The sequence below is a fragment of the Hippichthys cyanospilos genome, chromosome 1 (genome assembly GCF_059441005.1).
Source record: "Hippichthys cyanospilos isolate Australia breed blue-spotted pipefish chromosome 1, RoL_Hcya_1.0, whole genome shotgun sequence".
Lineage (NCBI taxonomy): Eukaryota > Metazoa > Chordata > Actinopteri > Syngnathiformes > Syngnathidae > Hippichthys > Hippichthys cyanospilos.
The window spans coordinates 29,340,957-29,468,949 of record NC_142369.1 but is presented as its reverse complement, the minus strand read 5'-3'; the positions used below and the strand labels follow the sequence as shown (position 1 = coordinate 29,468,949).

Here is a 127,993-nt window from a genome sequence, read left to right as displayed (position 1 = left end):
TGGTGGGTGTTTCTCACTGTCCTAGTTACAATCATTCACAATCTGGAAAGCATGTTTCAGCTAAAACTAATTCAAAGACTCTTGTGCATCTTCATGAAAATGTAGAGAACCATTCGAGTTCTGACAAATAGAAAACAGAATAAACAATGAACAACATGTTTCAGCTAAAACTAATTCAAAGACTTTTGTGCATCTTCATGAAAATGTAGAGAAGCATTCAAGTTCTGACAAATAGAAAAAAAGGCTTATCCTACACAAAAAGAATAAACAAAGAAAAGTACCGTACTTTTGCTTTCTTTCTCTTTACAAGCCCACTGGGTCTAATCTGCAGTGTCACATTAAGCCATAGTTTGGGCCTTTTAATTGCTTGGATAATGGTCAAAGAGCAGCACATTGACTTGCACTAAGACACCTATAAAGTCTGCTGCTGTGGTAAAGTGCAAGACTTATGTTTTAAGTATCCCTCGAGACTACTAGAGCTTTAGAAAAGAAAGATTGACATATGTTGATCGTAGTTATCCGCCACTGGTGTTAGCAGGTCCATCCAGACAAGCAGCACAATAGTGTGAAAGATAACAAGTGGCGGACTGTTGGGGGACGGGGGGAACAGATGAAGAGGAAACACCCTTGAGAGTAAAGCAGCAGTCAGCCTTCATAAAGCTGATGGGAATGCAGGGCCAAATGGAGATTGGCTAGCTGGAATAAAGGCAGTAACTATTCCAGTCCCTATTGTCTCAGTCCAGCTGTATGAACCCTTTTGCGTCAAAAGCTTTGCAATATTCAGTCTGTGGGAATCTGCGCAAAGCCATGTGTCCTCTGCCACACTGTAATATGACATGCATGTCTTTTGCTTGTTTATGAACATCCAATAGACAACTGCAATAGGCGACGGAAGGCCTCGTAAAATAAAATGTTGTGTTTTTTTTCTCATTTAAATACATTGTTTTACTGTGACGGGTAAAAAGATTGATTAACAACAACATGACAGTGACTTCAGTCATTTGTTTAACAGACTTTTGACTCATTTACCTTCCGCTTCTCTTTGCCACCCGCACTTGCGTCTCGTTCAGCAAGCAGAGGTGAAGCTACATGGCGGCCAGATGAAGCCAAGACCACTCTATGGCCGCCTTATTGGACAGCCGCACACCAAGAGGAATTTTTGGTATTTCATCTTGCTTCCATTTACAAACATGCAGTACTCCTATACCACTTTAGAAGTTCCAGGTATGTGTATTAACTGCTTATTTAGAAAATACAATTATACTTTTCCATGAAACCCTGACTGCGTGTGCCACTCCTCAGTGGGATGTTCGGAAACCCTAGCTATGCGGTATTTATGCAGTAGGCTAAACTTTAACTTCTTCCGTGGGAAGAAAACACTTACAAAGAATGCAAATAACTTCACCTTTACTGAAGGTTTCAACGGGTGTGTGTCAAGTGTGACCAACAAACAGCATTCTTTAAAATAGATAGCACGGTTGACAAATCTATTGAGATGAAAAAATGAAAAGACTTGTTTTGGAAAAAATAAACTCCTTTATACAAAACACGATACTGGGTGTGGCATGTTTCATTTTTTATGAAAATACAAATTCACTCACAGGCTCTCGTGATTCCTGGTAAGCTTGTGCATGGATAACAGTTCGATATAGTTCGATATATTATAGGATAATACACACACACACACCACACACACACACACATACACAAAAAAAATGCTTTTTTGGGGGGTGGAGGGTAGGGGTTAAGACACATGTGTCTATTGATCTAGAAACTAAATATCTTTCTGGGTAACATCTTTCGTCAACATGCACACGATAGGTGAGATCTATGTCCACGTTTTTGTTTCGATAGGAATGATATGCTTATGAAAGATCAGATTTGTCCCATGAAGATGCATTATTTATGTCAAGTGACCTCATTTGTGGTAGAAATGGGGCAAATGAGAAATGGGTACCAGGGATTGGCATTTCATTCCACTTCTTTGACTAACTATGAGGAACAATTATAATTTGTGTTTAATGTTCTCAAATGTATCTTAAATTTTATCTAGTTTTGATGATAGCGTTGTATAGAACAATGGTTCTCAACCTTTTCTAGAGATGTACTCCCAGCAAAGCAGCCCCAAAACATTACTGAGCCTCCTCCACGTTTCACCGTAGGGACAGTGTTCTTTTCTTCGGGGAGACGACCAAGGAGGACACCACTGCTGAAAAAAAAATCATAAAAAAGCGAGACTGGAATATGCAAAAATGCATGTTAACAAGCCACAAAGCTTCTAGGAGAATGTCCTTTGGACAGATGAGACCAAACTGGAGCTTTTTAGTAAGGCACATCAACTCTATGTTCATTGACTCAAAATCCAAGCATACGAAGAAAAGAACACTGTCCCTACGGTGAAACATGGAGGAGGCTCAGTAATGTTTTGGGGCTGCTTTGCTGCATCTGGCACAGGGTGTCTTGAATGTGAGCAAAGTAAAATTAAATCTGTAGACTATCAAGGCATTCTGGAGAGAAATGTGCTGCCTGGTGTCAGAAAGCTTGGTCTCAGTCGCAGGTCATGGGTTTTCCAACAGGACAACGATCCAAAACACACAGCCAAAAACACCCAAGAATGGCTGAGAGAAAAGCGTTGGACTATTCTAAAGTGGCCTTCCATCAGCCCGGATCTGAATCCCATTGAACATCTGTGGAAGGAGCTGAAACATGCCATTTGGAGAAGACACCCATCAAACCTGAGACAACTGGAGCAGTTTGCTCATGAGGAGTGGGCCAAAATACCTGTTGACAGCTGCAAAACGCTCATTGACAAATACAGAAATCGCTTAATTGCAGTGATTGCCTCAAAAGATTGTGCAACAAAATATTAAGTTATGGGTACCATCATTTTTGTCCAGGGCAATTCAAAAGTGATGGCTGATTTTGTCCACGTGTATATATATATATATATATATATATATATATATATATATATATATATATATATATATATATATATATATATATATATATATATATATATATATATATATATATATATATATATATATATATTCAAGCTGTGTGTTCTTGCACTGTGTATGTAAACGTCTGGCTTCACACAAATATATATTGAAGCCAGACGTTTACATACACTGTGCAAGAACACACGTTTCATTTTTTGTACCACTGTCGGAAGTCAAATTAGACTAGACCTCTCCTGGGTCACGTCAGTGGGGATCACCAAAATAATTTACGAATAAATGAATGATAGAATTTAAAATACCGACATTTGATCCATACAGTAATTGGGCTGCGCGGTGGAAGAGAGGTTAGCACGTATGCCTCACAGTTCAGAGGTTGTGGGTTCAACTCCAGCATTCCCATGTGGAGCTTGCACTCCTCATACCAGTGGGGGCTTTCTCCAGGTGCTCTGGTTTCCCCTCACATTGCCAAAAACATGCATGGTTAGTATACTGGACACTCCAAACTGCCCTTAGGTGTGTTTGAGAGTGTGAATGGTTGTATCTGTGTGTCCTGTGATTGTCTGGTAACCAGCTCAGGGTGTACACTGTCTACTGGCCAAGGACAGCCGGGATAGGCACCATCAAGCGTGTGACCCTTGTGGGAACAAACGGTCAAGAAAAGCGATGGGTGATCCCTCCCTCCCTCCGTCCATCCATCTTCTATAGCAGCTTATCCTCACTAGGATCGCTGGCCTGCTGGTGCCTAACCTAACCATCTACGAGCAGTAGGTGGGGGACACCCTGAACTGGTTGTCAGCCGATCGCAGGGCACACAGGGGCGAACAACCATTCATGCAGCTGATCCAGACCCAAACCTAAGGACGATTAAGAGTGTCCAATACACCTACCATGCATGTCTTTTGGAGTGTGGGAGGAAGCCGGAGAGCCCGTAGACAACCCATGCAGGCTCGAGGAAAACATGCAAACTCCACACAAAAAGGCCAGAGCCAGCTGGAATGGACCTGTGGACTCTGAACTGTGAGACTGACGTGCTAACCATTCCGTCACCAATTATTAGTAGTAATTAGTAATGTTATTAGTGATTATTTGTAATGATATTACGTTGTACACACACCAATAACGTGGTGCAAAAATGTACATTCTTTTCCTCTTCAAATTGGCTGATTATATAACAAATAATTCATATAATAATTCATTCAATAATTCATTTGTAGTACAGATCCTCCTCTGCATGCAAAAGAGTTATGTTCGGGTGCCCGTTTGTTAGCTGAGTTTCTAAATTGTTAGTAATAAAAATGAGCCAAAAAAAAACAAACGCCAATAATAGTACATCGAGAACTGCTCTGGGAGGGAAAGATACAGAACTCCACCACGATACAATGCTTCTGGGAGGATCTCCAATATAAAAGTGCATCAATTCCATTTGCATAATAAACTTGCAACGATACAGATTATTTTAAAGCTATGACTGGCCTCAGAACATTTCATACTTATGATGTGGTTGAATGGATTTGACTTATTACCAAATCTTTTTACAAAACCCGTATAAATTTGACTTGGTGTGGTGTTGACAGGTGTGGAAGAATTGAATGAAAAGGGGCATTTGAAAACAACTACGGTGTCTAAACATGGGGAAAATGAGTATTAAGATATGATCATCAAAAGTAAACACTACATGCAACAATATACCCACGCATTTTCTGCTTATCTTCATTAGGCTTGCAGACAAATTCCTGTTGACTATGAACAAGTGGAAGGGTACAACCTGGACTGATTGCCACTTGCTGGACAGGTCAATTTAGATTCTTCAATGAACCTAAACTAGCATACATGTTTTATGGAGTGCGGAGTGAGGCGAGAATACATGGAGAGAACCACTGCAAGCAAATGGCAAGAACAGGAGAAGAATATGCAAACTTTACACAGGAAGGCCGTAGACCATATTCGGACATCGTGCTGCTTCATGTAGCCATTACACAAAACAAACTAACAAACAAACAAACACAAAACCTAATGGTGTTTTACCTGTAATACATCCTGTCAGTAGCCAATCACGACATCGAATCCCCCAATGACATACAGGTGTCCTTTGACAGCAGCCATGCCGTGCCATGCTCGCTCCACTGGCCCGTCCCAATGGTGGGCCACTGGGTCAAAACAGTAGTTCTCTCTTAAGTATCGCCACAGGTGATGTAAATGTTGCCATCTAACACAGCTCCAGCGTGGGTGTAGACCTGCCATCCAGATTAAATGATGAAGAGTAGATTCCTTCCAGCAGGAGTGATGAGTATATGGCGCCCTCGTGTGCACAACGGAAAAATTACAGCTCCTACCCCCTCTGATGAGAGGGGACACGGACTCCCAGGTGTTGGTGTGCGGGTCATAGCGCTCCACCGAGGAGTCGCGACCGCCGATTGCGTAAATATGGCCACCCACCACGCAAACGCAATGGTCCTTGCGCACATTCTGCATACGGTCAATGGAGCACCATCTGTTGTGACGAGGGTCATATCTAGAAATTAAGCACAGGACAGTTGTAACAGTTGTTTCTCTGTTATTGTATTTATATATCTATAAATATTAAACTGCCATGGTGAGATATTTTTTTATGTTTCAAATGTAGTTTGCACCCAAGAGTACAATTACTTCTGTTCAACTGTTACAAAAAAGTTTTAAGAAGTGAAGTTAAGTGAATATTAAATTTCAATATTTAATGTCAATTCAATTTTGATATGCATGTTTAAAATTAACCAAAACACTTGCTTAAGATAGCTGAAATGAAAATAAAAAAGCAAATGTTAAACACAGAACGGCTCGCTGAAATGTATTTCAATTAATTGCTGCTATATGTAAAGAACGCCTGCCAAGGTTGGCCCCCCTACATTTTTAACACACCAAATCTGGCCCACTTTGCAAAAAAGTTTGAACACCCCGTTGTAGAGTAACTGTAGAGTAGTAATTATTTCTCTCAAACACTAGGGGAGGCTCTCGACTAAGGAATGATTACGAAATACACGGAACACCAATATCAATATGAATTTCGACAAATAATAATACAGTAACGATAATAATTATAATAATGATCATTCATGCATAAAAATATTTCCATCATGATTATTGTGTAGGTCTGTTTTTTTGTAGGTTTATGTATTATTTTATTGCAATTCAAAGAAAGTGGAATATTTCTTTTTAAATATAACATTTTTGTCCCTAATGTGTCTCATTATAATGCCCTCACATTATGAGCCGCCACTGCAACCGTTGCAGGAAATGTAATGATTAAAATAAATAAATAAATAAAGGCCCCACAAACTAGAGACAAGAGACAAAAGTACAATACACACAAAAAATTCTAACAGAAATTGTTCTGTGTTCCTACTTTGTGCAGGTGCAGTCAGGTGAAACTGTTTGGGATCTGTATTCGTTAGGTCTAGGGCAAGACACAAAGCCCATGAGACGAGATGACTCAAGAGATTGGAAAAAGTGGCAAGATGAGATTTTGTTGCAAAATTTGTAATAAAAAAATAATGTGTCTGCACCTGAGACCTTTCCTAAAACAGATTAGTTTAACAAAATGCATACAGCTCCTGTTAGCTACGGTGTATGGCCAACTTTCTAAAGCAAGCTTATCTGCCAACATTTGAACCATCCAGGATCGAAATCAGGGTTCTTCTGAGCTTGCTAATTAGCTGATAATTTGAATCAGATGCATCGGGTAAACAAACCTGGAATACATACCACCGACTCTGGTTTATCACAAGTCAGTAATTACATAAGTGAGGTTTTAATAATTTTCACCAAAAGTTAGAAAAAAGGCGCTTTGGAAAAAAAAAAATATACATATATATATATATATATTATATATATATATATATATATATAATATATATATATATATATATATATATATATATATATATATATATATATATATATATATATATATATATATATATATATATATATATATATATATATATATATGTACATGTCATGAATGCTTCTTCGGTAAGAGTTAATATTAAAGGCTTCTGTGTTTGATGCTGCTGCAGGTTGTTGTGCTGGATGCAAATACCAACATTATCAGTTGTATCACTGCAGTATATAACGTTCATGTTGAAGAGCAAAGGAAAACAGCTTCACTACTAATTAGTCGGGGACGACAAAACTCCAGTGGTGCCATTCATTCTACTTTATATCCCAAATACTTTCCATGCCCACTTCCTGTCATTTAATTCATGTGGCCTAAGAGACTGTTACCAAAATGATACAGAAACTTGGGATCTCAGTTGTCAGATAGCGGATAGAGCTCCATTTGTGGTCTTCAGTCGTTTACCTGACGTTGACACTTATAGCAGATTCCTTTTCTAATTTTGCATTTTTCTAAATAAAAATAGGGTGAACTCTGCTGCGGTCACCATATTGGGCATTTGCACTACCTTCACTTTGATTTGTCGGGGGAATGGGAGGTTGTAAAGTTACTACGGTACATTCCTGGCAGGTGCAATTTTGCGGTGGCTGTTCCCTATTTAGGTCTCCGGCAATCCATTTTCCTCTGTGCCAAAGTCCTCTGGCAACTTGCTTTGCTGTTTGATGTTGTCTGTTGCGCGTACGCTACTAGGTGATATTTCATCCTCCCGAGGACAAACGAATATGGGACCCAACATAAACTGTGTCACCACTATATGTTTTGCATATTAATTGTTTTTTTTTTCAATAATTTTGTTGCAAATTACTGAATAAACATACAGCCCAATGTCCATTATATATACTGTATATATGTATACTGTATATATGAATTATAATAATCCCCAAATTTACAATTATTTAAGGCAAGGTCACCTTTGTTTGATTATCACCTCTGACCGAGTATCAGTCAGTTTCTCGACTGATACATATCGATGTAAAATCAGACTTGTCATTTAGCATTTGCAATGAAGATGTTTTGCATTTTTCTCATTTTCTTTGCTGTAAGGCAATTATTGCAGCGCTACACAAACTATTGCCAAAACACTCCAGCCCTCCCCCCGATGTACACTATGCATATCCACAAAGCAAGGGATCCATAAGGTGCATTTTCACTTGGACCGCATCGAAAGAAACGAAGAAGTTGATGCTTTCTTACAAGAAGACGCAGGAAAACAAAATGCCGGATTGTGACTTTGACGTCACATGGGACCTACACGTGCTGGACCAGTAAGGACTATTACACAAGATGTCAAGCAGGCACTGTAGCAGCAGATAGCTTGTCCGGACTCTGCTTTGACAGCTGCTCTCAAAGGGGGAAGGAGGGCCTTTGTCATGGCCAGCTTGTCCCCACGCCTCATGGAATGTCCCAGGCAACAGAAGCAACTTTATGTCCCTGTTTTGGTTTAACGTGAAATGATTAATTAGCATGCAGCTCATCATGCAGAACACGCTGCACTTCCTGTGAGACTTAATTTCACAAACACTGACACATACAGTAACCTTGGTAACAGCTGTCTTCTGAAACCTTAAAAAGCAAGCCCTGTTGGATGAGACTAATTGTTGATCCAAAGTGGAACCTGAGTGGGCGTTTGCTCATGTGTGCCACCGTCACTAAAGTTAAACAATATGACCCCCGCTGCACCACGTCGCTCCCCAAACTAATTGGTATATGAGCCGTTTAGTGAGGGGATGACAGCCACACTTTTATTTGCAGGAACCAAGTCTACATCAAATGCGACCAGGGAGGAAGTCTGAGGGAAAACGAAGTCGCAAAAATATAACAATCTGGAGGGCCATTATGCGGATGCGAGGAGCCGCTTTGATAGAATGCTGCGGCAGGATCCATATGCATATGAATTAAAGAGGCTGATCGGGTCCAATGCACACCGCATTGAATCTCCTCTTCAATCTGCTCATTCAACTGTTTTAACAAGCCACATCCGAGGTCCATCTTGCAATTGAACTTGCTCTTCTGTTAATGACATGACAATACATATCCTCAGTGCCACGCAACAAAATGCTATTCTTTTTGCCCGCTTTTATTTCTCACTCGACTTAATGGTCCGTATGAAAAGTGCATCTCCAAGTGGAAAGAGATTTGGAAACATTAACAAAGAATGGAATGAAGAAATTAAGTGTCAGTATTGTGCTTGACTCAGAGGTTCAGCACTATTGTATGTGGTCCATTAATGAGATGCTACGCACAGCAATTGGATCGAGCTCAGCACAAAGTACAACTAAAAACAAGCCTTCGTTAGCAGAGTCATAGTTCGCAATATTGAAAACTGCTGCTCTCTGTCTGATAAAAGTCTCTGATCAACTAGCGGATTATTTGATTCGTGTCCAAAATCTTCAATTTGTACTGGTTTCTATTTGACAGATATGTCATAAACAGTGGCCAGAAAATCGATTCCAAATGTGAGCAGTATTCATTTTAAGCATTACTATTAAATCCGAGGTCTACAAACGTTATAGAAAGTGCCTGCTTTCATACTGGGACCGACGTACCAATAAAAAAACATAATCATCCAATTACTCTGCTGCACGGTAGCTTTGAACGCTAAAGTTCTATTTTATTTCTGAATTACTAAAGTGTGTTTTTCGAGAATATAATTGTTTTCATGACTAAAAGGAGCAATATAATTAAGTACTTTTGACATTAACTTGCGAATAGCCAACGTTTTTGCCCTCAAATTCATTTTAATTTTTTGTGAGATGTCTTTTCACTTACGAATATTATTTTTATTTTGAAAAAACATGACTGCCACACCCATAACGCAACTTCATTTTTCTCTTAAAAATAGGAATTTGTTATTGAGGTTTGATTTTTTTTTTTTTCCACTTGAGAACAGGCAACCTTTTAATTCTTTTTAGGGGTACACACGGGTGTTATGTTGATTGGTGTTAGCATTATGATGGAGTTCACGCGGAAAAATGCTCCCTGTGATGGGTCCCTGGACCCGAAAAGTGCGAGACTCCCTGTCGACAATATTACACAGTATAATGTTTATCGTTTAATACCATACATTCCGGTTTTGGACTCTCGTTAACTCAGTCTTCTTTGAAGTCCTAGTGCAAAACGAAAGCTTTTAAAGAACATGCAAGGGCAAACAGAGTTTGTTTGGATTTTTTTTTTTTTTTTAATTCACTACTGGGTCTACATTACATAAAAGTAGCAATATGGTGAGCTGTGTGGCAGGCGTGACCTGGGTGACTGATCGAGGTCGTTTGTCATCGGCGAGTACCGGTGGCATTTTGGCATTTGTTCTTGCCTGAGGTTATTTAAAGCCTCTGGGGATTTAAACGACTGTGTTGCGGTAAAGGTGTCAAAGGTCACTTCAGCTTGCCTTTTGAAAAGGGCTCTAATAAGGCAGCCAAGATTGTTTTCTACTCAATCAGCATAAGCATGAGAGGTGCACAAAGAAACGTTACAGAAATGCTATTTTCCTCTTTTTCATAATTGATTTGAACTAAATTGAAAGAAGTGACCGTGAGCTACTTAAACACTTATTTGACATTTGAGGGAATCCTGTATGCCAGAAATGCAATAACTAACCAGAACAAGATGGCCACTTGCACAATGTAATGATGTACAAGATAGGAGCTCTAATGAATATTCTGCTGTGCACGGGAATTGATTTCTATGTCAGAGAGCTGGTAATTAAAAAAATGCATGTTAATTATGGTGGCTATAAGTAAAACATCGATTAAAATAACATCCTCATCTTTGCATATGCATAGCTCTTGGATTGTGTACTATTGTATTGCTGTCATGGTGATTTATGTAGTCAAGGTATTCATGCTACGTTGTCGGTTTTTCATTTTTGAGTTAACTGAGTGAGCAGGGAGTATTTACATAGAAAAGGATCCGTGATCAAAAAACCCAAATTAGTGAATTCTCACACAAACCAAAACATGATTATTGTCTGTCATTTGAGTGTGTAACACATGCATTAAATTACTAACTATAATAATCAAGTTTTTCAACAAAAGGGAAAACACTAATATCTTGTGGCTCTCATACGCACATAGTATATCTGTACATACAGAGTGGAGTAAGACAACCTTTGCTTTTGGTTTACACTCTGCACATACCAGCTTTTCGGTCTCGGCAGCCTGCTCAACCAGTCTTGTCATTCATGATTCTCATTTTACACTATTTGTGCTTGCTCTATTTATATATAGACACAAACATTTCAGCTCCTTACGTCAAACGCTAAACTGTCCAATCTTCTCTAAAATGTGCTCATCTTTTTTTATATTAAGACATGTTCTTTAACATTTTCCCTTTGTCAAAACGGGGGAAGTGAACAATCCTTTTCGCTCTTTGTATCATCAAAAAGTAGTATGCAAGCATAGCAAACATTTCGGAGCTAATAAGTGAAGCACGTTGTGTGCACGCCGCTCGCCTTGTGCTGTAGCAGATATGCACATCGGTGTTTCCTCACCTAAATTGAGTCGAGATTTTGCATTTGAAAAATCTCACAGCATCATGAAAAAGTGACAAAACTTATTAATAAGCGACTGAAATAATGAGCTCATTTCAATTTACTCATTAATGGGCTTCCTCAGTGTGAAATCTTGCCCTGTTTGATTGAAAACAAAGCGGCTAGACTTACTGGAAGCCTTGATACTTTTGTGTGAATGGCATTAGGTGGATGCACAGGTTTTATCTGCCATTTAATTGGAAAACGATTTCTCGGTCTGCCTGTCCTCATAAATCCCTTGTATAGATAGATTAAGAAAAATATTTTTATTAACGCATGATACTTTTTCACCCCTGATGATCTGTCAGAAAGTGTGCCTGCTGCACAGCACCCTGCTTGGGAATCACTGCTGTATAGCCTTTCTGACATTTTACAGTTATGAGTCATGCAATAATGTGATAACACCTTTGCCATCTGCAACCTCACTGTGAGATGCAGCTGAATACATATATGTACTGCTTTGTTAAAACGCTAAAACATTTAAGGCTTAGGCCGTATAAATACTTCAATGACTGTTTTGACAATTATACAAAAAGACAAATAAACATGATAAAATACGTTGTGCATTCTAGAACACTTTACCCCCAAAATATGAATGCATGAGGAAGTGGTGCGCTTCAGCAAGCAAGTCACACCGAAGCAGTGTTTGTTTGAAATATCAGAGGCGCACACTTCGTCAGCGCTGATGGCCTGCCCGTCACCGATGGACGCCCGTTTTGCAGATGGGCCGACGAATGACAGGCATGCCACTAAGAAAAAAAAAAAAAAAAAAAAAGCAATTTTAATCCATTGTTGTAATCGTAGGGATAGACATTACGTCAGATGTCCGTCAGCAGGGCCACGCCCCTTTTTACATACTGAAATATAATGCAATTGACTTCGATGTTTATCTGCTATATTGCTGCGTCTTTATAGTTTAGACTGCAATCAGCCCGCAGTTGATGTGACAATAGTCAATTTACCGCACCACCAAGCAGTGGAGAAATATGCTCAGTTGAGTGAATAAACAGGGATTGTTCAATTCACCGTTTGTCAATTTCTTGCTGATAAGACCATTCTGGATTGCCTTTCAAGTAACCGATGAATGCAGACCAAATTGGATTTTTTTTTTTTTCTCTGATTGGCTCTTGACTAGGAAATGCAAGATAGAATGTTTTCTTAATTCCCTAATTAAAGAGGTCTTGTAGTAATTTCAACCTCAGCAATACTTTATTTCTCTTGTAGTGTATGTGACAGATGAAATTTAGACAATTGTTAATGAAACCGTCTTCTATAGTTTGAGGTCAGGCAGTTATACATGAGAACCGACCTCCACCACTTTTGTCATGCAGAGCATGACAATGCCATCTAGAGGACATGATTGGCAATTGCACCCTTGTCCCCTGTATTAACTTTTTTAGTGCCAAGCGTTATCGAAAAAGGACATCTCTAGAGGGCCAGTATATTTAACATCTCCACTCATCGTTCAAGGTCAACAGAATATTGTGTGCTATGTCAATATACATATGGGTGTTGCCGTATGAAAGATTGACTTCCATTCTTCAGAAAGAATTGATATAGGTAATAGCTATGTTTCATGTGTCAAAACACTGCCATCAAATGGTCAGAGTTAATCACTACAGTGCTCAATTGGCTTATATTAGAAAAGCATTAGTCAAGGGTGTCAGCTACCCTCCATAAAAAACGTATTTGACGACAATTGTGTTATTGTTACTGCTATTAAAAAAAAAGAAAATTCTCGTCCATGGCACTGAAAGAGTTTAAAAATGAGGGTGTATTGTGGCCTAGGGTTAAACCTCTGAGCTGGCTTTGTTTTCATGTTACACTTACATTACTGTGTTGAGCTTCAGTTGCAGTGTAATTGGAGAACCACAGACACGGTATTAACTTTAAGTGTAAGTACTAAATCAGAAAAAAGGATGAATGAGTGCTGACAAAAGTAGATTGACAATTACAATTTCGTACGGCTTGAAAAAATGACGGACCGACAATACCGGAAAGGGGGCGGGGCTCTGACGAATGTCGGACCAGCAACAAAATGTAAATTGCCCACCTCTGTGAAATATACAGTCTCTGACACATTCAAACCAAAATATCCTTTGCGTAACATATGGCTTATGTAACATACTGTACGTCTTGCTTGGAATCCAAACATGGCCATTTGTCTCATTCCTACCAATATTATGTTTAGGTAAGTGTAGATAAGAACAGCTGAGTAACTGAATAATGGAGGGCATCGATGAGATATCGAATAAATATTACTAATGTTTAACTTCTTACCGGAATAATTGTAAATATTTTGTGCATTTGCGCTCGTTGTCCGTGAGCTCTTTGACTGACATGTTTGCTTATAAACTCATAAAACACATTCCTCCTCACCAGATAACAATAGCTTATCTGGCTTCTGTTTTGAGCTTGAGCAACGTTCAACTCAACAAGCTGCCACGGAACGCTGTCGCTCACAACAAACTTTGTTGGAAAAGCATTTCATATCGCCCTCGACGTATGACTCTCATGGGGAAACGTTTCTAGCTTCAATCAAGACAGGATCAGAAAATAAATCAAAAGCTAAATGTGAGTGACAGTTGAGGGAAGCAAGAGGTAGACGTCTACTGATGAGCGGGCTCATTAGGGGGTATTATTTCCATCTTGTTGTCTCCAAAGCCCAACATTGATTTTTGAGTGGCCTATCATCCACGTCTGAGTGTCAAGTCAACACCTACGGAGCTGCTGGCAGTTGGTGCAGAGCGGCTTCACTGTTCTGCCTTGTCGCGACAAACAGCTATTACTGTGCTCGCCAACAGCCTCCACTCCAGACAGCCAGTGCGAAGAAGCAGTTAACAATTTGTTGCTCAAGTACGAAGCACGGGGGAGAAAAAAAGAGGTTGAAAATAGAATGTGGCGTTACCGTCAGTGGAGGCTGGACGCAGATCGTAATCGTGATGATGATTTAATTGAGGACACATGGAAAATCTCATTTTCCGTATAAACGGCTGGAGGCTAATCACCGGACAAGTTGCATATAATGACAAATGAAAAGCAAAAATCTGTTGGCCTTCGCAGAACGAGCCCACAGCGATTCTTAATTGAAAAAACATATAGAGCAAAAAAATGTTGGGGCTGGGGCGGCTCATTCATTAGGGTGTGTGAGATAGTGGCAGGCTAGACGGCAATTTTATCATCTCATCTATATGCATTGTATATTTAACACAGGGCCGTTACTAAGCAGGCTTTGTAAACATATTTGCTCCACGGTTCCAGAGTTCAGATTTCGAATATGCATTTTGAAGTCATTGTCGTCTGAATTTCTCATGGGTCTAAATATAAATGAGAATGGTTGCGTGTCTGTCATGGGACCTGTGAAATGTTTGCGACTACCCAATGGTGTGCACCAGGAGAGGGAATCTTTGACTGTCTCGCAATTTGATCCGATTCTGATTTTTGGGTCGATGATTCGGTTCAGAATCATTTGCGACTCAAAGCGATTTTCGATTCCAAATTATTTAATGAACAATGACTTCCGCTGCAATGTAAAGATGTGCAAAGAATTGTTCTGACCTACTTCAGTCTGCTTTGCAAAACATGACAAATGGAGACATCAAAGTGCACTTTTTTTTCTTCAATCTATAATGGTTTAAACTATACATAGTTTTCACTGACTTCACAATCTCGCGAGTAGGCGCCAATTTATGGGTCGAGATTATATTTGTTTACGAGAGTCATCTACCTCTAACGCTACATCTGTAAAGAGAAGGTATGCGGAAGGTTTAGATCACCAATTCATGAGCGATGCAAGTCGAAACTTTTGTTTGATAAACGGAACCGAAGCGAAGGAAAACTTTTCAACTGACTGAAATCTTGCCGAATATTACGTATCCCCATATCGTCAATTATTTAGTGAACAGTGTAAGTGCATACTCATTAAAAGACATGAAAGTGTACAAATCTCTTGAGTCCCACAACTATTTTGTGCGTGGATGGGTATAAGATGTCCAGCATCTCTCTGACAGTGATGGAATTCTCATCATTGCTAAGGTAAGCCTGACAGAAAATTATGATGACCCTCCATGCACACTTAAGTTAAAAGTAAAGCTACTGGCAGTAGCAATAATAAGATGTTGAATTTGTATGGTGAAATATGCATGAGAACTTGCACATTCAATATATATTATTATTTACATACACGAGCCTTTTTAAACTGAAATTTCTATCCCAAATAGATACATGAGATGTTTTGTTAAAAGGTCATCTTACAATAACCGTGAATATTGTACCAATACAGTACAATGTCAGCCTATCACGCCCGTGGGGATTAATGAGTCAGTAAATGACAATAGCAATTATTCATTCAAATTTTTCTGTGTGGACATGAAAATGTATGTTTTTAAGGTTGCAGTTTAAAATACTGCACTTAAATCTAACCTGGCTGAAGTATATTTCATATACCCGTATATATTTGTACATAGGCAGAACATTCTCAGTCTTTGAATGCCCCCTCCTTTGAGGCCATGGGTTATTGCACAGAAAGATGAAATCCTCACTGGACACTGTACTTGTACGGCAGGATGGGGCCAGACCTGTAGCCATGTTGGACTCCTGTTATTTGCAATCGAAACTACAAATCCAAGAGAGTTACACAAGAAGCTGCATACTGGCTGTTGCCCACAAGTGACACATCAACAGCTGCTGAAGATTATGTGTTCTCTGATGTTTCTGATGGCTTTGCTGGCATTGCGTAACCATGTTCACCTTGAAGACCTGACAACTCCAACACACCTTGCACGGCAGAATGTTGCTTTTGTTTGACTTTTCTTTCTTTCATTAGCTTGTGCCTCGACATACTGTATGTTTTGTACATTTATGTTTTCGTACAATTGAGGATGTGTTAGCTGATTCCGCAACAAGCTTTGAAGGGGCCCAGGATGCGTCTCCTCAAAAAGACCTGCTGGCTTACCTATAAATAGTAATAAATCAATAATAGCAGTATCTGTTACATCAAATTTAAAATGATATGATTGAATATAATCAAAAATATTTTGTATTGTTGAGTTAATCAGTCTTCTCCTACCAATGACTAACATTGCACATTTATCAAAAAACGAACCACAAAATGGAAAAACAATATCATAAAGCCACGTGACTAGATCTAGAAGATAATTCAATCTAATTATGACTAATACACAACAAGCGAAATGTACATGCAAAAATAGTTGTCTCTTTAACCAGATGTATGGATCGTGAAACACAAATGGACAAATGCCAATATTTTAAATGGCCATTCCTATGTATCATCGCTCTGTATTTTTAACGCTTTAAGAGTTTAGTGACAATACAAATGATGTTTACTTTGACGTTTTACAACAGTGAACGATTTTATGCGGATTTCGCTGTAGATTCTGGCATTTAGCAGACTTGTAAGATAGAAATCAGCATATTCCAAACACATCACGGTAAAATGTATTTTAGCAATCTTACAATTGTATTCACCTTCAACCGAATGGTCAGAATACACTTTTGTGTATTTTGTCAGTTGAAAATCCTTGCGATTTATCCTCGCAAACCATGCGTTTTTTCTCCTCTCGCTGAGTTCCTTTGTTTGCATTCATGGTGCCTGACAACAGGTATTCCAAAAAAGCTTCTTTTCACAGTTGTTTGCCGTATTGTTGCTCGCATGAATGGCGCAGATGTTTACCTTTGTCAAGTACCTTTCGCGCGATCTCATCGGCTTCTGTGTTTGCTCACTGACCCCCGCAAGTGTTGGTTTGCCCCACAATATGGTCCCTGGGTCTGGTCAGTGACGTCACGTGAATACAATGTATAAGGAAAGTGCCTTTTCCTCAAAAACAGCATGTGGACCACACGTGTCTAATCCGTTCTTTATTTTGATTAATTGACATGCGAAACACAAGAATGGAATACAGACACCTTATTATTCAATTAGATGTTGTAAACCCAAGTGACTTGATAGACCATTTATTGTAATTAAGTAAAATATCAAAGTCATTTATTCCCCATTATTCTTCTTGATATAGGTCAGCTTTAATAGAGCGCTCACATTGTTTAGATATTTGCAGTTATTAATGTCAGATGCGTAGATGGACCTTTATTCTATCTGAGTTCAGTTAACAGCTAGAGCTTACTGCATAATGACAGCATAATTGATGAGCTTTTTAATGGTGGTGTGTTGATCTGGTGTGATGTGATGGCGTTAAAAACGAACTCACAAGGAAGAGTAAAGTCAGCTGATAGCAAGACTGACTTCAAAATATAAGTGCTGCATACTACGGCCATTGTATTGATCACCATATATTATTATAGAATTTTATTTTGAAATTGGCCTTTGTAGAATACTGATTGTGTTTCTTTTTTAGCTATTTTGGCAGCTGTTTTTTTTGTTTGTTTGTTTTTTAATCATAAAATAGACCTTGGGACGTTTTATATCAGTTCTAAATCATAGTAAAGAAGAATCTTGATTTTTTTAAATGAATAGTTTTGTTTTTTTGCCTCTTACTACTTTTACTTTTTGCTTACACTTACTATGTCGTTACATTAGCATAACATTGTTGTTTTTGGAGTAATATCTGAGTCTTTGTTTATCATAATCATTTAAGCAGCCTTGTGATCTCCAGACAACCCCACAATGAGGACAAATAGTATGAAGTATGGAATTGTATAAAGTATGCATGGATGGATGGATGGGTGGGTAATAGTTTTAAAAAGCACCATTTAAGAGAGGGCTTTAGAAAACACCAGTGAAAACGGGAAAGCTTGAATACCCATGTTTTTAAATGCACGACGTAATGAAAGATTTAAAAGTTATGATATAAAGCATTCCATGGGGTGTATTTGAGATTCCAGTGGAAGTAAGTCAGTCAGTGTGATGAGAGACTTTGTCAAAGGCTGCCTCCGCGAGGAGATGGATTAGGAGGGTTACTTGTCCAGTCACTTGTCATGAGGAAAAGATCTAAACAAGACAAAAGATGGCTCCTTTTTGCTTCTCCTCAAGTATAAGGCGCAAGATGCATGAATACAGAACACAAAATTGATGTCCACAGGTGCAATTTCCACAAAGATCATTCCATTCACTGTTTTGTGCAAATGTCAGTATGTTTAAAAGTATTTACTGTATAAACTGAGTAGAATGCATTCCAGAAGCAGCGTCTCTTGATGTCTCTTGATGAGACTCTTGATGACTTCTTTTATGAGCTTTCACTTTAGTTTCTTTAAGTGCATTTTATTTTTAGTATTATAATGCTATGGAAGTTCGCAAAAAAAGACTGAAGAAATGTAATTTCTCAAACAGCAGATTAAGATTGACTCTTCAGACAAATTTATGGTTTGTGTTGTTTGTATATCATGATATTTTAAACTTTCACAGTGAAATACAGTATATGCATATCAATAACATTTGACATATTGGCAATTTAGTTTTGTTTTTTTTAAAATATGTGTTTTGTTGTGTTGATATTTGCAACAAAACATCCATCCATCCATTCATCACCTTGAGCCCTTATCCTCACAAAGATTGCCGAACCTACTCCAGCCAAGTGAATAAAAGAGCCAAAACAAGCATTTTACTGACATTGAAATGCAAAACAGTACCAAGAGGCCGCATTCAATAAGAGCCGTTCCTCTAAATTGATCCGGTGGGAAACCAGTATTCATAACAACAGTTCCACCCGCAGGTGACTTATTTATTACTGATGTTGAATGTCCGGCTGTGAACTCCCAATCACACATTTTCGCGACTTTGGCATTTTCTACGGGTGGCACGGTGGAGGAGTGGTTAGCATGTCCGTTTCACCGTTCAGAGATCCGGGCTTCAATTCCAGCTACGGCCTTTCTGTGCAGAGTTTGCATGTTCTCCCGCGCGAGTTTTGTCCGGGTAGCCCCACAATCCCAAGGACGTGAATGGTGATGAATTGGACACTCCAAATTGTGGTTAGGTGTGTTTGTCAGTGTGGGTGGTTGTTTGTCTCTGTGTTCCCTGTGAATGGTTGGCAACCAGTTCATGGTGTCCCTTGTCAAATGCCCAACGACAGCTGGGATAGGCACCAGCACGCCAGTGACCCTAGTGAGGATGAGTGGCTATAGAAAATGGATGGATGACAATGTATACAGTAAGACCAAGTTAATAAATGAAGCATTGCTGTTTACTTGGCCAAGTCTGTGCAAAATCTCTCCTCCTCAACTCTGGAACCAAAATGAAAGAAAAAGACATGGGCGTGGTCGGCAACACGGCTGGTACGAGGGCTTGCTCTCATTATCATGGTCAGGGCTCTTGCAAGTCAGGTTTATCTGCTTGGGCGGGGTCGGTGACAAGAGTGCAGTTTAAGCAAGGAATGCTTGGAAATACATAAATGAAGGAAAATAACACTTTGGGGGTGTTTAACATTGCAACAGTTAAAATATCTTAAAGGTTGAACTCCCATGATAAGGCCTATTTAAAGAGCCTGTCATGGTATTTTTTCACTTTCCACAGTGAAAATATATGCATATAAATTTGGCACAATGGTGATTTAATTTCTTATTGAATAGGATTTTTATTCTACCAATATTTCAAACGGGAAGTAAAACGGATCGTTTGCAGAGGCCGCACCTCTAACCGTGTGGCTGCCTCACCACCTTCATGACATCATTCAAACATACATCCATGCATCATCTTGACTGCTAATCCTCACAAGGCTCACAGATGATGGAGACTATTCCAACAGCGTGAATAATGGAGCCAAAAATGAGCGTTTTACTGAGATTAAAATGCAAACCAACATTAATACACTGCTCACACTTACACCCGTTCTTCCTATCAAACTGGGTTATCAAGTGGGAACCCAGTATTCATAATAGTTCCGCCTGCTTGTGAATTATTTAGTATTTATGTTGATTGTCTAGCCGGGTGCTCCCATACACACATTTTTGCCACTTTGGCCTTTTCCACAGTAAAACGTTGTAACTGATAAATGAAACGTTGCTGTTTACTTGGCCGACTTGGTACAAAATCTCTTCTGCTCAACCCAAATGAACCAAAAACCAAAACAAAATCAAATCTGTGTTAAAACTCAGCATGTATCAATCTTGCGCCAGTGTTACAGGGGCGGTGTAGGGGAGGTACAAAATGCGTGTGTCATCATGAGTTTCCTTCGAGTCCATCTGCTTGGGCGGGGCTGATGCGAGAGCACAGAATAAGCAAGGAATGCTTAGAAAAGCATCGATGAACGAAAATAACACTTTCAGGCTGTTTGGAGTGAGAAATAAACATTGCAGCACAGTTAAAATCACCAAAAAGTTGACTTTTCATGACAGGGCCCCTTTAAGATTATTGCTTCCAAAATTATTACTAATTTTGTGGTATAATGCAAAAAAATGGGAGTGATGGGTCAATTGTACACTTTTCAATTTAGAAAATTGAGATTTTTGGACCACCTTCTTTGCAAAAATTAATATAAATACATTGCCCTTGTATGTGGCCCACCCAAGTGTTCGTTCTCGTACCCCAGCTCATATCTAGTTTTAGCAAATTATATATTCAATAATTCGTGACTAACAACAATATTACAATATGTCCATGTCAAAATATGTTTAACTGCTTTGTCACTGGAAGATGAGTGAAAAGTCTGAACTCTACATAAATAAACACTCTGCATTTTCTCAGAAAGCTGAAGCAGACCGTGTGCAATTTTCCAATCTTTCAATGTCCCCACTGCCCCTTTGTTTGTGTGTGTGTGTGTGTGTGTGTGTGCGTGTGTGTGCGTGTGTGTGCGTCAGTGTGTTGGGGCGCATGGCTGAGAGCGCGTGCGTGTGCACCACGGAGGAATTGATTATGTAACATGTTCCCAATCACATCGTCGTCTGAGCGCGAGGATGGGAGTGAGATCGCTTTAAGGAATATCTGTGCTGCCGTCAGTCCCGAACAGCAGGACGCCTCCTCCTACCTTTTCTCCGACACCGCTACTTACTCCTCTGTCAGTGTGGCTCACCTGGCGCCACGCAAAGCGACTCCGACTCAATGCAAGAGGCTGCACATCGGTAAGAAACTAGAACTCAATTTCTAATATTTATACAAAACAGCACAAATCAATCAATCTCACACACACGCGGGCGCACGCACGCATGCATATACAGTATATATATATATATATATATATATATATATATATATATATATATATATATATATATATATATATATATATATATATATATATATATATATATATATATATATATATATATATATATATATATAGTTTATCAGAGCAGCGTCTTGTCTTTCATTGAGCAAAAGATAAAAACTCCTTGCTTCACAATTTGCATAATTTTTAACTTGAGTCCGCAGCCACTGTGAATAATTCAACATTTCAATTGAAATTGACTCTCTTGACTCTCATGCTGTACTTGTGTGATGCTTTAAGCAAAGCGCACGTCGCTTTTTTGAGGTATTTTTTGTGCCGCGTGTCCCAAATACAGGGGAGCCGTGGAGGCAGCAATACTTGTGGGAAGTAGTCAACTCCACCTGGCTGAGATACCTTCTCACACAAACATACACGCTCGCACGCATGCACCCAGCTCGAGGCTCAGCTGCAGACACATCACAGCAGGGACGGTGGGCAGGACGTGCGCTCGGCTCGCTCACGCGCACGCAGATTGCCACTTTCACACTTTTCATTCTGTCATGCTTCTCTTCCGCCACTGCTGTCTCCCATTTGTGCATGAGCAAGTCCAGACCGGCGCCTGTTGTTGTTGTTGTGTGTGGGGGTAATATGACTGCTTCAAATGACGGGTATGTCCTGATCTAAAAATCTACGAAATCCCACACATACAATATAACATACAATATAACACTTGAGAAAGTATTTTCGGCATGCATGTCTTTAAAGACCGCCACCCTACATGTTGTATTTAGTTTTTTTTTTTTTTTTTTTTTTTTTTTTTTTTTTTTAAAGCATATTATGTAAAATTTCCAAAATGGATTATTTCCCTTCTCTAAACAAAAAAACACAAAATCTGATCTTCTTGACCCCCACCTCCTTGCATATGGTTCTTTTGCATAACAATTCCCATTCAAAAATGGCACTAAATTGCAAACCATTGAACAAACTGTGTTTATATTTTGTGCATACGTTCACAAAAAGCAATATACGCTCTACTCAGTCTAACTCGGTGTGTCTCAAAAAATAGTGGGGCGGGCCCCCCTGAGGGGCGTCAAGCAATGCCAGGAGGGGAGCGGATGACCCAAGGAAAAGGATTTGTTTTTGCTATGTGAAGTGTAATTGTGATAAAGTAAGGATTGGCCCCACCAGTTAACATATTTAGTACAATTACATAGCCGCATAGAGTGTGGGTGAGGACCGCTTGCGGCCCGTGAGCTACCCGTTGCCTATCACGTGTTAGATAAATGGATGGCTAGCTAGCTAAGACGGACAGACAGACAAGCAAAGGCAGCGGCAGATAGATAGATAGATAGATAGATAGATAGATAGATGGATGGATGGATGGATGGATGGATGGATGGATGGATGGATGGATGGATGGATGGATGGATGGATGGATGGATGGATGGATGGATGGATAGATAGATGGATGGATGGATGGATGGATGGATGGATGGATGGATGGATGGATGGATAGATAGATAGATAGATAGATAGATAGATAGATAGATAGATAGATAGATAGATAGATAGATAGATAGATAGATAGATAGATAGATAGATAGATAGATAGATAGATGGATAGATTCAAATGGTACTGCTTAGAAAAGGATAATTCGGGGAATGGCAAGAAACACAATTAGGGAAAGTAGAAGGGTGACCCTTATTTTCTGGAAAATAGCATTTTGTGATTTCCATAGAGATCTTGACAATGGATTTTGAATATAAAATTAACTTGCAAAGTGGATCTGTATGTTAAATTGATGCCAGCCAGTGATGTATGGGTCATCTCCAAGGTACTTTTAAGGAGCTTGTGTTTTTGCATACACTCTTGAACTAGATATAATTTAAACAATTTTATCCTAAAAAAAACTGTGCTTGTAACTGAAGGCTTGGGAGATGGTACAAATATAGGGGTAAACAGGTTGCCAAGCAACTTAATTACAGTATGCCCGTATGCCCGTAAGTAAATAAATAAATAGATAAATAAATGAATAAATAATATACTACCCATGCAGCCATCATTGTTTACAACTCACTAGGGTCGCTGGCTTGCTGCCGCCTATCCCAGTCATCTTTGGGCAGTAGGCGGGGCAAACCATGGACTGTTAGCCAGCCAACAGCAAGCCACACAGAGACAAACAACCATTCACACGCACAATCACACCTAAGGGCAATTAGAGGCGACCGGAGTGGCCGGAGAAGACCTACGCAAAACACAGGGAGAACATGCAAACTTCACAAAGGAAGACCGGGGCGAGCTGGAATTGAACCTTGAACCTTTGAACTCTGAGGCGGACGTGCTTTTGCGCCCTCAGTGCTTTGTGTTGGGTTTTTTTTTTTCATTCATAATAAAAGCTAGATTTCGGAAAGATGTGCTGCGATGTGAGGGTTTCCTGCATGTCGAACATACGAGTTGACTGTAAAGTCACATCTCACGGGCACTCTTACAAGACACAGGATTGACTGCCGACACAACATCAACCAATGAGGGCAAGAGCCGATTGCAACTCCTGCCCTCAATGGTCGATGTGGCGCTGGAAGCTAATCACGTGTTTTATAGGAGTGCCCGTGAGCTGATTGGCTGATTGTGTCGCCAGTCTTGTACAGTACAAGCTATTGACTGTTGATTACAGTCCCTCCAGCATCAGTCTCCGAGTGAACATCACACGTGTCGGAAAGCGCGGGGGGAGGAATGCAGTGAGGACAAAACAGAGCGTTGGAAAGATGTCACGACGAGTGCTTTTGTAATAAATTGGAATTTCAAATGTAAACTCTGCCTCCCCGCTATCATGTCTGGTCAGCTACAGGCTCCACTTTAGGTCGATGTCTGAGGGATGTTCCTCAAAGGGCAACTCCGTGTTTCTGACTATGGCCAAGGAATGGAAATGGGATGGTATAGTAGTACAGTTACTGTGTAAGGTTTAATAATTAAAGATCAAAGTAAATATGTGTACCGCGGTAATCTTTGCCTCGAAAATGTAACGTATAAATACATTTCTCATTTTAAAAGTCTGGTATCCATGTACGCATGCACAAAAATCCCGACCTACTTAAGGGATTTTACTTTAGTGGCGGGGTTTCGGTGACCATTAACTGTGAAAAACAAGGGACCACTGTATATTCATGAAACTCACAGGCGATATTTCCAATATTTCTAGGAACATTAGGCAGACCAAGTCTCTGTCCATTTTTTAAATGTGTCTTAAAACAGTTTTATTCTTTGGCTTTCACCTCAGCTTGATGAGACTTGGTAATATTTTAGAGTTTCATTGTGTATGCTGCTTTTATGTTATTGCTGTATCAGTTTAACTGTTTATATACCGGATTTTCCGCACTATAAGGTGCACCTAAAAGCCTTGAATTTTCACAAAAGCTTACATTGCGCCTTATAATCCATTTTTGTTTGTTTTTGATTGAAATTTTGATATGTGTGTATTCATTTAATATGGGGGACAAGATGCAAAAATCACAATTGTTTTGCATAAGGAAGTGAAATTTTATGAAATAAATTAATCCAGAAACTGTTTTTTAATCAACGAAACATTATATTTGAAGGTTTTTGGTTGAAATTTATAATATAAAAAGTAAATTAAGTAAATAAATTAAGTAAAAAAATAAGTTTAACATTTAATTGAATCATAATTAGATTCTTTTAAACTCTTGATAAGTATTGGCATTTATCTAAATAGTCTTTTAATGTACCGGTAATAAATAAGTGATTTTTCCCCATTCTTCAGATATTACTTTCCACAACTCATCTTTATTCTTCATTTTTTATTTTTATTATTAAGTATGACAGACTTATCTGATTGGATTGTCAACATTCCCCTTTAACACAGCTCCATTTAGTGGATGCATAAGGCAACCCCAGACATTACTGTAGCCTCTATTCTATGTGCCTTATAATGCGGTGCGCCTTATATATTAAAACATTTTTAAAATAGGCCTTTCATTAAAGGTGCACTATATAAATTGGTGCACCTTATAGTGCAGAAAAGACAGTATGTCTGATTTGCCTTTTGTGTACAACACTTTGTACGCAGCTATTGTTGTTTTTAAAGATTCACCATAAATAAAGTAATAAAGTGAATAATTATCTGTAATTTAAAAAGTAAAAGTTTTTATTAGGGACATTTTACATTCTATACAGAAAAAAAGCAAAGAAGACTTTTAATCCAGAAGCAGATCATGAGCGTTTCTAACGCAAGCACTCGCAAAATTCACTCACAACACTGGTAAAAATTTAAAGTGTACTTCAGGAGATCCTAAACAAATGTCTTGATGGGTAAAGGGAGCAATATTGTAAAGTTTAAAATATCTGGCGCTCCAGTTTTTGTGTCTCTACCAAAGCAGTTGGGCCCAAATCACCCTAGTTAGTTTAAAGGATGGCCTTTTTGGGAAGGGACGTGACGTCAAGTCATTGACAGGGCCATTCCTTGCCCTACCGAGCGATATGCCAGATCACTGTTGTCACCGCTAAAATGGAGTATTCTGACAAAGGTCAAGAGGTAATAGGGCCAACATGGATTTTTATTAGCGCCAGAAAGAGCCTCTCTTTCGGAATCCAGCAATGAAAATGGCAAGACTGATTTGTCAGATGAAGAAAATGCCACGTCGCATTGGAGAAATGAGGCAGGGCAGAGATGGAGGCTGCAGCTTTGATCAGAAGATCAGATACAGTATTGAGTACTTTTGTAGACATCAACACAAATGAAGTGGATAAAAATGAGGAAAATAGACTAAAAAGCATCATGTTAGAGGCTGATTTACCTGCATATGTCGCCCACAAACATCAGCGGCTTGATCAACAAGTATAAGTGTGTCCTACTCCCGATCAGCTGTCTAAATGGTTAGTTTTTTTTTTAAAGCACCGAGGACCGTTCTTTCTTGTTGAAATATAAACTAGACATTGCCTTGCTGTTTTGTTGTTCAAAGATGGTTATTCTCCGCTTTAATGCGGTCAATCCAAGCCCTTACTATGGTGGAAAAGGCCTTAGCTATGCTATCTTAGAGCGTTATCTTTATCTTTACACTTTTGCTATTCATTAAGTAATAATTCGGTGCATGACATACATTCTTACCTGCAACCTGTCCAACTGTCCATTAAGTGAATCACGGTCGACCTGGCGCCTGTCTAGCTATTGTTAGTAGATCGCATGACATTGCACTGAATGAAAAAAAAAAATATCAGCTGAAAAATAAGAACATTTGTCAAGAAAAAAACGAACAGTACTCTTTGCATCAAATGTTGTTGAAAGTTGGAGGTAAAGATGATCAAGTAGCAGATCATCATCACAACCTTGGCTCTGGGAAGAACTTCATTTTATTTTGAAGCATTGTCTGGCTTCCTCAGAACATTTGGCCTCTTGACAAAATGACAGTGGTTTGACAAATCTCAACACGAGGGTGACACAGCCCATACTGAAGTGTGTTTCGTAAACTGTAATATCACTTTTCGATGCAGATGTTTATCCTTCTCCTCGCGACGCAGCTCAACTTCATTTTGTCAAAAATACCCGAAGATTAATTTCCCAGCTCGCAAACATTTCAGGTGTTCAAACACAACAACACTGTCCTCTGCTTGAATTGGAATGAGCAAACGTGAGCTCACAGGTTGTGCGCGTGTTCATATGAGGGCCAGGGCGCAACTGACAACTTCAAGATTACTGGCTGCAAAAAAAAATCGATAATCAATAAATATGGACATGAAATTACATGAACAAAACTCTTTTCAATACATTAAATCTTTATTCAAGGTAAATAAGAACTGATTTGAAATATCCAAAACCTTAAAGCCTTTGTATAGCAACGTAATTTTCATTATATCACTGTACACAATGTATTTTTTTTTTCTTTCAATACAAATAAAAAGGTTTGGATAAGCTGAACTTTTCAGTTTTGTTTGAACATTGAAAAAGTTGAAAACAACTTTGTTTTGTGTGCTCCAAGTCGAGATTGCCTTAGCTTTGGTTGTAATCGCCACAGACAAAACAGCATTAGCAGAGATGGCCACGAGCAATTTATGTCCCACCTGTCATCAGCTATCAACATGAAAGGAAAGGCAAAAAATCTGTTATCCCAGGTAGTTTGAGCAAAAGTGAGCTTTGTACAAAACACACACACATAATATGTATTGTGTATGCTGCTTATGTGGTATATGCATAAACAAACACACACATTCTCCCGCTCGCACATCCACACTTTTGTGTGCTTCTTTTGTTTGTTTAACAGACCATTCTCCGAGGAGCCATTCTGGCAGACTTACAGTTAATAACATTAAAGAAGGCTCTGTTCCTATTAGCAGAGGTCCAATTAACATGATTAGGGATAGCTTTATTTACCTCCCCCAATCATGCTGAAGGAGCCGCGATGAACAAATATGCAGGTAGGAACGGCTCTGCCCATTTTGTCTCTGCATATAACTATCAAGATGATCAACTAATGAGTGATGAGGAAAATAATAGAAGTTCATAGTAGCATTGCCTATTTCCAAGGCTTGTTCCCCAAAGATAGAAAGCAAGCACATTCTCCCACTCAAGAAGATTGAAGCGGGAAGACAGGATGATTGTCTCAGAGCAGTCATTATCTCCATCATTATGGTGGAAATCACATGCTATTTTAGAGATGCTGTAAAGTCTTGATCCGAACACTCGAATGGCTGATGCGCTCCCGCCAGGCAGGATAGCGACGAAGGCAAATCTGATGAAAGGGTGACGTGCCGCGTGCACGCTAATTAAAACAAGCTATTGTGAAACTCTTAATTTTCAGCAGGGTGCATTATATTTCAACGTCCTGGAGAAGCTTCCCATTTAATGATGAGAACCTTTCTTATTCCTTGGCAGAAAATGAAGACCGCTGTACAAAGAGAACTACTGCAAGGCTCTAGAGACTGCCGACATTATTCCTAAAATAATTCCAAAACATCTGACTCAACACCCCCAGTGGATTTGAAGCGAAGCCGGTACAATGGAGCAGCAGCCCAACAGCAACTACAACCAAGCCTTGTGGAAAGAGATTCCGTGGGACTTCACCGAGGACTGCTCGCTCTCTCTGAGCGGCACCACCTTCCTCATCGTAGCGTACAGCGCCGTTCTGGCGGTGGGACTCGTCGGGAACTCCTGCCTGGTGTTTGTGATCGCCAGGCACAAGGAGATGCGCAACGTCACCAACATCCTCATCGCCAATCTGTCCGTCTCCGACATCCTGATGTGCGTGGTGTGCCTGCCGGTCACCATCATCTACACGCTGATGGATCGCTGGATTCTAGGAGAGACCCTGTGCAAGCTCACACCTTTCATCCAGTGTATTTCCGTCACCGTGTCCATCTTCTCCCTCGTGCTCATCGCCATGGAGCGCTACCAGCTCATCGTCCACCCCACCGGGTGGAAGCCGATGGCGAGGCAGTCCTACGTGGCGGTGGCTCTCACCTGGATCGCGGCCTGCTTGATCTCGGTGCCTTTCCTCAAGTACAGCATCCTTACGTTGCCTTTCCAGAACCTCACAGCCCCGTTCCCGGTCAACGACCAACTTGTTTGCATGGAGCTGTGGCCTTCGGTGCAGGCGCGCCGGGTCTACACCACCTCTTTGCTCATCTTCCAGTATTTCCTCCCCCTCCTCCTCATCATGCTGTGCTACCTGCACATCTATCTGCGCCTGCGGAGGCGGAAGGACATGGTGGAACGTGGCAGAAACACCACCCAAAAGAATAACAAAGGGGCCACCAGGATCAATATCTTGTTAACCTCTATCGTGGTGGCTTTCGCCCTTTCCTGGCTTCCTCTCAACATCTTCAACACGGTGTTTGACTGGAACCACGAGGCTATCCCGTCTTGCGGCCATGACATCATTTTCTCTTTCTGCCACCTCATCGCCATGGCCTCCACCTGTATCAACCCGGTCATCTACGGGTTCCTCAACAACAACTTCCAGAAGCAGCTCAAGTCCACCCTATTGCACTGCCGCTGCTGGGGCGTTAACGAGCGGTACGAGAGCGTGCCGCTCTCCACCGTGAGCACCGAGGTTACCAAGGGGTCGGTCCTGAGCAATGGCTCCAACGGCATCAATACTTAAAGCAAAGCTTTTTGGGGGAAAAAGAAGGCAACCAAACCGGCCCCGCCTCAGCTCCTTTGTTTGATTCTTTCGAGGCTTTTTGTTTTCTTCAGCGCAAAAGCATGGATGACATTTAAAGAGGAGCTGTAACTGTCCAGAGGGAAGTAAAGTCACGTCCCCGGCATGAACGCTGCCCTCTAATTGTTATGGCTTCTGACTAAGAGGAAGTGACAAAATGACAGGACAAAGGTTGGAAAGGCTTGAAGTAATAAAGGATGACTACAAGACACACTGCACATAAGAACTTTGTGCATTTGCACTCTGTACGCTGCTGTGGGACCATAAAATATTTATTATAGCTGTCTACAAAAAAAGTGACGTTCTAGATGGCAATTTTTCATGCTGAAGTCATTGTAAATAAATATGTGCCGCTTGCTTTGTAAAGTGTAAATTTCTGTATTGGGAACTTCAAATGACAAGGACAAGGTGGGTGTATGGCAAAGGCTGACAGTATTCATGAGTACAAAATAGACTGAGAGGACTGAGGAGGTAATGTGTTAATGTTTATTGATGAAATAGTCAAATGCACTGTTGAAAGGAAGTACATTTTGCTGTGGCTCGGGGCAGTAATGTGCTTTATCTCAAAGTGTTTCTTTTTTTTTTTTTGAACCTGGGCTACACAAAAAGTGGAAAAAAAATCTTGCAAGCTGAGACATTCCATCTTGTCCACCAGAATGTTTGCATCATTATATTGTGTGCAAGTGGGAGGAGATTTGCCAATACATTGCCATGCAACAATAAATCAAGTGCCGTGGGCAATTCAGGCCAAAGTATGATTCCTAAGCTGTATATACCCCTAATGTACTATGTGACTGTATGACCTGTAAAATACGTGACACTTTCAATTCATTGTGTGTTTGGCAATAACAGGCATTGTGTAGCATAGCAAGAAACATGTTACTCACTTTGGTTTGTCGACTGAATTAAAACATTTACTGTTATCTTGACTGATGTATTTATTTGTGATTTCACAATTTCACGGTTTCTGGTCTTTCTTGTATGTTTTGATAAGATCAATCAATATCAGTTTCGATTAGCTAATTGGTCTTCTACTAAAGGCAAACCGATAGCCAGGACATTTTCCAACCTCCCCAGAGATTTTACCTGAGTCACTTGCTCCATTGTTTTGTTTGTTTTGTTTTTAAATACAGGTCAAAGGCTGTTCACTATCACGTTGCACTTCTCAGCTCAAATGAAGGCATTTTAAGATGCTGAATAAATTGGTGTTGCATTTGGTGTCTGCAATGTTAAGTAATGTGGGGAGGAAAAAACAACACTCAACTCAGAGCTCAGTGGGAATTGTATTGAATATTCTTGCTGAGGGAACGCATAACAACAACTATTCACCAGCCACAAGATTAGGTACACCTGCACCATGTGATGTAATGTGACGTGTAGATTTAAAAATATAAAGTATTTCGCAATAGCGCATCTGGAAAGTATTCACAGAGCTTCACTTTTTCCACATTTTGTCATGTTACAGCCTCATTCCGAACTGTATTAAATTAATCTCTGACCTCAGACCTCAAGTCTACAAACAACACCCCATTATGATAATGTGAAATAAGTACTTTTTATATACTTTGTTTTTAATTGATTAAAAACAGAAAACTAAGAAATTACATTTACATAAGTCTTCACAGTCTTACGGTCCACTTTACAGTCCACAGTAGTTTGTTGATCCACCTTTGGCAGCAATTACAGCCCTCAAGTCTTTCTGAATGTGATGCCACAAGCTTAGCTTCTTTAGTCAGATCTGTCTATTCTTTTTTGCAGTGATTCTCCATCAAAGTTGAGTGGAAGACGTCAGTGCACAGCCATTTTCAGGTCTCTCCAGAGATATTCAATCAAATTCAAGTCTGGACATTGGCAGGGTCATTCCAGGACATTCACAGAGTGGTTCTGAAACCGATCCTTTAAGATCTTAGCTATGTGCTTTGGGTCGTTGTCCTGCTGATAGATGAATCTTTGCCCCGTTCTGAAGTCAAGAATGTTCTAGAGCAGGTTTACATCCAGGATATCTCTCTATATTGCTGCATTAATTTTTCTTTCGATCCTAATTAGTCTGCCAGTTCCTTTTGCTGAAAAACATCCCCATAGCATGATGCTGCTACCACCATGCTTTACTGTGGTAATGGTGTTGGTCTGGTGATGCGCGGTAAAGGAACATAAGAGTTTGATCTTAAAGTAGTTCATTAGATGTTGCTACATCCTGTGTATGATAGTGTGAGACTGCAAAGTGTTGGGCGTGTGACTGGTGGAGCAAGACAGGATGTGTGTTGCAAGGGGGTGCAGGAGTGGAATGTTGCAGAACAAGCGGTGCTGGTCGCAAGGAAGATGCAGAGACGAGATAACCCAGAGGCAGCTGGTGGAAAACGACTGTGAGGAAAACTACAACCAGGAGGAGCAAGCAAGCGATTCTGCAGGGGAAGAAAGACCAATGAGAGCAAGCTAAAGTTAACTGCAGTATACACATAGCCAATAGAATAATGCCAGAATACCTTTGTTGCTGTGCCATTTGCATATTGTGTAGTATAACTCATTGCTGGGCAACTCGGACGTGACGCACGTCTGCTGGTGGTAACAAAGGCGTACAGGGCTGTATTGAGAGGGACCCGAGACCCAGGTGCTTGTGTTAGATCTGTGTGTTAGGAATAAATCCACTCGTGTGTGAAAATGCCGGCTTCCTGATACCTTTCTATTGCAGAACGAGCGCGCATATTGTTGGATGAGTGGCAGTTGGGTAAGGTCACAAATTGGAGTCAGATTACTAACTTTAGTGTATGTTAATTTAGAAATAAATTCCAACAGCGGTGTCTGTTTTTCTCCAAACGTGATGTCTGGCAGTCACACCAAAGTGCTTAATCTTTGTCTCATCATACCAGAGAATTTTGTTTCTTACAATCAATCGGGTACCTTTTAGCAGATGGGCTGCCATGTTACTTTTACTAAGGAGTGGCTTTTGTCTGGCCACTCTCCCATACAGGCATGACTAGTGGATTTCTGTAGAGATGGTTGTCCTTTTGGAAGGCTCTCCTCCTGCACAGAGGAACGCTGGTGCTCTGAAAGTGACCATTGGGTTCACCTCCCTGACGAAGGCCCTTCTCCCCCAATCGCTCAGTTTAGACGACCGGCCATATGAATAAAGGGGGTCACTGTGCTCAGGACCTTCAAAGCAGCAGACCTTTTTCTGTATCGCTCCCCAGATTTTTGCCTCAAGACAGTCCTGTCTAACATATTTACATTACTTTGACTTCATGCGTGTTGTTTGTCTTCTGATATGCAGGGTCAATTCTGGGAACTTTTAAAGACAGGGGTGTGCCTTTCCAAATCATGTCCAATCAACTGGATTTACTGCAAGCAGGCTAGAATTAAGCTGTTGAAACATCTCAAGGATGATCAATGGTACCTGACCTCAAATTTGAGCTTCATGGCAAATGTTGTGAATCCTTATGTAAATGTGATTTCACAGTTGTCTATTTTTAATCAATTCAAAACTATTTTCTAGAACTTTTTTTCACATTGTCATCATGGAACATTGTGTGTACAATTTGGAGGTAAGAGATTAATTTAATACAATATGGAATGATGCTGGAAGATGACAAAATGAGTTCATGAAGCGCGGTGAATACTTTCCAGATGCACTGTACCTCTCAGTACAATGCGGTAAGCCAATGATTATGAAGCATTATTAAAATGATTTTATTGAATGAGCAAAATTATATTTGTGAATCAAAATTATTGATATGTTGTTGTTCTTGAATTGGATCCTATTGGATTATAGTGCATGTAAGGTCATGACCAATAAATCTAAACTGATGATGCTGCCAGCAATTAAAACAATACCATCAAGAGCTATGTGTTTTCAGTGACAATGTTATTTTGTATAGGAACTCTGATAAAAGTCTTTTTCACAACTTGTGAAAAATTTTCCCAGGGCAGCCTCTTAAATTAGCTCTCTGAAGGCCTTGTCAACATAATTGACTGCACGCATCCTCCACCATGGCCTGCGATGACATTTACCGACCTCTGCTGCCCCCAGAGAGGCCCAAAGGCAGACGTCGTCCAGAAACAATTCATACAACGTGGTCTTACAGTGTTACGCTGGTTACTGTTGAGAGGGGGATGAGAGATTCTAAGGTCATCATGGTGCAACATAGCTGAACTAATGAGTTCACAGGAACAAACAATTTGTGTGGGTATTCCAGAAAAGATTTGTATTTTGGCTCTCTGTATTCTAATTGTTGGATATTCTCCTGTAAGCAGTAGTTTTCAGATCACAGCAACAACACAGACTATTAAGTTGGCAAGAATGTATCTCAAGCTATTGGTTAAAGCCATATGGTTTTTGCCTTACTAATTTAAGGGAAACGTGTCAAGGTTCTTTTTCTTGTTGCTGCAACACAACCATAACCGTAACTTTTGAATATAAAATTCCATATCTGTTACATAGAAATCTGAAATGCACGCCTTGGCCACGAAGCATGTGAAAGCTCATATTAGGTGTCCCTTTCACAAGGTCATCAGGAGTCAGGCTGAGCCAAGCCTCTGGACAGTATAAATGGTTTCACACATACTCACATCTGTGCAACATGTGCAGTCAAATTTCACTGGGGGACATCTTTGTGCTTTAACATCATTAGTATCATTGGATGGCATTCAGAAGACCACGCGCATAATGGCTCAGAACAACTAACCTTCCTCACCCACTTCACTTTGAGTGCAGCCCTTAACACAATTGCTTGTTGTATTGACAGACCCTATTAGAATATACTCAAACATAGTATAATACTGGACTGATTTCAGTCACATCTAAAAGTCTCTCATTTTATTCAGATAAGCGATAGTCACATTCCAACAATCGATCTGTTTTCTCTGGTATTTTCAAAGGCTCTGTTTTAGGTCCCCGTTGTGGCCTCCTCCCTACACAGGTATTTCCAAGTAATTTTTTTTCTGCTTGATTTCGCTTACCCTTTCTTTATTTTAATCTAAACATATACTGTATATGATTTGTGTTTCACTTTAATTTAGAGAGTCAATGAGTGATGAAGATGGTTGGATTATTATCCAATCATCTATATTTGAATGTAGCTTAACGGGTAAGCTTGCATGGTTTACAGTCAGTTGCAGAGCATATAATAGACAAATGGCCAAAATTATGCACAAAAAGTGGATACACAGGGTAGTGATGTAACTAGTCAAGGGATGGAGGAGCATTTGCTTGTTCTGCTTGTCACATTGTGACCTATATGTGATAGGCATATATTTAACTGTGAAAGGTATGTAAAAAAGACAAATAAGTAGGCATTCTACCCAGCTCTCATGCTCGGAGGAGAAGAATAAATAAACTCAGTAAATTCTCGGAAGGCACTTCATTATGCTTAATGAAGGTATAGCAGACTTACACAATCACGCAGATACCGGCAGTGCTACAGACATGCACCTTGAGAGTTTAGCTCAGAATTATGTTTCCTGTTGAGCACATTTTAGGGAGGATACAAGTGCTCTCAGGATTCTTCTGTTTTGAAATATCTAATGTTAGTGACAAGCCTAGAATTAGACAATGCATAAAATAGGGTTAGTCACAATGCATCTATGCTAGTAGCTTTTAATACTAAGCACATTACATACACCATTTCAATAGTAAATGGAGTTTCATTCCATCCGTCCGTCCATTCATCCATCCACCCATCCCGATTCCAGTTCAGGAGCACATCCTACACTGTAGGACCTACAGTGTGTATAAATACAGAAGCTAGATCATATAAATTATTAAATCATTTTTAAATCAGTTACGCAAGTGATTGGCAGATATGTGTATCCTAGAAACATTAAAGGGGAAGTCAACCCCCATTTATTCTAATACAGTGGGCCCCCGTGTTAGGAGATTAATCCGTTCCACGGTTGGGTTTGTAAGGCAAATTCACCGTACGGCGGGCAATCCAAACCTATGTTAAATAGCTCATGAATAGAACCCCAAGTAAAAACATCGAAATTGTACATACATATTAAAAATTGATACCCAAATAGTATAGTAAGTGTTACATATATATATATAATATACATGTATACATTCAGAAAACATCATAAATAAAAAATATAGAAAGGATGTATTTACCTTTGATTGGCACTTGTTATGCCCATATTCCCCAGTAAGGGTAGCCTAGGCTAGGCTAGTTTCGTATTTATTGATTATCTCCAGCTTCGTTTCCATATAAATCATCTTTGTCACTAGCAATCTTGGGACCTATGTCTAACTCGTTCAAGCTTGAATTAAGCAATAAATTACACTATAAATACAGTTTTGTAACCACTCACAATAGAACAAAGCTTTACCATTCCGCCATTTTGAAATGAGTGAGGCCAACCAATAGCAGACCAGCATCTTCATGAGGAGACGCCGACCATAGCAGACCAGCATTGTAGTGACGCGTTGCATGGAGGCAGTTAGCCAACAGAACAGAAAATAAGTGCAATTACCTAAAAACGCCAGCAGATAGAGACAAAACAACACAAATACAGTCAACTCCCTTAGGGTCATGACAGTTGTTTTTGTCGCAAAGTGGGGAAAATACGGTAAAGTGGGGACGAAAAAACACATCGCAACATGAAAACAAATATCAGACAGGGACGCCGTAACCCGGGGGTAATATGTGCTTTGAGCCCCCACTAATCTTAACACATTATGTATCGTGTTTGTGGAATATGAATGAAGTAGCAAAATCAACTGGATTTCATCCATCTCTGGGGACACTTGTTGAATGAAAATGACATCACAATTGTTCAGGGCTCAGGTAAAGGCCAATCACAGCTCATCTGTATTCTGCGTTAGTTCATGTGACATTCTCAAGCTGAAGCATGACTGGTTGCTACGCCAGGAACTTACGTCAGCGGGATTCACTATCGGAATGTTGGTTAGAAAACGTGGAATCATACTTATTTAAAAGAATAGTTTAAAAAAAAAACACACACACACCTTTTCTTTTTGCCTTCCTGGATTGACATTTTCCATAAAGGTAAAGGAAAGATGGTATAAATTATTTCATTTTCCAAAGAGGGTTTCTGTCACCACAGAGTGGAAAAATACCACAAATTCTTTAACACCATTAACTTTATACTAAAAAATATATCCTGCAAATCTAATAAAAAGTATATATATTTTATTTTTTTTCTCTTTAATTTTTCCATATTTTTTGGCAAGTGATAGAGAGGCACCCAAGTACAGTAACGACCATTTGTCATTGCTGCCAAGCCTGTTGGTGGAAGTCTGGCTGGAGCCAAAAGCCTGCTATCTTATTTTAACATGAAGACTAAAAAATTGGACAAACATAATCTGCCTGAGGCTAACAATGTAACTCACTTGTAAATCCATTACGTGATATCACATTTGTTTTGAACCAACTGACTAAAAGCAACAACTTGCCATTTGCCATGGTGTCATTTGCCAGGCTATGCCATGACAACCAGTTGCTAAGCAACCAGCAGAGACTTGAGCAAGTTAGTGGTCCCAGGCAAAGTCATGCTTCAGTGTTTGCATGTCTTAGTGAACTCCGGGGTTGTTAGTAAGGGAATGTTTGAGTCAAGGACTTTTCATCGTGACAGCCTTGATGTTCAGAAAACAAGCGAAAATTTCACTCTTACTTAAATAAGGCGGCAAATGTGTTTTATATTTAAAGTTAGAGAAAGTCCAGTATGAACTACAATTCCATTTTTTTTATGCCAATGCAAGGAATAGGAAATAGAACTCACTGAAAAAAAAAAAAAAAAAAAAATATATATATATATATATATATATATATATATATATATATATATATATATATATATATATATATATTTCCAGTTTTCCTCTCTGGAGGTAAGTTGCTCGCTGCTTGTTTGTGGGTTTTCCTGCATTAATTCATTCTTATTTTCAGTAGTAGAAAAGAATGCTTTACTCCAAATCAGATAAGAAGAGTAATATGCATTATGCACACGAATTCCCTGTTCTACATTAAAAAAAAAAAAAGAAGACAGAACTATAAAGGCCATGATTTCTCGATACAGACTCGCCAGATGCCGCCTTACTAAAACACATTTTCCCAAAGGAAGTATGTTGAGTTTGAAGGCAGATTTTCACTTTTTCACACTTCTGGTGCTCACTGTATCTTGACTGAGCGGGATGACAGTAATTATAAACAATTCGCTCCAACAGCTATTTTCCTGATTAGAGTGTTGTTAGAAATCACGCAAGTGCTCTCCTTGTTGATATTCTTTAATCACCCAAGTTTGCCTCTCTTGACTTGTCCCACTTTTATCATTTTCAAAACTCCTATTGAGGTCTTCCACAAATGACTGTGTCTTGTGTGAATATTTCATGTCATACTGTGCATACTTAACTTTTAATGGTTGCGTCAAATGGTTTCCACAAAAGACAAAGTGGATGTTTTGTCTGGAAGCTTGAAACACCCTGGAGTGCCTCTATGCACAAAACGACATCATAACAAAAATGGCATCATATCAACTAAAGATAACATGTTTTTTCCCCCAGATTTGAGTAATATGACAACCGTGCATATATAGCTGAGAGGGTTTTTAAAAAGATTTCCTCCAAATGCAACTTGAAGGATACTATGAACATTGTCGCGTTCCACTGTGCTCATCAGCATCCAAACTCAACCATCAGAGTTCCCAGTCATGTTGAACTTATTCATGATTGCAACATGTATTGCTCTGTCCCACATACTGCTTTCATAATGCAGTGTATAGCAAGAGATCCGGGAACTTGATGTTGGAATTTCACAAACTTGTACTCTGAGAAATACGTTATGAAAAGAGCAAGTGAATGTAGAACAATTTATTGCCAACAAACAAGCTAGTTGAGAAGCAGCAGCGAATACTTAATCTTGCTAAGTGGCGAGACAAACTGCAGGAACAACGCAAGCTCTGTGTAAAAGTTTTCTACTCAGCTTTCATGAAGCTAAGCAAGTCCTAGCCTTCCTTGTCTGAGGATATTTATTTATTGAAGCGGCAGTCAGGGCTGTTTATCGTGCTTGTGAAGATGTTAAGATGTATGTTGAGTCACTTTACAGTGACGGAGAATTTAACCCTGACACCCTATGACTAATTAATCTGGTACCAAACAAACCAGGCAAACCAAAACCAATGGACTTATGTGAGGATGAAGGCTTGAATAACTTGACTGCAAAGCTGGTCATGATGATGTGGGAACGAAACTGAGGAGGATATAGAGGAAGACTGTTTTTAACGAGAGAAAGAGTGCATACCAAAGGCAATGTGAAGTGATTTTACACCTGTCCAGTCAGTGGTAGCAGCTATTTGCGATCCTCGTTAGCTGCAGTGAGATGAGAAAATCAACAATCCTCGCAACTGAGAAAACGATGCCTGCGGAAGGAGAGAAAACGCATCTGACACCAGACGAGCAATCTCCAATCTGTAATGTTGGGGATTACAAAATTTGCTGAAAGCCGTCACAGGAACCTTTTGCTCAATACTGCGTTTTTCACAGGGGTTAGGTACAATCATACATGCGTACAGTACACACACGCACACACACATACACACAGCGGGGCCAATATTATTGGGCAACTTAAAATGGCAAGTTCACCCATTTAAGAAGAGAGATTTGTAATTTCCCTCACTAGGTGAACACCGTCAAGTATGTGACACAGAATGTAAAAAAATAAAATAAAAATCTAGGAAATCACATTGGTTGAGTTTTATTTATTTGTGAAAGTTGGTGTCCCATAAGTATTGGGAAGCTGGAAAACAAGCAACCTTTCTGACCCTCGAAGACCGGTGACCACTTACTTGAGCCTCCAATTGGTAACTGTATGAATGGCACCTTTTTGAACTGATTATATGTTTGAGACAAATGCACACACCTTCAAACAGTCAAACGCCAGTCTTCACCATGCCCAAGACTAGGGTGCTTCAGAGAGATAAAATTGAACAACTGCACAGAACAGTAACTTTGTGAGAAAAGATTAACAGTTGGAAACATTATTAGAAAATGGAAGAAGTATAATATCACTGACCATCTCCCTCAGAGTGGGGCTCCATGCAAGATCTCAAATAGTGGGGTTCAAATGATCCTGAGAACAGTGAGGAATCAGCCCAAAACTACATGGCGGGAACAGGTCGGTGAAATGAAAACATCTGGGACCCCCATCACAGCGCTGACAATAAGTATACACTACGTCGTCATGTGGTGAAATCCTGCATTGCTCGAAAAGTTTCCTTACTACACGAAACTCATCTGAAAGGCTCCTCTGAAATTTGCTAAAGACCATCCGGACTTAAAAGTGGAGGACTGGGAGAATGTGATGTGGTCAGATGAGACCAAAATTAAACCTTTTGGTTTAAACAGCACTCGCTGTGTTTGGAGGAAGAAGAATGTAGAGTGACATCCCAAGAATACCATACCCACTGTGAATCATGGAGGTGGAAACATCATGCCTTGGGAATCAATAGCAAGAATTGAAGATGAAATGTGGCTGGGTCTTCCAGCATTATAACGATCCAAAGCACGCAGTCAGGGAAAGAAATGAGTGGCTCCATTAAAAAAATGTAAAAAAAACATATCAAGGTTCTGGAGTGGCCTAGCCAGTCTCTAGAACTCAAGCCACTCAAAAACTTGTGGAGGGAATTGAAATGCCACGTTGTGTGACAGATCTCAAACATAACAGCTCTAAAGAAGAGATGGAAGAGGAGTGGGACAAAATAATGTGTGTAGACCTGGTCGTGAACTACAGGAAGCGTTTGACCTCAGTGCCAACCAAGGCTACATTACAAAGTATTAAAAGTGACTTTTTCTGGCTGCCCGAGACTTATTGGCCACCCATTTTCACAAATTAACTATTTAAAAATAATTCGATGTGATTTTCTGGATATCTTTTTTTTTCTTTCACGCTTTATGTATGTGTGCGTTTGAAAATGACAAACCTCTCTTTTTAAATGGGTGAGCTTGCACATTTAGGTTCCCAATAACTTTTGGCCCCACGAGATGTGTGTGTGCGTGTGTGTGGGTGTGCGTGTGTGTGTATTTCTTTAATGTTCATTATCAGTTGTGAAAGCGAGCTCAAACTAGCTAGAAAGCTACTTTAACTTCCTTCTATCCATACATAAAGAAAATGTTAGATGGATCGATGAAACGTGAAGTAGTTTTTTAGCGCCGTTTAGTGGTGGAATATCAAATTACGGCCAATGTCTCAGTTTTAATAAACTAGTCAGTTTTGGACAGGATTTTTGAACTACAGTACTTGTTTTAACATGCCATTGCGTGACCGTTATTTTATTTAAAGGCAACCTGAAACAGAAAGGCTTTGTTGTCTACTGCGTGAAAGAAAAAAAAAAAAGGAAAACATTATCGTAGAGAATGAGATTAGGCTCAACCTTCACATTCATAATGAATATAAATAACTCCAAGGAGACTGACAGGATGTGTGGATTATTGCATGATAAAAGAGGGGAAGATGAGGAATTGAAATGACAAAAGGTGGAATGAATGCCTCACCTACCGCTTTAACTTGCTCATTCATCTTGAGAGCATGCTGCACACAGTAGGGTGTGGGTGGGTTGAGGGAAAGAAAGATCGATAGATCTGCCACCAATTTTTATTTTAAGAAAAACCAAATCAACTTAAATTGGAATGGTAAATAATAGCATTAGGGGGAAAATAAGCAAGATGGAAAGAGGGACAGACACAAACAAGTGCAAACAAAATATAAGGGTAAGAAAGGTAGATGGATTAGAATGGAGATAAACAAGGAAAATGAAGCGATGGAGAGATTAAGGAAGGAAATCAGATGAGATAAATGGATTTGAGGCACAGGGGAAAAAGGAAGATAGATGAGAAGGAAGGATCGATATCTGAAAGGTAGGCAAGAAGGGTTTATTTGTGAATCATAGCACTAAGGTCCTACTCCAATTATACATTTTAATCATTTAACTTTTTACATCGGGAACACAGTAAAACACATACACAAAAAACACAATGTAAAGACCGACGCGGGCATGTCACTATGAACATTTATTGCACAACAAATCATTTTATTTTTAACTTTTGTCCAGACTGCCTTCCAGCAAAGATGGCCTAAAAGAAAAAAAAAGGTCTCAATGCGAATTTAAAAAAAAAAAAAAAAACATGATGGAATTTTGACAAAATAAAGGTCAAAAGCATTTTGTCACATGCTTACACAAACACTCATACAGGCTATAGACAGATCACTACATTTTAACTACCAGCTGAGTTCATGTTAATCATCCTTAGGTCCCTGAACGCACTATAAAATTCCAAGCTGTATCAGTAGCAATCTTGTGGGGCTTTACATTTGAGGATCTAAACATTACAATAGAAATCTGCTCGTTGTCATGCAATATTCAGAATAAAATGTTCTTTTTGGGGGAATCTTTATGTATCAAAAGTACTGATATCAGTGACTACTTGAGAGTCTTGAAAGTGGTCTCTTTCTTATTGGGGAGTGCAGTAAATGCCGAACTTACATGAAATTCTTTCATCCGGCAAATTTTGGCTAAATATGACAGGTCTCCACATGTCGGAACTCTGCGAGGGATGTCCAGATGTTCAAAGCCGCCAACTATCTTTCGAGGAAAAACACATACATTTTATACTAGAATAGAATGAATGAATGAACAAACAAATGACTGTCATGGTACTGGTCCTTACCGGTAGTTTGGTTTGTAGGCCTAAAGTGCGCAGATCTCTTTTCCCCCCAGGGTTCAACCCATAAGACCAGTGCTGACTATTGATCACTTGTGCTGATGTTGCCAAAATCAGCAGCCACAGCACCCAAGACTTCATCGCTATACTCTGGAGAAGCTAAGGTTGTTTTTTGCATAAGCAGGAAATACATTATTTTTAACGGCAAAATACATAAACACAACAAGTCCACTTTACCTTTGTTGTAAGAAGCAAGCTGCTTTCAGTTGTCTGCTGTCATTTAGTGGAGCAAGCAGAGCATCATCTAAGGTATATATTCGCTTTTCTTCCCTGCCCAAGCATTATTCAATTCACTCCAGGGGCTCTCAAAGTAGGATTAAGCTACCCTGAACCTCGGGGGGAGGGGATTAATGTGCTCTTAAAAAGGCACACACGTGCAGCTCCATAATTAAATAACATTTTTTTTTTCTGTAGACCTACTCAAAAGGTAAAACTCATATGGACTTACTACAATGAAATACAGCATTTCATTTTATTTGTCTTTCTTATAGAATTTTTACTATACTGTTGTTTAAAGCTAAAAACATGACCATTCTACAAAAGAAATCTACTTTAATGATCAAAACTGGGTAGGAATATGCCTTCTAAAAACCATATTCGTTTATATGCAACAAATACTGAACGTTTTTGAAACTTTGTTGATATGAATTGCAGCTTTTCCAAAATATCTGATTCTACTGAGACAGCCTTGTACATTGAAGAAATGACAAATAACGGCTAAAAAAAAAAAAAGACGGACGGGGTTTATCCAATTTCAATGAGTTTATTTAACAGTCAAATACTGGAAACGTATTTCCACAGTCAAGTGCAATATTCATTAACGAGGAGATATACACCCCGGGGCAAAACAAAACAAACATCGCTCCTTATTGCATTCACAATGTTTTCAAATAAATAATCCCGTAACTTCCTTTGGGTTACACACTAACGGTGTGATAGACCAACACTACCTTCATCAATCATTCTCACAAGCTTGGTACCTTCTGTTAAACAGAGTAAAAAGTATTGCATCTGAGCAGCGGTACGCTGCAGCTAAATGTTCTTGACCGCTCAAAGATGAACAAACGCATGCAGACAGACACATTCCAGCAAGGAGAAGATGGTCCCTTGACAAAAGAACATCTCTCTAAATCTATTTACAACCTTTTTGGAAAGTTTTGGAAGCACTGGATTCAATATACATAGGAACACAGGAATACACAATTTACATTTTTGGGGATGAAAAGATATACGCTTACTTGTGCAAATATGTTCAAAGCATGATTAAGTGAGATACATGAAAAACCACAGACAATGATACTGAACATGTAACTAGAACCTTCAAGCATAACAAGATGAAATTGTCTCTTAATTTAAAAAGTGATCAGGATCAGGAAAGTGGTGACTTTGACCTACATCAACATTTTAGTATGCAGCGCGACAGTTGAAGACATGCAAATGGATCATTGATGCAATAAAAAGAGGTAGATCCACAGAGCGCAGGAAGATGGATAAGCTTTTTGAGCACAAAAGATCTGAGTGTTGTAAGAAACAAAGGTGATAGCTGTAAACTATGTATTGCATACCTGAGCTGTGTTGACATCTAGCTAGTCTTATAGTTTCACAGCACTTTGAGCCTTGACACTGCTCTCCTGTGGCTTTGGCTTTCATGTATAGAGCGTTGTGCCAGGCCAAAGTTACTTTTGGAGAAAGGTACAGCAACACAGTCATTTGAAATCAAGACCATTACTGGTTCTTCTGCAGCAGCATTGAGAAACTGTAACCAGTCTGGTTTGAACTTCCTATTAAATCAGCTAATATAATGTAAACCATACATAAGTATAAATTATAGTGCCGAACACCAAATGATTGTTATCCTTGGATTGCATCCAGACACTTTGAGATAAACACACAATTTGTTTTGTCAAATATGAAGATGAAAAGCCTTTCCATAACCTGCCACCTTATTGAGGGTTTTGTGTGTCCCATTGATCCTAGGGGCTGAGTTGTTTGGGGAGTTATTCCCCTGTCGGGAAGACTCATGACAGACAGGTCCTAAGTATGGGACCAGACAAAGCAAAGCTCAAGATCCCCCAATGATGAGGAGACATTTTCCGACTTTGTATTCCCTCGCCTAGACGCGGAGCTCTGGAAACGGTGCCCGTCGAGTGCCTGACGACAGGGCCTGTGTCCATGTGGAGGGACTGGGAATAGCCTTAAGAGGCAATGCTGATCCCCGTTTTGTTGGGGTGATGGGGCCAAACTGTTGTTTATGCCCAAGCATCAAAGGACATTTCAGACTAGCTACCCTTCTTGTGGCACTTTGCTATATGCCTGGTTCCACATCAAGATGGCCTTGGTTGGCCCCAAGTCGATGATTTTGCATTTGACTTTTTCGGGTCTGAGAGGTTACAATTAACTGGTTTTAAGGACCGTCTAGAACATAGGTGTCGATACCATGCATGCTTGCTGGTTTTCTCTCCCCAACACACCTGATTCAATTGATTAGCAAGCTCTGCAGGAGTTTCAAAATGATCCTAATAATGTGAATCAGGTTTGTTAGCGAGAGAGTTCAAAAACATGCAGGACCACAGTTCGACACCTGTGATCTAGAAGGTGGTTCTAAAGCATGACCATTTGCGACTGAGTGGGGTGTTGTCGTCAGCATACTCACAATTTCATATGTACTACTCGATGAAGCTTGGGAGAAAATTTTGCCAATCACAAAAAACTTTCGACGAGTCCATCTGACTTGATGAGAGATCTTGGCGCAGCCCAGAACCTTGCCAGTCCCCTGGCTTGACAGTCGTGGCTGCCGCAGAGTGCAGGGGGGCTTTGGAATGCCACCGGTGGCTTCAGGCACTGAAGAGTCAGGACGACGAGCCATTTGATCAGAGAGATAGCCAATGAGCTCTCCAGTCAGTATGAACAAGCCCTGTCGGCAAAGTGCTTACTGCTTGTGAAATTATGGTGGAAATACTGCATCCAAGGTACAGTACATATGACATTCTAAATAAGGTTCATTGTTGATGTAAAACACATAAGGTGTGTATTATATATATATATATATATATATATATATATATATATATATATATATATATATATATATATATATATATATATATATATATATATATATAAGTGGGTGTGGTCGGGAGGATGCCCACCCCTACACTAATAGTCTGCTATTGTCCTTCTGAGCAAGTCATTTGTTCATCAAGAACACTGTATCCTGACATATGGGTGTGCACATATGTACACTTGCCACCAGAACACCCTAGGCCCCAGTTTGATAATTAACTTTGTTTCATTGGCCTTGCAGCTGCATGCTTTCCACACTAGTGTGAAGAGAAGTGTGGGGTTGTCAACTGATCCGTACTTATTGGTATGTTGGCTCAGAAAGTGCGGTAAGATGCCAGGCTGATCTCAGAGACCCAACTGTGTTGCAAGGGTCTGCTGGGCATTTCTGGTAAAGCGTCCTGTCAGAAAGACCTTCAAATCCCATATCCAGCCGAATTTGTAGCATATCCTGAGAGAAGCAGGGGACAGTTAGACCAAGTGCCTTCCATTGTCAAGGTGGAGGAGCGGAGCTGTGGCTTTAAAGTTGTCAGTCCTCATCTTAAAAGCAAGTCTCTGAACCTGTTGGTGGACCCCAGAAGTGAGGAATGCCATCAGGCTCAAGAGTCCTATTGAGTGTTTTTGGTCTGTGGGACTCCTGAGGCAGCTGATGGGTGCTGACCAGCCTAGTGGAATTTAGCTTTGGTGGGTGCTGAGATAAAAACTCAGACACGACAGGAATTTGGCAATGCAATGGAGAAATGATAATTGGATGGCTATGAAGAAATTCTGGTCTATCATTCGACATCTCAGGAGGGGGAAGCAGCCCACCAACAAGATACTGCACTGTAATAACAGGGCACTGCTGACCTCGACTCTGGACATTGTGAATCTCTGGAGAAAATACTTCAAAGACCTGCTTGAATCCAGCAAAACGCCTTCCTTTGAGGAAGTGGAGCCTGAGGTTTCTGAGGCGGGCTAAGAGCTCCAAAAGGCTCGGGATGTTTTGAGACCATGGAACAGTAGACCAGCTTTTCACCCTCTATGGCAGTGGTCCCCAACCCCCGGTCCGCGGACCGGCACCGGTCCGTGGATCAACTGGTACCGGTATTACCGAGTATTGCTGCAAAGAATAAAGGTGCTGTCAGTGAAAATATCGACTCTGTCACATCCCAGAAAAGTGAAAGTTCTCAGCAATGCTCTTCTTTCCGGGATCTACCGTAAAGTGCACAGCAAGCTCGATCCACTCCCCTCCCCTCTCCTCGAGAAAAAAAAAAAAGTGGACAAAAAGTACAACAGCGACAGAAAGCCCCGTCCATACGTTTGTGATGTGGTTTTTAAAGCAGCCCCCCTCCCGCCGCCGGTCCGCAATATAAATCAATATAAATGTGAAAATAGAGCAGCCAGCACGCCCCCCCCCCCCCCCCAGTCTAAATCTAAGGCGTTGACCGGGCCGCGGTGATCAAAAGGTTGGGGACCACTGCTCTATAGGGTCCTTGAGTGTGCATGGGAGTTCGCTAAGCCAGTATACATGTAATTTGAGGGCTTGGAGATGGCGTTCAACCATTTATCTCGATGGATATAATGGAGGGTGATACTGGCATACAGGTGACTGGTGTCAGGAGTTTCGTCAGAAAGTCTAGGCTTCCCTGCTTAAAGTTTTGCCGTGGCCACCCAACCTCGTACAAGGGGAAGAAAATGGATGGATGGCTTTAGAGACACAAAAATACATCCAACACGACCCTGGATAAATAGTGCGATAATTAAAGCTAACATGAGATAGGTGGAAAGTCATGGAAGTGTATACAATTACCTGCGCTAAATGCAGGTAAAAACAATGAAAGTGAGGGACTACACCATCAGAGGCTATAGTAGTTAAGTGATTAAAGGAGCGGGCATTAGTTGAAATGACTTGCATGCTCTTTATCGAACGCTCTGTGACATGTGGAGCGGTGTCAGCATCTCTTCGAAAATGGCTCCTTTCACATTGGACCCCCTCAGGTTAGCTTCCTGTAGATCACAGCCAGACAGGTCGCAGTTCTGCAGGAAGGTACACATATTGGGATTAAAAAAAATAACAAACAAGAACATTCACTGTGAAGTTAAGAGGTTCATCTGCAGGACAGCTTTGTGCTGTGCCTTGATCATTTGTAGGAGAGAAAACACTGCATTTGGGAGGGTGGGGGTGTCACAATATGTTGTTATTATGTGGTTTGCTTCAAACACTTGGTTGTTGTGTGAGTGGATCTCTACACGTCCAATGTGAAATGTGCTATGAAAAAATAAATACATCAAGCGCATATATTTGTCTAAATTCAAAGCGTAGTTTTAGACTTCCATCTGTTTAGTAAATGTGTGGTCCAATGCCACCCTCCCTACATATACCCCACCCCCAATAGCACTCAAAGAACTGTGCTGCCCTTCAGCATTTATAATGCCCATCCCCGGTTTCTATTCTGGAATGGATAAAGCTGTCAAAATGTTTTGTTTTAAATATGAACACAATTGACCACTTCTGCTGCTTTATTTAAGCCATAAGACATCACAAACGTGGTTAGGCTAGTGATTTATTAAGTGTTAATGGCTGTGATTGATTGATCTCACCTCAAGATCCGTCCCTGCTAAAGTGGCGCCCCGCAGGTTGCAGTTTTTCAGCTTTGCATTTTTCAGAGTGGCCACCCGCAGGTTAATGCCAGTCATTTGACTTCCTTCCATGTCGACTCCTTTCAGGTTCGCACCTTTTTGCAACGATATTGACTCATAACAAAATCACTAAAATGTGACCACAGCTGTCTTGGCTAAAGGTGTGAGATGGATTACCTTCCAGGTTGGCCTTCAGCCCAGATGGATCTTCAAAGTTGCACCCTTTGAGAGAGGCTCCCTCTGCATTGGAGCAGAGCATCTTCACACCTTGTAAGTTAGCACCCTTTGAGAGACCAAAGCTTTACCAATCAGTGTGTTTTACTGCAAATGTAAAAAATTAGATCCCACTTGTAAAACATTCGTGTGTGTGTTTCTTATGTGCTTAATTTGGTCTGTGTGGGTGCATGTGTGAACAGATCAGCTTTGTCTTCACATGGCTGAGTGGGCAGGAGGTGTGAAGTAACCAACATGAAATAAACACCGCATTGTTCACTGTCTGAATGCCAAATCGCCAACTAATCGCCCATCTATTTTTTGGACTGTTTATCCTCACTAGGGTCACAGGTAGGATGGAGCCCATTTCACATAACTGGGCGAGACGTGTGCTATACTCTAGACTGGTCACCTGCCGATGCACGCTATCGTAATTGTATGGCAAATGACACATAGCAAAGTAAAAGAGGTTTGACTCACATCCAGGTTGGCTCCAGACAGATCGGCCCGCTCCAGATTGGAGCAACACAGGTTTGCATGTGTCAGATTGCAGCGGCTGAGATTCGCCATCTTGAAATTTATATAGCGCAAATCAAGCCGGGACAAATCTGCACCACTGAAATTAAGACCCTAAAACAATGAGCACACACACAAAACATTTCATCAGGTCTAATCATATCTTTTGGGAAAAATATAATGCAGTTCAGCTATCTGATTTACTTTTCACAACCAAATTGCACGAGTACTAAATGGTGTTTAAATTCAAGTCGAACGTGACGGTCAGTGTGCGCGTGTGTCTACTCAGGGCAACGTGGTCATACGTCACACGCGTCACTGCTTACATCAGCACAATGCTGGTCCGCTATTGGTCGGCGTCACAGCTCCCTAAGATACTGGTCTACTATTACTCAGTGTCACGGGTCACTAAGATAGTGGTCTGCTATTGTCAGCGCACGGGGTCACAAAGATGGCTGACTAAAGACTTTAGAGCTTTCAATTTTTAGAGCGCTTTCAATATTGTATTCATTGCGCATTTTAGTGCTTAATTCAAACTTGAATTGGTTAACCATGGGTCATGTTTGCTGGTGATGTTAAAGAGAGAAGTAAGAAGATAATTAGTATGGATAATCAAGAAATATGAAGAAGGCTAAGATAGCCTAGGGTAGGCTACGCTCACTGGGGAATATGGCGATAACAAGCTTGTCATGTCACTTTGAAGGTAAATAAATCTGTTATATATATTTTTGATTTATTATGTTATTTAAGTGCATACATGTACATTATATATAAGTGGCACTTACTGTACTATTTTGGTACCAATTTTTAATATGTATATACAGTTTTGATGATTTTTATACGCATTAGCTAATTAACATTGGTTTGGATTGCCCGCCATATGGTGAATTCGCGTAACGATTCCAACCGCGGAACGAATTGATTTCGTAAACTGGGGGCCCACTGTGTCTTTTTTTTTTTTTTTTTTTTTAACTCGCATTACCTGGCAACGGAGCTCAGACTTAGTGGGCGTAGCCAAAAGAAAACGCACAAACTCCTTGCGGGAAATGGGAGAATGGTCTTCAGGCGGCTGCGAGTTCTGGTAACACAGTGCATATTTGCCAGGTCAGATACAAAGGAGGAATATAGTGACGCTTCTTGAGAATGTCAATTAACATTACCTTGATAACCAACTCCAACTGATCGGCAAGTTGCTCAATCCCAAAAAAACGAGCCTCCTCAAGAACACCTAGAAGAAAGTTTTTACCACTGTTCATATCCACACATTATAAGAAATCAAAGATATTGGAAGATAATCTAATTACAACTTTGTTTAACCCCATCAATACTGTGATTTAATATGAAATGATTTTTAACAAGGGTATGTGTTTGTGCTTTTTGACAAACACAAGCAATTATTTTTCATTTGTATTATAATAAGGAATAATAGATTTTATTACACATAAATGTTGTTTGGCTTCACAGGTTAGACTTTTGGTAAAATAAATGCAAATGAACCATGAAGTAATATAAATGACGTTTGTCTTTGTCAATAAGTTACTTATGACTGTGACTTGCAGTGGTTTAAACAGAGGAAAGGCAACCCCGTTCCAAGAGAGACAAATGTTTTTGATGTCTCTATCCTACATCACACTTGATTCAAATAATCAGCAAGCTCTGCAGTAGATTGACAAAAATCCTGATCATTGGACTCAGGTGTGTAATAGAAGGGAGAGATTGAATACATGCAGGACAGCGGTTCTCTAGGACTGGAGTTGCTTACCCCTGGTTTAAGCATTACTACGACGTCTTTACAAAATCCTGAAACAATTATTGTTTCAATCAGTTAATTCAAATCATATTACAATAGTGCAAGCATGTCTGGAGCGTTATCATTCCAACTTTTCATGTTCAATAAAACAATGAACTGTACCCCCCCCCCCCCCCCCCCCCCACTCCAAAAAAAAACAAAAATGTAGCCTCTGATTTGAAAATTGCATTGTATTATTTTGCAATACCGATTTGAATTTGATTAACTGTTGAACCCTACTACACATTAATGTTGCTTAAGGTCAGTAATTATAATCTTATCCTTACCTCTTATATTTATGCCCTCATTGACAATGAGCTGGCCATGCCTCAAGTAATTAAGAATGGGCTCAAAGTATTCAGGACTACGGTCGATGAGGTAAGCCCCATGCTCATCTTGCTTGTTTCCCCACACATCTCAAACAAAGAGAAAAAAAAATACAAAGTCAACTTCAACCAAAGACCACAAATGATATTAACAGATCTGGGATGTTTTAGTGCCCCAATGTACCTTTTTCTCTAAACATGTGAGCTAGCATACTCTCAGGCTCTTTGCTTACCAGGGTACTCCTAACAGACACATTTAGTAAACAACAAACAAATAATATGAGAGAGGGAGAGTGCATGAATGCATCAACGCAACAAACGTATGAACGCAACAATTAATAATGAATGTGATATACCTGGTCGTGGTAAAGAGACGACCACCAATGTTCAGGGTCAACCAGTCAGTGTGAGCGCCTTGTTGATCAGATCCAACTTTGACTTCATTTTGAAATTCTATGAGTAAACAAAAGTGATCATTTTTTAGGCTTCAAGTAAGGGAATACACAAGTTGCAAACATGACACAACTCACCAATGAATGGATCGCCCTCTGAGACATACAGCACGTCATCGTCTCTATTAAGACATGGCGAGAGTGTTTAAAAACCGGTAAACATAAATTGATCACGTTTACTGTATTTTTGTTGTGTGTCATACCTGATTAGGGCAATGTCATCGATGAGACCTCCTTTTCCATTATATAAACAGGATGCTTTGATTCCTAACTTATTACTAGCTACAGATAGTAAGTCAGACAAAGCCCCATACACTGCTACAACCTGAGAAAAAAAAAATTATCGGTATTAATTCGTGTGGAAGAGGAGGATTTGTGAGCTCTCATGCAGGGATTACTGTAATTAGCTTTGCATACCACATACGTACAAAGTACCATACATGATAGAACCATAGCCATGTGAGTGAACGAACAAATGAAAACAATTAATTCACGCGACAAATATTACGTATGGAAACCAATTAAAACAGACAATCAAATTAGCAGGCCAATCGTCCCTACATAACAGCGATTAGAGTTGTGACCTACCTTGCCATTTTTAGACGTCCCGTTAACAAATAACGTGACTCTTCTCATTATTGCTCTTTGGTTATAAGTAGATTGTTGGAATATTTACAACAACTTTGTGCCCCCCAGCTCACATGTACCGTATCTCAGGCTTGCTAGCTAGCGAGTAAACAGTCGCTATAATAACGCGAGACTGATGGAGTCTTCACTGCAATCGGGAACAAATGGAAACATGAAAATACACCATTGAAACCTTAAGACTTGACACATTAAAACATTTTAAGATGTAATTATTGTCACGTAAAAAAATCTTTGTTGGTAATAAAGGGATCTCAAAGTACTAACGTTGCTTTTATGTTACAATTTTTAAAATAAACAAGCGCGCTAGAGTACATTGAAGGAGTCTGGTGACAGCCGCACTACGATTGGCTAAATCGAACTGACGTCATATGTATGTTACGTTGCATTTGGTGACTCGGGCAGCTTTATCGAATCTTGTCGGTTCTGTATCACTTTACAAATAATAAGAAATATACCATTTACAAGTGTTGTTTTTTTTTTTTTTCAATTTTATTGCGGCCTTCGAGAAGATAGGCTTTTTATGTGATGTACGTCTTTCGTGTTCTAACCAAGCTAATAGTAGCAGTAACAAGTTTGCCTGTGGGGCTCTCAAAGGCGATTTGCAGTTGACAATTTTAACCACTTAGCCCAACTAATCATTCATCCAGTTGTTTGCCAATTGTTAAGGTGGTTATCGCTTTAATGAGCTGAATTTTAGTTATGTCAGTGAAGACGAACACAATGGCTTCTAATGGAGAACACTGTTGCTCGTGCTGCACCCTTCCTGTCTGTCCCAGTGTTTATCAGACAGTGAATGAGATGGACTTTGACCGAGGTTTGCGCCGTTTAACCGTGAGACATCAGAGAGCACATTGTCTGAGGTGACTATCAAGTTCTTATTTTATGCAGGCATCTGGTCTGCTGCCATGCATGGAGACTTGAGGCGAGTCCAGTCACTGATCCGAAAGGGCACCCATCCAAACCTCAGGGATTCAGCTGGATATACAGCTCTGGTAAGTTCCCCGAAGCGCTGAAATGTTGTACCACCCATTGTATTTATTGTTTCTTTTCCATTCATCTCAAGTGTTTCAATTGTGCACATTTTGTTTCAGCACTATGCAAGTCGTAGCGGGCATCTCCCTGTATGTGAGTTTCTTCTTGAAAATGGAGCTTGCGCATCTCCTCAAACACCAGGTGGTGCCACGCCTCTCCATCGGGCAGCATTCTGTGGTCATGAGGAAATTGTTAGATTGTTGCTGCTTCATAAAGCTGACCCAATGACCTCAGATGATGACGGTGCATCTCCTTTACACAAGGTAAGGTAGACCTGCCAAAATGAAGTAATGGGAACTAAAGTATTGCCTGGTGATAAATCAGAAGCATCTCAAGTTTTAAGTGTTCTGACTTGACTTTGTTATTTTGTAAATTGCTTGGTCAGGCTGCAGAACAAGGACATGAAAAGGTGTGTCAGCTGCTTCTTGAGGCCTGTCCCGCACTTTGCAGCCAGAAGAACAAGAAACTCCAGCTACCCTGCCACATGGCCCCTCAAGAAAGTTTGCAAAAGCTCCTAAAACAATTACTATAACAATACATGGGTAATTGAATATATACCAAATGTGCCCAGGCTCAGAGGCTTGTGTCGAGTCATGGGAGGGTTGTGTCCACGAAGCGTGTATTGAGGCAGGCTTCATATGAGCAAGACCCGAAAATGATGACGCGTGAAGCCTTGCTGCCCGGCTGGACCACGTGACTGCTTTCGGAAGTGGTTTGTTGGTTTGCCGGGTATTACAAATATAAAACGACCACAAAGAGATTGTGGATCTCGGGCTGCTGTTACACCTGTGTGTGCACCTGCAATCGTTTTTTTTTAACACTGTCCATTGGTGCAATGGAACCTGTGTGAAAAGGTAGAGTTTCCCTTGTTTGGGAACATTTTGACTTGATTGCTTCTAATAAAGTTCATATATATATATATATATATATATATATATATATATATATATATATATATATATATATATATATATAGGGAAATTATAATTTAAATAAAATTGAGTAGCAAATTATCTTAAGGAGTTGGTATTTTGTTCACATAGTAACATAAGCATATTTATTTCATTTTCTCAAATATCATTGAATATTCTACATAGAATTTTCAACACTATTGACTTCTCAGGCTTCTGGACCACTTGATAATTCCATAGAGCAAATAAAGCGCCATCAAGCTTTGAACCATGTGAAAGCCAATTTGCTGCAATACTTACTACTACAACAAACCTTCAATTTGAGTGAGGTCAGTGCACTTCGCCCCGAATCTAAAAGTGAGATGCTGTTGCTTGTTCAAAAGCCCTATGGCCATGCAGAGGAAACAAAACACACCTACCCCAGGAACCAGTCCAGGGTGTCCTTATATTTTTTTGTTTTGGTCTGTGACAACTGACAAGTTTTGAGTTTGCCAGATCCCCCCCCAAACGGATTGAGTGTCTTTCACAGTATAGACAACATGGCTGGTGACCACTACCATACTTTTAATTGGCTGCTCTTTTCTAATTAATTAAGATACTGAAGCTTTTGTTTAAATTATGACAATAGGTGAATGGCGAAATCGTCAGATGTTCCAAATACTTTATCACCACAATTCCCATTTTCTTAATTTTTAACAACAAAAACTATAATGCAAATATGAAAAGTAATCAACTTTATTTATTTTTACAAAGTTGAGAAACATTGAAAACATGCAGGATACCAGCTCGAGAGACCTGGAGTTTGACAACTGTGCTCTTAGGTTCATGTGCAACACCAAACTTTCACCTTGTTGTTGCTCTCATTTTATCAAGCCCTATAAATTGATATGAATCGAACATTTTAGTCTTTCCTATTCGAAAAATAAATACATGTATCGCAGCGTCTGTTCTTTGTGAATTTATTTTTAGCTTAAAATCTAGAATCAATATGTGTATATTATAAAATAAATAAAATAGGATCGATCTAGATCATGGTATTTTTATACTTCCTTATAGTTTTATACCTTAAAATATATGCATATACATTAAATTTGGTACATTGGCGATTTCATTTCTTATTAAATACTAGTATGTTTTATGATAATATTGCTGACATTTCTTACCAGGAAGTAAATCGTCTCGGCGAACCGTGCATCTCGCATTGTGGTTGCCACGCCCCCTTTATGGTGTCGCTCAATGCAGCCGGCCAACGAAGGAATTTTAACACTTTGGTGGTGTTTGGGGTGAGAAATCAACAACGTAACATTGTTTAAAGCTGATAAAAGTTGACAGGGTTCCCTTAAAATGTAATTTATTTGTGAAAGTTTGTTCATGTCGTATATTAATTCACTGCAGACTTTCGCCAGAAGACGTCCCTCTAACTGACTCTTCAAGAGCGTCATAGGTTTTCGAGATAATTAATCCAGACAAGGTTGGAGGTACATATGGCCATGGCCACCCCATGCCATGCTCAGGCCACCTCACACAAAAGGAACAATTTTGATGTCTTTATTTTTTGTTGTTGCCCTTTTTACTTGAATCGTATTTGTATATAGTTGATACCTGTCGCAAGTTATTTGTATTAACTGCATATTTTTAAAAACGAGTCAATGACATCTAGATAATGAAATGTAATAATTTTACTTTATGAAACCCTAACTATGAATATCATTTGAGTCTGACGCAAAAATAGTGTTCTTGTGCCTCTATCGTTAAAACAATATTTTTAAACTGAATATTATATGTAAATGAAGTACATTTTAAATGACAGCCCATGCCGTTCACTCAGTCATTTATTTTAGCATGTTTATAGCTGAGACATTAATTCAATTCATAAACTGCTATCAGTTCAGATAACAGGATGTCAGGCAGCAGGGGGAGCTGTCCACTAAAAGGACTGGTTTGTGCTTTTAGCCAAGCATGTGAAGTGACCTCATTCATCCTTCCTGCTCGTGTTTAGAAAGCTTGCCGCCCGACGGTCTGAGAGACCATAAAAAGTCAGAGTGGCTGCCACAGTTAATTTTAACACATTGCCTAACGTAGGAAAGGCAACTAAACGGTGACACTGGAAAAGCCGTATTGAAGGTTGACGAACATTTTCCATTTACTTTTTTTTTTAACTAATTGGGTCTTTCCAGGGAGGCAAAACTTGCTTGCCATATTAATTTTGTCGCACGCTAGCAATAATTCTCTAGTTCTGTTTTCAAATGGCTTCACAAACAGGGCTGCGCAACAGATGTCGATGGAAAAATAGATTTGATGCAGTTTAATTAGTGCTGACAATGCTATCGTTATAAGGGAGAGTTGTTTTCTTTTGTGATTATGAAAATAAATGTTGATTACATGGTATGGTGAGAATATACTGGATCTTTTTTTTTTTTAGCCTCTGAGCATCTACAAACAATATCATGTGTGAAAAAAATTGCAATACATTGTAAAACTGATGGAAAATATCTAATACATATTCAATCCAAATTCCGTTTGGGTAAGAAACACATGTTGGAGACAAATACGCTTCACACAAATACATCACACATTGTGCATCAAACAAATACAAATGCTTGACAGAACCTTCACACTTAAATCCGAGCAACTTTCATTGGGTCGGCTGGTGGGTGGTGTCTCCAAACTACCTTCTAAACCACATCCAGTGCAAAGACTGGATGGGTGCCAGGCCACATCTGGAGCTCATTGCAGCTGACGCCACACAGCACAAGGGGATGGGGTGTTGGGGGGCAGATGGGGCGGTATCGGGGGTGTTTGAGCTCAGAGGGCTTTGCCAAGTGTGCTGTTTACGCTCACTGACGAATCGTTCCTCTCACTCAGCCAACGATCACCCAACTTGATAGAGCGAGCCTTTTTCCACTCAAATCCTTAAAACATTCAACGCTAACGTTTTCAAGAAATTGCTCATTTGTTTTTTTCTTGCTTTTTTGAAGTTAGCTTGTGGCTTTGACTGGCACATATGCCGGTTGATGTTATTCCAGGTGATACTGTAATCAAGGTTGGATTTGCAAGTAGTAGAGGTAATGAACCATTCAATGGAAGTAGTTACTTTTTAAAACACAAAATAAAATATGCCATATGAAAACTGTCCAAAATTGTATTCTCTCACAATGGTTACTAATGGTTACAAACAGCTAGTTCTAACTCATCCTCATCTGTTGACATATTGCTCTTCAGTATGTTGAGAATGTAAAGGTGTGATTTTTATGCCCTCAACTCTCTCAGAGCTTTCATGTCGTAAGGAGGCAGAGGAAGGACTCCACAAGATGAGGAATTTGGATTACAGCTATGTTTAGTGAGATTTATTTGGAAAGCAATGAAACTTCCTGGCCCTGCAACCCACTTCCACCATAATGAGCCCAAGTTTAAGCAGGAATGGATGTTATTTTCATCAAAAATAGATGGTGGTCTGTTTGCAATGCTTGGTTGGGTGGATTTGAACATGTGTGTGTTTTTAACGAGGAAGGTGTGGGTTGGGGATGGGGGCAGCGGTGATTCTATATTTTTACAGTTTGGAGATGAAATTATTAAGCCTCACTACACTACTATGCCACTGTGCATGGCATTGCTTTTGTTTTCTTTGATACAAAGATTTTCAGTAGTAAATGTAAGCCCGTTTTGAGCCTTCCGGCTGCTCTGATAGAATAGGACCTGCCTGTGCTTGTCTGGAATAATTGGGTAAAAAGATGGCAGATGGGCACACATTAAAGGGTCAACATCAGAGGGACTCACATGGAGGTCTGCCCCATGCATGTTCTCGCATCACTGGAGTGGGGTGTATGGATGTAATCAAATATGTAGGAGCTGTTTCTCAGAGATGATGCATAATCCAATTTTGATCCACTCCTTCTTGGAGGTGTCTTGTTATCTCTCTAGTTTGAAGTGCTGCTGCTCATCTTCCACTCACCAGGTAAGCATGTGATGAGAACCAAAGGTCCAGAGACTACCTAATAGCTCATGGGGCCCTTGCATCCTCTTGTGGTCTAAAATAGCAACCAGAGAATAGATTACAAAAAAAATGTAACCACACAAAGGAACTTTGATCACATGCAGGTTTCTTCGGGCAAAAAAAACAAAAAAAAACTGCAATCAACAAGCCAGTGGTTTTGTTATTGGGATGCTTGAGAGTGGGTTTCTTTCTCTTTTAACTTTTTACATTGGACTAATTGCTTGGGTGTAGGGTTTGTTTTTATTGATTAGGAAGATGTCAGCTCCTCAAGAGCAGAGCCAGCCAAACAAGTCATAAACTCTACCATATGAGTTAGAGGACAATAATGGGGCTTTTGAGATTATATATCGACAGTCTATTACAGCAGATTGCTATTAGAAATCGCTTTCCAAATCCAAAAAACTCAGATGACACGTTTTTCTCACAGTGTGAAACACACTATTTTTATTCAAGCATGATTATGCACATTATTTCTTTTCTAACCCCATCATAAAACTATATGTTTGAGGTGCCCTATCTGTACACAAAAGACTGTTTTGATATTTGAGACTGGACCGTTTGGGGAAATGACATAAAACAGAACTTTTTCCTCTAGCTAGATCTATCACTCAGCTTTCATTAATGACTTGCAGCATTCAGCTTTAAGGCCCCCTTCGTTGTGCAGAAAACCCCAATTAGAGCATACCATACTGCATATCACATAAAAGTAAAACTTCACTTTTGATCCTTATCCACTCCCCTCCTTTTTCATTAGTTATAAGGGGCTAGTGTGTTGGTGGAACCTGAGGAATAATGCATGCAGGTGATTGATCTGTAATAGCGCGTTAAAATTGATCGCTGCCAGCAACAAATTTTCACACAGACATTCATTATCACGTCACTCATAATCCATTGTTAGGAAAAAAAAAATTGCCAACCACTTACAGTCCTACTGTATAATGCGTAATAATAGATTTTTTTTCCTCCCTTTTGATACTATTACTTGTGGATTGAGTTCACCTTGAAGAGCTCACTACTTGGCCGCAAGAGATATTTTTTATTCTGTCTCATCTCATTTGCTGTCTGAAGTGACCGGACATTAGATTATTGGGGAATTTGAAAAACACTATATTTATGCAAGCCTTCACTATGACACAACTATTGCTGGCAGCATGATACTGTGCAATACAACACCTTCATCAAAACAGGAGTTCAACAATGATCCAACGCATACTGCGAAAAGGCTTTTTGAAGGCAAAGAAGTAGAACTTTATACATTGTCAAGTCCATCACCTGACTTGAAGTAATGCTAATAGCCAGAAAATTGAGAATTGTCAATGTTCATTTATTGATGGGCCCGACTACATCTACAACATCAACTACACAACTACAAATGCAAATGACACAGACAATTCAGTACTCTGATACTTTGATGAGAGTAAATAACCAGAGGGAATTACATATTACACCGCTCGTATAAGCTAACAAGACAGTTACGCCGATGAAGAAGAACTATACAGTCACGTCGTCCCTCTATCAGCAGGTGCCCGACACACACTGGTCCATTCATATGCGCATTCCTGTCTCTCCACTCGCAGCCCAGCTGGTTCCTCCCGGCCACTCAGGACAGGGCGGACGCACACAAAGGGTCTTCAATCTGCCTGAGACAACGGGCAGCATAAAGACCCGGAAAACCACAACAGCGTTGTGTCAAAGACTATGTTGGGGGTGGTGAGGTTAGCATGGAGGGATGTGGTGGGGGGTGCTGCGTAGGACAGGGCCACTGCTGATGGATGGATGAGGATTGGACTATAGCAACGGATTGGAAGACTAGGGTGAGGGCTTTGTGCATAAAGGGTGGACATTTGTACTTGCCTCATTAACAATGGAATACAAACAAGGGAGGACAATGACACATCCTTTTGGGGTGACGAGGAAGCTGCTAGGAAAATGATGATGCAAAGCCTCTTGAGGACAGACATTGTTCAAACTACCTGCCGCATGATTCTTCGTGTACTTTTGTGGTGACCTGCGGTCAAATTTGCCTTTGGTTTACTTTTGCATAAAGTATTATTGTCATTTAACAATGACTGGTACATTTTACTACACATAAAATGAATGAAGTGACCAAGAAATGCCACACCTCATCCTAAAATAGGCTATGTTGAATGAGTGCATGTTGTTGGTGAATCAGAAGTTCAAATAATTTCAAATCTGCTACACCACTGGTCGGGTGGATAGTAAAGACGACAAACTTCTCAAAGTAAAATGTCAAAATAGAGATCCTTGTCATTAAAATTTAGAAATGTTTGTACATTTCAATAAAATAAAAATAAAGTGTACGTCAATGATCATTGTAATGTAAATAAATAAGCATTTTCTCCCTATTGTTTTACTGTTAAACCATGGGAGGAATACAGTATTGCCTTTTCAATCTGAAGCAGCAAAGCCGTTTTGTTGTTTTGTCAGATGTGGTAACACAAAGTACTGTATATACATTTCACATTCACTCTCATTGGTTACCCAAATAAATATGCTTCCTTTGTCTCTGGTTTGTACTTTATGCAGTGTTCAAACATGAACTCCCATTGCAATATTGTTGTTAAAAATTGCACTCCACTGTTTGAACCAGATTTGGCACTTAAATTGTTAGAGGACAAAGACACTCTTGGAGCCATCACAAATTTAGCAAACATTAATCACCAATATCATCAGTTTGCAGTGACTTCATCAAGGCAAAACATCTATTCCAAAACACCCAATTCTTATTCATGAGAAGGCTTTAAAAATCTAATAGTAATAATAATAATACTGTTTGAGTACATATTTTATTCAAAATATAGAATTTAATAATAGACCATGTAAGGATGTATTCATAGTAGGAGAGTTTTTGTGGAAGGCAAAGTCAGAGACTGCCATAGGTGAATGACATACTTTGGTAATACCTCATTTTCACCCCAAAAGTACACTGTGTAACATCTCTACCATAAGCCATATAATAAAGTCGTATCGATTTATGGATGCCTTTAAGATCACACAAGCTGAATGCTGTGCACATGGCAAAAGGCTGCCACATGTTGAAATCCACATCTGTTCTATTGGTGTATTTCTGTGCTGCCAAACTGGACTAATGTGCTTTATAGCAATCATTCATTTTTAATCTGTGACAGGAAGTCAAAGAATTTTGAAGGCATGAGTCAAATGTTTGTTTTGATTGACTGCACTGATTTGGCAGATGTATTTCACATGTGATAGTGTTTGAAATGACACCAAATCATGGGGTCTGTCTGCCAGCACAAGAAAGCTTATTGCGTTATTGAACAGGAAGTTGAGGAAAGTCCTGTGAATGTGTGCGGGCAAACCACATTCATCCAAAATATTTCCATCAGTGCTCATCACTTTCAGCGAAGATTTATTTCAGCATCCGCTAATACTTATTATTCCCTCGGGGCGATCAGAGATTTAGGGGTGCTGAGCAACTGTCCAGGCAAGATAAACATCACTGTTATCGACTTTTTAAACACATTTTTTTTTCCACATTCATGAATGAGAAAGCATTTTATTTTGTAGACTGCGACTAAGCCATTAAATCTGACAAAGGTTATATATTATATTATTTTTGATATAATTCTTATATTTCAATATTCGTTTGATTATTGGGGACAAAAAAAAAAAATAGAACATTTCATGTGGCCAGCAAAAAGGTATTATGCCCTCAGTGCCTTGTTGGTACTCTTTTTACTTTAAGAGCATAGGAGCCATAAGAGCCTAAGGTGTTTTTAAGCAAACGTTGGTTTGATATTTGCTTTCAGATGTCTGCATTTCTTTTCCCTCAAGTTCCTCTTTCATAAATGTTCAATACTGTATTCTAAGTGTTTTGGCACCCACCTGTTTGTGAGACTCCTCGTAGCTATTGCACTTTGTTTTTGAGGTAATTTAGATATCGTCAGTTCAGTGTATACTAACGTTTGTCAGTCCCCACAACGCAGAGATGCAATGGATGGCAGGGGGAGCCACGTTTCTTACAAACCCCAAAGAACGGCGTTAAATTGGAAAACAACAACACGAAGACTCTGTATTTCAAACCAAAAATTAAAGCTATTGTTTGGTGAGATTACCCCTGCAATTTTACAACTCACCACATCTTTTCTTGATGACTACCTTTGACTCATCGTCGCATGCTGTTTTGTATTTTGTTGTATTTTTACAGCGCTGCACTATTTTGTGGATTTATTTCAGACCTTTGAATGTCGTTTTCTTTAAAATAGTCTTAGTTGTGAAAACGTCAACTGAATGTAATGTAGTGTAGCAGATGCTGCACAAGATACTTAATCACATTTTCCCAATTCACATCAAGCCTTTATTTTCAAACACCAGACCGGAAGTTATCACTGTTACGTTTTGTCAATGCCCCTGATCATGCACATCCATCCGCTCGTGGGGAGAAATTAAGGGGGAGGTTTGGAACTGCACGGATTCCAGTTCTTGAGCATTTTTTTCTTCAACTAGAGATAGTCCTACTGACTTTCTAGAAGCGGACGGGTTGCCCTTCACTCGCGAGGAAATACTAATTCAAAAACAACCGTCTTGAGGAAGTTTAAGTATTTTTCTCTCCCGAAGGTGAGAGGACCGCGATTCTCGAGTGAAGACCTTGGGCTGGCTCAATGGACGACCGAAGCACTAAAGTTAGCCAACACTATTTGTGTTGCGTTTAAGAAGAATATCCTCGGAAAGGAGAGCCTGGCCATTTTACGCATTCCAAACTCAAATGCGCTTCATCCTGCGGAACTTTTATTCCGCTTTTCCCCGCGGTTCTTTAACCTCACACGCGCTCTCACCCTGCCCAGGTTGGGGAAGTTTTGCGCGTGTGTAAGCTGAACTTCCATAGTCCACACTTGCAACCAAAGCGAGTATCACAGCTCCCTCTCATTTCGACTGGATACTCGCCTTTTTTGGGGGAACATTTTCTCCCACAAATCTCAGCTCCGGAGTGCCCCGAGAGAGCCAACGCTGTCTGGCCGCCAGTAAGGTGAGCTTCTGCTTTTCGAATGCCCCAAACACGTTTTTATTGTTTGTTGACGTGCGGTGGGGCTAGCATTGTTTTCCCGCTGCAATTCGAGATCCTACTGATAAGGTAAGCCTCTTCACAAGGAATGCGCAAATGAACAATTTCCTGACCCTTGGACTCTTTTTTTTTTTTTTTTATTGCCCTTTCAAGAGCATTTATATCGAGAACACCTTGACACGACAGTATTTGTATAACTCTTCCGACATCTGACGTTCATCTTAAATGACCTAAAATATAATACTCAATGCATCTAGAACTCTAAGGTAAACATTAAATAAAGAAAAAAGCCTTTATTGTCATCGTATCTTGACGACATTAGGGCGCACCTTCAAGTTCGTTTTCAAAGTCTATTTATAAAAAAAAAAGCTTAAACAAAAATAAACCATATTTTAACTACCCAAAAAGATTACAAACTAACTGGACAAGTAAACAGTTGGACACAGCACGTCCAATGTATACCGTCCCAAAAGTAGAAGGAATTCAGCTGCTGCAATGCTGTTTCTACGGCAGCACACGTTTACATTGTATCATTTTAAAATTATTCAGTTGTTTGTCCGCACTGTCAAATAATTCTCAAACATAAGAAAAGCTGAGACGAAATTGACACTCAGGAAATGATGAGGAGTTATTTTTGTCAGATACCGTTATTGCTTTAACTGTCATGAAATCTGTCAAAGGGGCTGAGAGATGTTATATAAAATTCTGCGCAAGTGCGGAGATGTCTGGGTATCAGTTATTCTTGAACCGAAATTACACAGTTTACAATTTTATGAAATGATTGAGACTATTGTCTGTCATTGGAAGTGATCTTTCCTCACGTTTGTTTGGGTTCCTTGTTTTCTTGGCATTTATGTTGCTCTGATTACAGTCTTTGTTCAGATGCTTGTAATAGATTCCATCCATTACGCCCATGCTAAAAGTGTTGTCAAGTTTTGTGCTGGGGAAGCAGCAAAGACTGACACAATCAGTTGTGTGATGGCACATTATGTGTCGCGACGTTAGTGGACTTCTGATGTCTCAACCACAACTCGATTTCCTTTAGACTTTACGCAATTTTTACAGTAACATGTTCACATTACTAACACTCATGAGATTGTAAACTGAAAAATACTTTCTTGGGAAACCCAGGAAAGTTAATATAACAAGAAGTACATTTATGCTATTTATTTTTTTTAATTGTGTTGGTAAAAATCATTTACATAACTGATAATTAATGTATGCCATACTCATTACACTGAGCAGCCAAATTCTTTTCACACTGCACTCAAACAATGTGAAAAATCCAATTGGCCGCACGAAAGGTCAATGCCACCCTTGTGCCCACTGACTAATGTTTTCCAGGAAATAAATACGATACATTTTTGCTTCTAGGTTAGACGAGAAGCAGACTGCACCTTGACAATCTATATAGTTCGTTGTTCTTAAAGAAAGTCCTGGCTTTATTCATTTTAATGAGGAAGAAGAGGAGACGAGAAGTAGCTAAGGAAGTGGGTGCATCCTCAACTAATGATTTTGTGCAAACATAGCGCGCTTATTCTTGTTCATACTCCAGTTCCACAAAGACTAAGGGTATTCCTACGCGTCATGAGCCTTTGCATAAATTATATGAGCGACCTCTGATATGGACTAACACTGGCATTTTGTTTCATGGTATATTTGCCCAACTTTACTTTCTATGTTTTCTATTACAGACTTTAATAATATGAGAATGCCGTTTTATATAAGAAAACATTTCAATCCCACTTCTTGCTAATGTAGTGGACAAGAAGGCTGTCATAAAAAGAGACCAGTAACAACATACAGTCACATATTTAGCAACTTTTTGAACTTTGTTGCCTCAGATGTGAGGCAATAAGCAATTTCCAAAGCACTGAGGCGTATCAGTTCCTATGCATGACTAGAGTTTGTTGCGTTTTGTTTAAAAAGATCTTACTTAGGTAAGCCAACTTACTTAGATCTTACTTAGGTAAGCCAACTTAAACTGCTGCAATGTAAATGTTAGAACCATTGCCCCAATATTTTATGAGCATAACTTTCTTTTTCTCTAATAAAGACGCTCACTATAGCTTAATGACGACAAGGAATACTCTCTATAAAATCCACAATATTGCAGCAATCATTTCAATTTGCAACACGCTCTGAAATTGAAAAAGATATTACTACTACTACTATTACTATTAGTATACTGTATTCTGACGAATGAAGTTCTCTGGAGATAGAAAGTGTAGATTACTTTCTCTTGGTTTGCTTGGAGCATGCAACATTTCAGTCTGGATATGTTTTTGAGCTGGTAAAAGGCCATTTTTGTGATTGATTTGATATAACTGGCGAAAGTCAGATTGGAATCCCCATGATTTTGGACCTGGTCTTTTGTTTTTTCATAAGCAGTAACTCCAGGTGTTTTCGAACAGTGATGTTTTTTTCTTTCCAAAAACCATTACACTCAGTCATGCATAGTTTAACTAGAGCCAGCAAGTCTTGGTTTATCCAGTATTTGATTTCCTCTAGTGTCTGTACATAATTAATGAGCAATAGGTTTTAAGGTATTGATGGGATGATTTAATTTTCAGTCATGCTTGTAAACTGGACATATTGAATGCTGCACCAAAGCTTCATTTGAAGAAAATTGTTCCAATGAAATCACAATTCAATGTTACTAAAATCATTTAGCCCTGCTACTTGTCCACCTTCGACTTACTATCTGTTATTAAAATGTTTATTTAAAGCTCAGGGAAATGTAAACACCTAATGCACTGGGCTCACTGTGGAAGGCATTTTGGATGTGCATGTGAACCAAATGGCAATGTGTCAAGCATCTTGACAGTGATAGTTTCTACATTTAAACGTCATCTCATGGAACGCTAGTGATGAACCACGTTTGCATTGTGAGTCTGTCTTGTTATTGTACAATCGTATACCTTAGCCTTGGGAAATGTTGGTCACTCTGTCACTCAACTGAAAGAGTAGAGAGAACTAAGGAGCCACAGAATTGAGCAGGAATTTTATGCATGGATGGCAGTGAACAGCAGTTATGGTGCAGGTCATGTTATGGGTTAGGCATGTAGCTTAATTAGGCATGTAGTTAATTAAAACTTTAGTTTGCAGTTCACAATACTTTAAAATGAAACACCCAACTTAGATTTCCTGAAAGCTATTGATCATAAGTTTTTGGATCAAAATTTGAACAGAAAAATCCAAGAAAAAAAATCCTTTTTTGAACCCTTTCCGATTAAAAGCATTTTTGAAATCAGTGCAAAACATTTTTTCGCAAAAAGTGAAAACACTTATTGTTTGGCCTGACAAGACCATGGCACCAGAAAATGTTTCATCTTTCGAAGAAGAAAATTGTTTAACTTGCTACCAATGCCAGTTCCTAAGATACATTTTGGAAGTGCCATGGACATATAAAGTACCCTATGGTTTAAAGTTTTGTTTAAAATTCCAAGTCAAATTTCTTGCTCGGGTTCATCTATTACAAATGTCAGCTGAAAATTATTCCTACATATTGGTGATATTTTTAATTTCACATTTTTCTGTCTTTTCCATGCAGAAGCTGGCCATACAACAACAAATCTATTTGCATTTAAGTGTATGAAGAGAAAGCTGTAATGCTGCGCTTTAGATAGCTTCATTTTTGTATGCATCCTTAATTCTTATCTGCTAACAAATCATATTGCAAATTGACTCTGTAAGCTGTTTTGTTAAAACCTATGTTCTAGTTCCTTTCAAAGCTTCAACATCTGAACAAAAAAGCTAATTATATGAACCACATCTAAATCCCGCTGGATTTAGATTGTTTTTGCAAAGATCTGCCAATATTCCTCACTATACCGCTGAAATTTGTTTCTAATTCAGGTCAGGTTTTGACAGGTGTTGGTAAACCAAATTGAAGAGCCTTTTTTGTGTGTGTTGCGAGTTAAACACATTTTTGTGTGACTCCTGCTCTCTTGGGAACCGAAGAATGACAGAGCTTTGTGTCATACTTTGGACAAGCGAGTTCCACCCTCTCGCTGACTGGTCGATGTGGTGCCAAGGGAACAGGGACCATGTGGTCTTGCCGCAGAAGCACTTTCTTGGACTAATCCCAAAGAGTGAGTCACTTCTTACGAAGCTGCGATGACCAGGCTTCTTTATCACCCTTGCTTCCTCATTGCCCAACTCAGCAGTTGGAATAGTAGGGTGTTCTCGGAAAGTGAAAATGAATTGGTTTAGGTGGAATCAGAGTGCCTTTTTTGGAGAGCAACACTCAATGGTAATTAATGCTTAAAAGAAACCACAGCTGCAGAAGAACATTGCTCCGGGTAAACAAATAAAACCAATTAGGGCTTTGACTCACATGTGATGTTTGGTGTTGTACAACTAGCTTACTGATGTACTTGCAGCAAAAGTAATTACAATGAACTTTTCAGCTCTCTAATGTAGTCGGACATTCTGCAAATTGTGTGTGTGTGTGTGTGTGTGTGTGTGTTTTTCCCTAATTTTGTCCAAAGCCGATTCAGTGTAAGGGAGCAAATGGTTAAGGCTCTTGGGCTTGGACCAAGACCAAATGTTAGGTAATAGATCTTGAAGTGTGGAAATGATGTCTCTACAACGGTGTCACATAACACGCTGTAGTTTTTGGGTCTTTAACAGATTCTTTGGGGGGAGGGGGGTGTTGGGGTTAGGGTGGGGGTTGGGGTGGTGTTAATCTCGAAGGCCAGATGCTAGAGGGTGATGATGCAAGCAGATGTGCATGTGTGTGGGTCAGTCACAATGCTCCATTTTGCATCGTATATGTAGTTTAAAAAAAAAAAAAAGAGATAAATTGAGAATCTCATTCCATTCCAGTAGTGGTCTGTCTTGTCAGTGTTATGACAAATATGGTCATCGTCCCCACACACTTATGTTTTTTAACACATTCACACAGTTTTTTTTCGTTATATACTTATTGTTCTTAGTTTTTCTCACGCGTTTGCCCACTGCAAACTTAGAAGTTTTAAGAACACACTGTCTCATGCATTTGTGTTACTGTTTTCCACAGCTCAACTCTGCAAATGACCTGCTGCTGATGAACCAAAGTTCTGAATGGAGTTACAGTCGCAGAAAAGCCACCGATTGTAGCTTCCTCAACAGGATGCTGATGAGGCCAGGTGTACTTCTGTTTGTGGCTTTCATTGCCCAGGTTTTAAGGTCACAGTGCCGCCCCACCATTCCTGATGAAGGTATGTAATTGTCCTTTTCCCCCCTATTTTGGTTGTTGCATTTTTAATGCTGAGTAACGTGAATTCCAAGTCAGGGTGGCAAACACATTTTAGCTTAGAAGCCATATAAAGGAAAATCTATTCCCAAGTGAGCTAGACCATTAAAATCATGTCAGAAGTAAATCATGTGTAATATCTAATGTATATGTATATGTATATGTATATAACCGGTCTGCAGGCTACTCATGTGACCCTCGAAGGTGACCCAGTGCCCGCGGGAACCAAATTGGTGACCCCTGCACTAGACTATAAAATGCAAGCCTGAGAAAAATAATGGCTGAAATTTCTAGTATATTAAAATCAAATGTTGTATAAAAGTGATTTAACTGCAAATGAAGTCAACTCTACGGAATGCGCTTGTCAAATTTTCATCGAGTCGTACGGCACGAATACACGTCTTAATTAGTGCTTACATGATAAGGCCATGAATATTTGGGGTGTTGGTTTTGAAGTTAGCCTTCAGAGCTATGGCTGCAGACCAGCAAGCTAGCAAAAATTGTGCGACCAAATCATGTGCAGTCTCACCAAGTGAAAAACTGTGTGGCACTATGAGTACCAGTTAGAAAATACTTGCAGCACATATTTGACTATTTCTGACGTATAGGTTGTATGAGCTCAACCTGAGTATCCGTCCCATGCATACATAACTGATTTGCATTTGGAAGAGGCCTGTTGTGTTTGTAAAAGCCCTTACTCTACATTATAAATTGTATGAATAAAATAAGATACATGTCACATCGTACTTGCGATAACATGATCAGTTACAAATATAGCTAGTTTTTGGTAGTTGTAGTTCCACATCACCCATTTTGTATGGTGTACATCTGCGGTTGGAGAGATTAAAAGCTTGGCATTGGAGATTTGAGTGGTTGCTTCTTGGCCTAACCATTCGCCATTATCTCGAAAGTGCCGCTTTTGTTTATTGTTCGCTACAGTGCCGGGTGCAAAGGTAAAAAGTTCAGATCAAGAAATGGCAAATCTCAATTGTCTTTACGTTTGAGGCCTCTGGCAGCTGCAAGTGAGGGGTAAGAACAACGACGGTGGGGCCGAGCTTCCAGGCTGAGGCTCTCATTTAAGTGAATGGATAGTATTGTGCACTCATGAGCATTTTAACTTAGTCTTCAATATTTAGAATAAATACTGTTTAGAGTTGAGGAGACCCTAACTGGTTGTGCCCAAACAACCTAATAGGAATGTTAAGAGATCTTGTGCTATAAGATCTTGCCATATTAGGGTGGCACGTGATTTTTCATCCATGTACAGCATGAGATCCTTTTTCTTTTGGCTGTTTTTTTTTTTTTTTTTTTTGGGGGGGGGGGGTCCTCTGCTTGTTACTGCTCTAAAAGGAAATTGCTGCCACTTGTGGTGAGACTTAATAAATAAATGTTACCGTAATGAATAATGAAGGGACACAAACGCTTGTATTTAGACGTTAAGGGCTATATTCAGAAGATATTATCATATGTATTTATGGTGTGTGTGTGTATGTATGTATATATGTATGTGTATATATATATATATATATATATATATATATTTCTGCTTAGGTTCTGGAGTTGAGAATGGAAATTTTTTGCACCAGGTCGGCAAGTCGACAGCAATATTTCATTTATTAGTTATAACGTTTTACTGTAGAAAATGCCAAAGTCATGAAAATCAATTGATGTCAGTAGTAATTAACTTGCGGCATAACTATTATGATGAATACTGGGTTCCCACAGTGACTGATTTGATGGGACGAATGGGTGTTAGTGAGAGTACTATATTGACGTTGTTATGCATTTTAATGTCAGTAAAACGCCTGTTTTTGGCCCCTCGTTATTCACACCTTCAATACTTTTGAGGATGAGCGGACAAATCGATAGATGTATGAATGTTTCGTGGCCGGCCGACATTTGAAAACATCATAAAGGGGGAATAGCATTACCATAAAACTCATATTAAATAAGAAATTAAATAGCCTATATGCCAAATGTATTTTTCATGCGTATATTACAGTGAAAAAATACTATGATTTAGGCCCTTCAATTACGCTCGTATTTTATTGTAAGGTGCCCGTTCCCAGCGCTCAGCACAGCCTCTAGCATAAATGAGGCGCTAGCGAGGAACGCTCAAATGCTTTACATTGGCCTGCGATAGCAGTCAGATGACTGCATGCTTTAATGATGACAGCTACCATATATAGTTGCCCTTCGTACTCTTGAACAAACTTTTGAACAACTCGAGCTGACTCAAATGTTTGTTGTGGCGTTCGGATGTCAATTCATCTCAACCAGATTTAAGAAAAATCTCAGAATATATTCATGAAATAAGAGTTATAAAAGATGGTCATTTATAATTATGTGGAAAAGTGTTACTTAGTCTTCTGTGTTTATACTTGTTTTTCACAAAAAAAAAAAAAAACCTATTAGTAAAAACTTCAGTGTTAGGAAAGATCTCAGCTGTACTTAAAAATGAGCCTGGCTTTTCTTTTATATTTACATTTGCATAATAAATCATCAATTTTGTTGCTGCCTGCTCAGTAAAAAGAAATTCTTATTTTATATTACAAATTTTGCAAAACTCACGTCTCGTTCTCGTGGGCTCATTCTGGTGAGACATCTCGTCCTGTGGGATTTGTGTCCCGTCTCATCCCTACATCCTATATTTTATTTTGCCACTTCATGAATTGTGGGAGTGTCCAAATTAATTGCATCTTGAGACCTGCGTGGTGAAACCGAAACTCTAAATTTGCCTTTTTGTTTAGCATTATCACTATAATAGGAGCCTAAACCTATGGGTCGATGGCTTTGGATGTGGACAAAAACGGAGGTTGGAATCGGCAAAGAGATGCGATCAGTTCGACATCAAAATCAGAATGATGAAATAAGCTGGGCTCTCTTGGGCCCTAAAATAAACTCACAAAGGTTGGATTTCAGTCTATGATGGGACATGCTGAAATAAACGAGTCCCATCTGTAGCTCAAGGGCAGCCCTACTGCCATTTCAGCTCCTGTTTTTAACTAGTAATGAACAGAAGCATTTTTTTTCACTGACTGGGTAAACTCAGAGCAAAACTATTCATCTTGATTTTTCTTTCAAAGAAAAATTAATGGAAGAACAGTGCTGTGCTACTTTCACATCATTCGAAAAAGGGTTTGTGAAAAATGATTCCTGTGTCTTCTAGTTGAGCTGCAGTATAAATTACTAATACACGTGAGGAAGTGTGTGACACTCCTCAGTTCTTATTCACCAAATGGCCAGGTATTATATATGCGCCCCTGTGCTTTTCCTCCTTCTCCCCCACTGACTTCAGCTTGGGAATGCTTCACTTTTCCCCATTCCCCTGCTGGGTGACGGATGGCTTCAGCTGTCGACAAACAATCACAGAAGCAGCATTTGGTTTCTTTTCTTTTGTCTTCATCAGTGAGACAAAATATGTATGGAAATCATTTCGTACCATATGCATGTTTCTTTTATTAGTCTTGAGGCCTCATGTTGTGTGTTGCTCACATAAAAAAGATTTCCCCCCTAATCAAATTAAATGCACCGATTTCCCCCTTAGGCTTCTTGTACAAGCATTCAATGATTATCACTTGTGCTTAAAACTTATTATTTATCATTGGTCCCTACCTCCAAATAGCTTTTTGTTTCTTGTTTTATGTGAAAGTTGTGAGTGTTCTACAGTACATGTTCGCTATTCACGGTTATCTAAGTAATGTAGCAGGCTAATAAGTAGCATTTGCACGCTAACGATAGGTCATTTTAATTTATTTAATTTCGTATTTTACTTTTGTGTTTTTAAGTCCCAGTGAGGATCAGCGTCTATAGAGCAAGGATATATGTGTGGATGTCATTGATGTGAATTAAAGGACTCATGAGGTTTTTTGGAATGCTTCGCTATTTTAAGCAAGTAACAATAAAGAATCATGATCTTTCTACTAATCAAAAAAAAAAATCACAGATACACTGACTATTTAAATAATCGCTAGTGACAGCCTTAAAAATAATTGCGACATGCTTCAGGGAAGAACTTCAAAAAGAATAGGACCAAGGCACTCGTGTACATACATTATGTTTGTATGTTTTTTTCCATTAAAACCGAAGATCTCAGAAACTCCAACCTAAACAGATTTGCCAAATTCTCTGGGTCCACGTTTGCCTGTAGCAGTCTTAAACCAAATTTTTATGTCATCACTCCCGCCAGTGATGCCGGTGACATTAGGAGACAGAAGTTATTTATGATTAGACATAATTTGCAAAAACTACTTCTGCCTAGCAGCTTGGCATGCTTCTAAATGAGTAAAACTGCAAGAAATGGCATACTGTTTCAATGTATGCTATGGACTCAAGGGTAGTTGTCGTTTGTGAAACATTTGCGGGTAAAAAAAAAATAAATAAAAAAAACATTCATTTCACAAAAAGTTAAGATCAATAGTTTAACAAGTTGGATTTTCATTTCTTCAAGTAACAAAGAGTAACGTAAAGTGACGCAGATTCACGAAATAAATGGTCATTAGTTTTTATCAAGCTGCTTATTTAAATTTGGTGTGTTAAGCTAAATGTTCAGCTCATTTGAATGACACTGGAAGAGCTTGAAATTTAACTTTGTCCTGCACAGAAAACCTTGTTGCTCCCAACTGTTAATCCATGCTAATTGCCATCAGCTCATTTAGCAATGAAAAGGTCCTCCACTGAAGTGCTTTCAGAAGAAACTGTTTTGAGGTGAATTTTGTGGGGACTTGCTAATGGCCATTGTGCTATTCTTGCGCTTTCTAAATGCCCTGCCTTTTGTCTCGAATCAGTCCCTTCTACACACTGCCTGCCTTTTCAGTTTCATGTGGTTACTAAACAGACAGAGCCCTGATTGGCCATCAGATTTGGCTGCATTTAGCCATCACTGCATTGAGAGCAGGAAATCCCATAAGTCATTCATGCAGCATATTGCTTCCTATCGCATAGCCAGAGCGTGTTCCTATGACTGGCGCCAACTCTTCCTTTCACACCAGTGAACTTTTTTTTGTACCCTTCATTGTAAGCGTGCCAGCACACTTACCTCTGCACATAAATTCCTGTAAGCATTTATGTTATTAGACTGATTTTAAACAATGTCAATCATTCTCTCACCAAATAGGTGGAGGAACAGTCGGCAAAGGTCGTTAATTCAGTGTAATCCAATCATAGCGGCAGGAGACTTCACAGAGATCAAACATACTCTTATTCAGGAGAAATATTCACTGGTTCATGCTTGGCTCAGGGTCAAAAGTTGAAAACGAATTCCTGTTATATAGTCATCATGAAATTTCTACGCAACACTTTTTAGTAAGCTATATACCGTTTCACAAACATAGTGTCACTCCCTCATTGCAATTGTCACTCAAGGACAAGTGTTCTGGACCATCCCTTACAATAAAAGCAGCAAGTAATTTTCTACAACTTTTCTGGGTGTTTTATGATGTCCGCAGCTTATTTAACAGCTATGATGTTGACACAGCTTTATCAGTGGCATCTCCATTTAAAGAGGAGCAAGAGAAACACTCTGGCTGGCTCTCACAAGGAGCAAAGGGGTTTCTCTGCGCTTAGGACTGCATCCAGGTTGGATCACCATACATACTTCTTCAGCTTTGGACTCTTTCTGAGGAGAAAGTTGATCCTACCCCCTGGCCCCTTTTCCTGCTGGGATTAAGGGCCTGTCAGACATATGCGATCCAGGAAATACCTTTACTAGGCCCAAGTGGAGTCACCATAGCAACTTGTACTAGAACCTGACGCTGCAGGCCCTCACTTGTGTGCTCATGTGCACATGCTAACTCTTTTGGGCTTCCTGGCTACTATTGTAAGGAGGGCCTTCTCGTGATTGTGGGAGGGATGATAATGTTGTTGTATTTTGTAGAATAGGTGCTTGCGGTTGTGATGAAATATTGTTTCTGCAAATAACCCTTTTAAGATGGCTATAGCCTTTGAGATAGCTTTTAGTTGTTTTCTCACATATAATCTACAAATTTCGTAAAAGCTACAAATAATGCATATAACTACAAATAGAATTTTAAAAGTGTCATTGCTGAGCGACAACATCTGAAAAGTTGACCAGTAACGCTTCCTATCTTTCTAAACTCACAAACAACCCCATTGTGACTGTGTGTCAACATAATTCAGTTACCCCTTCCATCTTGGGCTATGTAGTAATTTAGAATGGGGGGCTCAGGTGTCCTGCTCTGTGACGCTTCCTCGCTCTTCATTCCTGTAATCAAATTTCACCTTCCTTTCCCAAGTGGCTCCTTGCCTATTTGACGATTCGGCCCCATTTAGGAAGCAATTTAATTTGGGGAAGAGGCACTGTGGGCTGTGTGCCAGAAGGAAATCAAGGAAGGTTTTTCAAATGACTCTTGGTCATAGCTGTATGATTAAAGTGCATTTTTCAAATGGACAGCCTTATTTTGTGTGGTGTCCCTTTCAGAAAGTGGGTACTTTATATTTATTCTGTCTGTGATCGATGTTTTGTGGATTTGGAGCAGTTTCTTTTGCAGTTACTGCAGGTTATTTCTTTTATTGCGTTTGGAAATGACAATGTTATCTGAACTGCTTAATATATAACCATTTCCCGTTATTTCTTTTAGTCGCCTTGGAAACAAAAGCAGAGCTTTTCACCCTCTATCTTGGTGATCGTCTGGACCTTAGTTGCTTGACCAAGGACTCCCTGCATGCTGTCAACTGGACCAAAGATCATGTGGTGGTTGTGGATGGAGAACACACACGCATACGCAATGGGCAGCTGGAGATTGAGACAGTGGAGCTGGCAGACTCTGGCCTGTATGCATGCGTGACGTTTGGCAACCACAGCGTCTTTTTCAACGTCACAGGTATATTTATGAAACAAACCACAATAACATGTTTGTACTAAATTACCTAACAAAATACTTCCATTTAAACAGTTGACACCCTGGCCTCATCTGAGGACGATGATGAAGATGAAGAATCTTCCTCGGAGGAAGCTAAATTATTAGGCAGTCAAAAACTACTTCGTAAGTTGGCTGAACTATTGTTAATTTTCGAAGCGCTACAACATTAGACGCTTGAATATGAAATCACATTGTTATTGAGGGGTCAAAGATCAAAGCTTGTGTTTGCGAGAGGGCAAGAGTGTGGTGTTGTGTGACAGCTTCTAAATCATGCTGACATGCTAAACATTTGAGACTATTTCTCCTTAATTGAAAAAGACACATTGAAAATTGAGCAGATACTTCAAAAGGTTTTGGAAAGTCAGTGAATATTGTGACCTTTGTTTTATTGTATCTGACATATTGATAAACTGGGTTTCTGTCCATTTTTTTTTTTTTTTTGTAGCTATGGCTCCACAGTGGGCTCATCCAGAAAAAATGGAGAAAAAGCTTCATGCAGTTCCTGCCAGCAAGACTGTCAAGTTCCGCTGTCAGGCCAGTGGCAACCCAACACCCTCATTGAAATGGTACAAGAATGGAAAAGAGTTTAAAAGAGACCATCGGATTGGAGGTTTTAAGGTCAGATTTATTAGTGTATCTATTATTCTGTAGACTGATTCGATCTAATATTTTCAATGATAACTTTCTTCAACATTCCGTTGCTTTGTCTGGAAGCTTAAACGCTTAGAGCAATAGTGTAAATATAATTTCATTTTAACACGACGTCAATCATTCCTCTGTTCCTGGATAAGTTCTGATTGTTGTAAAGTGCAAACGCACCTAACGCAGTGACACGTCTCTTGCAGAAAACTGAGCAAACAGAGCACACCCTCTATTCAAGCAAGCTGAAGTTATAATTGACTTTTGAACAAATGGGAGATGACAATATTAAAGACAAGACAAATGTCTACAATTGCAGTTTGAAGCAAGTTTTACCAAGCTGAGGTCTCCCTAGTATTTAATAAATTTCTTTTGCTCTTCCCAGAGCTTTAGACTAACATTTTGACCTGGTTGCACTGATGTTTTCATTTGTTTTCTTTGGTGCACCAGCACAAAAGTCATTTGCAAACAGATTTTCCAATGCATTACGTTTAACACGGCCATTTTGTAAGTTTACTTTTATTTTTGTTTCACTAAATTGTTGCCTGTCTTTTTAGACAATATTGACTAGTAAAACGATCCGGTCCTCGGAAGTCCGTCCATCCGTCGCTTATCCTCACTAGGTAGAAGTAGACGGGCGACACCCAGGATCGGTTGCCAGCCAATCGCATCCTCATAACGTTATTTGTTTCAATCAAAATTCTACGCGGCCGGTAACTTACTCAAGCGTTTTGACATTTGAAGGGCTCTGTGTCAGTGTTAGTTATGATCTTTGAACATATCAAAAGTTGTCAGTTGTCCATATCATCCATTGTTGTGTTCACTTTATAACTGATGGTCTTAAGTCACTCAGTTAAACCTGTCACAATAACACATTTTGAGAACGGTTTACAGTATATTTCACATAGTTATCATAATAAACAATATTGTTGTTTTTTTATGTTTCTGATATAATGATAGAGCATCTTAACTTGAGTACAATATAGTATATCCTTTGTCAAAGCAAATCACTTTTTTCTCAAGTTTTTTTTAAACAATTGACTTGGAATGTATAACATTAAATAAAGTACCACAGAAAAAATAAATTACAGAGTACAAAGGTCTGGCTATGCAAAAAGTAAATAAATAAATAAAAGTTCATTCAGAAACCATCAAACATTTTGCACAGTGGTAGATAGTTACTGATACCTTCCTTCCCCAACCTCCTAAGGGTGCAACCTCTTATTTTTTTTAGGAGTGCCATTGAGATATTAAGATGCCAGATGCACATTGATCTCAGTTTATAGCTCTGCTTTCACAGGAATGTATATGTTGATCAGCAAGCATATTGAACTGAGGTTGTTATACTTCTTTGTGCCATCAGCCATTTTCCTTTTATTTGATGTATCGCAAAAGTGTGTGGTGCATGCATGTGATACACACTTCGAGAGAGAGGAAAAAAAACTACCCTGCTTTGTACTCATTTCTTTATATTACTATTAAGGTACAATACACTAGTTTAGCTTTGCCTCATGCGCGCTTGTGTTCCTCCTACCCAGTTGGGACATATTTAGGTGGTTCCTCTCAGCTGCCTGTTCCCTCCCCCTTTGCCTAGCCTACAACAGCCAGGCAGCACACTTTACCATCTGGCTGCTGTGTTTTTCAGTCATGGTGCAAAGGTCTACATTTGCGACTCGGATACCTCTCATCTCGCTCACGTTTGCTTTTATGACCAGACTTCTATTGTTCATATATTATACTGTATGTTGTCTGTTTAGAGACGTGCGGGAAAAAAAGAATAATGTGGACCACATGTATGGAAGTCAAGCACAACACATCTGGCAAAGGCAGCTGGATTCCCTCTTATGTTGGCTAAATGAGGGAAAGCGCATGGTTCAGTCTCTGTACATGGATGTTTGATGTTGCCGTTGCCTTAGAGGTCTGTTAGCTAATCACACAGCCCTGGTCTTGGCAGATTTATGGAAGCAAAAAATTCCAAAATTTGAAACGAACCACTCATTTGTTGGCGTTAATAAGCCAAGCTGCTGAACGCGCACACCAACACACACTGCGCGCGCATGTGTGTATATGTGTATATGTGTGTTTGTCTGTCACATGTATGTATATATACTTATATATGTGTGTATGTATGTGTGTGTTTGTATATATATATATATATATATATATATATATATATATATGTATATATATGTATATATGTATATATATATACACATTATTCATTATATTCTCATATTCATTTTGTTACGCTCCTTCCAGTGTTGTAGTTTTAGGTTAGAGTTTTTTCCAATCAAAATTCAGCTAACCTGTGTCTCCAGGCTGTATGAAATATGCCTGAGGCCTTCAGAATCAACAGTGCGGGCATCTGTGTGCTGTAAGCCAACAGGCAGAATGAGTTAATAGGTTGTGATAGCCAATCAAATTACGAGTTGGCAACAGTAAGGACAGCTAGAAGGCCCTACATCATTGAATGGATTGGATGGGAGGTAGTGCTATGCAGAGCAACTATACGGTGTAGCTTGTTTGACTTGCTTAGTGTAGAAAACACCAAAGCCGGGGAGCTTTAACAGAAAAATCAAAAGTATATACAGTGGGCCCCCGGTTTACGAACTCCCTCTTTTACGAACTTTTCATCTTACGAACATGGACCGCGGCACACACGCGCGGTTTGGCCACATGTGCAATTGAATACATAGCAGAATGCACTGCCTGACAGTAAAACACTGTTCCTTCTTTCCAGAGGAGTTGTGACTCTCAACGTAAATGACACAATGTTGTTCTGAAATCACGTTAAATCTCCAATGTAGGGCACGAAAAATACGCCTTTTTATTTATTTATTCATTTATTTTTTGTGAAAATATTTTCTTTTTTCTTTCTCATTGAAGATAACACTTCTCATTTCGTGGGGTTTGTGTCTTGTTCCCCAAATGTTACTATTTGGAGAAAAAATTATCTGCTGCTTGAGAGATATGTTGGCAACAGGAAGTAGGGATAGTGCTGTACCTTGATACCATCACATTCCACTTTATCACCCAATTAATGAGGACCATATTCAGAAAGCATTTTTTTTTTTTTTTCAGAATTGGCATACAGTACTTGCAAGACAAGTGCAAGGCCATGCCCAAAATGTATAATCTGAGTACTTACAAATTTTTGTTTTAAGGAAGGGTGTGAGACTCTAAACAAGTTATGTAAGCTTTACATTTTTGAACTCTTAAAACGGACTTCAGTAGATTATTCGTCAGTGGCTGCATTGTAAATGAGAAGTATTGAGCATTTCCTCATGAAATGAACGTCTCACTCTTCTTTGGATGGGCTTTCACAAATTTTTGCTGAATGCTTGATAGAATTGGGAAACTGAAAAAAAAACGTTGAAAATAATATGATTGTTTATGAATATCATTTTTTTGTCACTGGCTTTGAAACTTTTTATTTTTTTTTAGGTTCGCGACCACGTTTGGACTATCATCATGGAATCTGTAGTACCCTCTGACAAAGGAAACTATACGTGTGTGGTGGAAAACCAGTATGGCAGCATCAACCACACCTACCAACTGGATGTTGTCGGTGGGTGGTGACGAAAAAACAAAACATTTGTTTATATTATAATATTGTAGAGGTTTTTTTTTTTCCAAAATCATACATTTATTCTACAAAACATTTACATAAATATAACACTTTAAAATGAATTCTATCAATTAACCAATGGGCTGTGAGTTAATGATGAGGTGTCAATTTTCAATCCAGGTGTGGGCAAGCACACGATCCACGGGTCAGTTCCACAGTATAGTATATCTTGATTCCGTCAAGCAAGAAGATTTCACCGTCCATAATCAATGCCCCTCATGAGCCGTCACCTCGATATAGTGGTCAGGTCTTCGGATTAGCGGCCTTATGTTTTGAAGAGAAGGGCAGAGCCATCAACTGATAATCAACTCGTGGTGTGATAGCTCTGATGGTGGAGGAGAATGCCGGTCCAACCTGGCAGACCCAAGCGTATTGTGAGGGTTTGCTGGAAACAGTAATCCCCTGTCAGAAGGACTTTCAACTCCAACCTCCGGCAGAATTTTTCCCATGACCCGGGGGAGGTGTGGAACATTGAGTCCGAGTTGACCATGTTCTGTGCTTCCATTGTTGAGGCGGCTGATTGGAGTTGTGGCCCTGTTTCATTAGGAAGGATGAATATATCTGCATGTTGTCGAGAAAATTCTGCCGATGATTTTATTTTACAGTGGGCCCCCGCTTTACGAGATTAATCCGTTCTGCGGTTGGGATCATAAGGGCTGTATGGCGGGCAATCCAAACCAATGTTTAATAGCTAATGAGTGTGAAACCCCTGGTAAAAACATAAAATGTATATACCGGTACATATTAATATTTGGTATTAAAATAGTATAGTAAGTGTTACTTATATATAATATACATGTACACAGTTAAATAACATCATAAATGAAAAATATATAAAGAATTTATTTACCTTTTAAGTGGCATGACAAGCTTGTTATGGTCATATTCAATAGTGAGGGTAGCCTAGCCTAGGCCTAGAAAAGGCTAGGCTAGCTTAGCCTTCTTCATATTTCTTGATTATCTCCAGCTTCGTTACCATACTAATCATCTTCTTACTTCTCTCTTTAACATCACTAGCAATTTTGGAAGACATGGCTAACCCAGTCAAGTTTGAATAACACAGTTCAATTACACAGTAAATTGCACAATAAATACGTTATTTTAAGCACTCAGACGAGATCCAGTCTATAGAATGCGGCCATTTTGACGCCGACCAATAGCAAACCGGCACTGTAGTGACATAAGCAGTGACGCGTGGTTAGGCGTATGAGCGCGGACACATCCAACATTGCGGTCATGCATGCACACTGACCGCCATGCTGGATGTGTCCTAAGGCGAAAGAAATGGTGTAAAGAGGGGACAAAAAACCGGCACTGTCCACATAGTAAGGAGAAAAAAAACGTAAGGCAAATTTTACTTTATTTTCAAAAGGCCTTTCATTGGCCGATATATTCAACCAGTCCCTAATTTTTATTATAACCATAATCACCCTAATTAACAGTACATGGGTAACGTTCTGAATCTGTCCCATATGTAGTATATAGAGGTTGAGTTTCACTGAATAGACTGGGACAAATGACGCACCTCGGTCCTGCCCTGACATGCTCTCACTCACATGCTTTAAATCACATTCCTCATCCCTGTGTCTCCTGGGCCTTGCTGGACCTCAACAAGGCCTATAATGCTGGCAATAGAAATATTGTCATACTTAAATCAAGGCAAAATCAACATGTAATCTCCTCAGTCACACAATCCTATAACATACTGAAAATTGTATCAGTAAAGTAGTGATTAAAATGTTTTCGTACACATTTGACATTTTATATTGAACGCATATGCGTGATCGATTGTGTTAGAGGTTTGTAAACGTACAATATTGTGTGGGTAAAGCGCTATATGAGTGCACTCTATTTACCATTTTGGTTTTGTTGCAGAGCGCTCTCCTCACAGGCCCATCTTGCAGGCTGGCTTGCCTGCTAATCGCTCTGCAGTGGTGGGAAGTGATGTGGAGTTTGAGTGCAAGGTTTTTAGCGACCCCCAGCCTCACATTCAGTGGTTAAAGCACATAGAGGTGAATGGGAGTCGCGTCGGTGCGGACGGCCTCCCGTATGTCCGTATCCTTAAGGTAGGTGTTTGCTGATGTTTTTTGGGTTTTTTTTGTCTTGCTTTTGTGTTTTTCTTATGATCAACCCACACTGCCATTAGAGTTTTATTTGACTAGCCACATGTGTAAAAGTGTATAGCTAATGGAGTTCAAGCAAATAGGCAAATCATCAAAAATTTGATGAAATATCTCCAAGACAATCAACTTTTGTGTTTGAGCTGCACATGACATTCTTTTATTTCCAGCATTCTGGGGTCAATAGTTCGGACGCTCAGTTGCTGACCCTCTACAGTGTGACTGAGGAGGACAGTGGAGAATATATATGTAAAGTGTCCAATTATATAGGGGAGGCCAATCAGTCGGCCTGGCTGACTGTCACCAGATTTGAGCCCACAGGTAAACATTGCGCAGATGTACAGGACTACACAGTGGAGACACTCTCGAGACCACCTGGAAATACTAAGGCCATACAACAGGAGACAACCTCAGCTGTTTCTCTCCTCCCACCACCCCCCATTTTCTCCCTCCCGCTCTCCTGCCTCAGTGCTGCTGACAGTAAATGACGCGATGGAAAATTCCCAGCAGAACAGTTGAAAGTGTTTAGTCCCAGGTTTACATTGGAGCAATTCTCAAAACTCACTCTTTCCTCTCCTCTTTCCAATTCTACCTTTAGCCACTTTTCTATTTTCTTCCTCTGATTTCTCTCCCTCTTCGCTCTTCGACATACGGCGCTTGCACTCTCTTCACACGCTCTGTCTGGACTCCCACCTCTTTAACAGACCTCCCGTTGTTTGCCGACTGCTCACTGTCCACAGACAGGAATGTGAGGTGTGATTAAGTGTGAGTGTGGTCTGTTCTGCTGTGGAGTTTTCCATGTTGCCCAGCTCGTGCATGGGGAGATGAGACTTAGGTATTCAACATGGTGATGGGATTGGCCAAAGTTGGCTTTAGGCAGCCAGTTTGAACCTAACTAGCTATTCCACTAACAGAATCTTGTCCGCTGGGGGACTCTCCCTGACAGGTCCTTGGCTTTAGGGGAAAATGGTGTTTGATGTAGGGGGAGGAAAGCACTCCTCTGTCTCTTTTCTCTTTCAGAGTTCTTTACCTGTGGTTCCTTTCTTTCTATTGAGCCTCTTGTTGGGTTTACTTCCTTTATTTTCTAGACCGCTGGCCTTAACACCACGGACAAGGAAATGGAAGTCCTGCAACTGAGAAATGTGTCTTTTGATGACGCTGGGGAGTATACCTGCTTGGCGGGAAATTCTATCGGGTTCTCTCATCACTCTGCATGGTTGACCGTTTTTGAAGGTATCAGTGGTTCTCCCTCTCTCCCTAGATTTATGCTGCTTCCCTTTACAACAGTCTACTTGCCGTCACATTTGTCAGACTTTGAAACAACTGAAATTCTGTCACAATGTGAGAAAGCAAGCTCAAGTACTTGACTTCCCTTCTCTCAGCATGGCACCCTCCTCATTTGGGTCTTGCAGTGCTTGCATGAAATCTAAAAATGCCAAACACCTCACATGCTACCTCAAATCTATTCTGTGAAAAAAACAGAAGTAAAAAAAAAATAATAATAAAGCAAAAACGAACAATAGAAACCTCACAATCAGGCAAAATAAACATCAAAAATTCTTGCTGGCCTAAGCCACATTTATATTTGAACAAGTCGTTTGGCATCTCAGTTTATTTTTCCACTTTGAACCGTCCGAATCTTTCAGCTCTTTAAAAAATATTTGCATGTCATTTGGCGTAAAGCTGATTTTCTTTGACAAACGCTTTAAATGACATGTATTCTTCATGTCATTTCCTGCTGTGAGGCTTCCGGCTGGCTCTGATAATTGGCTGTCTGTACTTTGTGTGTTTCATTCCTCTGTGATGGAATGGGCATTTGTCCAATTATCAAGCTGCTTGTCAGTCAGCCTCTTAACACAAGTGCAGCTCACTTGAGCAATGCTGTTGTTGGTGATGGGTGTATCAGCACACTTGGTTTGGGATGCAAAGCACATCAGAAGGATGGAAGAACCTCATTGTGTAGAGAGATATGTTGGACAGAATTCTAATCTTTACTACATACGTACATACATACATACATAACTTGCATTCATGCATACATACATGCATGAATACATGTACTTTGTGTGTATATATGAACGTATATTTGTGTATATGTATGTAAATATCTATGTATATAACTGCTAATGCCATCGACATATACACATTGTGCATTTTCCAATTTATCGATTATAGAGTCACATCCCAAGCTATCGTGTGCCTCAGTTTGTTCTCCATAAGGCTACTTGCAACACTCGGTGTTAATACTACATACATCAAGATCCTTTTTCTCAAATGGGAGGATAAAAACAAGATCTTATTTAATTTCAGTTCTACATTAAGATCAATTTGATTCCATTCGCAATCTCATGAAAAAAATGTGTTTTACTAGCACCATTACACCACCTTTGGTGAAAATTACACACAGGTAATTAAACTCCAAGTGAGCTTATTTCCCAGGGCGTCAAAACTCAAATTGCGAATGTATGTTTGTGTGAATGTGTGTGTGTGTGTGTGTGTGTGTGTGTGTGGTGGGGGGGTGGGGGGGGGGGGGGCTCTACTGATGAGTGCAAGTGCTAATGAACATGCTTCAACATGCTCATTGTGCACTATGTACATAATGTATGTACGTGCAAAGTATAGTTCATATGCAACAGCTGACAGTACTTCCCTTGCCCCTTTTACCCCCGCAATCCCGTCCATATAGCCACCCCACACTATCCTCCGGCCAACCACACTTATCTGGAGGTGGTCATCTACTGTGTGGGATTCTTCTTCATCGCAGTCATGATTGCCATCGTAATTATTGTGAAGATTCGCACCTCCTCCAAGAAGAGTGACTTCAACAGTCAGCTGGCTGTCCACAAGCTGGCTAAAAGCATCCCTCTGCGTAGACAGGTAACAGAAAGTAGATAGGGGGTTTGGAACATTTTTACCTTTTCCTCTCCTTTTGCTCTCACCTGTTTAAATGTATGTTGATGCTTTAAGTCTGCTAAAAGCATGCTTCCATAGAGGTTGTCAAGAACAAGTTTTGTATCAGGTAGGTGTTGTGTTCCACTTGAACCTAGTGGTTCAGGTTATTCCTCAGCGCCCATACAACACCCCCCCCCCCTTTTTTTTTTTTGCTTAAATAAGTGAATACAGTTTTACTTTGAGGGGAGTAATGTCAGGCTTCTTTATCACAGGTGTCTGTGGACTCAAGCTCCTCCATCCACTCTGGTGTGATGTTGGTTCGACCAGCCCGCCTTTCCTCCAGTGGCTCTCCAATGTTATCTGGAGTGTCTGAGTACGAACTGCCACAAGATCCCCGCTGGGAGCTGCCACGAGATCGGTATGTACAGATGTCCCCTTAACCCTAAAGTCCCATGCCATTGTGAAGGGAATCATATTTTAGGTTGTTATCATTATGTGCTTATTTTTTGTCTAGAATTATGTGCATTGCTATCCATCTATGCAGTCCTAGTTTATCTCGTCTCAGTCCTAAGTCCTATGCCATCAAAAGCCAAACATTTCCACTAGTTCATTGTATAACTTAGAATCAACTCAATGTAAAAAAAATACCTGTCTTGAGATTTAATGAATAAATAAAAAATAAAAATCACATATTATCTGCACAGTATGGAAAAAGAGCAGGCCTGGAGAATGGTGAGTGAGGTAGTTGATATATCTGGTAAGTATAATTTTTCTGCTCTGTTTTTATTACGGTAATCAAGCTAGCCATAGCATTAGACACACATACATACTCACACACTTTGTCGCTAACCCACACACTTTATCTGTTAAGAAATATAATCATTGGTAGGCTGCTAAAGAAATCTTACGAGTTACAGCAAATCTTTTGCCCATGTCCTCCTGAGACCCAGCCTATTCATTAGTGTACCCTGTTGTGGCATCCTGGATCCTAATCATTACAGTATACTGGCCCTCGAGGACCAGAGTTTGACACCTAATGTCAAACTAAATCTTCATCGCTAAATCTTCAGTGGGATCTTTTCACCTTGCATGAATATTTTTATATTTTACTCAGAGAACAGTTCAGTGTGAAAAGGCATTGGAGAAGATTTATATATATTTGTTTAACTACTGCAAATAGGCCAAGTGAACAGTGGGCTGGAAAGTGTCAGTTAGAAAAGCGAGGTATTTTGCAGAGGTCATTTTGACACTTTAAGGGGGGTGGAAATGCAAGCCAAATTCTGACTTCTTTATTGCGTTACAACTCTTTTCAGGTACCCGTTAGTTCATGGCATCTACTGCATGATTGGTATGAAAAAAATGCTTATATGTATTGCAGTAAGTCTTTTTACTGTTATGCTTGCAGACTTGTTCTTGGGAAGCCCTTGGGCGAAGGCTGCTTCGGTCAAGTGGTGATGGGAGAGGCACTGGGACTCGACAAAGAGAAGCCAAATCGTGTGACAAAGGTTGCAGTGAAAATGTTAAAGCGTAAGTAAGACCTCTGACTTTTTAATGTGATCTGTACCTGCCGTTGAATGCAATATATCTTGGATTAGTGCAGCAACTGGAACATCTGTAACTCACTGTAAACCACATTTCAAATGGCTGTGATGGAATTGAACAAATGCAGCATTCATTTTTAGATGAAAAAGCTCTCTGCTTGATATGATTTTTCCCAAAGATTTTAGGTTATTTTCATGGTAGAATACAAAGTAATCCCCCCGGTATCATTTGTTTGTGATTCCCTCTAGCTGATGCCACCGAGAAAGACTTGTCAGACCTGATTTCAGAGATGGAAATGATGAAGATCATTGGGAAACACAAGAACATCATTAATCTGCTGGGAGCCTGCACACAGGATGGTAAGAGCCCCCGCATCTCACATGCAGTCATCACTTTCCTCTTCTGTCATTGAAATAATTTGCATGTACTGTATGCATGTCTGACAGTATCTAATCACCCCTGTTAGAAAGTAAAAGCTTCATTTCGTGTGGTAATGCACACAATTTATAGTTGTGCATTTTGACAAAATGTTTTTCTTTCTTTCTCACTTTCATGCTTTCTTTCTTGCTTGCTTTTTTTGCTTTGTTTCTTTTTTTTTTTTGAGAACATGTTCAAGTTCAAAACCATACGTTTCCAACCATCATTATGCCTCATTTTGTGTAGGTCCTTTGTATGTGATTGTGGAGTATGCGTCCAAGGGCAATTTGAGGGAGTTTTTGCATGCACGGCGCCCTCCGGGCATGGAGTATTGTTACAACCCAGACCAAGTTCCTGTTGAGAACATGTCCATCAAAGATCTGGTGTCCTGTGCTTATCAAGTGGCCCGAGGCATGGAGTACCTGGCTTCTAAAAAGGTAATGCAAAAGCACTACCAGACCAGACAAAAAGATCAGCTTGTCACGCAAACCTTTTCATCATTTTTTACCCCCCCCCCCCCCCCCCCCACCCCCCTCCAGTGCATCCACAGAGACCTTGCTGCTCGTAATGTTTTGGTAACTGAAGACAATGTGATGAAAATAGCTGATTTTGGCCTGGCAAGAGACATACACCACATTGATTACTACAAGAAAACCACCAACGTAAGTACTTTAATCATTTTGGAGCAACACATTTGAATTTGATGCGCGCAGATAACTTACTTTTTTGCCACAGGGTCGTCTACCAGTCAAGTGGATGGCTCCAGAAGCACTATTTGATCGAATATACACACACCAAAGTGACGTGTGAGTAACGTATCATCTTTATTCAGTCCAGATGCAATGTGGAGAAAACATTTAAGTTCATGCTGTGCTTGTCTGCAGCTGGTCGTTTGGCGTTCTGCTTTGGGAAATCTTTACTCTGGGAGGCTCTCCATACCCTGGCGTCCCTGTGGAAGAGCTGTTTAAGCTGCTGAAGGAAGGTCACCGCATGGACAAACCCTCCACATGCACACATGAGCTGTAAGGAAATTATGACTTCATCTGGCATCTTCCCTTGGAATCTTAGCAATGATCCAAAAAACTGTAGACAATTTGCTACCTTCTCAGGTTGCCTGAGGTTATGTATTGATCACTGTTAGTTTGTTTGCTCCGGTTTGCTACGCCGCAATTTAATCCGTTTTTAAGAGTAACTATTTTTCATTGATTATAAATACTAATATATTAATATATAAATATATATATAAAATATTTAATATATAAATATTATAATTATAAGTACTCTACCTACCAACGTCTACTGTTATGAAAAAATTCAGGTTACAAAACGGCTCTTGTATAAAAGAAAGTAAAATACTGTTAATATTCAAGATACGAAAATTGTTGGTGATGTAATAATTAGACCCGAGACACCAGCTAGCCAAAACTGGTCTGAACATGGCGTTGTGATTATTATTACATTTGTTACTATATTATTATATATTACTTTAAGAAAAAAATCCGCCATTTTTATCCAACTCAGGAATAGCCGTTTTCTGAGTTTGGTCATGTGACATTCACGAGCTGAGCAATGATTGGTTGCCTATCTAAGGCTTGAGCAACTGTAATTTCATTTTTAGTCTGCAGCAAGGCGCAAAATTGCTGCCTCTCTTAAGGTGGATGAAACGTGGATTTTTCTGCTTGATTCATATTCCACTGATGTCATGTTAACCTGAAAGTCATTGGACTAGCGGGGTCACATACTGTAGAATATTGTTGGAAAGAACATTTTTTTACTTGACTTCCCTTTCATGAGTTTTTTTTTTCTGTTATTACTGGAACAATTTACTTGTTGTCAACACTAAAGAACTAGAAATGGATTATTTGAGATATCACTCTCTCAACTTTGACATAACGCAGGTACATGATGATGAGGGACTGCTGGCATGCCGTGCCTTCCCAGAGGCCCACATTTAAACAGCTCGTAGAAGACCTGGACCGTTGTCTTGCTATGACATCCAACCAGGTCAGTTTTTTCCTCATCGAAACCGCGAGCAGCAACTCTGCCTGTGGTGTAAAAAACAATGTGTTGATTGTGAGTCTTTCCTGCGTACAGGAGTATTTAGAGCTATCAGTGCCCTTGGATCAACACTCTCCCAACTACCCCAACACTCGCAGCTCCACTTGCTCCTCCGGCGAGGACTCTGTGTTTTCCCACGATGCCGGCGCTGAGGAGCCCTGCCTCCCGAAGCTCCCACCCCATTCGAACGGAGCGGCCGTCAAAAAACGCTGATACCTCATCTCCACTCAGGCAAACATTGACATTCCCAACACTCTCCGCCTCATGCGGTTGTGGACTCTTCTCGTACATTCCCAGAGATGAAGCTAAGGACAAACGCTGCTTGGTGGGACAGGAGCTCAGAGACTCCTCGGAGGACATGTTGGACCTCAACGAGTGCTGCGCGCAGGCCTTTTTACGATTCTCGGTGGAACAATGGTTACGGGGCATCGTCAGAAGTGGACGTTTGTCACGGCGTTGGTGTATCCCACTTCCGCACAGGGCTGGACACTCCCAAACTGACTCGGATCATGTCAAGCCCCTTTGATTCGTTCAGTTCATTGGGACAGACCAAACGCGACCAAGGGACATGCAAGTCCATGGAACACAGCGCCATTCCTGATATCGTCTTGTAAATACTTCTAGGAAATCGTATATATATATATATATATATATATATATATATATATATATATATATATATATATATATATATATATATATATATATATATATATGATATACTCTTATTTTTATTAACATAATAGATTTTTCTTTTGTATAAGGATTGTTTAATCCATTCTTGAGTATTGTTCATAGGGGAGATGTCACATGATATTTTTTTTTTCCAAGTTTGACTGCCATTGCCTTTTACTATCATAACCATCAATAGAAAATATATAGGGTAAGTTCTATTTTTTTAACATGTTTTTTCATCATACATATCAGTGTAACACGATATTTGAGGGTGCTCCGTTCTGCACCATGATGAATTTATCAGTGTGACCAAATGTTTGCATGAGTAAAGAAACCTGAATTTTATACATCTTGTCCAATAACACTTCTCTCAACATAGTCATTTATATACAGATATATATATATATATAAAAAAAAAGTACCTTAATTAGCCTCAGTCAATTCCATGCACACCTTCTGTGCATGCATGCCTTGTGATAAGCTTACCTTTTACTGTACAAGCTTTAATATGACTTCCATCTGCTGCCAAATGATATCTGATGATGTTTTGTGAAACACCTCCATCCGCTAATGGATTAAACACGAATTAAAGTGTTTTTAGAAAACAAATGACAAAAGCTTTTACAGTGTGATCCAAACTCCTTGAGTCTTAATGATTAAGAATTATTTTCTACAAATTGTTTTTTTTTTTAACAGAGACGAATAGTTGTCATATTTTTCCCCTAAGGTTGCTGAGTAGATATGATAATGTGTTAGGGACATCACAAGACATGTTGGTGATTTATGGTTGCGAATGGCTCGGCAACTGTTGGTGCTAAACCTCCATTCATCAACCACGCCAACCTTGAGGCCCGTATCAGGTTCTGGCTCTCTGCCATCGACTGATGCATCATCTGGCTGGCAATCTCTGTGCCGCCACTTAAAGCTAGCCACACCGTGCGGGCACCAGTTGACCTTTTCTAAAAGCCAGCTCTTAAGTGTTGGGGTCAGTGCAGATGGTCCTTGCTTATGTGATACCTTTCAGCGGATGCGACTGGGAAGAAGTCGTGAACGCTGGGACCTTGAATGCAATTACGCCTTAAAAGTGACCACTCGTGTCAGTGCATGGTCGCTACCAGTGGACGCTATAGGAGTCAGACAAACATATGACCTCATTGTTTAGGGGATGAAATGTTTTCCACGCCTGGAAACGGGGAGCAATTAAAGCCCCCTGTGCGTTTTGTGCTTGAGATGATTCTGAAGAGCTCTATATAAGAAAAGGAACGACAGGAGAAACCTCGCTTTATGAGCTGCTAATGGTGCACAGGTGCTATTAGGTGAAGGGTGTTATCACGTTGGACAGATGGCACAGGAAGAATTTGGATTGGCAGATATCGTCCAGCACAGCAACAGTTAAACTGTCAAGTCAGCTGACTACCTTTCTCCTTGAATGTGTGCTTTGTATACTGGTTTCTTTAGAGAAAATAGTGGAAGGTGTGGCTGAATGTTTACTGCTATCAGTATGACCGTTGGAGATTGTGACAGTAACTAGTCCACTTTCTATGAGCCATATTTGTTAGGCTAGCTTTCCAATGCCAGCCTCTGATTTGCATGTGAGCGCGTGTCTTTGATGTTTCCCTAAAAGACTTATTATGGGCAGGATCTTGACTTGTGATTTGCTCATCAACCTCATTCAAATGAGCAGATGTCTTGTTTTTCAAGTTTTTGTTGTTTTTTTTTGTAACAGCTTATGCCACCCTAGGTGTATAATGTGAGTTTAAAGGAAGCATGAATCTATGAATCTCCTAAAATGGTCATCATACACTTTTTTCCCGTGATTTGTGAATTTGCTTGGTTCCATTGAGGCTTGCAGGCTTGTAATTTATACCAAGTTTGCATTACGTAATCTCCTTTCACTGGTGATGAAAGAGGCACGCTTTAACTACCTGTCACAAAACCCCTACTCAAGAGACATTGGTTGAGGATAATCCCATAGCCATCGTCATAGGAGGATGGTGCACGTGTGTGTACTTGTGAAAGAGTGAGACAGCCACCATAGACATTCAAAAAGGGGACTCTGCGAGAAAAGGATGATTTTCAAGTCGCTTGTTTGTCAGGTCAAGCTGAAGTCATGTCCAAAATACTTTTTTTTTCCAAGCGGAGCAAGGACAGCACTTGCAAATACTCCGTGATGTCATTTTCAGGCGAGCTCATGTGGTAAAATGGCCGCCACATGAGATGGATAAAACCGGTGGATTTTGCTGCCTAACTGATCTTCCATCGATGAAATCTTCGTCAGAATACTCTGACTGAGAAAGATGCGATGAGCAATTTAAAAAAACAAACAGCAACATTAGCTCATGGTGACAGACCTAACACTTAGCAGTATGTCATCAGTGCAAATCTCTGGAGTTCTACTAGTCTCCCTCTGACTTGTCACATAATCTATTATAAATCTCAAATACTATTGTAACATTATATACTGTATTAACATGTTTTTCCTCTGCCAAATCGCAGATGACTAAATGTAATTTGTCTGGGTCCAGGACTTGACTCTAGCCAACATTGGACATGCAACCCCTGGTGAAAAATTATGGACTCACCATGTTAGATGGATGATAGTTCAATGTTTAAATTGAGCAAAACAAAGGGGGTGGGATGTTTCTTCTTTTTTTTTTCACTTCAAATAACTAGGCTTTTTTTTATAATCGAGTAGCAGACATCATGCTAAGGTTGTCAACCGGTGGCTAGCTGGAAAAGGTTTCCGTCCATGTGAAGAAAACAATAGTGCCCATATGGATTTTTTTTCTTTTTTGTTATTCCTTCTGTAGACATGGTGCAACAGAGTTTAAACTACTCTAATTTGTTGCTATTTGTGTTTTGCTCCCATCTTATGGCTTAAGCTGCAGCAGTGGTGACGTCAACCTCTTGTGCACTATCCTTTCCTCCAAATGAAACCATCATTCATAATAAAAGGCAAATCATTTAGCCAAACAGATGGGGAGTAGGGTGACCGCAGCTTATATTGTAAGTGGAGCTCATGAATACTGTAAAGGTCTCCCTCCTTGGCTAAACATTAGGTAAGTACATAGCCGGTGTAATTGTAGGATGTTCCGTACGAATTGTTTATTTTAACACCTACATTTATGATCCTTAATCATTGTGATCTGCTCTTTGATTGTGGTGACATATTTAGTTAAACCTGCGTAACGCTTGAAAAAACACTATAGATCTAAAAAGTGTTAAAGTATGTTGCGTTATGATTATAAACCAATCCATCCACCTTGTATGAAGCATGGTAAGACACTTCCTATGTCTCTTCTGATCTTGTTGTGGGTCTTTGTGACCTTTTAGGACCATCTTACATGAATTCCACAACATGCTAAGTGAGCCAAAACTGGTCAGTGTATTTCAGTTTGCTTTTTGCGCCAGGCTAATAGCAAATACTTTTTCTCGGTTTTACATTTCCCCATTATCTCACCGGGCAGGGGTGATAGCAAAAATATTTTTTTTGTTTCTTTTATTCTCATACGTTGTTTATGACGCTGTCTCCATTGACAGCCCTTTGTGGGATAGCCATCTGTGTGACAAGGCCTCAATGCCCTGCTGCCTCTGTAGAACTGACATGACAGGAGGTGAGCTTGGGGCACAACCTGTCAATCACGATTCTCTGGGAAATGTTTCTTCCTTTTCTTCTGCACGTCACAAAAAACAAGCCTCTTCCTTAAAATGACACTTGACATCTCATGTTAGCTTGAATAATTGGCACGGTTGAGCAATTTACTAAGTAAGATCCAATAACATGCCACAGGAATAAATGGAATATGTAGGAGCGGTGCAGAATGCAATTTCTCAAATATTGGTCCAAAGTAATCGTTGGCTGTGGATTTGATACCCTAACCTTCAGTGTAATCCACCAACTTCATGTTGCTATTATATTAACAGTCAATACCTTGCAAGAATGCAATAAAAAGCTTTAACAGTTCAGAATCAATTACATCAAGATGATAAAATGGTGTTTGGTTGTTCGTGTAGAGAATTATTATGAGTACTGATTACTGACAGAGCCTTCACAAAACCCACCACCCAACAGTATAGAACTACACTACACATGACTGAACTTACTGTACTCTCCTCACTCACAAGAATCCTTACAGCATTTTTATGGGTTACAGCTTAGTCTAAAACAGAAAAAAAAAACAAGAGCATCAAAGTGCCTGAAAGTTAAAAAAAAAAAAAGATAAACTATTTTTATTGCAGTTACACTTCACATGACAATAACAAAGCTTTTTCCCTGGAGTCATTCAGGCCCCCCCTGGCATCACCTCACAGGGGCACGCGCCACTATTTGAGAATCACTGGACCAAGGTACGTGTGAAAATATGTTTTTTAATATTATGGAGAAAAGCAACTGTGCCAAAAAGGATTTAAAAAAATAAAAAAGGATAAGGGCAGGCATCACAGGTCGTCCCTTTTATAGTGTGTGCTGGGAGCTAGAAGACTGTGATATATAATTGGGGCCTTTTTTGACATACTGCATAGATTAGAGTGTTTTGTAGCGTGCTCATTCTGAAATGAGCTGGTAGCTTAATCATAAGCTTTTAAGTGTGATGACAAAGTAAGCATCAGGGCTGCTTGTTGGAACATGCCATGTTATAAGAAAACCCTTAAGCAGTGAAAATACTTAGAGCTGCGAGTACAGTCTCACAGCCAAACAAATCTAGTCCTTTCTTTTCGAAAAAGTCTTCTTTAGTGTGTATGTTTTTTGATAACACTAGTGAGGTGTGGTCAGTTAAATGAGATGGATTTGTTTCTTTGTGAGTAGCGACAGGTTTGTCAGCGGTAATGGATTCTCCCTTTGCAAAGTGTGTTGACGTTCTTGAAAAAAAATCTATGCCTCCCAGGTATGGCTCCGCCTTTTTCTCACCAGATCGACTTTCCTTAGAACAAGCTGGAGACACAGACACCTCCTCCAGGCTCCGACATATAATCTGGGCCTGTCAGGGCCAATGCGTGTGTGGGGCCTTTTTTTCCTAGTCCCTACAGGTAGCAGGATACCTCCACACACATTCCTCTGACAAGAGGCATATCACCCGTTTTAGGGCAGCTTTGCCTGAGGACGGAAGCAAGAGATGGGTGGACGAGAGATAATGAAAATTTGTCAGCGGAACAGCTGATTGCAGACTCATTGTAATGACACCAGTGATGGTAGCCCCATTCATTTGAGCTCCTCGCGCCCTTAAAAGCCATTTGTGACTCATAACCCGATGAAAGGGAATTATTCAAAGGAGCCGCGTCACTGCATTTGACTTTAATCATATCACTTGTACTAAAGCAATACATCTTTGTACTTTCAATAATTGTACTGAGCCTAAAATGAGATTGGCGGACATCCAGTAGCTGTGCTACCATGAGCTAGCAAGGAGGCCAGGTAGAAAAGCAATTTGCAAAAAAGGTCTCCGGCTAAATATTATACAGCACCTGGTCGCCTCAATCGGTCGGAGGAGGCTTTACCTTCCATTATGAATTTCATTTACACACTTGCGATGCCCTAACGGGCCAGTAAAAGGCGATGAATTAAACATTGTACATTTTTGCTTAACTATGTTTTTCAACGCAAACACTTAACTAATTGAATTTCAAGATCACGTGTAAATGCATCATTGGCGCTTGAAGGACGTTTGGTACGGGCTCGTCTTCACGGTCGGCCAACTGTAGCGCGACCATCTATCAGTTGCTTCTTCGTGACGTTAATGATTGAATGCTTCTGAGTCACCCATTTATTTGTGCCCTTGTGCCTCTCTCTTCATCACTATGCACTACACTTCTCTTGTTGCCAGACATCCTGCAGTCAAGCCTCCAAAACAATCTACTGTACATATAAGGATGCGTGCGTGTCAACGTGTACCTTTCTGGCTCCTGTCTGAAATGCACTGCCTGGAGCAGCTGGGATTTTCCCTAGTAAGGAACTTAGGTGAAATAGATGTAGTCTTTCTTCTTGTTTTGGTTTTTCCTGTTTCCTATGCGGCCAGGAGGCCAAACCATGAATGAAACTGGAGTGAAAACAAACAGAGAGTGTTTGCAGGCTCCTTGGCCCATAATCAGAATGGGATGTGGGTTTAAAACTCAAGACCGCAGAACCGACATCCTTTATAATTAAGAACTTTTTTTCTAAACTGACTTCAGATTGTTAAAAGTGGGTACAAGACTAAAAGTAACAGTAGTGGCGGATGTGATGAGAGTTGCGCACAAGATGGTTTCAACTTTACTGACTACTTTGTGCCAAATCCTGTTTATGAAGACCACATTTTAAAGATCTTAGCCTTCTCTTGAAGTCAACTCCCAAACATCCCAAGTTGAAGTAAAAATTGTCAGGCTTATTATCTGAAACTGATGGAGGAGAGCATGGTGCAAGCTTATTTCTATCATCTATTGACTGAGCTTAGTGTTGAAAATGACCTGCTCTCTTTGATAATGGTAATTGGTTGAACAAACGTGCTGTTTCCAGGGTTTCTCCACAAGTGACTGTATTGAAGGTGCACGGTTTAGGCTTAATGTCAACAAAATGTAAGACAACATGCAAATACCATAAAATAGCAGCGTAAAAAATCCGCGGTTGTCAACTCATTGAAATGGCAGGGACAATTTCAGAGTCAGACCATTTCAAAAGAAAATGTAAACAAACAGGTAACAGTAGCTGTAACAAGCACTGAACCCAGCATAAGTTTGTCTTTTAGACATGAATATGTCTGGAAAAAAAATACACATATATATATATATATATATATATATATATTTTTTTTTTTTTTCTTTGAAACCTTTATTCAACCATGAAATACAAATCGAATTTCACATCTCTTCTGCAAGGATTTCCCGAAAAGAAAGCATTACAGAAAAGACATAAACAGCAAAGCCGGGTGTTCACAGATTCCGAAGAATAGGAAAAAAAAAAAAATCACAATGATAATAATAATCATCCTCATAATAACAATGATTAGAATAATAACAACAAAAGGGGCAATAATAATAATAATAATAATAATAATGCTAATAAGAGCAAAATGCATAACAGTAACAAGAACCTCAATAATAATAACAGTAGTAGTAGTAGTAGTAATAAACAATGTGCATGCTTGAGTGAGTAAAAGGGAAGAGAGAGCTTAGTTTCATGCCGGCTTGCAGATCATTCGTTCCATCCCCTTAGCCCCAAATAGGACAGACTTTTTCTTGCTAGCTCTGTCCTTATAGCGGGAATCTCGAAATGCAGCCAACTATTAGAACTAAAATCGACAGTTAATTGAACTGCAGTGAATTTGGAGCAGATGTATTGAGGCAGTTGATCTAAAATGGCTTCATAAACTATATAAGACCGGTGTGATAACCATTTGAACAGTAACAGAAAAACAAAATCTGGATCTCGGTGGAAGACTGTTTAACACGTCCGACTCACATTTTTCAATTCCAGCTCTCTCCGGCCTTCCTTGAATTCTTGATTGTGTCTTTACGCCAGACATACTGAATAGAGCTTGCTGAGGTTACATAATAGCAGCATCAAGCTGAGGTGCTTTGCCCATGGGCGTGAGTTTGAATCATCCATTTTCACACTGCGCCTGGGGTCTGGCCACCTCACTGCATGATAGCAATATCATGCTATTGCCAAAAGGTTAGCTGCATTACTTTCCAATAAAGGACAAATACAAAATTGTGTTTTGAAGTTAGCAGCATGGAGGTGGTGACTGTTTTTGTTTTGCTGATTGATGTGGCATAAGCATGAACCTGTTAACCAAATTTAGGAGGCTGTTTTGGCAGCTCTGACACTTAGATCTTGACACAAAAAGTGAAGATGCGACACAAAAAGTGAAGATGCGACACAAAAAGTGAAGATGCGACACAAAAAGCTCTGTCTCAGGGAGATTTCATAGTTCTGCTTCAGTCAAGTTCTTGTGTTGGAGCACGCCGCAATACATCCGAATTTCATGAGAAAGAATTGTATGTTCACTGTATATATAAACGTTTCAGCTTAACTGAATAAGTGTGGGTATTTTGTTTGTTTTGTTTTTTTTTGTTAGCAGTGTGCTGTTTATTGCTTTTGATTCATCTATGCCAACCAGCTGCATCTCAGGTGCTATTTTCTCTGCCATGCATTTACTCTGGCTCCCATCAGAGGTGGACTTGGGTGGAGCTGGGAAAAGAGTACATTCACGCTTGAATATTTCTCACTGAGCACAATTTACACCCTCTTTAGTCAGCACAACACAGCAACAATGCAAATTTGCTTTCAAATGTACAATAATTGAGTAACTCATTCTTTGTGCTTGTGATTTGGAGACAGAGGACAGTGTGTTTGGTTTTTTAATGGTGATTGCCAGACTGATCTTGTGAGGACTTTGTGCTTGTGATTGTGACAACAGAGTCCTTGTAAGAGGAAGTTGGTAACGCCTGGCACCGACTGTTAGCGCTGTACTTGAAGACTCCAGCTGATTCAATGCACTATTCTCTGACCATTGACGCCCTCTTGTGGTGATTTATTTCTGTGTGTTGTTTCCATGTCTTTTAACGTATAGTAAAGTTTTATTCTATATTATACAAACAACCTTTTGGGCAATACAGAGGCAGTGAGTTTAGAGTCGATGAATCTGACAAATTTTTGGACTGGCAATACGTGGAGAATTGATGTCAAACTACTCACTACGACAACAAAACTAAACAAAACAAAAGAAAAACAAAACCCTTACCTCGTTTTTGAGTTTGGTTATGCGACATTTGCAAGCTGAGCTGTCGTTTCCTGAGCCTTGAGCATTTGATATCATTCAATTGACAGTATTTGTCAAAATGGGTAAAGATGAGATGGATAAAAATTGTGTAATTTATCGCTTAATTCATACTCCTCCAGATATCTCTGTACAAAATTGATATTTTCGTCACTAATTCAAAACTAATCTACACAGCATATACCTGATTTTGTGAAAACACATCGGATATATTAATAAATAAAAGTAAAGAGAAAAGCAGTGTTGCTCATTTGCATATGATCTGTGAAACTACAGCAGTGGTAGCATACTTTGATGTTCCATGCAGTGGCAAGTGACCTATGATTGGCCTATGATATGGTACCTCAATGGGAATGATCAGAATTCATTTGCCACTCTGTGCTTTCAGACAATAGACCCAGAGCAAATGAAAATGCACTAAATGAAAGGCCCAACTGGGACACCCTGAACTGGTAGCCAGCCAATTACAGAGCACGTAGGGACGAACGCATCAAGGGATTACAGACTGGGAATATGAAATTGACAGCGTTTTATTGACGACTCGACCCTATTTATTGTCAGGAATAACCGCGGGACACAGCCGAGCAAAAAATCCAAATAGCAAAGTAAAAACCAAAATGAAGGAATAACGCGACGTATTTCTACTGCACCGACTGCTTTTAAAAAGCCCCTGATGGCAAATTGGGAAAAGGTGTGCCACCGGCGACTCCCCCCCTGGTGGCAGAAGGAGAACCCCGCCTGGAAACAAGGCAGTCAACCGGTGATATGACATTTATAAAGGCGCAATACACTTTAAAACAATTTCCTTTTCCTTTTCAAAGCGTTATTCATAGATTCTTTTAATTTATTGAATTTTCTAAGTTGCAGAAAAAAATCCTCCCAAAAGGATTGGTCTATGTAAAATAATCTCTAAATTTGTGTTGTTTTGTATGGGGCCTGTCTCTTTTTCATCAATAATCAGGTTTTTTTATCCAACTGTTTTTACTGTATATTGCATTGAAAAATGTGCATTATAATGGGGCGTATACAGTGTAGTAAATACAAATCTCCAATCTGGCAAAAGAAGACTCGTCGTTTAAGTCGTTTTATGAAACAAGTTTGTAAAAAGCCACCGGGCCAAAATTCATCTGTGGACTATGGACAAAACTATTTATGTCAAGGTCCCTCAAGGGTCAAAATGAAGAAAAAAAAAACTGAAGCAATTAGGTCGGGCGTAAAAATAGTTTGGTTAAAAATTGCTCACCCAACTTTTGGGCGAGTTTGAGCCAGACATTTTTCTTCTTCTTTTTTTTTTTTTGAGCAAAACAACATTGAAAGTTGGGTCGAATTGACCCAAATATTTAAATGACCCCTACTTGGGTTGTTTTTTTATCCAACTGTTTTTTTAGAATGTGATGGTTATTAATGCTCAGTGGTTGAGTGGTGGTACCTAAACCCAGAGGGCGCTGTTTCGATGAGCCATTGTGGCCATGTGGAAATGTCTGAGGACAAGATGCTGAACCCCCAGTTGCTCCTGATGCTGTGTCATCAGAGAAGGGAAAGCCAGGTCCAGAAAGTAAAAACCCTGCCATAGCTTGTCTTTAATCTCAAATGCCTCTTCCTTACCAGAAAACCAACAAGCTCATGCATGTACCCATTGAGTAGAAAAGCCAAACTGTGGCAGGGTTTTCTAGACCTTGCCTATCCCTGGGCAACATTTGTTGGAAAATGAGCAATCAGTGTCAAGTGCTTTGAGAACCTAAGGTAGAAAATGGTAAAAAAAACCTCAACTTTCACTTATATAACGTGTTTCTTCCTTTGGTACCGAAGGCGCCTTACACTGACATCTGATTTATCTACTGATGATGTAGCAGAGAAACTGACGATTCAAACTGGGGATTCAATGGTTTAAATACATTGATCAATACAATGGTCACAATGATTTTAAATGGGAAATGACCAAACCATCACTGAGCCACGCAATCCCAAAAGTGCTATGTAAGTGAAAGACCCTTTATCAAAAGCACAGGCATCTCACAGCCTTGCTTTGTGGGGTTTGCATGTTACCTGTGCTTGAGTGGGTTATCTGCAGGTCCTCATATTTCTTTACTTTACAGCACTTGCCAGTCAGGGCGGATGCTACCTTACAAAACATAGATGAGTGAATTTGTGGCTACCTTTTACCATTTTGTGTACTCTTTGAGTGATAGTAAATAATTCAGTGGCATTGCCTTCTGCTCTCAGTGCAAGAAAGCATCATTTCTCAGCATTCTTCCTGCACAGCTTCACTCACATCATAGGACATGAATCCAGGGAAACGGCAGAGCCTCCTGGGGGCACCCCCCCCCCCCCCCCCCCCCACGCCCCTTCCCTAACCCATCCCCTCTCTCTCTCTCTCTCTCTCTCTCTCTCTCTCTCTCAACTTGGCACTCTGCTTTAGTGCTGGGCTCTTATGCAGTGTGCACAGTCTCCCAACACAGCACCTGCTTTCTTGCTCACGCAGTTTCACCTTCTCCCGCTCAAGTATGGTGGCGCTTGGACCAAGATACTGCGGTGTGATCTACTTGCTGGTTCTGTGTCTGTCTCTCTGCCTGCCAGGAGACACAAACAGCAAAAAGGCCATCAAAATACCCCGCTGTCCTGCCACCTGTTCATGCACCAAAGACAGTGCCTTTTGTGTGGATACAAAGGCAATACCAAAGAGCTTCCCACCTGGGATCATTTCTCTGTGAGTTGAAACTCTTTTCTTCCAGTGTTTGAGTGAAGTCGTAGCTGCAGCTGACATCAATGACATCATCCTACTTTATGTCCTGAGGAGCAAAATGCATAGTCTGTTTTGCTCAGCTTAGCAAACAGAGAGCAACGTGCAATGTATTTTTGTGTGTTTACAACAATTCTGACATATGCTAAATGTGGAACACAGCAACATCTTGTTGCACTTGCCGATAAAATAGCTGGAGCTGCCTGCCCTCTAAGGATCACTTAATAGAATAATGAAATGAGATTCAACTCTTGTTTAAAGGGGAAGGGGTTTTGTCTGTTGAGCGCTTCTGTCCACATGACATCGGCCACAGAGGGTCAGGAGGATTCCAAGACAGCAAGGCAAAGCGACCTTCTTTAGTACCACAGAAGTAAGAAATGAAGCCGTGTGTCCCAGTTTGGAGAATGTCTCAATGACATTCAAAATACAAGGACAAATGCGTCTTGAGAAGAGAGAGCTCAACAGTTAGGAACGAAACCTTGTTAAAACAACATGACATCACACTTGTGAGCCCTGCCTGTAAAATCTGCATCCTTCTTAAGAGATGTCCTTGATCCTCTGTGCAGGACGATTGTAAATGCAGCATTTACGACGATACCAGAAGGCGCTTTCTCACATCTTCACCTACTCCAGTTCTTGTAAGTGTATGACATCAGCAACAATAGTGTTCTTCATTTGAAACATGTGTAATAGAGTCACTTTCTCTCTTTAAAGGAGAAGTCACCTCAAAAATGTTCAGTTTACATTATGTTTTATGCCACTCTTGAGTCTAAACACAGTAGTATGATTAATATTGTGTTGAATGAATTAAGCAGCAAAAAATATTCAGCCATTTTGCCACTTGCTGTCGATTGAATATTACATCACAATTGCTCAGGGCTCACGTAACCAACAATCACAACTCAGCTTGTGAACGTCACGTGACCAGACTCAGGAAACAGGTGAGCAGTGATTGGTCACCACCTGAACCATGAGCAACTGTGTTATTTACTATCAACGGCATGTTGAAAAATGGCCACCCCCTGAGATGAACAATAACAGATGCACTTTGCTGCTTAAAATGTACTGGTGATAATCGGAAGGAAAAGTTTATATCTTTATCAATAAAGACGAGTGGCGGTCCGTTTTAGGCTAGAGTTTTTAGCCAATTAGATTTCAGCTAACTTGTGTTGCCAGACTGTATGAAATCTGCCTGCGGCCGGGCAATCTCAAACAACAGTAGCGGGCTTCTGTGAAGCGTGCAAAGGCATGTGAAGAAGCCCATATAGTTAATAGACAGTTACAATTGCCATAATAGTCATAAGGTGGCCATCTAGAACCCTCACGTTGAACATGATGTGATTGGGTACTCACTTGACCAAAGCAGAGACTGCATGGGGTGCGGTGCAATGTTGATCAACTGTGTTTAATATTGAAAAATTGAAGTTGTTAAATAAAGTTATTTAAAAAAAAAAAAAACAAAAGTTGCTCAACCAAGCTACACCAAGTTGCTTGGGTGATCTGCATTAAAGGCGTAGCGTACTGCGAGGCCAGACCCACGGACCTTTTGCAGAAAAATCAAATCAACTTGCTTTTTACGTACATCCCGCAAAGGCTGAAGAAGAGAAAAACATAGATTGGACAGACACGACTTTCAGCATTGGCATCCATGAATAGAAAAGGATTTATTATTGCAAACGCACAGACAAACTACAAGCAAGTCATTGAAGTCTTTCTGAGGAAAGAAAAAAGACTGAATTTGTATTGAAATAAGTGGGGGACAGCCATTTTGGTGAGTGCAATCATTTTATTTATTCATTTTATCATTTTTAATATGTTTTTGTAATTTTATTTTGCTCATATTCAATTAATGGTAAAGAAATGAAGTGATGTTCTTATATTAAACTGCAATTTATAAATTAGCGTACAATCTTGTTAAAACTTGCTTGCTCTTGGTGGACTTCATAAAACTTCGTGGACAAATAATTTAAAATTATTATTAATTATTATAAGTTTTGGCACTATCGCATATAATGATAAGTCTTAATTGCTGATACCGGTTCATTGATGTTTAAATGAGCTGGAAAATAGCCTGTAATATGTACGCGTGCTTCTGAGGAGTATTTATTCAAACACCACTGAAGGCGTGAGTGTGAAACATTTGCTTCTGAGGGATGTTTATTTTATGTATGTGTATACGTAGATATGTATGTAGATATAATGTATATGTATATTGTATATGTGTATATAAAATTCTGAAACTGACTCAGATTCAGCACAATGTGACCAATAAAATGACGGATTTATTGGGAGAGAATGAAAGGAAGATTGAACAATCAAAAAGGCCGTGTCACATCGTTGCCCCATCCTGGCAAGTATGGCTGTGCATATGTTCTTGAAAAGTAATTTCTTAGAACTGTTTTAATCTTGGGAAGCATGGTGAAAAACTGGTTAGCACAGCAGTCTCACAGTTCATAGGTCCCGAGTTGAAATTAAGCTTTTCTGTATGGAGTGTAAAAAACGGGTACCCCATTCTGCAACAACAACAACAAAAATCACACATACTCCTGGATGCCCTTTTGAATGATAAACCATCTATACTTTACCTTCTGAGTACCCCAGGTACAATCTCCACAAATGTAATTTTAATCCAAAATAAAGTGTTAGAACAAGTGGGGGTGCAGAGAACATACTGTAAAATGGTCAAGAACATTTTAGCATTTTAGGGTTGACTTCCATTTTAATAGTCTATTCCACCCTGAATAATGAGGCCATGTTTGCAAACAACAAACATTGTGGTATAAATGAGCATACAGTTTGTCCTGCAAGACGCTTGGGCAACGAAAGGACTCCTGCCACTTGAAATGAACGGCATTTAAAAACAGTGGTGACATAGCAGGAATATGAGTAGTGCTTCTGTATCAGTGTCATCCCAGATGACTGAGTGCCTCAGTTGAGCCCTTGACAATGGCTCATTTGTCCGTCACATACAATCTGTTTTATTTTTATGTTCAAGTCTGCAATTAGTATGCTGTAAACACTTTCTTTCTTTCCGATGACAGTAAATGCAATTTCTTTTGTAAATGTAATGAATGTACTGCACTTTATTGCATTGTGTAACTTTACTGCGCACTTACTGGATCTCCACAGTGTTGCTTTCTAGTCGGGGCATTTTTGCAATTAATGACTGAGCGGCATTATTTTTATGAAGTCCACATCAATCAAGCAAAGCACATTAATCTGTGCATCACACATGTTGAAAAACATATGCAAGATGTGATTTATTATTATGTAAATAATGAAAATGCCCTTTCTTGAAAATATGCATGTGTCCAGACTTGAAGGGCACACTACAATCAGTATACTGTAACTTCTTCTCTTGTATGCTTTTCGAGTGAAAAAGATTTATTGTTTTCTTACCGTATCTCCTTTGCAACTTTTATTGCGTCTCCAGACTCTTGAACTCCAACACATTCGCCACCATTTCAGATGATGCTTTTGCTGGCCTATCTCAACTGCAATACCTGTGAGTAAAATGACAACTTCTTAAAAAAAGTTTCTGTCTTTCGACTACATTGATGTGTTTAAGTGGTGATTGTTGTCACTTTACTTTCCATCAGAGACTCACTATTCATGACATGGGTGCATTAATTGCATATTAACCACTGTATAGTGATTTTACCTTGTTATTGCCAATATGATACAAAACACATATTCCTGCTTGTAACACTTGCTAGACTCGCATATTTTATTGCGCATCGTGTTTACTTTATTCATAAGCTAGACTTCTAATTCGTGTGAGTAATAAATAATGAGCAGCCAATAATTAAAGCAGGTAAATCTGTGATGGTGCGCATTATAAGTGCAGCATGACAAAAGTGGCATTTTAATTCTTCTCCTTCGAAGGATTGCTTGGTTTAGAGGATGCAACTGGTGTGTGCCAGTCATTGCCTCTGACTGGAGACAAAAGCCAGCAGACCTCTTGCAGTCAGCGTCATTGTCAATACATGCTATGAATGAAGCTTATTATACTTTCCTATAAAACCACTTACTACAACCAAACGATTGCATAGCATATTCCCTGGATGTATCTAGACGTATCAGATGTCATATCATATGTACATACACAGTATATGTATATATTAGTCTGCATTTTCACATCCTAATTTGTGGTCAACTAATAGATATTGCAAGTCTATTTTTTGGCATTGGTTTCTAAAAGCTGATTTTTGCTTATTTGACCCTCATTAATCGATAATCTGGTTTGCCAAACAACTGCCTGTTTTTCCTATCCCAGGTTCATCGAGAATAACGATGTTCAAAGTCTCTCGAAGTATACTTTCCGAGGATTAAAATCTCTGGCTCATCTGTGAGTATGTCATAATTCATGGTATGCCATTTTGCACTATAAACTAGTTATTTTTGTAGTACCCTATGTACTGTATTTGATCGAAGCATTTCTAACAGAGGTGTGGAGTAATATGCAATGCAATTGCATATCATGTAATGCAAGGAGGCTTACTCAGTTACTACCATATTTAGAGTTTTCCATCCATTTCTTTTTTAACTATGGTGACATGTTTTTAATTCAACTATTGACTTACACGTTATGGTTTACCGTAGCATTAAGTGTGGATTAGTCTTAAAAGGCGGGGAATTCTAAATTTCCCAGTCACATGGCTGCCATATCAATGGAACTCCGTCGTATACCAAGGACAACTTGTAATTGGCTCAACATACTGTAGGTTGGCATTTATATCATCGGCTGAACTTTTTCAGATCCCTCTCAAACAACAACCTGCAACAGCTGCCCAGAGATCTATTTAAACATCTGGATATTCTCACAGATTTGTAAGTGTCAAATTGTTAACGTTTGAGCTCTCTGCGTGGGTTTGCATGCTCTTCTACATTTATTTTCCAAACGAATTTATTCATCATTGAAACAAACATTGTATCCGCGTACCATCACTGGTTGCAGGGACCTGCGAGGCAATTCCTTCCGCTGTGACTGCAAGATCAAGTGGCTGGTAGACTGGATAGGACAGACCAATACTTCTGTCCCTCCCATATACTGTGCAAGCCCCTTTGAATTCCAGGGCCGAAGAATCCATGACCTTGCCATGAGAGACTTCAACTGCATCAGTGCAGGTTTCAGCTTCTTTGTCTTTTATTTTAAGCGTAATGTCATGTCAAGATTGTAATTTGTGATTCTTACCTTCTCTGTATTTGTATTTTGTTTTTTTAGATTTTGCTGTTTATGACACCTTTCCTTTCCACTCTGTGTCTGTGGAGTCTTATGAGTTCAGCGGAGATCACTTTGTTGCCTTTTCTCAACCTGAATCGGGTTTCTGCGCTCTCTATGTGTGGGATCATGTAGAAATGGTCTTTAGGACATTTCATAATATTACCTGTAAGTTATGGTGTACAAATGACATCCTTCTGTTTTACAGTATCAGTTACCTCGTCTGCATTTGTATCCCCTTGCAGCACGTTCGGCGCTGTACTGCAAACCAGTGGTGATAAATACGACACTTTACATGGTTGTGGCTGAACTTTTTGGTGGCTCTCACATCTACAAGTAAGCTTTGCAAACTGCTGTTACCCCGTGGAAATTCTCTGTTGCTTTCATGATTTCACCCTTCAGATCAATACGGCTTGGCATTTCGGAGCGGATTGTCGCTCAAGAAATTGCATAACACAATGCAATGTGGAACATTCAAATCAGTTGTGTTTACATTTAGCTCCAAAGGTTTTGGAACCACGAGGCCAATTCCTTTGTTTTTGCTATACAGTGAAAATAATTGGGGTTCAGAATATGAGACAAATGATAAAGAGCTCATCTTATATTTATGGGGACTGACAACAGCACCAAATACACAATGATTGCATTTTATGTTTAACCTCTAATTTTCCATTGCGTTATGCCTTAAGTATTGTTTTGGTGACTTCAAATTGTTTAGAGTACAAAAACAAATTTGCTGACGATAGAGAATGCCGTCCTATGAACTTTTCTGTCTGCTCAGACAAAAACACCAAAAAATCCAAAGATCCTCATCAAACTTCCCTACCCTTTTGGCAGCTATGTGGACATGAAAATACGAGAGATCAGGGTTAGGGAACTCCGGTTCCTCAAGAGCCGAATGCCGGCTGTTTTTGATGTCTCCTTCTCACACTACAGTACAGATGTGTTTCACGATCAAAAAGGGAACATGTAAAATCATATCATGATGAGGAATTTCTGAAAATTGCAGGTGGGAGGAGGACCCCTTTCGCTTTGTGAAGATACAAGACATTGACACAACTCGGGTGAGAAAGCCCAATTTCGTGGAGACGTTCCAGCTGGATGGTGAATGGTATTTCGTAGTAGCGGACAGTTCAAAGGGTGGTTCAACCAGCGTTTATCGATGGAACAGCGTTGGTTTTTACTCCCACCAGTCCCTCCATCCTTGGCACCGCGACACACACGTGGAGTTCCTCGACGTTGGAGGAAAGGCTCACCTCATCTTATCCAGCGCCACTCAGCCACCAGTGGTTTACCAGTGGAATCGAGGCCAGAAGCAGTTTGATTTCTTTTCCCAAATCACAGAGCAAGTTGATGTGCAGATGGTCAAACACTTCTGGGTTAGGAGAGCGCTTTACCTTTGCCTCACACGCTTCATTGGAGACTCAAAGATTCTCCGCTGGGAAGGCCAGCGTTTCGTCGAAATCCAGACTCTTCCCTCGCGCGGCTCGATGGTGGTGCAGCCCTTCACAGTGGGCCTTCGACAGTACCTTATCCTCGGGAGTGATTTCTCCTTTTCCCGAGTGTACTTATGGGATGATCTCACTCAGCGCTTTCAGCCGTTCCAAGAACTCAATATGAGAGCCCCAAGGGCCTTCAGCTTGGTGTCTGTCGACAACAAGGACATTTTGCTAGCTGCCAGCTTCAAGGGCAATTCCCTAGCCTATGAGCACCTGTTGGTCGATCTCAGTGTGAAGTAGAAGTGTAAGAGACAACATTATGTGGCAACTAAAATATCCAGGGATATTCAGGGGAATCTCAAATAATTAGTTGAGGAAAACTCAATTGATTTATTTTGGTACTTCAATTCACATCCACCATAAGTTAGGGATATTGTAGACTCGGTGGATGTCATCGATATGATATTTGTTTCACTTCAGGGTGAGGGAGGCAATTGTATTGGGGTGATAGACACCTCATTTTGGTTTTCCACGAAATGGTCTCACTGTGCACAGTGAGATATGTGTCAAGTCACTGCTTATGTATGAATTGTTTTTTTGTGTTTTATGTAGAAATATTTATTGAATCGTGATTCTGCAGTCACTGGGTAATGATGTTTTTGTTTACCATATAAAAAGGATCAAGTACAGAATGTTACGTAATATTTTAAAAAGCTAAATGATCAGGAAGTGCTTCAAACTATTGAATATATTTGTATGGTATTCAATATCTTTATGCCTGTTTAATTGTTTTGTTATGCAATAATAATAACAACCAATCCAATTGGTTTACTGTCATAGATCATGTCTGTGTCATTTAGCCCCTCAGAAACATATATACTGTGTGTGTGTGTGTGTGTGTGTGTGTGTGTATATATATATATATATATATATATATATATATATATATATATATATATATATATATATATATATATATATATATATATATATATATATTTTTTTTTTTTTTTTTTTTTTTTTTTTTTTTTTTGGGGGGGGTGCTTTGGCAAAAATAGGAGAGTAACTTCACTATCAGGAATTGTGAGTTGATGAAAATAATCACGCTTGCAGTAATGTAAATGCTTAATATAACACCCAAAGCATAAGTAACTGTTGGAACGTTTACATTTATGGACAAGGGAGTCATGAATAAAATACGCTAATGCTGGGTGGTTGAGTCATTTTACTTTTGCAACACGCTTCAATTGTTTGACGTAATTTGTAGTTGTCGTCCTAAATGACGTAAGTGGTCCTTTATGGCCCACCGTGACATTTTTGCTGGGAAGCACAAAGGTTTGCAACGCTATGAAGTAACGAGGCGATTGCGAATGAACAAAACTTTGTTGCCCACCATGACATTTTTGCCTGGAATCATACAGGTTAGCAACGCTATGAAGCAACTAGGAGAATGCGAATAAACAAACAGGATTCACTTCCGGAATCACAAAGGTCCAACCGGAAGTGCCGCGATTATCTTCCGCTGCAACAAAATGCGCTTGCATTTACAGCCTGAGTTGTTGTCAAACATGTCAGGCGCCGTCAAAACGACACTGCCTCCCGAATGGGACGACGACGAACGGATGAATTTTCTATTTTCCGACTTCAAAGAGAACCGAGATGTGAACACGATGGACTGGGACAGTAAAATGGACTTCTGGACGGCTCTTGTCGTACAAAGCTGCAGGGACCGCCGTACAGTCTGTGTCAACCTGCAGGACCTCAACGAGACCTTCAGGAGGAAAGAAAAATCACCACTGGGCTTGACAACTGTCGTCCAGTCCATGTCTAGGTAAATACAGTACTTTACTCTTCAATTTTATAGAAAAAAAAGTGGCAATGTGAGGTGGACTGATACTTTTCACAATGTTGGGTAAAGCTTTGCATGTTTTTCTCATGCTAATTTCCTTGTGCCTCTTGCCAAAAGCTATCAGCTGGAAAAAGCTGCTATAGATTCTATAGTAATGCTACTGTTCCCAGAACATGCTCCTTGGTCCGTCCGACAGGACTCTGCAGTTGTATTATAATATCTAAGCAGTGCATCTTTACACTTTTCATCGCCCTTTCCACATTTTGTTCTGTTAACCGCTCAAGAAAGTAATTCTAATCCAAATGAACATTTATATACAGTTGATCCTTGTCTGTGCTTGTCTGTTAGCATGCTTAAAGTACTGTATCTGTCACAAGAGCAACTCAACCCTGAAATATGTGTACCAGTCTCTGTCTGTCGATTGTGCCAGTAAACAACAGTGGCCAATTCTGAAACTTGCAGAAATTAACAATCAATTGATGTTTCGGTTGGACTGCCCGTTGATTTCGAGACCTTTCATGCCGCTGTTCCATTGTATTGCCCCTTCACCTTGTCCAGATGTGGGAAGCTTCAGAGGGAGTCTGAGTTTGCTGCCAATGTTGATTGCGGCTGGTTGTCATGGGGTGTCAGCCTTCTGCTGGTGAAGCCTATCAAATGGACCTTCTCCTCTCTGCTAGGAGGAAGCCGAGTGCCTTTGGAGGAGTCTTTTGTTGTCATCGACCTGGTGAAGGTGCTTTTCTCCATTTCTACTTATGTGCATCGGAATCAGATTAGAACAACACTGTGTGTAAGATGATATATGAGCCTTCAGAGTTGAAACTGTTTTTCATTTTGGACGTTGAGCCGTCATTGTTTGAAATTACATTTGCTAATTTAAACAATCTTTAGTTTTGATGTTATGTATTATCGAAGCGAATCTTTTAGCAAGGAGAGTTCATCTAAACTAGGTTTCATCTATTATACCGAGCTGAAAGATTTATTCCATGAGTGTACTTTGCTGTTACTGTGACAGTCGTACTAAATGTATGGTACCCTAAGCAAGATTTTATTATATGCAATAGTGAATTCTAATACCCATACAAAGAAAAATGAGAAATTACTGAAAAATAGCAAACTCTAAAATCTATTATAATTGATATCATATGTAACGATATTATATTCTTCATGCTGTTTTTTGGTCACTCCAACCTTTGTTGTTCTTTCCAGGAAAAAGCCGCGGAGGTTTTAAGGCTTTACCAAAGCAGTGAATTTGCAAGCCGCTCTGTTATGTCGTTTCAAGAGCTGTATACACTCAGCTCAAGTGTGTGTGCTGATGAAAGTACCCTCTGCATGGCTCTTCTGCAGCTGCAGAGGGACAAACAAGTTGCGGTCTCCTTGCATGAGGGGGAAAAGGTAAACTGCCTTACATAATGCATGCCTCCACAAATGACCACTTATTCTTTTCCCATACTATCAGTTGTGTATGTTTTTTTTTTTTTAAACAGATTGTTAAATTTTGTCAACCTGGAAAGAGTCGCGTCTCCATTGTCAGCGATGTTGACATTGGAATCTACCAGTTGCAACGTAGTGAGAAATTGTTGGAGGAGCGTCTGGACAAACTGGGCCTGGAGGCTGATAAGTACATCAACTAATAATACCAGCCACATAGCTTGACTATTCCTCCCGCTCCAGGAGCTCTGTTGTACTTTGGTCACTCTGCTAAATGTCTCTGACATCTTTCTGACAAAAAACCCAATCTTTTCCTGTCCAAATTAGTTAGAGAACCTTGAAACCGACACAGATGACCAACGAGCTGTACACAGCAGTGAGGTTGAAGCACAACAAAGAATAATGAATGCTTTGTGGCGCACGCATGAGAAAATGACTAAAACTAAGAATAGTTACAACAATAATGAATAACAATACAATGCAACACCTCCAACTGTGTTCAAAGCCAAAAAGTACATTGAAGAGTCCACTGCTCACTTGCATAGTGTCCGAGGTTCTGCCGCAAGATTTCTCAAGCAGCAAAGTCTCAGGAGGTGGCTTTGTAACCATTCAGAATTTGAATTGCAGTTGCAAGATGTTTTGTGAGCTTTCACATTGGCCAAAAAAAAAAAAACCATTTGCATGTTATATGAAGTAATTCTTAGTTTTGATTCTGCAATTGACACAGTGTTTGACCAAACTAATGCACATTAATTACATGAGGAAAAAAGTATCACAAAAAATTATACTGAAAATTATTATGATTTTTTTCTCACTTCACTTACCGATACACTTTCTCAGCTAAAATTGTGGGTCTATTTACAGTAGTTGAACACAAAACGTTTGTATGAATAGCTACAGGTGGACACACAGTTGATGAAACAATCTCCCATCTACAGGTTGTGAAAAGCATTTATGTAATTGTTTTTCCTGTCACTATATGTCTCTGGCATTCATAGATAAGCAAAATTACATTATTTGTCTTAAAATCTGCTTTAAAGTATCAACCAGTCATATAATCCTCTTTTTTTTTGTTTGACTTACTGCTTGGTCAAAAACCACACAAAGAGCATTTGATGTAGATCTGATCTTTTAAAGCTTTCTTTTTTTATTCCTTTTGCTCAGGTGCAGAGAAGAAGCAAGAGTTCTTCTTCGAGAAGGGAAAAAAACACAGGTGAAATCTTAGGACGCTCCAAAACATGATTGAAGGCAACTGCAAAGAAACCAAATTCATTCCATTCATGGATCCTATTTGGTGTCCCTTCAACAGGCCCTGAGGTGTTTGAGAGGCCGGAAAAAGGTGGAAAAGAGAGCTGACAATTTGTTTGGACAGCTAGAGTCCATTAGAGGCATCCTGGATCGCATTGCCCAGTCCCACACTGACAAAATGGTAGGTTGTTAGAAAACAATGAGTAAAAAAAAAAAAAAATCAGAGATGAGCCTGTCATTGCTTTTTTGTTGTTTTTGGTAGGTTCTCCAAGCATACCAAGCGGGAATGGCCAGCCTCAGACACTCACTCAAAGACGTGACGGTGGAAGGTGCTGAGAGTCTTCTCGACCAAATCCAGGAGGCAAGTTCATCCGGAAAACGATTGTTGCGTGCTTTTGATAGTTTGACATTAGGCAACTAAAAAAAATCTCTGTCATTGGACCAGTTATGTGACAAGCAAGATGAGGTGAACCAAGCCATATCTGGAGCAGTGATCAGTGCAGGTAAGTCTACTGCAGTGCAAATAGTGAGCAGGGCTGTTCTTCTACTGAACTGCGAAGAGTACTGCATCAGGTGAACTATCATTCTTCTTTGTAGCGTGTCCCACTAACCTTAGATTCATGTTTCTCTAAAGGAAGACCTTAATTATGCTTACAAATGATATGTCATCCTGACCCCTGCCTCTCAAATGTCCTCAAACGTGGTAACATGTAACTAATGCGGCAGATTTTCAGATTGAAACACAAGAGCAGGACCACACAAAAAAATCTCTTGCTGGATATAATCCCAACACAACCCTAATACCATGCCTTAACATTGTAATACAATTGCAAAGAGGAACCATTGTTTACAATTCAATTTTATTTTAAAGAAATAAATAACCCAGATGATCTCAAAATTTCAATTACCCTGGACTGATCTGTATTATTATTATTATTTGATTGATTAATTTTTTTTTATAAGAAACATACAATATCAATAGTTTGTCTTTGGATATAAACATACACATGCAGTACAAGTAAAACAATAACACTGAACAGTCAGTGGCTCTATGTGAATTACCAGGGAAAGAGGCAGTTGAAATTCTGCTGGAAGTTGCACTGTGCGACTTTTGAGAGAGGGGCAGGGGGGTGCAATGATATGCTGCTTTGCTTGAGTTCGATGCACAACTAAAACCAGATTATTAGCCATGACATCTAAGGAGCACCGAATGTATTTGTTTATTTACTTTACGGTGAATTTAGTGCTTTGTACTGCACAAAAACAAATCTGAATTTGTCATGTTACTCTCTTAGTAATATCATTTCAGATGAATCCCTTTCAAAATAAGTTGCTTTCACATTGAAAGACAAGTCTGACTTGAGATGCACATCGAATATTTCACCGTATAAGTGGGAGTTCTCAATTTATGACCAACTTGTATCACCTGAATTTGACGCAAGAATTTCACCCCAAGTCAATGACTCACACAATCTAATGGAGTAGTGCTATAGTGCAGTGTCAGGGTGAATGAAGGAAAAAATAAAAAGCACAAATGAACCATACCATTATTTGACCAGATTGTCACTACTTAAAGATCATTATTACGAGTTGACTTCTCGTTTTCCGTTTGCAGATGATGAGGAGTTGGAGAAAGAACTGAAATCGCTATTGGACGAATCCAAGACGCCTCCCGAGGTTCCGAGCCAGCTCCTGCCCAGCGTTCCGGGTGACGGGCTGCTGGATTCGCTGCCCGCCGTCCCTCACACTGACCTGAATGTTAGCGTCAAGCAACTGGAAGAAGAACTGGAGCAACTGTGTCTCTAAGGATGCCGGTGGGCTCTCGTTTTCCATCACTTAATGGAATGATAACTACAAAATGTAAAAGTTGTTTTCCTCTTCATGCAGGACTCCTGTTGCATTGCAAAGGAAAACAACGCGATTAGGAATTTTGTACGATGTAAAGCCGTCAGCAGTTACCAATAAACGGAAGAGTTAAACACTTACTACAAAATTAAGGCACTTTACTTAATTCGATCTAAAATTCGAAATGCCTTTGCCGTGGATGCATGCCAAAGAAGAAACTTTACGCATCTTCTGTCATCTAAAAGTAAGACATCTACATGGCTGTTCTTAATGTGTTCTTTTTGATTTGCCACTACTTGGATTGATTTTGATTTAGGATGACTTTGACAAAGCAAAGCGAAGCAGTTTGTCCTTGAGTGTATGAATAGTTGTACAAAAGGATTTGTAATGGGGGTTTTTTTGTGTCTTGTTTGCCAAATGTTCCATGTCAAGCCACACTGATGTCTCACTTGAGTGTACTCGTCAAGGCTGAGAAATTAGTTTTACTCAACATTGTGTTTTTGCAAATAAAATGTATTTTAATCATATTGGTGGTTTTGTACGCTTCATGACACCCTGTTTCGATCGTTGATGCTCCCGTTTGTATGAATTTTCTGGGTTTACGCTTCTTTCCAACTTTGACCACCAGGGGTCTCTAGTTTCCCCTGCAAGTTAAGGACATCTGACAACTTTAATTCCAAAGGAAATACACATTTAAGTGATAATTATAATAACTACCAATAAAAAAGAATGATTTTCTTCATGTGTTATGATTCTTACGTAACCCAAATAAGATTTAGTTTTATTCAACATGTAAGTGTAAAAGAACATACTGCTGTTGTTAAGAACACATCTGCAAATTTTTAAAATTTATAATCATTTGATTCCTTTTTGTTGAAAAACGGTCTAGTTCTACACATTGTCCCTTTGACTGCCCTCCATCTATGTGTATCTGCAGTGGTGTAATTCACAAAACAAAGCCTTGTATTTAAATCTATTGAGATGTTTTCTAACGACTTAATACATTCTGTAGTGATTTGTTTTCCATTAAATTATTCCTACGATTCCATAGCAATTGCAACTGTCTGTAAAATCGCACATTTTACACAATTTAGGTATCCATTTCAAGTTTCTGACAATGACACACCCAAACTTTAGTCACCTGTAGTGTCATAGTACATATGCTTGCATGCCTATGATGAAGAGCTTTAACTAAACCAAACATATAAACTAGAAGCTCATAGGCAGTATGTGAGAGCCATGCTGGCAGGTGTGTTTGGTCTTTGTTGAGTCTTGCTTATCTGCAGTGAATGATAGGCATGTAGGCTGATGAATCTTTCAGAGGCTGGAACACCCATGCCAACACCCGTGGAACACGTAGGCAACCAAAAAAAGCTTTATTGGGTAGATTTAGATGATTATTCAAGGACAAGTGTAATGCGAAAAGCAGGATATAAAGTGACAATTACCATCTGAGGTGCTGTTTGTATTCTCTAATAAACACTAAAAAAAAAATCCTTACAAATGTACAGCCGTTATAAAGTATACCACAAAATCCTATTGTAGCAGTGCTTTTCCAAATGCCCATTTATCACAAATTACACAAAGATAATGCAGAGTCCGTCATCTTTCTTCTTCCCAGAATGACATGAATTTGAGCTCACATCGAATTGAAGCATAAATACGTCTGCCTTGATTATGCAACCTACAGTAATATAATTATACGGACATTGCCAGAGGTTGAAAGACATTCACAGGGTATGAATCGCTGCTGTTGTCCTTTGCGGCCGTAGCTATCTCGCGATATAGTTTGTTGCGACTTCCAGAGACGACTACACTACGCAGGGTGTGCGCGTTTGCACCAATTAAGCAGGCACTGATGCAGATATTTGGCTGAGAGTGTGCTGATTGCACCACACAGAAAAGAATGATGCGTGTATAATACAACACTCCGTAGGGTTGTCAAGAAGAAACATTTGGCATGCTTTGCGGTACGCTCGTCTTTTTCAAATGCGCGTGAAGAAATGCCCGTCGCGTCGTTTTTATCTTACGTCGTAGTGTCTTGCGTATGAAGCAGGCTACACAGTGCTTGGGCTCCTCTCTGCCCCTTGTGTGTCTTTCGGTACATACACTACTCACAAAGGTTTTGGCATATTAGGCTTTCAGGTCAAATTTTCAGGATGAATGTGAAATGCTACTTATACATAACTATAACAAATGTATAGAATGACAAATGACTAACGTTTCAGTACTTTTCTGCTCATGCTGCGGTTCACTTAACAAGGAGAATGCCAACATTGGAAACAGGTGTATGCTCCATTAACCAACCAAATACAGTAGACCAATTTCCAGGTTTAATAAAAACGTGTTTGTTTTTTTTTCTCAAGTGTGCCATCAGGGCCTTCAAGACCTTCTCAGAAGGCCTAAACATCATGAAATGCCCTGACCTGCATTTAAAACTCTGCATAAATGTGTATACAATTGTATAAATTTATTTCCAAGTCGTCTGACTTTATTTAAAAGCATGTGGCTTGGCTGCACGGTCTACAGTCATGTGTAGCTTTTCATTATTTTTTTGTCCAATCAGATTTGACTGAGTTACTATACCAGACCTCCAAGCTTCGGCGTTTGCAGGTCCAATACTTTTTTTTTTTTTTTAAAGAATTTGAACCAATCAGATTTCAATTTCAAACTTCCGGGGCCTGCCCACAAGCTCAAGACATCAGCACTTTTACATCCTCTGGTTGGTTCAGGGGAACATTTCTGGAAATTACTTTTCAAGGCGGTCTTTTCAAAAAAAGAAAAGGAAAGGAAACCTGGGTAATGTAAGGATAACTCGGCACAACCCTTGGTACTGGTTGGCCGCTTGTTTACGGGGTGAAGGATTTCTAGGCCACCAGGAGCAACAACAAACAGCAACAAACAAAGCTAGCAAATAAACATGGAGTTTGTCTATAAATGTGTAGGCATCTCCAGTACGATGTATTTTATTTAAAGTTTGATTGTTGTGCTGCTGTGAAGCGATTTGGACCTGGACGTTGAACGAAGTTTACTGACCTGATTAGTGCACGTATTGTGGGTTCTGTTCTCAGTGGTGTTGTGAAAGTGAGCGTGCACGGTTGCCCCCTCAATGTGTGCCCTGGAGACGACAAACTGTGGGTGGAGTCCGCCTTTGTTTTTCGCTGCTGTGCAAACGTTCTACTGATCCAAGCACATTTGCACATGGGGGCATGGCGCAGTGCTTAGTGAAGGCCTACGTTTGAAAAGGATCACCCGTCACTGAGTCCTATTCATCATGTTCACATCTTGTTTGACACACTGACATCAGGACGACAGACGGTTGATCACCAGTGCATCGTTGTTGCGAAGATACAAACAGGATGTTCCGAAAGGGAAGAATCACTAAAAGCCGTAGAAAGGGACATCATTGGAAAAAAACGCTGCTGTGAATTTTGCCTATTAGAGTGGAGCAAGTGATGCAAAAAACACAGAACATTCAACAGTGGGACAGTCAAAATTTTACAGCTTGAATTGAGTTTACACAGTGACTCCCCGCTCCCTGCTCATGTTATTTGTGAGAAACTGATGTCAGACAAAAGCGTTTGCAATTGCATGAAGATGCCACAAGGCTGCAAATTACTTTTTCAATTAATTAAGGCTGCGGCCTTACTTAGCAAAGTCCCTCTGCTTGGGTCAACAGTTGTTGCAGTCTAACAAGTTACCACCAGATGGCGCCAAAGTACCGCTTTTATATTAGGTATGACTTTGGCCTACGGCCAAAAAACAGTGATTTTGTTCGATTCAGCGAAAGGTAAAGCCGCATATTCGTAACATTTTGAGAGTAGTGTACAGTACGTGTGCCATTTGTGTGCAGCGGCTTCAAACTGTCCTGTCAGCCCCAGAACGCTTGCGCACCACCTTTTCTTCTTTCACCTGGTCCACTGCCAGAGTCTCCAGCTCCGCCTGAGGCGGGGCCAAAGAAGGGGTCCCATGGGGGATGCGGTGAGCCACCCCGACGTGAGCCCTGTGCTGACGGTCCCGAGCCGGGCTGTGGCGGGGGCTGGCCGTTGCCACCGACGGAGCGACGGGCGGGCGTTCCGAGGGGATCGGCGGGATGACGGCGGGGCGTTCTCGTACCACCTGCAGATCCGGAGATTCTCTCCCCGCCTGCAGGAAGGGCGTAGGGTCGGGCATCGCGTCCACGGCCTCTCGCAAGACCACCCGCTTGCCGTCGGCGCCGAGCCGGTACACCTCGGTCAGCTCCGGGTGGAGGGGCTGGGAGAGGCTTTTCCTCATACGCCGGCGCGGCGTTTCGGGTTGCCTGTCTTTGGGCGGAGGAGGCGTGGGCTTGAAAGAGGTGACCGGGCTGACGTTGGGGCTCGCCTCCGAGGAGCTGCCCGCCAGAAGCTTCTTCTTGGTGGCGTGAAGCTGCGACGTGAGGTATGCGATGGTGCTGGCTCGCTGCTCCAACTCTCCCGACAGAACGGCCAGCTTGTGGCTCTTCATCTTCAGCTCCTCCAAGTACTTCTTCTCCCGCTCCTTGATGGTGTTTTCCAGCACAAAGATCATGGCGTTCTTCTGCTCCAGGTCCCTGAGAAGCTCCGTGTTCTCCTCCTCCTTCTTTTTCAGCTCTGCCTCCAGCTCCTCGCACCTCCTTTGCAGCTCTCGGCATCGGGCCTCGCCGTTGTCTGCGCCAGCCATACCAACCAGTTAGTACAATGACGCAAACAATACAAGAGTGACAACTTTGCTCTGTTTTAATGGAACGCAAGACGGGATGATACAGTAACAGTATACTCTCTAAAAAGCAGGATTCCATGAGCTACCTGAGGCCGTTTTGAGCCATTCCGGCCCACCGAGCTTTTGCTTTATTCAAAGTCTGGCAATATTTGTTTTCATACATTAAAATGTATGTATGAACCAATTTTCTGTTGAGTCATCCTTTCACGTTTGATTAATTTACTTTAGATAAATTAGTATAAATTAGTAAATCATCAAATATTTAAATACGCAGTACTGATCATATTTTCTGATTTTCATCCAATTGTCAAATTAATTATTATTATTAATGTACCTGGGTTGTGTTTGGAAATTAATAAATGAGTAAATATATTAAAAATATATTGTACATGATCGCTATTTTAAGGAAAAAAACACCTTACTATTCAGGTTTATTTCCTTCAAAATAAATAAATTAAAAAAAAAACTTTGTGCATGTCCTTTTTTTAATGCCAAGGTGGTTATGAAAAAAAGCAATCAATGACCATGATGCTTTTTTTAATATTTTTTGTAAAATTTGTACAACAAAAAAAGACTTTCTAAACGCAAACAAAACAAAAAAGCAATGTAAGAAAAGGCTTAATCCACATAATTATTTTATTAAAAAAAGAAAACCTTCTATAGATGATTCTTTTCTAAAACAACATCAAAAAACACCATACGATACATGGTCATTCAAAAAATAAAAGAAGCTTTTCCATGGCTAGTTTAAAAGAACTCGGGCTCCCTGTAGTCTGCCTCGAGGTTATTGAGCTGTTTAACAACTTTCCTGTCGGCCAGGTCACATGATGTTTCGGCCATGGCAACGTGGGGGCTGGGTGGGCACTTGGCAACTGGCAGAGGAAATGAATAATGGGGAGTCTCACAATGCAAGACACCTGCAGTCTTTCAATACCATTAGAGCTGGGATTAAAAACGATAGATTTGTTGTTATAGAATCAATTACTTTTAGATATATATATATATATATATATATATATATATATATATATATATATATATATATATATATATATATATATATATATATATTTATATATATATATGAGCGGGGGGGTGTTGGGATTAATGATATTGGATTGAATTGAATAAAATTGAAAGGAATATAATCAATTTGAAATATTGAATCGAGAGGAAATCGAGGACAGGAAATCAACATTGCTTCCCACCTCTAAATAGGATGTCAATTTCCTCAATTTTACTATTTTTATTTAAAATATTTGGGATAAAAACAAGATTGAATTCAGAGTAGGACCGTTGAAGTAATGAAGCTTTAATGGATGTAGAAATGGAGAATTGCACTTTGTAACTCGATCTTACCTGAAGGATCGGAACTTCGCACGGTGAGCTCATATGTCAGGTCTGCAAAGATATAAAAAGGCGATCATCAGGCAGCCCACTTTCACAATTCAACCAGCAGCTTTATTACCATTACACGAGTGACTCTCCTGACCCCAGCCCAGTAAAATTTAATCTTTGATATCTCCTGCCGTCAGCTAGAGCATATGAGTCAAATAAATACTGCCTCTCAGGTTGTACAAATTTCGAGAAATATATACCTCGTAAAGCCTTCAAACAAGAATGCAATGTAAATTGAGGCTCTGATCGTGTTTTGCTTTTTTTGTGGGAAACAAAGGAACCCGCTTTAACCAAAAGATATTAAGCAATAGTAAAGAGATCCCAGTGTGTATACTGTTTGTGCAGATGCGCCACATGCTCCCTTGAGTCTCCCCAAAGCGGCAGTCACCTGTGCATTGTTGCTGTAATCGGCGGATCTCCGCATGCAGCCCCTTCAGTGTGTTGGCGTGGTCCTGCTGGAGGAACAGCAGGTTTTTCTGTGCGCTGTGCAGCTGATTCTCCAGCGTAACGTTGGCCGATGCCATGGCTGATTACATTCGTATACACACACACATACACGCAAAATGGAAGAACAACAAGTTATAATACAAGTGAGTCATTTTTAGGGCGTGAACAAGACATTTCAGCAATCTGCTATTGTTGATATCTGCAATTGGAAAAAAAAATAAGACAACCTCAAAAATACTATTTTCCGGAGAGTTACGGAGTCTTCTTCAGTGACCTTCAGCATTAGGTGGAGACAACTAGGGTTGACATTTGACTTGACTCGATGAGGAACATCGGTGAGAAATGAATTGGTATTTCTAAACAACATTTCTCATGAGATGAGAGTTTCTTTGAAGCCAATGCAGAAATTTGACCATTAAAATGTGGGTAAGAGAACCAAGAAATATAGTGGCCTTGACGTCACTGCGCAGACGTTTGTCACCCCACAGCAATCAATCCCAGTTGGATCACAACGGTGGCATAATATACGTAAGGTGCGGACTCTTTCTTATTCTGATTTTGGACTAGTAGATCAAATATATTCTGATTTTAGACTAGTAGATCAAATACAGTATATCATAATGCTAATCCAGCACCATTAAAAGTTGGTCCGGCTCGAGTTGGACCAAATGAGCGGGTGTCATGTACCATTTGGCAAAAGCACCACACAGAAGTCCACATTTTTCCCTGTGAAGTTACAAAATAGTTTTGAAGAAGGAAGTCTTGTTCTCATGAACTTGATTTGATTTGGTATGCTTGTTTCAATTCAATGAAGTCATCCATCTTCTATGGTGCTCGTCTGCATTATTGCAAAGCATAGGTGTTAAACTCCAGGCCTCGAGGGCCGGTACCCTGCATTTTTTTTTATCCTTCTCTCTCAAACGCACTCGATTCAAATGATTAGGATCGTTTTCAAGCTCCTGCGGAGCTTGCTGAATCAGGTGTTTTTAACGACACTGTCACTTTTCTATTTGTTTGCCTATCCAGGTAATGCAGCTACATTTGGTACAAGGCACCCTTTTCGTGTGATGAATGTATTGGCACATTGTGGCTCATTTCACGAAAGTCAAGTGAAACAAATTAAAGTGGGAGCAGAGCTTGGAACAGATAGATTTAACATGTAACAGGGTGGCGCAGGTGTCTCGCTACTATAAGTCTGCATATATATGATATGTGCTTCCCACAACCTTGTGCTCTCTGACAACATCAGAATACTATAAATAATCGTTTAAAGAGGGAAGCATTAGAAACGCCCCAAAAAAAACATTTGCATTTGTGAGCCATAAAGACTTGGGGAGATGATCTATTATTGATGAGTCATGTCCTTCCAGTAAAGCGCTCATCCCAGCCCTTTCCTAGAATAGCTCAGATTGCTTTCTGTGTTTTTGCAAAGGCATGACCTCAGTCAGCACTAACATGAGTCATGCCATCACATCAAGGTGACTTGAGAGTGAGAATTGCGTAGGACACGACAGAGGAACCACTTCCATGCCTGCATATGTGTGATGCGCTTCTCTGCGTGGTACAAAATGCAAAATATGCTGCAGGTTGCATGTTTAATATCACCCTTCTGTGATTCAAATCAGCGTAAAAATTTAGAGGGAGCGTGCATTTGAGTCAAAGCATTGGGAATTTTGCTCCGTTCCAAAGCCTTCTTCTGCTGAATTTTCCAGATACAGCATTAATAATCAATGAACTGCAGCAACATGAAACATTAGCCGCGAGCTAACATCCTAAGCTTGCCACTCCCACATAGTAGTGGACACAACTTTAGGTACCCCTAAACCAGCTCCTGAGATACGTACATGCTCTGCTTTGATTGACACAATCTGATGCATTCTCAGCAGTTTAATGTTAAAACTTTTGAAAAAGCATCGTGTGATACAGCGCACAACCAAACCTACTGCAAACGACAACCATATTTGTACAGGCAGCAGAGGTGCTCCAAGTACCCATGCGTTTGTGAAAGTACTTGTGTGGAAGTAAAACTGGTAAAAACAGAAGTACTGATTTAATCACTCAAAATATAAGTCGACTCTCGAGTATATGCTACTTCTTCAAAACAGTGCTTACTGTTTCCAATCCCAAGTCCCTGCTGTTCGTTGTATCTTGCACTCCACAAGCTCAAAATCAATCAATCGCTGACAATTCCTCTTTTTGTAATGCCTAACATTTTGTATCATTAACAATGTTCAAAGTCGAGCCTTGATAAATTAAGGCACGGAAACTGCAAAAGGTCGTGGTGAGAAAAATAGATACTCACTAACGTAAAGAGAAAATTGTATTGAACCGGGTACTTTTCTTCCAGTGAACACTTAATTCAATTTGGCAAATTTACTGGCCGCGCAAACGTATCAAATAAATGTGTGCGTGCGTGTGTCGGGATGCTGCATACTTCGCAGTGCACTTCCACTTTCAGCACCTGCATTGCGGACAGCACCCAAAACCCCAGGCCACACACAAAATGACGTTGCGGCCAAGGCGCACACATCAACCGGATCACGCCAAAGCTAAATCTTGCCAAGTGACACACACGGGCACCTTGATCGGTCGCCTATCTAAAAATGCTCAAGTGTCAGGAGCGGTAAACAAAAGGCCGTGTCGTGCGGCACGGCTTAACCTACATTTGGGACAGAACGCTTCCTGTTTGTTTACCGGGACACCAGCGCAGCCTTAAAACGAAGCATCTTTTCGACATTGTCTTCATTGAAAAGGGACAACAGTTACCTAATCAAGCCTACGACGACTAGTAATTGAAAAGGAAACGAGAGCAAGGTGGTTTGTATATACAGCGGCAAGGCCCGCACGAAGGCACCCATTGCATTTTGGACACGTCCCACTCTGGTTCATTCACTGATGAAGGACATTTCCGAGACATAAAAGCCTTGCGCACGGGACATTTTAGACTCGGCAAGCCGCTTGGAAGAATGCGGAACTGACATTACACGCTCGCGCGTGCACGGTCCATTCAAACGCAGGACAACGACAACGTCTTTGGATGAAACAATCAGAATGGGCTGCTCCCGTTTGATGCTTTGTGAGGATGCAAGCTTAGCCGGGTAGCTAACGAGAATTTAACACGCCCCTCGCCTTCCTGACAAATGACGTCGTGTGCTTGCTTACCTTGCGGCTAAACCGAACCCCAGCCGTGGACGATATGACCAAAGTCGGGCAGTCGCGGCGAAACAAAGACAAGCCACAGCGGCTTAAGGACGTTACGCCTCGCCGACCATGTCACCGATGCTGCCGAGGGGAGAGGAGAGCGGAGGGCGGATGTGTCCGTCTGACTGTCTGGATCAGGTTCCTCTCATCTCCCTAAGCGACAACACTAAATAAAGCGATGCATCATGGGAAACCAGGAGCGCCCATCTAAGCTAATGGGATTCACTGAAAGTTTGTTCGGATGCTATTCGGCGACAGTAACATAAACGAAAGCGCATACCGGCGAATACTCCGCCGAAATGTACCGAGCAGAAATGACATGTATATTTACCCTGATGTGAGGCGTTCGCGGATTGCACCGGTCGGCGTCATTGCCATAACGACGCGCTGTCACATGTTCGGAAGTGTGGATTTCCCGCCATCTAGTGGCTGCATCGGATTTTGGCGGTCGAGCCGGTGGGAGAGGTTCTTCTGACGTTGACTTAATTACGTATGGCGCGGTTTAATATCAAGATTACGTTTCTTTATTTGCCAGATATGTGACAGACATATGCATAGCGCACTATATATAATTTAACTCGACACTTCCAAATATTTTTGAACTTATATAAAACCAGCTGTCAATGAACCACATTAGGGATCAAATCTTAAACTCCAGCCTTCCTGCGTGGTTTGCAAGGTAAGAAAGAGCTAAACAAAATGGTCAGATTTTTGACCCGAGTCATCTGTTTTAATGCATGAACGCAGAAATTCATCACTTCGAAAGAAAAACACCTAATACATGCAAAGATTGACTACCTGCTGAAAGTTCAGTAAAAACGTTCGTGCGATATCTTTTGGATTCTTCCCGTGTCTATAGTTTTAGCATTTGTGGAGTGTTGTCTTGCAACACTGGGGATGTGGATGGTTGGTGGGGAAGTTGTCGGGGTTGCAGACAAAGCTTTACTATCCTGAAAAATTGTAAAGAATTTGGCTTCCTAATGTGGGTGACCAGACTAGGAGTTAGGGGAATTGCATGACCCCACTGGAATCAGCAGTTGCAGGACTCCATATCCCAGGGGGCACCTGGGGATCAAATTTTGCAAATAAACAAAGGCTGCTGTTCCTATGTTTTTTTGGAGCCCCTGAGATCTCCTGTGGTTGCGGGGCTCCGTGCATGCTCCAAATATAATAGCCGGTCCCTGCCAAACAAAACCATATACAGAATTATTTTCTACCAAATGTATCCAGACAAAATACAAGGGATTTTTTTTTTTCCCAGGGTTAAGGAAATCCCCATCAACACATCATCAAGGTTCATCCTGTAGGGGTCACAGTAAAGTTTTTCTATCAGCAGGAGCGAGGCCACAACTTCCCTGTTCACACCCTGTCTGAGCTGGGATTCTTTTTTTCTTGCCTTTAACACCTCAACCATTTTGACACCATCGTGCGTTCCCACATTAGCCCAAGATCACAGGTTCTGTGTCCACAACAGGCAAGTGGGGACTGAAGTGGTCCAATCCTTTGGGCTTGATGGAGGTATTTATGCTCGACTATCCTCTTTCAAAAGAAGGTTGAAGATGAGCACAGAACAACACCCAGGACCAGCTGCTTGAATGAAAACCCAACACCAGCTGTGTTCCATGAGACTCACCCGCACAGGAAAGCCCTGGATTACGACCTCTTCTTTCTCAGCCGTCTTCGGTGAAGCCGCTGACATCCTTGACCGCCTGTTGACACCAAAGACGAAGGAACTGCATTGTCTAAGAAACAAATACGGTTGTAATGCAAATTATCCTCACGACTTCAGATATTTTAGCTATTCTTGAAGTAAATTGATTCCGATGCTACTATATGCTGATTTCTGCAGTGCATATTATCCTGTTTAGTGGTAAATGGGATTGGGTTACTTTTCAGGAAATTCCTTCCATGCTGTTTTTTCATTGAAGCAAGGGCACAAGTTTGCCTTGAAATTAGAAGTGCAGTGAAACGCTGCCATTCTCTCCAGCATATTAACATGACGGACACCTTGCCAGAACTACCTCAAGATTCGAGTCAAAAGATTGGTTTTTGAAAGCAGTTTCCTTTTCCCCTTTTTCCTGCACGCTTCTACCAATCTGTAATATCGCATGCGCTTTGTTGAGCACTTTCACCCATGCAACATGAGAAATGAACTTGAATACAGGTGCATCACAATGGTCCAGCTGTCCGTAAAACAAGACCTACCACGTAGCATGTGGCAAACGGCACAGTAGATCAAATATGATCCCACAAAGGTATGATTCTGCGGGTGAACCATCTAGCATGTGACTGTGGTGGGCAATGAAAAAAAAAAGCAGGCGTCAAGGTTGACTCGCACTGACTCATTTACACAAACTTGACAGATGAAAATGTTGGAATTGTAAGATGTGTAAACACTGTTGCTGTCGACTTTGACCCCGCCTCAACTGCTGAGGGGGCGGCTTGTGACCTGACAGGGTGCAGTGAAAAGGGCCAGAAACAACAGACACAAAACCTCATTTGTCCTACAATTAGAAAGGCCTGACTGGGAGTTGACCAGAAATAATGCTGTGGTCTATCATGACTGCAGGGACAGAAGTACAGGAACACATGGCCGTAACATTTCGTGGCCAAATAATGATGGTCACTAATGTCGGATGAGACAGTCTGGATCAAAATCTTTGTTCGTGTTCAACACAAAAACGTATTTGATGGGGTTGAGGTCAGGGTTTTGAAGTTCTTCCACAGTAAACAAAGCCAAGCAATGTATTCCAGTCCTTGCTCTGGACATGCAGAAACAGAAGAGGTACTCCCTAACCTTTTTTGTCTCAGCAACATTAATACATCTTAATTGGTTATGATCTGTGTCTCAGGACAAAAAAAATGGTGTAATTGTTACTCATGCCATGTTCTAATATGTTTTGGCACTATATTTGGGATCTGTTTAACACTATGGAGGCTGTGCTGAAAGGTTAATTATGCTGGCAAAGTTTGTGAATTTCAAATGAAAAATGCAAAGTCCAGACACGTTTAGAGGCACATAGCAAAAGAGCAACTGTGTGTTTGTGCACATTTTTCCAGGTCACATCTTCTGGCAGCTCGTGCCCGATAGCTCTTCCAGCAACACGGGCTCATGTCTCAGGTTTCTCCAAATATTTTCGAATGCCACTGAAGAATGTTCTAATGCTGTTGAAATAGCGACGCTCTTGTTTTTCCTTTCACAGGATACTTCACCAAGCTCCACGACTGGCGCTAATGTTCGTCTCCCTAACCGGTACGCGGTGTTCCCCTCTGAGGATTCACCACGCAGCTTAGTTTTCATAACGCACATGCATGAGTTACACACAAAATGCTCGGGATTGTATAGCAAGCACCAAAGTCATGAATGTCATGATTTATTTCTATTACTGACAGAAGTATTTGCTACTGTAGGAGATTGACTGAGTACATTTGGCTAAAAATAAAACTGTGGTGTCAGGAAGACTTTCTTTGGCCCAGTCGGGTTTCTTGCCATTGGACAGTCTCTCTGCAGGGCCTCTGCGCCTGTAATCCAGCCAGGATATATTCCAGTATTTTTCATGCTTAAATAAACATACGCTACTAAGTCTGGCCTCACCATGGCCCCCACATTAACGGCAGTACACTCCTTTGTTTATAATCGCATCCTATATCAGAATATTATACTGAAATGACAAAAAGATGTGCATTTGGTGTTAAACGGTGTAAATCACATGTTGGTTAATATAAAGCCGTAAAAATTCTTATGACAGACAGCATGATGTAAATCAACAACACAAATTCAATTTGCTCAAAAGACCAAGTCGAGTTTTGAATCTCAAAATAACATCAACCTTCCAGTAAAATAAATAGGACGACAATTTGAAGGAATAGGTCCATCAACATCTTGAGTTTTGTGTGTCATTCATTTAGGTGATGCCCAGTGCTCAAATCAAAAGAATGAGCTTTGAGAACGAAATAGATTTGTAACAACAAAGAAAAGTACACATTTTGTACGTGGAAAGTCATGGGAATCTCCTGGGCTATCTAACACAAAACAACTTGCTTCAAATGCAAAGATGAATTCTGTCACTACGCTGAATGCAGAACTATTAAGGCCGCACATGCACCCTGTCGGGCCTGATGGCAAGTGTGTTATGCATCCTCCACGCATTTGTAGGAATATTGAGGTTCTGCGCATGTAGGGATCGTGTTAAATGGATATCATCAGACATGTTCCCACAGTATAGAGCCGCCGGGGCGGAGAGGACACACCTGCAGCAGCCGCGCAGACACACAGCTGATGATTAGTGCACGTGAACTTGCTTATTACCGCTGTGAAAATGAAGGGTTGTGTGCCAACACGGATGACAACGTATCAACGAGTGCATGTCATTCTCCTGATCAACAGCATGTTGAAAATCTGTAAGGATACTCTGCATGTGACAAGTTGCGTTTTGGTAAATGTGTATGCGTACGTGGCACCATACTGTGATCTGCGATTACCTGGCCGGTGGCGCTGCAATTAAATACACACATGCCGCTTGCTGTGGGCTGTTTCAGGTGCAGGCTGTAGCCTGGAGAGGTCTATTTACTTTTCTTTTGAA

At 40.1% G+C, this 127,993-nt stretch overlaps 7 protein-coding genes and 2 long non-coding RNA genes across 18 annotated transcripts; 6 read left to right on the top strand and 3 right to left on the bottom strand.

Moving 5' to 3' along the window:
- Positions 1–11,673: 11,673 nt before the first annotated feature.
- LOC148430031 (uncharacterized) lies at positions 11,674–17,035 on the bottom strand. The gene is made up of 2 exons (XR_015867793.1): positions 16,910–17,035; positions 11,674–12,171 (listed from the first exon to the last, which is right to left on the bottom strand). It is a non-coding gene; the product is annotated as an uncharacterized LOC148430031 (long non-coding RNA).
- Positions 17,036–21,277: 4,242 nt separating this feature from the next.
- On the top strand, positions 21,278–30,626 carry npy8br (neuropeptide Y receptor Y8b). 2 transcript variants are annotated; one of them, XM_088419287.1, is made up of 3 exons: positions 21,278–21,448; positions 21,890–22,202; positions 28,419–30,626. In XM_088419287.1, the coding sequence occupies exon 3, from the start codon at positions 28,543–28,545 to the stop codon at positions 29,644–29,646; it is 1,104 nt and encodes a 367-aa protein (XP_088275413.1). In that variant the 5' UTR covers positions 21,278–21,448; positions 21,890–22,202; positions 28,419–28,542; the 3' UTR covers positions 29,647–30,626. The 2 variants fall into 2 exon arrangements, with proteins under 2 accessions (XP_088275413.1, XP_088275421.1); XM_088419295.1 differs by lacking the exon at positions 21,890–22,202.
- A 15,972-nt stretch (positions 30,627–46,598) lies between these two features.
- kctd9a (potassium channel tetramerization domain containing 9a) lies at positions 46,599–52,288 on the bottom strand. Its single transcript, XM_088431343.1, has 12 exons — positions 51,994–52,288; positions 51,609–51,730; positions 51,484–51,527; positions 51,310–51,406; positions 51,138–51,196; positions 50,915–51,043; positions 49,999–50,066; positions 49,821–49,916; positions 48,803–48,952; positions 48,287–48,392; positions 48,071–48,204; positions 46,599–47,506 (listed from the first exon to the last, which is right to left on the bottom strand). Exons 1-12 carry the CDS (start codon positions 52,039–52,041, stop codon positions 47,390–47,392), a joined length of 1,170 nt encoding a protein of 389 aa, XP_088287469.1. The 5' UTR covers positions 52,042–52,288; the 3' UTR covers positions 46,599–47,389.
- A 134-nt stretch (positions 52,289–52,422) lies between these two features.
- ankrd39 (ankyrin repeat domain 39) lies at positions 52,423–53,978 on the top strand. The gene is made up of 4 exons (XM_088424003.1): positions 52,423–52,867; positions 52,942–53,045; positions 53,145–53,348; positions 53,471–53,978. Exons 1-4 carry the CDS (start codon positions 52,753–52,755, stop codon positions 53,615–53,617), a joined length of 570 nt encoding a protein of 189 aa, XP_088280129.1. The 5' UTR covers positions 52,423–52,752; the 3' UTR covers positions 53,618–53,978.
- Positions 53,979–62,419: 8,441 nt separating this feature from the next.
- Positions 62,420–89,105, top strand: fgfr1a (fibroblast growth factor receptor 1a). Of its 4 annotated transcripts, none has more exons than XM_088411953.1 (18): positions 62,420–62,998; positions 68,058–68,238; positions 74,873–75,115; positions 75,188–75,277; positions 75,600–75,772; positions 79,238–79,361; positions 81,297–81,487; positions 82,630–82,774; positions 84,228–84,418; positions 84,706–84,851; positions 85,839–85,960; positions 86,224–86,334; positions 86,639–86,829; positions 86,932–87,054; positions 87,128–87,198; positions 87,277–87,414; positions 88,291–88,396; positions 88,487–89,105. In XM_088411953.1, the coding sequence occupies exons 2-18, from the start codon at positions 68,085–68,087 to the stop codon at positions 88,661–88,663; spliced, it is 2,496 nt and encodes an 831-aa protein (XP_088268079.1). In that variant the 5' UTR covers positions 62,420–62,998; positions 68,058–68,084; the 3' UTR covers positions 88,664–89,105. The 4 variants fall into 4 exon arrangements, with proteins under 4 accessions (XP_088268079.1, XP_088268062.1, XP_088268071.1 ...); XM_088411936.1 differs by having other exon boundaries at positions 84,228–84,425; positions 84,707–84,851; XM_088411945.1 differs by lacking the exon at positions 82,630–82,774 and adding an exon at positions 81,712–81,862.
- Positions 89,106–100,314: 11,209 nt separating this feature from the next.
- On the top strand, positions 100,315–108,098 carry lgi3 (leucine-rich repeat LGI family, member 3). The gene is made up of 9 exons (XM_088416618.1): positions 100,315–100,582; positions 101,182–101,253; positions 104,049–104,120; positions 104,892–104,963; positions 105,374–105,445; positions 105,573–105,742; positions 105,840–106,004; positions 106,082–106,172; positions 106,846–108,098. Exons 1-9 carry the CDS (start codon positions 100,380–100,382, stop codon positions 107,573–107,575), a joined length of 1,647 nt encoding a protein of 548 aa, XP_088272744.1. The 5' UTR covers positions 100,315–100,379; the 3' UTR covers positions 107,576–108,098.
- A 537-nt stretch (positions 108,099–108,635) lies between these two features.
- chmp7 (charged multivesicular body protein 7) lies at positions 108,636–114,172 on the top strand. Of its 2 annotated transcripts, XM_088433573.1 has the most exons (10): positions 108,638–109,106; positions 109,683–109,854; positions 110,331–110,516; positions 110,609–110,742; positions 111,717–111,765; positions 111,862–111,981; positions 112,063–112,161; positions 112,246–112,303; positions 113,416–113,614; positions 113,688–114,172. In XM_088433573.1, exons 1-9 carry the CDS (start codon positions 108,808–108,810, stop codon positions 113,604–113,606), a joined length of 1,308 nt encoding a protein of 435 aa, XP_088289699.1. In that variant the 5' UTR covers positions 108,638–108,807; the 3' UTR covers positions 113,607–113,614; positions 113,688–114,172. The 2 variants fall into 2 exon arrangements, with proteins under 2 accessions (XP_088289709.1, XP_088289699.1); XM_088433583.1 differs by having other exon boundaries at positions 108,636–109,106; positions 113,416–114,172.
- Positions 114,173–115,002: 830 nt separating this feature from the next.
- On the bottom strand, positions 115,003–123,821 carry ccdc92 (coiled-coil domain containing 92). 3 transcript variants are annotated; one of them, XM_088429219.1, is made up of 5 exons: positions 123,742–123,804; positions 123,372–123,563; positions 120,151–120,288; positions 119,724–119,765; positions 115,003–118,312 (listed from the first exon to the last, which is right to left on the bottom strand). In XM_088429219.1, exons 3-5 carry the CDS (start codon positions 120,284–120,286, stop codon positions 117,504–117,506), a joined length of 987 nt encoding a protein of 328 aa, XP_088285345.1. In that variant the 5' UTR covers positions 120,287–120,288; positions 123,372–123,563; positions 123,742–123,804; the 3' UTR covers positions 115,003–117,503. The 3 variants fall into 3 exon arrangements, with proteins under 3 accessions (XP_088285345.1, XP_088285364.1, XP_088285354.1); XM_088429238.1 differs by lacking the exon at positions 123,372–123,563 and having other exon boundaries at positions 123,742–123,821; XM_088429228.1 differs by lacking the exon at positions 123,742–123,804 and having other exon boundaries at positions 123,372–123,715.
- LOC148430023 (uncharacterized) lies at positions 122,793–126,872 on the top strand. 3 transcript variants are annotated; one of them, XR_015867436.1, is made up of 3 exons: positions 122,793–124,089; positions 124,672–124,884; positions 124,960–126,872. It is a non-coding gene; the product is annotated as an uncharacterized LOC148430023 (long non-coding RNA). The 3 variants fall into 3 exon arrangements; XR_015867435.1 differs by having other exon boundaries at positions 124,672–126,531; positions 126,614–126,872; XR_015867432.1 differs by having other exon boundaries at positions 124,672–126,872.
- Positions 126,873–127,993: the final 1,121 nt, after the last annotated feature.

Excerpts from the sequence above, each read along its gene's own strand:
- chmp7 (XM_088433583.1), top strand. The coding sequence starts at position 108,808 with ATGCGCTTGCATTTACAGCCTGAGTTGTTGTCAAACATGTCAGGCGCC. Across the intron at positions 111,766-111,861 it reads GAGAAGGGAAAAAAACACAG|GCCCTGAGGTGTTTGAGAGG; the intron begins GTGAAATCTTAG and ends TCCCTTCAACAG. Across the intron at positions 112,304-113,415 it reads TGGAGCAGTGATCAGTGCAG|ATGATGAGGAGTTGGAGAAA; the intron begins GTAAGTCTACTG and ends TTCCGTTTGCAG.
- ccdc92 (XM_088429238.1), bottom strand. The coding sequence starts at position 120,286 with ATGGCATCGGCCAACGTTACGCTGGAGAATCAGCTGCACAGCGCACAG. Across the intron at positions 119,766-120,150 it reads ATTACAGCAACAATGCACAG|ACCTGACATATGAGCTCACC; the intron begins GTGACTGCCGCT and ends ATATCTTTGCAG. Across the intron at positions 118,313-119,723 it reads GCGAAGTTCCGATCCTTCAG|ACAACGGCGAGGCCCGATGC; the intron begins GTAAGATCGAGT and ends TGGCTGGCGCAG.
- kctd9a (XM_088431343.1), bottom strand. The coding sequence starts at position 52,041 with ATGAGAAGAGTCACGTTATTTGTTAACGGGACGTCTAAAAATGGCAAG. Across the intron at positions 48,393-48,802 it reads TGTCTGGAGCCAACCTGGAT|GGTGCTAACTTACAAGGTGT; the intron begins GTGAGTCAAACC and ends GGTCTCTCAAAG. Across the intron at positions 47,507-48,070 it reads TAGCAGGGACGGATCTTGAG|AACTGCGACCTGTCTGGCTG; the intron begins GTGAGATCAATC and ends ACCTTCCTGCAG.
- ankrd39 (XM_088424003.1), top strand. The coding sequence starts at position 52,753 with ATGTCAGTGAAGACGAACACAATGGCTTCTAATGGAGAACACTGTTGC. Across the intron at positions 52,868-52,941 it reads TGAGATGGACTTTGACCGAG|GCATCTGGTCTGCTGCCATG; the intron begins GTTTGCGCCGTT and ends TATTTTATGCAG. Across the intron at positions 53,349-53,470 it reads GTGCATCTCCTTTACACAAG|GCTGCAGAACAAGGACATGA; the intron begins GTAAGGTAGACC and ends TTGCTTGGTCAG.
- npy8br (XM_088419295.1), top strand. The coding sequence starts at position 28,543 with ATGGAGCAGCAGCCCAACAGCAACTACAACCAAGCCTTGTGGAAAGAG.
- lgi3 (XM_088416618.1), top strand. The coding sequence starts at position 100,380 with ATGGTGGCGCTTGGACCAAGATACTGCGGTGTGATCTACTTGCTGGTT. Across the intron at positions 104,121-104,891 it reads CTATCTCAACTGCAATACCT|GTTCATCGAGAATAACGATG; the intron begins GTGAGTAAAATG and ends TTCCTATCCCAG. Across the intron at positions 106,005-106,081 it reads GACATTTCATAATATTACCT|CACGTTCGGCGCTGTACTGC; the intron begins GTAAGTTATGGT and ends ATCCCCTTGCAG.
- fgfr1a (XM_088411928.1), top strand. The coding sequence starts at position 68,085 with ATGAACCAAAGTTCTGAATGGAGTTACAGTCGCAGAAAAGCCACCGAT. Across the intron at positions 81,863-84,227 it reads CACCAGATTTGAGCCCACAG|CCACCCCACACTATCCTCCG; the intron begins GTAAACATTGCG and ends CCGTCCATATAG. Across the intron at positions 85,961-86,223 it reads TGCAGTGAAAATGTTAAAGC|CTGATGCCACCGAGAAAGAC; the intron begins GTAAGTAAGACC and ends GATTCCCTCTAG.